The following is a 123,711-nucleotide window of genomic DNA, read 5'->3' on the forward strand; positions in this document are numbered from 1 at the left end:
TTCTTACTTGTTTTGGAGTTCACCATGAGCGACTCATATATATGAAGAAGAAGAAGAAGTTAGAATGGGACCATTTGTGAAATTTCATGTGCACGTTATTAATAGATTGAGCGGCGAAAGAAGGCGAGCTGTTCCTTCATTGCAGGTCCAAAAACAATGATCTGGGCATGAAGTATCTTGGGGTGGACCGGTGGAGACTGATTTCGATCACTTGGAGTTTCAGAGGAAACTTGTTTTTGACAACGCGTTTCTGGTGCTACATGCGCAAGGTCAATGGCGACGATTATGCAAGATTCGACGTGTTTTGGCCGGAGAGACATCGTCATAGGTGGCTTTCTAACAGATGCTTCGTGGGCTATTGCGTATGGATTGTACAAGATGACGGAATTTACTTGTTTAACTCCCTAGCTGGCGTTCCTGAGGTTATTCACTTATGGATGCACGTGCAGGAATGATTTTAATTTCCTCATTTTAATATGTTTCTTTTCAATGTAGGAAATATATTCGGTATCTAACAATAATGTTATATGATATCCTCATCATGAGATTTTGATAATTTCTTATGAATTTAATCATTCATTTGATTTATATTATAATAACGTACAAGAAAGACTCAAATCTTTCAACCAAGGATGCCAATCGACTGAGTTAATATATATATATATAAAAACTCAAACACAGGCACTACGATCAAAATAAGCTTCAAGCCTTCAAATCCAAAATTAATACAAGCATAATAAATACGTTGAAGCACAATGCATGCAGGATGATCTATAGCTTCCATAATTCTGACACCCCTTCACTGGCCTGTTCAAAACAACCGGCCGGCTTGTCTAATTTTCAGTGGCAGAAATAAACCCTAGACTAAGAAGGTAGGAAATAAACCTAACAAGAAAACTAAATCAATCATAGTTAATATTGAGAATATTCTAACATGAACATCGCTCTTCTTTTCCTTCTTGAAATCTGCATGTGTTACATAACTTGGCCGGCCACTTGCATTCTGTGTGCACAGGACATGGGGGCTCTCAAAATGCTTATATTAGTTATAAGAGAAAGGATCAGAGTTAATGATTTTATAAATTAATGCAATTAAACTAATTCTGAGCAAGAACCAATATAAATTCCAATTTGAAAAAAAAAAAAAATGTCAACTAATTCCCTTAAAGCAAGAAAGCCAGCTTCAGTACGTACAAATTACCAATTCTCTTTGGACTTTGGAGGCAGTGCTGGAGGAGATCCAGCGAGTGCCCTAGCCTGTTGTGTTATACAATAACATTGCTCATGCCTGGTTTGGGAAGGTTAGGGATAGATAACATGGAAATAAAATATACGAAACCCCCTATGGTTTCAATCTTTTACTCAACATTAACTGCGCATACCTGCATGTGTATATACCCTTGTCAAATTGTCAAATATATTACCTTTTTTTTTAATGAATAAGAATAATTTCATTAACCAAAATTGTCAAAAAGATTAATTATTTGCTTATTTCTATACAATGGTATTAGAGATAGTGTCTCATATATATTCGAAACGAGAAATTTATACCAATCGATCTCTAGTTTAAAAAGCTTCATAAACGGAGCTTAATTAGCACAATGAGCAGAACCCATCAATTAATTAAGCACTCTATATATATATATATATATATAGCTTATAATTGAGTGTGCTTTATGTTGGCGCGCTGGAATATATAATAGGTTTTTTCCCAGTACTCTCTTATATATTCTTACATATGGAGAGCAATTTATATAGTTTTTATTTTTCTTTTGGTGGGGGAGAGCATCCATGCATGGATTCTTTCTTGTTGGGTATATCTGACTTTCAAATCTGTCTAGCTAGGAAAAAGAATAAAATTTTAAAGTTTTGAATGGTGCAGGGGTTGACATAATTATCTGTCTTTCTAGAAAAATACTTGAAAATAACTTCATGAAATGGGATCGAAGAGATCGAGGGTTACTAGCTAACTAATTATGTCCTTTTGTACGTAGCTTAATGGTGTTTCTTTTTTTTTTTTTTCTTTTTTTTTTTAATCAATTGCGAACTTAGAAAAGATGAAAATGGGGAAAGAGAGAGGGTTGTACTAACATACTAGTTGTGCTGTTTTTTTAGAGAAATTATTTTAAATGTTCTTGAGTTTTGGCCATATATATGACAAATAAGCTCTCAATTTCTAATTTTGACAATTAGAGCAAGGTCTGAATTTTAGATTTGTGACAAATAAATTATTCCATCGTATAGCTTTCATCAAGCTCTTTTAATGGAAGACTTTCTCAGTAGTTGTCATCTTCTCCATTTCAAGCAGATGAAAACGTGTCACATATATATATATATATATATATTCATGTCACCATGCCGCATACGCGCGCAACTCAAGTTCATCTTTCGCCAATCATTTCCACCCTCTCTTTAATTTTTCCCTTCTAACATTTTTTTTAACATAATTACACATGCATATATATATATATATATAACATGGTGACGGGGATTTGGATACACGTAATTGTAAGTTTTTTTAATTAATTGACATTCAGAATGATGATGGACAAGTCTTTCATTTAATTAATTTTTTATGGAAAAATATGACAAAAATTTAGGGTTCACCACAAAGAGTACTCTCCAATAAAACAGAACTCAGGAAAATTTAAGGTACTCTTAGTCATACATTGATTAACGAAAAGATCTGAAGTTTCGGTCCACAAAATTCTAACCCGAATTAACTTTACTCAAGCTTTGCACTTTCAAACAAGTAAAAGTTCTAAAGAAATTTGAAAGATTAAATATAAACCTGGCCAAGAAATTAACCAAATACAAGAAAAATCTAGGTTTAGAGATTTACCTCAAATCAATTGGTGAAAACGGAATCCTAATTTTTTCTTTACTCCATTTTAATTATTTTATTTTATTTTATTTTATATGTCACTCCATTGCTCCACTTTTTAGTGGAAAAACAACAAAAAACTCATTTTTATCTGCACAATAATAGAATTTTACTTTAGTGTCTACCATTTTTTGTGAATCGACATTAGTCTTACCGAGAATTTATTACTTGCGATCAGGGACAGAGGAGGGGGGACCGTAGGGCGATGCCCCTCCCCCCAACAATTTCTTGAAAAAAAAAAAAAAAAACCTATATATTTAATTTCTTCCAAGTCTAAGATTTAAGGGTCGAGAACCTGAGGGGCGGTTTCGGTGTCTGACTGTCTTCTTGTCGCTTTACTACCTCTGAAGCAGTTGTCGTTGTCGTTGGGGCAATGCATTGTGTACGTAGTGGTGGTGGTGGTTGTTTGTGTGTGTATGAAAACGTACAGCGTGGGCTGGATCTGGTGTGGCGGTGTCCTATTGGAGGGGTCGAGGGGAGGGACAATCGGTTGGGGTTTGTGAAGAGCGACCCGTGAGAGGGAAAGAGGCTTCCAGCTGTACATGTTTTAGTGATTTTTATTTATTTATTTAAATTATTGGAACTACATGTTTTAGTGATTAATTGTGACGAGGCCAAGCAACCCCAAGATGACTCATCGTGACAACGAGTGGATGATCTAATTAAATAATGTCCGAAACTAGGAATTGAACCTATAGATTTGCCTCTCAATTACTCCCAAACCCAAATCTTTTCCTTCTTCTTAATTCGTTTACCCTTTTTTTTTTTTTTTTTTTTGAAATATTTGTTTACCATATTTAAGCCATGGGTTCCAGCCCATAGGGCCTCTAGGCTATAATGGGTGCGCTAGGGGTGCGGGCCGGGGTAAGAGGGTCACGACCTTATCAAAAGTTGGCTTGATCGACTACATGCCTTGGCACGCGGGTTGGTCCTTACTCAAAATACTTTCTGACTCCGACCCTGCTCTCCTAACTTGTGATAACCTGCACTTGAGTTTACAATCTTTTTGACACAATAAAAAGAGAATGACATATCATGCTACAATATGCTACAATTGTATAACGACCTCTCTAGCTATTAGATTGTTTAATAGCTTGCCTATATATATATATATATATATATATTAATTATTCTTTTTTCTTTTTTCTTTTTTTGCGTTTTTAAAAGTCATGTATTCATTAATCATATTTTGAAATTACTATTTTTCAAACCTCACGTTTGAATACTGCTAAAGCAAATAGATTGCGCAGTGGATATAGGTTGTCCCTTGATTGCAAGTCCAAAGACTACTTTGAAATCGGCGTGGCCCATGTTGGGGTCGGGGCGGAATTCACTTGGAGTTTCACAACAAACTTGTCGGAGACAACGTTTTAATGGTGCGACATGCAAAAGGACAGGACTGATCATATTGCAGGTGTCGAAGTGTTTTTCACAGCATCTGATTGGCTTGCTTATAGGTGCAATTGCATTCGGTCTAATGCATGCACTTGCATTTGGATTGCAAAAGTTGATGGAATTTACTTGCGAAAAATCCCAAAAAACCGTGATGAGTTTATGCAGAAATGGGTATTTTGAACTTAACTGATCAGTGTTTCGGAATAATACCGATTCTGCCCAATGGGCCAACATCTTGGCCCATTAAGACCAATAGCAAATTGCCGAAGCTGTCATGTCTAGAGTCGGTAATTTGCCGACTCTGCATACAAATCAAGGATGGTTAAAAACTGACCTTATGGTAACCACGAAGGATATCCCACGATCACATGGTAACTATATATCATTACGAAAGGTGCTCCCACGATCGATCTGGAGCACGAACCACGACTCCACGATCTCAAACCTATTAAAGACCGACTTGGCAACGAACGTGGAGTATGTACGACAATCTTATGATCCAAGTAGCCAACAAACGCTCTGGATCTAGCACGTGGTCCAATGGAAAAACAGGACCACCCTCAACATTCCATATATAAATACCTCACAACTAAACAGGTAAATAGATTGAATTGCTCATTGTGATTAAGAGTGATATGCACTTAAGATAATACGTACTAACAAAAGCATCGAAGTGGAATTGTCGGGTTCCCCCGACGCAGCTTTTAATTTTGTAGGATAGATACACGCTTTCTGAGGGTTCAGCAACTACCATACCAGAATTTGTTCTAACAATCGGCATTTGGACATGCATGTACTAAATTAATGCCGAAGATCGATCATCATTAACTATTGCAAAAATGGGTACGTATCTTCGATATGTTTTGGGTTGATGGCGATTCTCTCATTAACTATATATTGGAACTATTCAGGTTGTTGGACAGTCTATTCTTACGACTGGAGAGCAATTTCTATAGATATTGTTTTGGGAGCATCCATATTGAAAAACAATTAGAAGAATGGTTTTGGTCAACTTAACCAAAACTCAAACATAGGCATTTTAATTTATTTATAGTCGTATACTGAGAAGTACAAAGTTGGAAAGATTTTGTACAATAAGAAAAGAATCTACTATACATAAAATAAATGTTGGTAAGATGGAAAGTATCATGAAAATCAAATCAGAATTGTACACTTGCGTCACACACATAATTATCTATGGGAAGTCTTGAGCATGAGGGGCACGCATCATCTTCTAAGGAAAAGAGCAGCACATATCTGCATATAAGGCAGGAATATGTTGTCCAGAATTCTGATTTGATTTCAATCCCATAATCTTAGCAACCGACTTGTCCATGAATGGTAGCTTGTCAATTCTTGCAGCTGGCTTGGCTATTGATGGAAGTTTACCAAGACTTGCGGCAGCAGGACTGGAAAATATTACAGCAGAATCCTCATGAGCTGGAGGCATTCTTGTGGCAGGATTTTCATGCAATGCAGTGTTTAATATTTCAGAATCATTGTATGGTAGAATAGGTGATGTGGCATCCTTGGAACCAGCCATGCACCGAGGCTACATGAACTGAAGCTGCTGTGGCTGCATGAGAGCAGGCAGCCACTAAGGCTGCATGTGATGGAGCCTCTGTGGCTTCATGAGAGGAAGCCACCTTAACACATATATAGTTTTTTGTCTCGTTAGGTATATATATATATCTGACTTTCAAATCTTGATACAGAAAACAACAAATTAAAGAGCACTCTCCATCTAGCTAGTGCATTAATCCTAGCTACTTTGAAGCCAGTTTTTCACGTTGATACTGATTTAATTCGAAGGTAATTAGCAAATGATCTGCTAAATAGATTCTAAGAAAGCACCAAAAACTAAATTTTAAGAACACGTATGATCAGGAACAACCATCAATCCATAATTGAAAAAATAATAATAATAATAATAATAATGGAAGTTGCGCGCACCACAATGAGATGCAAAATTCCTAATTAAATTGACAAATTATTCTATGATTAAATCACAAATTTCATGGAGAGTGGAGTCTGAGGAGAGATCGGTGAAGAGTTGTAAAGAAAAGAAAAGATCACAGTGACGTGATGGAGATGGAGTGGTTGTTGCGTGAAAGTGAGAGTGAGAGAGAGATTCAGAAATTAAAATGATGTAACAAAATATTGTTAAACATAAACAAAGTAATAAATTAAAATGACATTATAAAGACAAAATAAAAAAATATCCCAAAGATGAGTGAGCAACTTGCTCTGAAATTCACAAAGGAGGCCAGAGGTCTGTGTTGCTAACTAGCTTGCAGATCATGGTATCACCATTCAAGTCTTCAGGACCGGATGGTTTTGCTCCATCCTTCTATCTGAAATTTTGGCTGTTGATTGGTGAGGGGGAATGTCAAGATGTCCTTTTCTGCTTAAATTAAGCAAGATCCCTGAAAAACCATCAATGACACAAACATTGAGCTTATCCCCAAGAAAAAACAATTGGTGCAAGTTATGGATTTTAAAACTATCAGTTTATGAACGATATTTACAAAATTGTGTCTAAATTCCTAGCGTATGGACTCACAAGCATTCTTCCCTATATTATTTCCCCTGATCAAAGTATGTTCGTAGCAGGCAGACACATAACTGACAATATTTTAGCCGCTTATGAAACCCTACATACCATGGATGCAAATATGAAGGGAAAAAAAGGGATTTATGACTCTCAAACTGATATGAGTAATGCATATAATCGAGTTGAATAGAGCTTTCTTGAATGGGCAATGAACATATTAGGCTTCGAGATCTAGAGCAGGTGGATCCGCTTAATTATGAAGTGCATCAACTCAATTTCGTACGCAGTTCTGAACGATTAATGGGGAACCTCATGGCCACATTCTTCCAACTTGTGGTACTCGGCAAGGGAATCCTTTGTCCTCTTATTTATTCATTTATTGAGGCTCTTAGTGCTATGTTACAAAAGGTTGATAGAAACCGAAAGATCACGAATGTCCCTGTGGCAAGAGGCATGGTGCGACTTAATCATTTGTTTTTTTACTGATGGCAACCTTCTTTTCTGCAAGGCAAATATCACGGAATGATCCTATCACATGCAAGGGTCTGTCATAATGCTTTGCCCACCAAAACAAATCTCTTCCGGCAAAAAATTACTAAGGATCTTTTATGTTCCCTATGTAGAGAGTAGAGGCGGAGACTACGGGGCATATGTTGTGGGGGTGTCTGGCTGACGAAGCTATACGGAGTATATGCGGTAGTATTATCTAAAAAAGATGTCATTGGCATTTGGACAATATTGATCATGTGGAGCTCACGAAGGTTGTGGCTAGGAACTTGTGGTTACAACGTAAGGCAGTGGTCCATGGAAAACCACTTAGCCCTCTCACCACTATGGTAAGCCAACCATCAAAATCAGCAGAGGCTTTTTGAAGTGCAAACTCTCGGCAATATTCTGATAAAGCAGTGGATAATAGGGAACTCCGATGGCAAGCCCCTATGCCTAGGTTTGTCAAGGTCAACTGGCCGAGATGTAGCTGTGGATAAACAAAAAGAGAGGATGGGCTTTGGAGTTAGAATCAGAGATGACATTGGGGAGGTCTTGGCCACATTGTCACCACCAAAAAGATCACATCATTGCATTTGATGTCACAAAAGCAATGCATGGCAGCATTACAAACAGTAACTTTCAGTTGATAACTGAGATTTTACAAGATGATACTAGAAGGTGATGCTCTTCGATCAAATAGTACAGGCATTGCAAAAAGATCATAGAAATTGGAGCCGATATGGCCATTTAATAGACAATACAGGAGGGGTTTTGAAATGTATTTATGAGTTGAAGGTCAATCATAGCAAGCGAAACCTTAATGGCACTATTTACCAGCTTGCAAAGGAAGCATTAGTCCTTAGTGAAGAGCAAGGCCTTCTTGAGGAAGCCCCTCACTGTATTTTTGAAATTATCCCTATTGAGTGTTGTACTTTAAGATGTTTTTCTAATATAAAGTTCGCTCGATTGATTTCTTTCAAAAAAAATTCCCAAAGGCCTTAATTCGATCTGCCTTTAAATTAAAAGTATGGAAAATGTAGCTAAATATTGTAACAAAATAAAATGAAAACAAATTTTCTTTTCACTGGGCAGTCTTCTTTTTATCTTTTCTTTATTTTCATTTTAATTTTGGTTTTTCGTTCCTCTCATTCTCCTTTAAATTAAGACAAACAAAGTCCCAAATGTCTTTAATTTAGGAGTATGGAAAATGATCGAAAACTTTCAGATTGACTGGACTTCTCCCATCTATAAAAACTATCTTTACATATATATATAAAGTAATGCTATAAACTGTCATACAATTGAGATAACGTGGCAGTGAAAAACGGCCATTAAATCAACATTTGTATGACAATTATATAACGTTTATTAAAAAAATGAATTTTTAGTGTCACATCATTCTAATTATATGACAATCGATCTTATAATATTTTAGTGTACTAAATAATTAACAAGCACTTTTTGTTTTCTTTTTTTCTTTTTCTTTATTTTTTTTTATTTTTTTTCTGTTTATAAGTTGTTGATCTTGGGGTATGCTATGCTTTCTCATAAGAATAAAAATGACTTTAATTTCCATTACATGTGTTTTATGATCGCTGTTTTCAAACCCCACATTTTTTCAGTTGATGAGTGGTTGCTAAACTAAACCAACCATATTGTTTATATGTCATTACGTCCTATAATTTGTGGGAACCCAAAAAGGGAACTAAAAACCTCACTAACCTCCAAAACAAGAAAGGAAATTCCCACCAACCAGAAATCAGTACATCACTGAATTTTGTTCTTTATATACCCCTTATTCAAAAACAAAAGCAAAAACAAAAGGAAAATAATAATTTCTTCTTTACGTACTCTCTTTTCAAGCCCGTCCGTCCGTGCAATGATGATTTTAAAAGCAACGAAAACTCAGAAGCCGGGCTTAATTCTTTTCTTACTTGTTTTGGCGTTAGCCAATATTCACCCCTCATCTCAAGATTTCCTCGGGGGAAATCCATTGCAAATATGGCACGTTCGCATTTTTAACAAACTGAGCGGCGGACAAAAGTTGTTCCTTCATTGCAAGTCCAAAGACAATGACTTGGGCAGGCAAGAAGTTCCGGTCGGGTCGGAATTCTCTTGGGGCTTCAGAACAAACTACTGGGGGACGACGCTTTTCTGGTGCAACATGCGCACAGACAAGGGTGGCCGTCATGCAACATTCAACGTGTTTTGGCCAACAAATGATTATTCTCTTGCCGATAAATGCGACTCCAGTGATTGTATTTGGACAGCAAGAGAAGATGGAATTTACTTACGAAACATTCCACAAAAACGTGATGAGCTTCTTCACAAATGGGAAAGCCTTTAAATCTCATAAATATTAATTTCTATTGTATTTGCTTAATATTCTCCCTTAATCATGGTAATTATTGCATATTATTGTAATATCTCTATTTTTACGTTAATTATGTATTAGATATTTTCTTACACCTCTCTCTCTCTCTCTATATATATATAGGGTGTAGTATGTTGCTTTGTTATAAAAGAAGAGTAATGCTACATATCACCCTCTTGTCTTCTTTTTGTTACCCCAAAATTGATGTGGCTTTTAAAATCACCATTGGATCAAAATCCAATAGTGATCTATCATAAACGTACAACTTTTCATCATGGCAACTATAAAAAGAGATGAATTATATATGTCTATCAATGGTTGAGATCTCGTTCACACATGAGATCGAATGCATGAGGTTTTTTAAGAATTTGTTTAGAATTATGTTAGAGAGTTTAAAAATTCTTTTAGTACCTAAAAACCTGTATCAAATAAAAATTTAGCATGTTTTGTAAAAAACTTCAAGAGTTCTTCTATTTTCTTTCCTCTGAAAAATTAAAAATGGTCAAAACGCATTTTTGACAAAAGAGTGCTTAAAAATGAAGTAATTTTTTTGCTAAAAAGCTCCTTTTGGCTTTAAAAGCTTTATTTTTCAACGCAGTCCAAACATACTCTTAGACTCATAGCATACAACTGGCTCAAAATTTATATGTTCAAGAAAATCAGGGAGATCTAAGTTGTATATAGAGAAAAAGAAAATTATTCATGGGTCAATGTACTTGTTTTTAATGAATATTAATCATTTGTCAATATACTTAATAAAAAGAGAATACACAATAACTTTGGTGCTCTAAAACAATTAAAGTTATCATAATCTACAAATTAACGAAAGAGAATTAATCCTCCAGCTTCTTAGGCTGAAAATATAATATAGCATTCTTAAAATTCAAAATATTTCTCCTTTATAATATTTGGCAAAAGTACATATATATATATATATTCCCCCTTCAAACTAGTGGTATGCAACCGGTTTAGGTGGTTATTCATTTTTAAATAACCGCAACCGCTAGGTTAATATAACAACAATCGATCGATTCTGTGGTTATTAGCCGATAACTGTTTTTCATAAATTCTTGATTTTAAAATTCATAAATTATTGATCTGCAATAACGCGAATGCATTTCATGTCATTTCATGATAATCGAGAATGCAAGGGAGCTAAAAAATATATATATGAAAAGAAAGATCACTGATTCACTGCTGGTAGTGGACATCTAGAATCTAATTGTATGGCAGTCGTATGATAAACTACTAAAGAACATGCATTTCTCTTTGTTGTAACATAGGAAAATGGGGAACTTCATTTAATCCTATGAACTTTCATCTCTTTTGCAGTCACCCTCCTAAAGTTCAAAAAATCTCAATTTTGTGTATCAAACTTTAAAACAAATTGTTATGTCAAAATCCTAACAGAGGACACCAAAATATCTCTGTTTAATTTTATTTTTTAAAAAAAAAATGAAATAATTTGTTGTCAAGCTGGCCCACAATGCAAGTCGAGTGTCCATTTTAAAAAAAAAAAAAAAAAAAAAAAAAAAAAAAAAAAAAAAAAATGAAGAATAATTTTTAAATACATGAGTATAATGGACAACATTTCACCTATATTCCGTATGATTTAACTACAAACCCTAACAGAAGAAGTGACATTATAAACTTTTTAAAGTTTGGTAAACTAAATTGATAGTTTTTTAACTTTAAGAGAATAATTGTAAAAACGATGAAAGTTTAAAGAGATTAAATAGAGCAAAGAGCAATATATGAGATTTACAAACATTCATTTACGTTTAGGTAATTACATCTTTATACATGCCTCTTAAATTCAATAGAGTATGTCATGAAAGCTAGAACCAAATCATCTCACAATCCATCTTAATTAATGACTTTCCTTTTCTGTCTTTATTGTTCAAACGTTTTTAATAATATTTTGTCTATTATATGGACATGTGTATGTGTAAAATGTAAAGTATGGGAAATTATTGAATAAAATACCATATTATTCAAAGGATAATTAAGGAACAGATTTGTTATACAGAAGTGTAGTAAATAAAATTATTGTCCTGATCTCCACATGTTAACTTGTACAATGAAGAGTTGTTAACTTGTTTGGCTATATAAAGGGTAGGTAATTGGTAAGCAATTGAAATATTGAAGGCACAGAAAATGAGTCCTTCCCTCTTACTTGTCTTGGCTCTGTGCATGAGTACTGGGGCATTAATTTGCAACTCAGCCATGAACAAGTTCTCCGTTCACGTCATGAATGGGTTCAAGAATCAGACGCTGCAAACCCATTGCCAGTCCAAAGACGATGATCTTGGCCTCCAACTGGTCCCTGTCAATGGAGAGTTCCAATGGCACTTTCGAGTCAACTATTTCGGCACCACACTCTACTTCTGCAACATGTGGTGGGTGGGCGGACATCGTAGCTTCAATGTGTTTTGGGTTAATGACGATTTTCTGGTTAAGGATTGTGGCAATTCTGACTGCCGCTGGAAGGCTCAGGAGGATGGGATTTACTTGTACAATTCTGAGCATAATGAATATCACTTCTATTATAACTGGGAGCCATGACAAACACAGCTTTTGTTGAAGTTTGATCTCCAATAAATAAGATCAAGATTAAGCACTACATAGTCTGCATGTCTTTCTCCCATTGTTTTCTTCACTCTAGATCTCCATCCGATCCTCTCAAATTCGATCTCTACTTTTCTTCTTCTTTCATCTTTGCACAAGTATGCATTAATTTCCTTGTTAAAGTTGTAAAGAGTGCCTTTGCCACATGGAGTAACATCTCCCTAATGGGGACTCAGTCATTTAAAATGAGGTTTTGGAGCTATAAATTCACTGCTTAAACAATAAATGTATTAAATATATTAGTTTTTTCTATTTCTTTTTCTCTTCTTTTTTTTTTAATATTTTTTACAAAAAAACAAAAAGTTTACTCCTAAACTTGACATACTAAAAGTGACACAATTAGCAGCCTTTAGACTAGTGCTATTAGTCTACCTTTTATGTCCTTTTTATGCCCCTTAAAAAAAAAAAAAAATATTGTTTTCAAAATCACTATTAAGCTTAATTTGACCTAATGATGATTTTAAAAGCCTCAAAAAATGGACACCAAAACTTTAAGAATTGCTCGTGCCTTTAAACTCCTTACTTCTTTCCGAATAATGCTAGAATGAAGACTTTTAACCCTCTCTTATCCCTCAAAAGATGATAAGAGTATTAAAATTATCATTATATCAAAATTCAATAATGATTCATTCTAAATTCAATGGTAATTTTAAAAGTCACGCCACTTTTGAAGAGACAAGGAAAACAAAAATCTTCCTCCCGGTTATCCCTCTACTCCTCCCTCCATCAGGACATTCATTGTTCACGGTGAAAATTCAATACAGAGAGTTAAACTTCATATTGGACAATGGCTAGAGGATAGAGGCCAATTTGTTTTTACAAATGTCATTGATTCTAAGTAATTTAATTTGACAGCAATAACAGCATTGATATTTCTCTACTTCTCAACGTATGGGATGAAAAGACCGAATCATATTCGAGATAAATTATCATTTTCTGAAGGTTATTTGATGAGCACCAACTCTGAATCATTAACAATTTAAAATCAAAATGAAGCACTTAAATGAGAACCTCAATCTCTGAAAATGGATGTTGATCGTCTGGGCTCAATATATATGTATAGAAACTCAAACATGGAGACTACAAATCAAAATAAGTTTCAAATAAAAAATACAAGCATAATAAATACATTGAAGCACATGCAGGATGATCTCTTCACATGTAGAGTCCTTCTGGCACCCCTTCTTTCTTTTTGAACATCACCTTCTCCTTTGCCTTCTTGACATCCGTATGTGTTACCTGAAGCACATAATTAGAAGTTGAACATTAGGTTAAGCCAGCCTGTTCATTTAACAACTCCAGAAAACATGCATATATTTACATATAACCTTAAAAATAACATGAATACAACCTCTCTTTTTTTTTTTTTTCCATGGATGGTAAGCTTAACACTAAAGCAATTAAGTTGCCTTAAACAAAATGATAACAGCACAGCACAAGTTTTAAATTAACACCTGACAGAATCTAAGTTTTAAATTATCGATGCATTATTATGTTTCATTTGGCATGTATCTTCCCTTCCACAGTAAAACAGAAAATCAACAGCTCCCATTACGAAGTTCCTCTGAGAGGGAGATTTTCAACTCTTTGACAACATGAAAAAATCAAAGTCTTCCGTCCTGTCCTGTCCTGCCCTGCTCTCCCTTTCAATCTATCCAAGCAATGGAAAGGCGGAGGCCCTTTGAATTCCATGTTGCATATAACTCATTAAGGCTGTTAGAAGTAAACTCTCAACCACCATCACTTTCTTTTTCTTTTTTTTGATAAAGTACCTTCACTTCTGAAAAATGTTATGAGATCCTCAAAGGCTTTAGTTTGTGTTCTGTACTTGTTCGCACGAGAAGAAAGTTGGGGTGCCACGCGTCCCCAGTTACTAACATGACACCCTCAACTTGCATCATGTGCACACAGGACACTCTCAAAATGCTTGGTTATAAGTGAAAGGAGCTAATGAATGTATAAATTAATGCAATTAAACTCCTGAGCAAGCACCAATATTCCAGTCTGAAAAAACATATATCTCTAGGGCAATAAGGGGAAAAAAAAATATCATCGGCCAAAAGTCAGCAAAAAATCATATAAAGAATTGAAGCATAATTCACCTTCATACGGCGTTCCCTTAAAGCAAGCAAGCCAGCTTCAGTACAAATTGCCTTGATATCAGCTCCAGATAACTCATCCTTGGTCATAACAAATTCTTCTAAGTTGACATCATCAGCCAGTGTCATCCTTGATGTGTGTATCTGCAATCCAGAAATAGATATTTGGTTAGTCACGTAACAAAGAAAACATGGCAGATTCTATTACCAGAAAGAATAAGCGAAAAGATATTCAAAGTGTAGCTTTCACACGACCAAGTGTACCTGGAAAATGCGCCTCCTCGTCTTGATATCAGGAAGAGGGAATTCAATCTTTCTATCTATTCGGCCAGGTCGAAGCAAGGCTGGGTCAAGACTTTCAATCCTGTTGGTTGCAAGAATCACTTTCACATCTCCTCTTGAATCAAAACCATCCAACTGGTTAAGCAATTCCAACATAGTCCTTTGAATTTCACGTTCTCCACCTGAGTGGGCATCATACCTGTGAGGGCAGCATATTGATCAGAAACACACCATGAAAACTGTTATCCCATTAATTTAATAAACTTACCTCTTCGTACCAACTGCATCAATTTCATCAATGAAGACAATTGAAGGTGAGAGATCATCAGCTACTCTGAAGAGTTCCCTCACCAATTTTGGACCATCACCCAAGTATTTTTGAATCAATTCACTACCAACGACACGCAAGAAAGTTGCTGATGTTGAGTTTGCCACGGCCTGAAAACAGAAGGAAAAAGCTTACAAGCTAAAACTACTTTAACAAAGCAGCTATTCAAACTAAGCATGGAGGTAAAACAGTAATCCATTACAAGAAATGCCATTGCGAGCTACCATGCAGGGGAACAGATCAAATGAATGCTCATAATTGCACTAGTGCAACCATTTCAGGCACACATACTAACATATATTTAAAATGAAAAACGGATTGAAATATTTACTCCGATTGTCCTATATGAGCATCATACCAACCAAGCTGTCATATAAGGTGCCTGTACTTATGTCCAGTGCATATAAAATTCCACTCTCACCAAGTTCACCTATCATATGCTTTGCATGCAAACATGTTATCCGGTCTTCATCAAATATTAATGATTTTCACCATTTATGGTAAGGAAATATCATCAAACAATGCATTCTACTATATATTAATGATTTTATTGTTTTCTGGACTACCAAACATATCAAGAAGGGACATTGCTGAGGCAACAAAGAGATGAAGCAAAAGCTTCATAACACACATACACACGAGGGAAATACTGAGAGGGGGAAAAGAAGGGAAATTTCGGCTTTTCGATGGATGGGAGGGAGGGAGGGAGGGAGGGAGAGGTGGTTAAACCCTGAAAACAGAATATCAGAACTGCTTCTAGCCTGGATCCAAAATCTCTCCTTCAACCTCATAAAAGTGTAACATATTATGGGAAAAATCAATGCATCATGCACTTAGCATTATGGCGTAAAGAAATAATTTATGTTTTTTTTTTTTCCGGATAAATAAATTATATTAAAATAAAATAAAACGGAAAGAGCTAACTTTTCTGCTTTTCCTTTTCCCCCCTTCTTTTGGTACTAAATCCCATGCTTACCCAAGAGAAGATGGATAATAAAAGGATCATGATTCAAGTCTAAGCAGCTTTGACAAGGAATTTTTTTAAAAATAATTAAAATAAAAAATAAAAAAATAAAAAACACTTCTAACAAAAATGTTATAAATTCAGGCTATTTCAATAATACAGGGATCCATTGAACCATGCAGTTAAAACTTAAAAGATTTGGCATTTTTTACAGTGGAAAGTTACTTTTATGCATTTCTTCTTCACAGTTCTCAGATAAGTTATTCAAATCGTTCATCCCAGGTTTTCAACTGAGAAACTACGACAGGTTTGTGGCATTACCCAAAACACTACACCGTACTTTACACTTTCTAAAAGAATTAACAGATTGTAAAGATTCTAGTACGATTAGCTTTAGTTAGTGAATATGTACCATAAGACAATCAGTATTAGGCCGTTGAAAAGCAGAATTCATGTTCATATGTCTTTAGAATAACACAGCTAATTGATGCTGAAACCTACAGCAAGGATCAAAGAGTTTGTAGATATAGAGAGCCCAGACAACAACAAACACATTTCTCAGACATTATTTACTTTCTTTTTTTTATAAGTATTTCCCAGACATTATTTACTTCAATGAGACATGAGACAAATATTAAAATCCAGCCATGTGAACAATCATAAGAAAACTCCTAAAATGGATGCTACAAAAACCAATTAGTTCATATTCCATATGCCATCTCTACAAGCAAGAGGTGTTTTACTATTTTTAATGCTGTTATATTGGATCATATTCCACATTACAGATAAAGAGAAGGAAACAGATTATAAACTGATATGGAAAGAGAGTTACATTCAGCAAGAGGAAACACATATACGCACCTTGGCAAGCAAGGTCTTGCCTGTTCCAGGCTCTCCGTACAATATGACCCCCTTAGGAGGCTTGATACCAATGTCTTCATATAGTTCAGGATGTGTTAGAGGGAGCTCAACTGCCTCTTTAATCTCCTGTATCTGGGCATCTAAACCACCTATGTCAGCATATGATTCTAGTGGAGCCTTCTCAACCTTCATTACAGACACCATTGGATCAACTTCATCTTGAAGAAGCCCAACAACAGAAAGAACCTGAGAGGGACAATGATAATGTAAGGTTAAAGTATTTCTTACTTATCTAGCAGCAAAATAACTATTTCAAGGCAAACAAATACAGATAAGAAATGACACAATTAATCAAATAATTTTTCATTTTTTCGGGCCAACAGAGAGAGCAACAAGAGGAATGATCAATTCATCAAACTTTGCTTGCCGTGTAAAAGCATATTCTTGAACAATCTCCTGAGAGCTCAAACCTCAATATTTGGCAAAATATCTAGAGGCGCAAACCAAAATGTGCAACAATAATAGGTAAAATCTTTTTTTTTTTAAATAAATAAATAAAAGAAGAAGAAGTTACTGGAAGTATAAAACTTGTCACCACTGAAGTGACAGTTTGTGGCTTCACTGTTCTTTTCTTTCCCTTTTGTGCGTGTGCATGAAATTTTCACTAACCTATAGATATTTAAGCAATTTAAGATTTTCTCATTATGACCTAGAACTTCTTGTCACAACCAAAAAGACCTCCATCAAACTTCTTTTTTGTCCAATGTAAATTTGCATGCAAAGTATTTAGGTTTCTAGTCAAATATATGCAAAGTGAGTTCCCAAAGAAACATTGATCAAGATAAGTTAGATAACCAAAATCATCAATTCCTTAGTGGCCCAGGTTTTCGATACAGACTTTTTAACATGAATATATTAAGAAACATTCAAAATGTCATCAAACTACTAAATTACCCAGAGTTTTTTATTTTTTTTCAGTTGATAAGTTAAACTATCCAAAAACAATTGGGAACCCAAAGCTGACCCAAGCAGCAAAGGTAAAGTGACCCAATTAAACTCCCCAATTGCCAACCAAAATGTCTCCTTCCTTTTTTCAATAAAAAATTGAAGAGATGTAATTATATGCCAGAGTGATAAAACGGTGCCAATGGAAAGATTCCTGGTAATAAAAAATAATAATAAAAAATAAAACCCAACTTGGCCAGAAACTGTAAGCTGTTCAAGGCTTAGAGAGCTACTCTAACCCTAAAATCAATCTAAAAGTCTCAAACTTTTGAGGCTCTGGATGTCTCAGTTTCAACAGTTGCCCATAAATTACAGCATCTGGATTCATAACATGTATCAACTACTAATATACATCGAATCAAGAATGTAAATTTTGGTGTGTACTAATCCACATGATCCAATAATTGACATATTCCACTAGTGGCAGAGGAGGTCAACACTCAAACAACCTGATCCATAGGCATCCAATAACCATCAAGAGATTTCCTTTGTATTATTAGACACTATCAGTAAATTCAAAACCCAAAATAGTACCCTACCCTACACGCATATGCAAAAACTATCGGCCGCCAAGCCTTCAAAAATTGCCCTTCAAGAACCCTGACACTCCCAAACTCCGACATCAGAATTAACCATTCTTAGCTAATCTCAATAACAACCTATTCATTATTAGCTAATCTCAATAACAACCTATTCATTAAATCAAACAGAAAATGAAAGCGCATGCACATAGACTCCAAACCCTAATCCTAACCCACATTACCTCAACCTACAATTTCTTTTCTTGTTGGTAAAATATTCCAATTACACTTTCCAAAAACACAAACAACATAGACTCAAACTCTAAAACAAACAAACAAACATAGCATCAAGATGCTCTACTTCTTTGGTAACTCCAGCGCCAAGTTCTTGAAATCATAACCATTAATTCTAAATTAAATGGTTCAGATTTCGCCACTTCACCATTTCCCACTAAACACTAAGTGGTTAATCTTGAACGAAGGGAAAATCAAGATCTTCTAAACGTGGAGTCACGGTAAAATCTGAACCATTTAATTTAAAATGAATGACTATGATTTCAAAAGGAGTTTTTATTCTACGAACTTTAGTGGATTGATTTTACCATAAGCTAAAACCAAAAAGAAAAAGAAAAACTGATTTTCCTTCACTTTCTCGGCAACCAAACACTCAAAACCAAAGAAACGAACACAAACACGATTCACCTTATTATGCATCAAGATCGCGCAGCCAGGCTCGAGTTGGTCCTTATCCACAAACGACAAGATCCCGACGTAGTACTCGGGTCCGACGGACGACGAGACGATGGCGTGGTTCTCATCGATGAGCTCCTCAAGATTCCCAACGCTCATGGGCGAGCCTCTGAGATCGTCGACCTTGGAGCGGTCCTCCTCGGCCTTCTCCTCCTGGGGCTTGAGGCGCTCCTGGTTGCTCACGAACTCCTCCTCCATCAGCAGATAGTCCTTCACGCGCTCCAACTTCAGCAGCCGGAGTTTGCACTTCGTCAGCGGCGTCACGGTCGGCAGCCGAGCCGCGGCTTCAGGGCCCTTCTGCTTGCGCTGCTTGCGTCCCACTCGGGCCGGCGGCGCCGCCGGCTCGAACTTCTTCTCCTTCTTGTCGGAGCCGTCGTGCTTGCGGTCGCCCGGTAGGCCCTGCCGGTTCAGACCCCCCGGAGTTCCCTGACCCATGGGTTTTGGTTCGGCTCGATCGAGGAAGAGAGCGTGAGAGAGAGAGGTTAAAGGGTGTGCGCGTTGGCGTTGAGATCCAACTGGTTAGAGTGTATGTTATATATATAGATTCTGAAGCTCAATGTGCGATGACGGTCAAGATTGTGCCACGTCATATGTATGAAGAAAAAAGACTCAAAACGCCGCGTTTTGGCGAAGGGACTTAACAGACCAGACGGCTTTTTTTGGTCTCTAGAAGGTGTATTGATTGAATTGGCGAAACTTGGAGGCCAGAGCAGAGCGGAGAGGGACGTCCAAGCTCCGCTATATTTGTAACTCTCTCTCTTTCTCCCTCTGTGATTTTGGTTTTTATTTTTTGAAAAGCCTATTGTTTGAATATTTTGTGTATTTTTAACCCGAGGGAAATTTCGTTTTTTTAGCAAAAACACTGATTTTCATGATATTATCTGTCTTTTGTGGTGAAAAATGTTTACTTTAGGATTTTTTTTGATATGTAGAAGTGGAACGGTGAAATGGGTCCTCGACTGTGTCAAGTCTGCAAGGAAGCACAGTCCAAGTACAAGTGTCCCTCATGTCTGGCACCTTAGTAAGCCAAACTAAGAAACCAAAAATCCTGTTGATGTTGTTGCTGTTTTTTCTTTTTATTGGAAAAAGAATTTGAAATGTCATTGATAACGAGCTCTTTCTTGTTTCTTCTGGTTGCAGCTGTTCACTGGCCTGTTTCAAGAAGCATAAAGGTAGGCCAGTAGGCCACTTTCTTTTCTTTCTTTTTTTACTACTATTTATCTCTTAATGAATGACAATGACATGGGGTTTCTCAGCAGAAAATCATCAAAACTAGAGGTTTCTGATTTTTTTTTATTCAGTATCTCTTAGTCTCAGACTTTTATATGGTTCACTCCACTTTGTTCCTATTAGAAAATCCCATCTGATGGCTTCGATTGGATCATTGAGATGCCTCTTGGGTTGTCTGGGAAAAAAAATGGTTAAGGGAATAGTAAACTCTAAGTGGAAGTAGAGAAGGATAAGGGAATAATATATTACATTGTTTGATACTCTGGTGATCGTGTGCATGCAATGATAAAATGCCCCCACACGCCAATAGTAATGAAGAAAATTCTGAATTCCAACACCGCGGCACTATATTAGCGCTGAGTTGAGAGGCTATATAGATTTGAGCATGTAATACCATTAATCAGAAGGGGGAAAGAGGGATATCTTTTACTAGGCTGCCCGGTAAAGCTCAAGAGACTTAATAAATTATCGAAATGAAACAACCACTGACAAAGAATGGTACAAGTTTTTTGTTTTGGTGATGAGAACTAACTTAAGCTCATATGAATGGTGCAGAAATCCCATGTGCTAAGCCAGTACCTTCTGAGGAAAAACCAAGTAAGAACTAAATTAGTCTAATTTCATGTTAATATACTTATGTTGTTCAACTGTTTCAATAGGTGGCGTACTCTTTAATTTCTAGTTGCTTTTAATTTCCTTAAGATAGATAACTTCTTGTTGATGGCTATTAGAAATCATTATGCAGTATCTTTGTTATACAAAGAGAATTCCCTTCCTCCTCTCTCTCCCCCCTTCTTCTTGTACAGAAAGTTTGCTCATAGGCTTTTCAATTGTGGAAGCTTTTGTGAAATTGAAGAATTTTATTTTCTGTGAGGAAACTTTCTTTTATTCTTTTGGTTATTAACCCCTTCTTTGTTCGCCTTTCATGATGTACTTATATTTATTTATCTTTCGTTTTCATTTTTTTCTTCAAATGCATTGTTTTGAACTTCAAGTTCTAGAATTTCAATCAGTCTCATACTCACCTTGCATTACTAAACATCATCTTCACTATTCAAATCAAATGAATGTTTTATATAGGCAATGAAACAATTGTTTTGTACTTCTTTATTCCTTTCATGATATCGGCATGAAAATACACACCGCACTGAAATGTTTTGAACTTTTGCCACACAGCTGCAGAAGTCTTGACACCTAAGCGAGCCGTCAAGGCATGCTGCTTATTGACAGAAAACGATTTCAGCTGAATTGGGTAGAGACCACCCTCACTCCGACCTTCTAGGAGGGTTAGACCCGTGCGGTTGTCCTTAACAAAATATTGAGAACCAGTGAGAATAAAGAAGCAATTATTGTCAAGACAAAATTGATTGATTGAGAGCAGATTAGCATAAGCTTGGGAACAGTGTAAGACTTTAGAGAGATGAAATGAGGATTGAGGAGTGTGAAAAACCATAGAACCAGTGTGTTGTATTCTCAAACCTGTACCATTTCCCACTGCTACATCCTCAGAACCTAAATACGGCTGCTGTAAGGATAGATTCTCCAGTTTGGCAGTGATATGCTGATTTGCAGCACTGTCAGCATACCAAGGGTCATTTGCAGGAGCTGAATTGGAGTCAGCAACCATGGCAGATAGCTGGGCAGGAGGATGACCCCCTTGGAAGGCATGATCCATCCTATGGACGCAGTCCAACACCGGATGAGAGAATTTCCCACAAATTTGACATGCTGGTCTGGTCGGAGCAGGATAGGAGGAAGCTGCTGGGCGAAATTTGGGTGAAGAGGCAATAGGTTTGGGACCACTCCAACGTTTTCCAGAAGGCTTGGACTTACGGTGTTGAGGATGAGTGTTCGACTTTGAGGAGAACATGGCAAAATGGTGAGAATCAGCTGTGGTGGCAGCATTTTGGCTTTCCAGCAGGAGCTTGTAAGAGAGCAATTCATCCTGAAATTCACTGAACGTTAGTGACTTGTAGCGGGAAGCAACAAAAAGAGAGGTAACAACCGGGTTGAAGGATGGATGAAGTCCACCAGCCACGTAACCGATGAGTGCATCATCAATTACTGGTTGTCCAACAGCGGCCAGTAGGGCAGAAAATTGCTTGGCAGTTTCAAGGTAATCTGTGCAAGACTTGGAACCTTGATGCAGACTTTGAAGTTGGCGCTGAAGATGAGAGATCCGGGTCTTCGAATAAGAAGCAAACCAGCTGGAAAGTGAATCCCAGACTTCCTTAGCACTGGTGACACCAAAAGTGGTAGACATCACTTTCTCCGAGAGAGAGGCATTAAGCCGAGAAAGAACAAATTGATCTTTTTTAGTCCAAAGCAGAAAATTTGGACTGAGGGTAGCAGTAGCTTGCCTTTGAGCATCCAAAACGTACTTGGGAGGGCACGGCTCAAAACTATCCATGAAACCCATCAAGTTGTTTGTCTTCAAAATAGGAATCACTTGGTTGGACCATGTGATGTAGTTGGGTCCTTCCAATTTGAAGGTCATCAATTGGCCAATGTTAGGGGGAATAAATGAAGGAGGAGAGGCAGAACTGGATGCCATGGATAACAAGATAGGAAGTGAGCGGAAATAATGTGGCAGAGATCGAAAAGTAGCGTGAGCAATTAAGACTCTGATATCATGAAAGGTTTTGAACTTAAATCATTTCATTGATGTTCAGAACAGTTTATATAGAGGATTAGACTACATGTAATCCTATCTAAGTTTGAAATCCAAAAGTGTATAACAGAAAATATAATTCAAAAATACAGAATATCCTATCTCTAAGTTATCCGTTAGTTAGAGATTGTTTGAATTAGTCTTCAAATGAATCTGGATGTGTTGATGAATCTAGACATGAAGTTGATGCTGCATGTGTATGAGATGAGGTGGCAGATATATCATTTACACGCACTTGGTATTCAAGCTTCTTTATGGTTTTTAGTTTTCTGTATGACTTTTGGCAATCATTTCTGATTAGAGGAACTCAGAAATGCATTGGTGATTGTGCATTCTTCTGTTCACATCGCATTGCTCTTTTAATACAATTTTCATGTCAAACGTATTTCCTCACAGAACTTTAATCATTTAACTTTGTTTATTTCCATTTTTTCTAAGCAACTCTGGGTTTTTCATGTTCATCAGATCTGATTCCAGAGTCAAATGTAGAGAGACCATTAAATGTTGAAGAACCAGGCGATGTGCTGCAAAAGTTGCAATTGGAGGCTATAGGTATGGGTTTTCAACTGGCTCAGAGGTATAACCCTTGAGTATTCTTTTTCTGATAAGTAAAGCAGGATATAATCCTAGAGTATTCTTTTATACACTTATGGGGAGATGTGTACTTGAGCAGAAGTTTGCTTTTATTTCATACTAGTATAAGCAGGGTTTTGAATCTTGTCATACAAATGTTGACGGACAATATTGAGATCTTTAAAGTATGAGAAATGATGATGGATTGGCTTAGCTGATGCATAGATCGTTAGTGAGGTATGAAAGGTAAATGGGAAAACATGGAGTTAGTGGTCTTCTGATTTGGTGAGAGGATATCATAGTTGGACCTTTAGAAAAGCGTAATCGGAGGTTGCAACTTATTATAGCATATATTATGTTTGAAATTGACAATCATAGCTGGTTCGTTTTCCGTATGACATGTTGGTGGAGAGGTTGCTTTAAGAAACTTGTTCCCTGATTTGTTTAAGTACACATGTTTGCTTCATACCTTGGTATTTCAAGGGGACTCTGCACTAGAATCTCAAGTTTGTGAGATGGTTTCAACATTGGGTGTTGGAATCGGTTGCTTCTCTTTTTGATTTATTTCTATTTAGATCAGGATATAGTGAAGGAGATAATACCACTTGGGGGTTAAAGAGGAATAGGATGTTTGATGCCCACTTTCTTATGATGTTGCATTGGGCGGGTCTATGGAACCTGTGAGGGAGAGAATAGAACTTGCTAGAGGTTAGCAATGAATGGTGTGTCTGATGTCTGCATTCTTATGATGTTTTATTACGTGGGTTTCTTTATGTATTGTGTTCAGTCCCTAGTTGCATTCCTCAATATATTGTACTCTTAGAAAACCCATCCAAAAGAGACAGATAAAAAGTTGTGGACCCCCTCAGGTAATCTTGGGTTTGATGTGAAGAGTTAATACATTTCACTAGAGTCTGGTGAGTCTTGTCTATTTCCTTGTAAAGAGTTTCTGGAGGGTGAAGCCTCCTCCTTGTATTGCTTTCTTCACTTGTACAGCAGCTTTGGGCAATATCCTCACGATTGATAATCTCAGGAGGTCGGATCTTAGCCCTGTTAATTAGCGTTATCTTTGCAAAAGAGCTAGGACACCATTAACCACCTCCTCATCTATTGTGAGAACTAGCGAGATTTGGCACTTGGTTCTCACCTTGTTTGGAGTCTCATGGGTCATGTCTAGCAATATCCTAGAGCTACTTCATTGTTGGAAGACACAAGGGGGGCCAACCCAAAGAGGTCATATGGAAAGTCATCCCTATGTTACTAATATAGAGCATTTGGAGAGAAAGAAACCGGCATCGATTTGAGGATTGCGAGTCTAATGTGCTATAATTAAAGTCCTCCTTGAAATCTCTTTTAGATTGGGTTGTAGCGTTTGTTCCTAATTTTTCTTCCTCTAATCTTGTAGATCTTGTTAACTTTTTAGATTTTCAACTACATTAGGGTGGTGGCTTCTCTTGTGATTGATAGGTGTTGTCTGTGCAAGAGGAATTGAGAGTCTGTGGATCATCTTCTTGTCCATTGTGAGGTTGCTTGTGCCTTATGAATTTTTTTTCGATCGCTTTGAGATGTCTTGGGTTATGCCAAGCCGAGTATTAGACTTGCTCACTTGCTGGTAGATTGTTGGTAGCACTCAGAGTTCTGTTGTGTGGAACAGGTGCCTCCCTTGCCTCTTGTGGTGCCTTTGGAGGGAAATGAATGACAAGAATTTTGAGGATCGCAAGAAGACGGTGGAGGAGCTTGAGTCTTTTTCATTCTATACTCTTTAGCTTTGGACTGCTGCTTTTGTTTCCCCTTTGGAACTTAGTTATCATGATTTCCTTGTTCTTTTTCCCCCATCTTAGCTAGCTAGGTGCTTTTTCTTGTATACTTCCTGTGTACCTGGAGCCACATTACACTTTTTATGATAATTTGATTACTTATAAAATTAAAATAAAAAAGTATTTGCTTTACCAGGGCACCTACTAGACTGCCATACAACACTTGTGTTCGGTATAAAGTTAGTAGCAAGATAGTTGACCATCATTTGTTGCATTGCTTTGTTGCAAGAGATATGTTTGGCCACTACTGTTCTCTCTTTGGGGTTCAGTGGGTAATAACTAAGACATATTTTTTAATAGTGTTGAAAATGCACGTTTGGTCAGCATAGAATTAGTACGATTTTGGATGGCTGTTCCTCTGTCTTATTGGACAATTTGGAGTGCAGTGAATAGTTATGTTATTGCATTATCTCGAAATATTCTTAAGTTTATGTCTGTTAGGTCTTTCTTGTGATTGGATGGTTGCTGTTGATAGTATCCCATCTTCCTCTTTCTTGGAATTTTTGGATCTCTTAAACATTAGATATTAACTTTGTATATTTTTTCCCCCTTTTTTTGTCAATAAATAGTATTTTATAAAAATAAATAAATTCTAAGTTACCTTGTCAAGCACCTATGTTTTAATGGTCAATATTTGTTTGTGTTCTAGCTGTTTTAATTGAAATAGACAATCTGGAGAGCATAGCTGTCCTTTACCCATGTATTGCCTCTCTTTGTGATGCCGTTGTCATGCCCTATGACGTTTTATAGATTCTTGGCCTTTATACCACTGTGACCATGTAAACTAAGTGCCAAAGTCATAAAAGGTATAAGATACAAGCACATGCAAATATGAAGAGATTGCCATGGGCAGGTAGCAGTAAGTCAACAATATGAAGAGATACATATCATTATATAGCATGCTTTTTTGGATCAAATTTGGCATAGGGGGAAACTGTGGGGGCAAAAAGCCACTCTGAGAATGAATTAATAATTATAAAGGTGAATAAGGAGAGTCAGATAGGCTACTCCAAACCTGACCTGAAATATCTATAGGATCATTCTACCTGCAAAACTTTGGCACTTGGTTCTCACTTAGGGTCATGCATTTTGAATGTGGTGATGTTTTGCAGTCATCAGATATATTTGTCTCATTCCTCTCCCCCATTATGCCCTCACTTTTCCCTGAATATCTTTTGAAATTCAATCGCCTCTAGAGGGTGCTCTCTTTATTGGTATTTCAGGGTGTCTCTTTCATAGTTGTAAAACTTTGGCCATTTATGCTATGCTAGTTTCAGTCAGTATGCATCTTGTTAGTATGTCTGTCGGTAGTTTTGTTCTCATTAACATAATGTGGTGTGCATCACTGGCATGTGTTTTGATTGTTGTTATTCAGTTTTTGTCATGATGCTTTCGTTGTATCAACTAATCAGGTGGCTACAATTAGTCATAAGAGAGTTGGAGGAAGTTTCTCCAACTCAGTTTGTTAAACTGACATTTGCCCATAATGCACATTAGAATTACGTGCATTCCGGGCACATGTCAATTTAATAGACTAAGTGGGAGAAAAACTGTCCTTAGTCATATGACCCCAGAAACCAGGCCACATGGTATATTGACATATTGTTGAATGTGATCCAGCTTAAAATTTTAGTATGTGCCAATAAGCTCGGGTACAAATGACTTTTCATTCTTCCATAAGAATAGGGTGGAGGGTGAGATCCTGCATTCAAACCCCACTTTTGAAATCATGCCTGGTAAGACAATTCCCACTAGATGTAAATTCATTGCATTTCCTCGTGCAGCTTCTTCCAGCGAAATTCATGATGCTTTGAAGGATGAAAACCTGCAGAAAATCATCTGCAATATTGATAGTTCCCCAGATGTACAGAATGTAAGCAGTTCAATCGTCAAGTTAAATTGTTACTTGAGCAAGCATGTAAAACAGTGGCGGCTAAAATCTGTTGTTACTTGATTAGGAACTTGAGAAAGCTATGGGAGTGGAGGTGTTTCGCATATTCACCGACAAGGTATTGACATATCTGTTGCTACTGAAGTGTACTCCGCTTATAACATCCATAAGCATTCATGAGACTAGAGTTTCCACGCAATTGCATCAGGATAACTGAATTTGCCAGGGCTTTAAGCATTACTTGGTTTTGACTGTTCCCAGATTCTATCTAATATCAACCCGTAACTGCAACCAGTCGTTGCTCGAGGAAGAAGACAACATTTGGTTCAGGAAGTTAAATATACCCACAAAATCAGCTCTTTTAATCTGGCTGGCAGCTCTCATCACTTGCATCTCCACCGGGGCGCTTCACACAAGTTTGTCTCTGGGAGTTCTTTGATGTGATACATATTTTGATTGCCCTTCAATTTTGAGCCTGTTTAAGAATTTCATTTTAAATTCCAATGCTTAATGTACAGACAATTTCAGTGGTAAATTTTTTGTGGGGTTATCTGTAAGGGCTGCTGCAGCCTGCAGCATTGCTAATCATAGAATTTAAGGTAATCAATTGAAAAACTGAGATATAAGAGTTGTGCTCAGGTCATATAATGCTGATTTGGTTGAGAGATATACCAGAATGCGTTTCCATCATCCCCGACATTTCCAAAACACTGATTTTGGGGGATATGGATCTTACGTTGGTCTTTGATCAAACACAACCCCCGACAAGAGGATGAAATTACTTACTTTTCCATGTCGCAAATTTTGCTCTTAGAGCGATGGTAGGACTCTTTTTAAGGGGTCATGTGGTTTGACTTTCTATCAAATCACTTCTTAGGGTTTAAAATGCGTCAAATAACTCTTTTAAGGTATGCATTATTATCAAAGTACTACCTAAGTTCGGTTTTCTAATGGTGAGCAATGACGCGTAGGCTGATAATTATGTCATGTCCAATAACATTGACATCCATGCATGTCGTTGAGTTAGCATGAATTAATTTTGCCATGTCATTTTGAAAATGTCATTTGAAAAGAAGGAGAGAGAGAGAGAGCCGTTGAGGGTGGTTAGACCACTCATTTGGCCAAGATAATCTAATCACCCCCAAAGGCCTCGATCACTCCCAATGACCAACGTGGACGTTTGAACAACACTGATGACCATGTTTGCATAATATGAGGGCTAGTTCGACAATCCTAAAGGTTAAGTTTGCAAGGAAATAAGGGGGAACCACCCCTTTGGCCGTTATTGAGGCCTTTCGGGGTGGTAGCCCAATGGCCAAAGGGGACAGTCGAACAACGCCGATGACTAGGTTTGCAAAATATGAGGGGTGGTTTGACCATCCCAAAGGCTAGGTTGGCAAGGGAATAGAGGGAACCACCCTTAGTGGCCAAAGGGGGTGGCCGAGCCACCCTCCAAGGTGGAGTTGGCTAGACCACCCCATTTTGTTTTTCATTTTTTTTTTTCCTTACGTGGTATTTTAAAATGCATGAAGAAATTATTTGTTGCTGACTCAAAGACAAGTACATATCATTCATTACCGTTGAAAAATTCTAACAGAGAGTGATTTCGATAACAATGAATGCCTTGAAAAGTGTTAGAATACTTTAAAACCTTGAAAAGAAATTCGACAAAAGGGTGAAAAGTTGAAAACACAAGAACCTTTACAGTATTTCTTTTCCCTCTTTTCTCCGGTTGGCCAGAATCATGGTCCATATTATGTGTGTCGCGTATATAGAACGAATGTTCTTGTTCCAGTTTCATATTTAAACAATGATTAAATTACTAAGAGGCCCACGTTAGACTCTAATATATTCCCTTGGATCATCCACACTGACTTGTTTATCCTTGTGAAAGCTTATGGATAATGTCGATAGTTGAAAGAAATTCCCACAGCCCAAGTTGTAGGAAAAATGTGTCCAATATGATCAATGAATTGAAAGACAACAGGAATCAGAAGCAAGAACAAAATAGCGTCAGCATGGTCCAGGGAATAGTTGGGGACAATGGGGAGACACCTTTTTTCTCGTTCAATTCCTTCACTAGTTGTTCTGTGTTTCACATTTGCAAGTTGAGAGCAGTCAATGACAAACCAGACCGGATTCATCTATGGGAATCCTTCCTCCTGGACCCAAGGCCACATCCCTCATGGCCTTCGTTATCACTAAATTTCACCTTTAAGCATCTTTCTACGTAGAAATCTAAATTAGAATAACAAAGGCGGAAACAAGAGAGAGAAAAGAACACAAAGAATTACGGGTGGTTCGGTGTTAAACACCTACGTCCACCACTACGAATTACCCCTAAAGACTACATTATGCATGCTCGTTGATTTGTTTGTCTACAATACAAAAAAGATCCTTATTTATAGGGTTTAGAGTAAATACAAAATATGATAATCAAATTCTCATGATTTGATTACAATTAACTCGTAAATAGATAATATTACAATACCAACCAAATATAAAATATACGGAAAATATATATTTTAACATCCCCCCTCAAACTCAAAATGAAAGATTCTGGAAGCTTGAATTTGAAAAAAGAAAATGGATTTAAATGCGGCCAAAGTCGATGGTTGGATCAAAACGGTGTCGGGGAGAAAGGCTAAAAGTGACGGCCGAAGAATGGAGACTATCCGTTAAAAGAATCCTGTGATGGGCCAAGCCGCAACTGACAATGATGGTCAAAGAACGGAAACTAGCCGTTAAAATCTGCTAACAAGCCAAACTACATTGTGCCAAGATTCGTCAATGAACGGAAAAAAATGCTAAAAGTGACGGCTGGAGAACGAAGACTATCTATTAAAAGAATCTCATAGGGTACCAAGCAACAACTTACAATTAATGATGGTCGGAGAACAAAAACTAGCCGTTAAAAACCCTGTGAAAGTCCAAATCACATTGTGCCAAGATTTACCAATAAATTAAGCCACAAATCACAATAAAATAGGGCTAAAAATCCAAAAGAGGTGATTTCTTTTTCTTTCCTTTTTTTTTTTTTTTTTTTTTTTTTTGTTTGTTTCACAACGGTATCATCTCCGAAGTTTGACTTGACAAAACGCCTGGAAAAACATCTTTTATAGGATACTACAATTATTCGTATAGGCTTCCACCATAATATCAACCACATAGCAATCTGATGGTAAAATATCTTCCAGAATAAACCAAAAGCGCATATGTTGCGAAGAAGACAAGACCTGGCATATCAAGCAAGGCATGGTGGACAATCTCTAGCTAGTTGCAACATCAGATCTGCGTTGCTTTCGAGCCAGTTGGACAACAGCAACGACTGCGCTAACCTCGTAGAGAGCAGTTCGACGTCCTCGGCAGCACCAATCATTATTATTATTATTATTATTATTATTATTATTATTATTATTATTATTATTATTATTATTATTTCAGAAAAAAGAAATATGATGATAAAAATTGAGTTCACGGAACCTAGCTACAATACCACGTAGAAATAAATAGAAAATAATATTACGTAAAAGAGAAAGAAAAAGAGAGCGAAAGTGGAGAGAAACGTATGAGCTACATCTTGTCTATTCACTATATTAAACATTTTTACATAACTTTCTATTACAAAACTCCCTGTGAGTATTGCTTTTACTGGAAGGGGGTAGCCTCACGCCTCTTGGTGGTGATTTTTTCTCTGGCTCCTCGTGAGCCAGGGTAGTTTTTTGTTACCCTCTGGTTTGTTCTAGTGGGGATAGATTTCTCCCAACCACTAGGGTTGTGGAGCTTTTGTTTCCTCTGGCTAGATCCGGTGACGGTTGTGATTCTCCTAGCTTTAAAGCTATGGAGTTTGTTTATTTGCTTTGTTTTTGCTTCCTTTTCCTCTTGTTTTAGCATATCGGAAGGCTGGAGATGGTTTTGAGGAGTGACCTTAGCTTGTGTCTTCGACTCCTTCCGAGCTAGATCTACAACGTTTCGCCGAAGACCTTGCGACACAACCCGCTCAGCCATGTTCGCCGTCCGCTTCTGAAGTCACCACCTCAACCACCGGCGGTGTAGAGCCTCCACGCGCGGAGCGTGGTCCTCACACACCAAGGGTGCCCTGCAGGTGGAGAGCCACACTCCACTCTTCCGGCCGAGTTTTGGGGTGTTTCAAGTTGGAGGGGTGTCTGACAATAGCAGGGGAGGTCCAGGGGTGGCGCGTGTTTTACACGCACCGATGACCGGAGGGTTTTCTTCCTTCTGCAATATCTGGGCTTCTGTGATCTGTGTTTTTTTCTCATTTTTGTACTTTCTTATCTTGTTCACAGTTTACCTTTGTAATGGGCTATAAATTACTTGAACATTTTAGGTAGCTTAAAAGTTAGACCAGGCCCTCTCATTTTAGTTGGGTTGTGCTTGATTGTAAAGAAAGGACCAAATTGTTGTTCATGTAATTTTAGTTTGTTGCTTAGGTAGCCACTTTAAGTTGGGTTTGTTCCTAACTTAGTGGTTAGAGATTTTGTATTTCTATTCACTACCTTGGCCTACGGGCTTGCATTTGTAGCTTTCGGGTTGGATATTTGTCTTCGGACTGTTGTATTTGCCTTCAGGCTTATTATTAATGGAAGTTCCAATTCCCGTTCAAAAAAAATAAAAATAAACAGATAATGAGTAGTGAGCAAAAAAATCCTAAACTTAAATAAGATAAATATCAATAAAACTAATTTAGAGAATATAAATATTCTAACATAATGGAAATAAACGTTACAAGGAAATCAAACCTAAATGGGAAATATTATTATAATAAAATACACCAACAAAAAATATATTCTAACATCCCCCTTCCATATATTCTAACATTCCTTATTTCAAATAATAATAATAATAATAACATACAACGTACATACAACAGCATAGTTTTTTTTACAGCACCTAAGCCAAATCCTGACAACAACAGGGAAAGGGCTACAGAACTGATACAGGAAAAAAGAACTCTATTTTACTATGGGGGTGTCAGTAATTTACATGTTAGTCGCTTTATGATGTACCAGTCGTCCGGGAAAGCTGCTCTCAAAAATGTGTTGTTCTCGCATACTACAAAACTTAAACAGGCAAGAGTCCTGCAATCCTTCGGATCAAAACTTCAACCTGTATTGCACAAAGATCACAGTATTTGGAAATCACATGCTCTGTCTATGCAATCCTCATTTAGATTGGGAGATCACAAGGCATTACCATTCAGAGAGTAGCGGGCACAAACTACAGAACAGATTGCCTCAACTTGTGCATCCTCAGCTGGCCAGGAATCCTAGCAATTCACGTAATCATATCCATTGTGACTAATGTAGCTCAAGAAATTAAAAAAAAATATATATATATATATATATATATATATATATATATATATATATATATATAACCCAAATCTGGAGAGGAGCCTATTCATTCTCAGGAGAGCCTAAACTATGTTTCTTAAAAGTGAAATCATGAGGATCACGAATAGAAAGTAGTGTCTGGTCAATGCTGACAAGAGCTTTGTACTTGCACTTTTTTTGGTTTCCCATAATTAGATAATCAATCAAATCTTTTATCTAACCAGCCTACCTCATTGGCGATTGTCGAGATTTTCAGGTCCCTTATTGGCTCTTGGCTTGCTACTACTTGGCTGGGCTAGTGCTTCATTCTGCAAAAAGAAATGGAACTCATTTCTATCAACTTCTAACAATCCGAAGAGAATGGTGATGGAACAGGGCATGCCCAATAAGCTCCAAGCATGTGGTAAGCTACAAATGAATTTGACAAAATTTCTACTATTTTTTCGTAATAAGAAACAGTATCGATCAAAAAGAAAATGCAAGGGTAACTCAAAGCCTGAATGATAAATTGCTCTAACAAGATACTGATCAGATATTTTCTGTAGAACAAGGTATGGTCACATAGGACTGATGGACTGCTCTTAACAATACTATAACCAAATATTTTTCAAATCAAAAGTTATGCTGACATGGGACAAGAATGCAGTGAAGCAATCTATCAATTTGTTTTTGTAGACAACCGTTTGTGCGAACCAGTAGTGTTTTGCAAATAACACGAATCCCCTCCACGCTGCCTTATTTTTATTTTTTTTATCGGAGGGGCATAAAATTGTATTTTTATATCATTTATGTTATCTATTTGGCGGAAAATCCTAACAAATGTCTCAATTTACAAATATTCAAAGTAAGGGTCTTGATTTCATCAAATTGAAAACTGGAATCTTAATGTCAAAACACACAAAAGCATGAAGAGTTCGTGATATAATCTCCCTTGAATATTAGATAAAGGTGGCAAAAAAAGTGTCACAGACACATCAAAGCTTTTAATTGAGAGGTACAATTATGAGGCTAAAAATACCTGCTGTGGTGGTACCTGCATCTGCTGGGTAGCAACATATTGCTGATAAGGATTGACAAAATTTGGGAACCGTGACTGGCTTGGTAGCTGTGCGCCTAGTGAGTTTAGCATCTGCTCTGACTGGTTGGCTGCTTGCATTCTGGAAGGATCAGGTGCAGGAACTGGTAACATATGAAAAGCAGGCAATGGAAATCGTGGTCCCAGATGAGCTGCTGCAGATGGGGTTGGCAATGATGAACCAGCTAACAGATTGGGAAATGGCATCATAGGCCGATTGATGCCCATTTCCATGCCCATACCCATCCCAATACCCATCCCCATTGCTGGCATATACTGCTGGACACCAGGAAACATCATGGGGACCATGCCACATCCCATGGACATCATCTACAGAGTCCACAATTTTCCTTGTGAAGACATGAACTATAATTACAGTATTGAAATACTGTACACAACAAATTTGTACATGATATACAAAATGAACGAAATCATTTCACACATGCTTGCTCTTGAAACTTCATGGACCATGCTTCAGGCTGGAGAGAAAAAAAAAAAAAACTAAAAATTCAAGTCAGCTTTGGATTTCTTCTCAAAGACATGTTTATGGTATTTCACTAAATCAGCTTGGTTCGTTGGTTGGTACAACAAAGCATTAGGCAGATTCCAGTGTGGATGGAAAGAGAGAGTTGGGAACTTTTTGGTGTATAGAAAATAAATTTCCAGTCAAGGACTCAACTTTCTTGAATCTAGAACAAAGATAACTTGTATAAACTAGTGGAGCAACACACCAACCTTCACAAAAGAGTAATAGGATGTCAACAAAAACAACTCAAACCGAGTTCATTAGAGCTTAAGGTATTATTGCAAATAATCTATAAGTTCCGAGTCATAGGATGTCAACAAAGCCAACTCAAATCAGGGGTTCACAGCAACATGCTCTCAAAATAAATTCAACCTTTCTGGGGAAAATTGAAGCCTAAGCTGTCTTTAAGTGGCAATATCTTGGGCATGCCTATGATATAAAGACCAAATAATTTCGGAAGATAAACAAAGTTCACATTGCTATGCATGTTTTCCATTGTTCTTTTATGGGAAGATAATATACAAAGGATCACAGTGCAACCTTATTATTCATGTAACCATAGAGAAGGAAGGAAGACGTTGCACATTTAAGCCTCATCTTTTTGGCGCTTTTAATGCTTAATTTATTTGTATATCAAAGAAAAAGATATGGCTGTACTAACAGGAATATGACTCTGGTTCTGTCCATAAAACTTCTGGAATAAGCATGACGCCTACAATTCAGTGAAACAACAATTTTCTTTAGGAATGGAGTAATATCCTCAGTAACAGGAAATGTACTTCAACCGGTTCACATACAAAAGTATGACTGGGTAGTAATACCATCTAACATTTATATCTGAGAAAAAAGATAAGAATGATATACCTGTACTTGCAATTGAAGAGACTTCAAGTACTCAATTGCCTCATCTAACATTGAAGCTTTGTCTGACTGAAATTTAGAAGAAAAAAGAACAAATATTACACAAGTCAACACTATATACAAATAACCATCAATGTGGTTCTCTATAGTTGGGGAAAGAAAACAAAACTCATAAAATAAATCATATACAACCTTGTTGCAACGAGGTATGAGTTCTTGCAAAGCTTTCATCTTCTCATTTATCCTATCTCGACGTCTCTGCACATAAATGCAATACCTCACCATTTGAAGGAAGATAAACACGTGAAATAGAGAATTTGTCAAAATTTCTAGTATGATAGAAAACCAACCCTCTCCGAAAGATTGTGGACCTCTGCAGCTCGGGATCTCTTTGTAGTCGTTGATCCACGAGCCTGTTTCTTTGTATCCACATATTCAAACTCAACATCCTTTTACAATAAGAAAAGAAAACAACAAGATTATATATATATATAGTCATCCAGAATCAATAAAGAGGTTTAAAAAGAGGTAATGCGATTATTTGGCAATTAACCAAAAAAAAAAACAGAAAGCAGGGGTCCAAACTGGACCATGAATTTGGCAAATTAACACGCTAAGTTAATAATTTGAGAAATAATTAAATAATATTAATTTAGTTAGCTATTAACTGGCTTGTCAAGTATACGTACACCCGTAAATTTTTTTAAAAAATTATAATAAAAATCAGTAGTTTCCAAACATTTTCCCACAGGTTAAGCACTGAGCTTGTAACACGTGGGGTAGTAAATGCCCGACAACAGGTTACCTCCTGCTGAAGCCGAAATACCATTAATCTTGGTCTTGATGACTCTCAACGACGAAAATTTGGAAATGGCAAAGCAGGCAACCGAACAGGAAACCAGTCCCGAGATACGCGCCGTCAATGCCAAAATTTATTCATTTAAATTTCGATAAACTACACTGCAGCCACTCCAGCCTACATCACCCACCAATCATCCTTCACTAAATTCTGTCACAAAAAAAAAAAAAAAATCTCTCTGCTCATCAAATACGTGGCGGCACCCCACGTAAGTCACCCCCGCCACGTGTACGATATAAAAACGAAAAGCGAAACAAGACGCCGTAAACGGCAAAACACCCAAAGCTAGCTAAAAGTATCACAATTCACAGGGATAGGGGTGCTCACGTTAATCCACGTCACCCCACCTGCGCACGATAGCCGAGACCAGTACACAGAAAGCGAGAGAGAGGGAGAGAGAGAAAGAGAGAGAAGTGGCTCAACTGACCTCGCTTTGGCACTCGGTGTCGTTGGCTTCTCGTCCTTTACGCTTGCGATCCTCAGCATGCGGCTTCAGAGCCGGCTCGGCGCTGGCGCTGGCGCTGGAGCAGCCGGGTGATGACGACACGGTCACATCACACGTCGACATCTCCTTCATACCACTAACACCGCCACCTCCGGCGGACGATGTGCCCGCCGATGCATCGCCGTTCTTGGTCGCGCAGCCTCGATCGCCGGCGTCCAACGCGTGCCACACCGCCGGCGTATCGCTGGAGTCCACCACCGTCGATTCCCTCACTACCGCCGGGCTTCTCGAGCTCGACGGCGCGTTTTGATCGAGTCGTTCTCCTCCAGCAACCTTCGCCTTGTGCCTCGAGAAGTGCACGAAGTTCTGCACCTTCGACTCCGCCAGCTCCGTCCTCCTTGCCGGCGGTATCGGCGGCAGAGCGATCCCCACCTCCGACGTCACGGCCGGATGGACCTCCGTATCGCTGTTCGTACGGACTGTAGGGTTAGTACTGTTGCTATTATTGCCGAGATTGTTACCCGGGTAGAGAAGGTCGGCGCAGAAAGTGTGGTCCAAGGCAGGGTCGTCGTCCACGAGAGGGTAGTGAAGCCACGAAGCCATTTCGTCTTCTTGCATGAACGGCTGGGAGTTCTGGTTGTGCTGGTTGTGAGCGGCCAGTTCTTGTTCCGATCGGATCTCCCTGGCCGTCGATTGCTCCCCTGGGATCATGGCGTCGTCGTACTTGGACGGCGGAGATCTTCTCGTTGACCTATGGTTCTGGCTGTGCATCACCACCTGACCGTTCTGCCATAGCAGCTCCATGATCTCGTCCTCAGGCCTGCGTTAATTCTCATTCGCCATCAAATACTACACTCCAATCGCTCAAAATTTTCAAACAAATTGAAATCATTCAAAAGAAATAAACTCACAAAGACGATTTTCTGGGGCGACCAACGCCATTTGATGAGGGGATCGAGTAATTGTCGTCCATTTCGAAATCCGGCACGCAGTGATACATTCTCTAATATCTGAAACTACAGCTTCAAAATCTAAAACAAAAAAAAAAGAAAAAAGAAAAAAATTAACAAAAAGAAAAAACAGTACTAGCTACTGCGATTGTTCGAGCTAGCAAAAAGCTAAACAAGAGCTTGCTTATGATCAGCCACTCACCGTGAAAAGTTGGAAGTCGTTATGGCCACCATACACCGGTCGGTGTCGAAACTTTTGATGATCAGTACTTATCTCTCCTCTCTACTTGTCTCGGCGGAAAGCTCTGCGATTCTCTTTCTTGTGTGGGGGAGGAAGGTGGGAAATGGAGAAAATCAATAATAATATGTTCAGAAGATATTCTGTTGGCTGCTTGTAATCATCTCTCTCTATGCCTTTTGTGCTCTTATTAGCCTGTTTGCAGCAGTAGAAAGATAAGCCGATAAGGTCTGTCGTCTCTCGCCGAATAATATGGAAGGAAGGAGACGAAATGGATTTTTGACTGTATGTAGCGCAAAGGCAGTGTACTTGCTTTCCCCCCGAGCCACATTTTTTTTTTTTTGCTTTTGGGCGTATTACCATTTATTGCCTCATGCAACTTTTATTTTTACCCCGAAATGCTGGGAATTTTTGGCCTTTATTCCATCACGGCCGCTCATCGCTTCCTCCATTCCTCACCCTGACTACATCTTCTGCGCATGTGCGGGCCCGCACCTAGATATTCTACCCACCCGACCCATGGTAAAAAGTAAAAAAAAGTAAAAACTTCTCTCTCTTTTTTTCTTTCTTTCGCAATTTTTTACTCTGAAAACTGGTTAGAAAAGCAAATCAATTCTTTCTTTTAAATTTGTTACGTCAATATTGACGAAAAAATATAGAATGCAACATATTCTTTAATCACTATATAGTTCCGAAATACTAATTAATGGCCAAATTTTGGATATTTATGAAACCTAACAAATTTTAGAATGTGAGACGTCATCATAACATAATAATGATGATTAGAACAATAATTAATTGTAATCCCAAGAAAAATAGAATCTAAAAAACAAAAAAATTAAAAAATAAGTGTTTCGTTCGAATGAGATGGGTTTCCATCGAAAGTTTGAATATAATTAGGTGTCACGTTTAGATGGCACATCAATAATATTGTGTTTGGTGACACGTATAGCCACGTGTCTGGTCAATACTACATCAAAAGCCAAGTACATTAACAAAGAGAAATTTTTAAAATGGGCTCAAGTATGCATTCACAATATGTTAATTGTATTTACTTACTAAAATGTGTACTTACGGTCACAGTTTCACCTGTAAAATTAAAAGAGAATTACTTAAAAATTTATAGATGAAAAAATAGTTTTCAAAATTATCATCAGAAACTCGCATGTTCGGGTAACAATTATTTTTTTTATTGTATTTTATTATTTTTTTAAAAATATGTTTGAGTTATTTTTTAGAATTCAAATTATACTTATTAGATTTTACTCAACTTTTTTTAATTTTATTTTAAATTTTCTAAACTATTTAAACATAATTTTAAAAAATAAAATTTTCTAATATTTATAATTTTAAATATAATACAAAAAAATAATAAAAAAAAAAATACACGCCGAAACAAATCCGGCCTATTTTTGTTATCTCTTTTTTATCTTTATTTAAGTTGGCCGGTTGAAGGTGACATATGCTTGTATATCCACTTTTGACTTCCAACGACAAATGTCCTTTAATTGTCTGTCTTACATTTCTCTGTAGTTCGTGTAATGATTGTAAGTTACCCCATAAAATAATAACAATAATAATAATAATAATAATAATACCTTTAATCAATTGCGCGCGTGTGGGATTAGGATTATGTGGGGAAAATGACAATTAACGGTAAACCGTCTCCAAAAGCAAAAAAGTTACTCCGACAGGAGACAGTCAATACTGAGATCGTACCCACTACGCGCCGAGTTCGTGTGAGAGCCACTCACGTTGTTTTTTTTTTTTTGAAAGGAGCCACTCACGTTGTTGGTCCAAATAAAAACTACTTTTGTTCCCACTAAAATGAGAGTATGCCAATTGCCAACTCCATGGGGTCGGGGCCAGAGGGTGACGGGAGTTTCCCTCGCCTCCACAATTTTTTTTTCTTCATCAATTATTTGCCTCTCTAATTCTCTCTCTAAATATCTAATTATTTATCATTTTAAAAAAAAAAAAAAAAAAAAAACCCAACACCTTGTTCGAAAGAAAACAAGTGTGTTTGGTAAATCTTTGGGTTGCAGGGTTTTTTTCTTTCTTTTAAGTAATAAAAAGTGGGAAAAAAATGTTAAAACATTACTAATGTGATATAAAAAAAAAAATTAAAAAGCTTTGAAATAGAGTTTTATTTAAATTAAAAAAAAAAAAGAATAATTTGCCAAATATGACTTGAAACACTCCTCGGTGGCCCAAGAATGTGTTGGATTAAACGCATTTTAAGTTAAATCCCAATTCGTAATTCAATTTAAATCTAAGAATAATGTTACACTTACTCTTTTTTTACTCATCTATAACACTATAAAGTAGAGAGAAATAATTAAAATGAGAGTGGGTTGTAGGCCCGCAATTCAATTTAAACATAAGGGTAATGCTTTGATGCTAATGTTTAAAAAAAAAAAAAAAAAAAAAAAAAAAAAAAAAAAAAAAAAAAAAAAAACTATGCCATTTATATTACTGGATTTTTTTTTTAAAATATATATATATATATATATATCGAGATTCTTACAAGACTCCACCATCTTGTTTGACATGTTTTCCGTGAGCGCGTGGGTATCTCACTGTTCTCGATACATAATGAAAGAATTGCGGTGAGTTTATAACATTAATATAATTAATATACTTATAAAAGAATTCCAATTTAATTTTGGGTTAAATACATGTGATAATAATATTATTGGTCTCTGGGATATGTCATAATTACAAATCACTCACTGTGGTTTAAAAAGTTTATGAAAAGTCCTTGTGGTAAACTATAATTACAAATCGACCCTAGAGTTAAATTCCGTTAAAAGTTTTGACAGATTCTATTAAATGTCACGTCAGCGTCACATCAAATCAATAAGATTGCGACACGTATCCATATGAATAAAAAAAATATAAATTTATTAAAAAAAATAACTTATTTAAAAAAAAATAAAAAAACAAACAAACAAACAAAAAAGGAAAGGGGTGGCCCGATGGCCACCCTCAGCCTCTGGGGAGGCCGCGGCCACCCCCATAGGTGGCTGGGGGTAACACATGGCCACCCCTTCCTTTTTCTTCTTCTTTTTTGAATTTTGAATTTTGAATTTTTTTAGTTATTTTTTTTTTTTAATAAATTTAGTAATTTTACTATTATTATATGGAAGTACTAAGTTCGTCTTTTTCTAAAATTTAGGTACTATCTATGATGCAAATTGAAAGTGAAGTACAAAAAAATAAAGCTTTTAAACTATAGGTACTAAATATGTATTTAATCCTTTAATTTTAATCAAAGTTTTGGGGATGGACTCTTTCACGGTAACATTTAGAACATCAAAATAGATATATGCAATAATGTTATAATATATGATGATGCAGTGGGCACGGTTACTGCTCTTGGTCGGGGACCTAATTTACCGATCAGGCTGTCCAAATCTTGGGTTAAAAATAGTTCACCGGCGGTGGGGGCGGTGTGCATGGAAGAGGAACATATAATTCTCCTGCCACATATGGACTGTCCCTCAAGATTGGGGCAACTAGGTATGACTAGACTTCTCACTGTTCTCCATTTCTTAAAATTCTCAAGTCATGGGCTTCTTATTTTGGTTCCAATATTTTCTGTACGTTTTCTTTCTAATTAATTGATGGGTCCATTCAGTGTCCTATGCATGGCCTAAGCCGGACACATACTTAATTCTTAAATCAGTGGAAAAGTGGAAACTGTTATCAATACGACTCCTTTTCCATTAACGTCGGTTTGAATTTATGCCTTCAACACGTGGAATTTAAAAATAACGCTTTCATGTGTGTGGATCAAAAATATGATTTTATGTTTATTAGGAAGGAATGAATGAAAAAACCATAAAGAATATCGACATCAATCAAATCTAAAATAGGGAATGGGAAAAATATTAAAAAAATCCCCTCATTTAAAATAGTTTTTTAAATTTTTAAATGTATTAATGTGACCCAACAAATTATCAAAGTGTGTCAAAAGAAAAATGATTTTTTTACAACTTTTTTGCACAACTTATAAACAATCAAGACACATTGATAGGATCCATGCATGGTGAGACCCACATGCATGGATCCCGCTAATGTGTCTTGATTGTGTGAAAATTGTATAAAATGAGTTGTATAAGAACCACCCCTTGTAAAAAATGCCATTTTTATCAAAATAGTCATATAATACTTTTATTCTCTTAAAAACTATAGTAAAAAAAAAAAAAAAGGATAAATGCAAAATCAATTCATTTGGTTGGCCTAAATTACAAATTGTTCACCGCAAAAAACAAAAAAACAAAAATCAAAGATCTTCAATGTAAGCAAAAAATAACAATTTAGTCATTGTGGTAAAATTTCGTCAAAATACTTTCACGGATTCTATTAGTATATATATATATATATATATATATATAAAAAAAAAAAACTAAAAATTTAAAACTTAACAAACAGACTTGCATAGAGGCAAGTCAACAAAATCTCATGTATGATTATTGTGTAAAGCATCGAGTTCCTCTTTCATCGTGTCTTGCCAAAGAGGGTTAGTGGAAGCTTCACGATAGGAGTGAAGTTCATGTAAAGCAGTTAAAACATTAAAGCAATAAAAATATTGTAAATGGGATGGAAGAGACTTTACCTAATCGAGTGGATCGGCGAAGTTTAAGTGGGGAAGTATGAACGGGTGCCTCAAATTGAATAGAATCTGGGGACTCGAGCGAAGCAGCTTCGTGAGTATTAGATTAGTGCGGCTCAAGCGATGAAGATTCTAGAAAAATATCACCAATGGTAAGAGAAGAGTGAGGCATCTCTAGAAGTGTGGTAAAGAGTAGGAAATATGGCATGCAAAATTTTCCTACTTCGTGAAATAACTTTTGCTCCTAGAAGACCACATGACGGGAGATGTAAAAATGATGTGACATAGGATCATAACACTGATATCTCTTTTGTTTCACTCCATATATACCCAATAAAGCAACACAACTGAAAACGAGGCCTGAATTTGGTGCGTTCATGTGGTTGGAGTAAAACAAACAGGCAGAATTAAAAACATGAAATTGATGGTAAGTGGGAGAAGTGTCAAACAACCGTTCGTGGGGGTGCAATTGGCAAGAACATGTGTAGCCAACTAATTGATAGTGTAAACAACCGTACGTGGGAGTGACTTCACCCCATAAAGAAGTAGAAACCAAAGAAGAAAGGAAAAGAGCACGAACATTGTCAAGAATGTGTATGCTTAAGTTTATGTTCAGCTCTCCCGTTTTACTGAGAGGTGCTTAGACAAGACAAGTGATCAAGGAGCAGTACCATAGTGTTTTAAGATGTTTTGAAAAGTATGTTGATTATATTCTAAGGTATTATCATAATGAAATGATTTAATTAATGCTTCTTGAAAATTGAGTCTCAACTATTTTTACAAAATTACAATAAATACATAATAATTCTTAACGTGATTTTATAAAAAATATTCAAATATAACATGAAGAATCGTCAACAAAAATTACAAAATAACGTAAGCCACTAATCTTATGAATAATATAATCTAACAATACGTACCCTTTGTGATCGAACGTGTGCCGATAGCTTGCGATGGAGAAAACAGTGGCGCCGCCACCTTTAACATGTGCATCGGCATTGGCGGACCTATATAGGGGCTAGGGGGGGCCTTGGCCCCCCCAACCCCCAAAATTTCCCCCCAAAAAAAAATCTATATATATATAAAATTTTACCCTAAATTTTGTTTATTTTTTTAGTTTGCCCCTCCAAAATTTTATTCTTTCAATTTGGCCCCCACATTTACAAGGCTGGGTCCGCCGCTGTGCATCGGAATACTCAAACGTACGCCTGCGCACGTGATGAAGCTTGTAAGTGTGCCAGGAGTTCGATGGAACGAGAAGGCTCTTCACTCTTGCTGTCTTGCAGTAAGGTACGTTACGTACGTACACTTACGTAGAGACAAGGGTCATCTTTTTGCGAGATTTAATCTATGAACAGTTTTTACGCATCTCTATATCTCTTTCTCTAAAACAACGACAGCCACAGAAACAACGAGTGGCAACCGATCTCTCAAAACCCACACCCCTGCTCAAACACAGTTACAGTATTCAGTATTAGTATTCTGTATTCAGTATTCCTGCATGCATATATAAAGCCAACTATTTTCTTTCTGCATAGATATCTTGTATATATTCCCAAGTTGTCTGTCCATAGTCACCTAGGAGGCTAGGATCTCCTATATATATATATGTCTTGTATATATTCCCACGCGCCGTACGTCGTCTCCGGCGGAGTCCGCCTGCCGGCACTGCGATGAGTTTTCCTGCTTGGGTCTTCTGTTTCGGTTTACCTTAGTAATTTTTAGACATTATGGGACTGTTTAATGGCTTGTTGCTAGATCTGCCTTTTTTCTTTGTAATCGGTTATGCTTTATTGTTTAAAGAGGCTTAAAGATTACTTCTTGTAATGTTTATTTATTATTTGGGTAGCTGTTGTTATGTATATTCTTAATCTTTCTCACAGTCTATCTTATTTGATAGGCTGTTTTAAGTTAGGTTTTCCTGACTTAGTGGGTGGAGTTTCTATATCTCTAGTCACACTAGAGCCTACGGGCAGTGATTTTTGCCTTCGGGCATGTATGAGTTCCTATTGTATTTCTATTGGCCTTTGGTCAGTTGTATTCCCTTTTGGAGCTCATATTCAGTAATGAAGTCTTCAGTTTCTTTTCAAAAAAAAAAAAAAAAGTATACACCTAGTTACAGCTTAATGGAATTCGATCTGAATACAAAGCTAGCTAATTATATAATAATTTTCTTACATGAACCCCCAATTGATGGTAATAGATTTGGAGCTAGCATATTTTAATCCCAATTGATGGTGAGATGTGATGGAATTTATTTGATTTTGGTAAGCCGCTCTTGATTGTCTATTATGATATTTTCATTAACAAGAACCTCATGATCTATTAAAAATACTTTTGAGAATTAATTGACAAAAAATTTCTTTGACCCAATTCGAAGAAAAACTTTCTCCAAATACTAATGAGGTCTTCTATCTCCCCTTTCCGATGGAGGAACCAGAATTTTATATGTGCAATGGATTAAAATTTTAGAGAGTCATCTATATATTTGCCGAAAATTATCTTTTAAGAAAAAAACTTGATAAAAGATTCAAAAAAGGTTTAATTGGTTCTTAATTACTAGTGTAATCTTGCGACTGTCACTCTAAACTCTAATTCAAACTATCATATTAAAAATCCAATGTTGTTTTATAAAAGAAAAAGAAAGTAGGCTAAAATTAAGATCATCGAATCAACAAGAATTGGCCAGTTAACTAGTGTTCGTAATAGAAACTGTGACAGATGTTAGTTCCCATTAATTAGAAGAAGGAAAATATGTTCGAAGTAATACAATTTTTACTAGAGCTCATTACAAACTGATATGACAGTTCATATGACACTTATTATATTAGTTATAATCAAATTTAATTGTTTAGTAATTGATGTGATAAGTGACACGTAAACTTATAAATTAGCGTAATACTTATCACATTAGTCACAAATAAATTAAATTGTTTAATGGCTGATATGGTATTGACACATCAACTACCACATTAATTTACAAAAAATTTGTAATAAAAATTGTAGAACCTCTAACAATCCTTAAAATAAAAACTGACCACCGTAAAATGGGAATAAGATATTCAGGGATGGAGGGAGGGGGGACTGGCCCCTACCAAAAAATTTTTTTTGCCATTAGCCTATGCCCATAAGAGCTTTTGGCTCCGTCCATGAAAATATTATCTTTTTTTTTAAATGAAATTGAAAGAAATCATTTTATAGCCATGATTTAATAGTATTATATCTAACAATGTGATAAATATTTTAGTCAACATTAAAAAAATAAAAAATAAATAAATAACGCAACATTATTTTTACCTTAGATGTAACCTTATTTATTCTTTTTTTGAAAAGTAGATGTAACCTTATTAAATTCTTTGTCAGGAGGCCTGGGAATATGGTGGCGCATAACTTAGCCAAATTGGCTGTTATCCATCCTCAAAATCATGTCTGGTTTGGTAATCTTCCTGCTTGTATATTGAGTCTTGTTTCTTTCGAGTGTTAGTCGTTTCTTTATCTATGGAATTACAAGCTCTTTTCAAAAAAAAAAAAAAAAAAATTCTTTGTCGTTGTCCCGCAAAATGAGAAAACAACGTGTCATTAAAAGACGTGGCAAGTGCAAGCGTACCATGTTGACTAGATCACCGACATTGTCACACTTGGGATGATGCTGGGGGACCCTTGTCTTCCACGTCACCCACTACTTTGTCTTTAATGAGGGGTGGCCAGGTGGCCGGGCTCAAAGTTAGCCTCAAACCCACATAAGCTCGATTAATCAAACAACCTATAGTACTTAAAAATAAAATAAAATAAAATAAAAATCAAAAAATCAAAGATCAAAATCAAACAACCTACATGGCTCCGGACCCAACGTAGATGGATAGCATTCTTTGCCCCCTTTTCATTTCTATTTATTTCTTTTTTCTTTTTTCCTTTAATTTTCTCCCAAATGCGAAACTTGTCCGAATTTTTTATAAATCAATTTGTAAAAAATTTCATACAATCTACGTATAAAATTAACATGTGTTCTTTGGTATGTGAGTAGCACGTGTTGTGTTTTAATAGCACGTGCATCTCACATACTTTTTTAATAGCATTAATAAAAAAAAAAAAAAAAAAAAAACATGTGTTTCTCACATGTTGAAATAACACATATCACTCTTATATGTAGTTTGTATAAAATTTCTTACTAAGAAATTTCTGTCCTTGAGTTATTAAATCTAAACTAGAAAATGACATTCCACATAATATTTAGGGTTAAATATCTTATTGATTCTTGAGTTTTCAGTTTTTTTAAATTTAATACTTTAGTTTTCATTTGTTTCATATGTGATTCTTGAGTTTAGAGGTAAAAATCACTTTGGTACTTTTGTTTACATTTTTCGTCCAAATATTAACGGTCTACCACGTGTCAACTTTAGAAGTTGACTCGTGGCATTCTATAAAAATAAAAATTAATTAAAAATAATAAAATAATAAAATGTTTAAAAAAAATGAAAAAGAAAAAGAAAAAAAGAAAAGGGGTGGCTCAATTTGGACGGAAAATGTAACAGAAGTATCAAAATGATTTTTACCCCTAAACTCAGGTACCACCTATGAAATAAATGAAAACTCAGGTACTAAATTTAAAAAAACTGAAAACTCAAATAGCAATAAAGTATTTAACCCTAATATTTATTATATTTACAAACTGAATTAACAATTCACAAATCACTTATTATATTAATCACTAAAATGTAAATACTATAATATCACGTGACAATCTCAATAACACTTATTTTCATAAATATGTACCACCACATAAATTTATATAAAAATTATGATAAAATTTATAATAACCCAAACATTTTCCTTTGCATCCGCAAGCCGCAAGCAGGGGCGGAGCTACCCCTTGCCTTGCCCCCGGGCAGCCAGGGGTTTTCCTTTAATGTCTTTTTTTTAAAAAAAATTGTTCAACCACTAACGCAGAATGAGAGAGAAGAAATTAATAGAAAAATATTTGTCAACTAAACTATTGCTTTCACCGACCCTAATCATTGGCTGAAACATAAACAATTTTCACTGCTTACAGCTATATGTATGCTTACTTAATTCACAGTATGGCCCCCCACCAATAATTAATTTGCCTAACTCTCTTATTTATTTAACTATTTATTAATATCTATCCACAAGAAACTTGATACAAAAGCTTGAAACAAAGATCTCTTTAATTTAAAAATGAAATAAAACTCAAAAGAAAGATGTAACCACAATATATATATATATATATATATATATATATATATATATATATATATATATATATATATATATATATATATATATATATATATATATATATTACAAAAAAACATGTAATAAAAACGGTAGGAAAATGTTAAAATTACAATCTCCACACAACTATTGCACAACCCGAAGGCATATTGGAGTGTAACCCATTGTGTAGACCCCACCCCAATGTACCTTGGGGTTATGTAAGAGTTGGGGCGGGATTGTACATGAATCAAGGTCCAAAACTGTAATACTTTTAACTGCACGGAAAAACAGTGAAATATAAAAAGAATCCGAGGATACTCGCATGTCCAACTTCCCCATTAATATAGGGGCTTGTAATCATAAACCCATCATGGAACATATTAATATTTAAACACAAAACATCGTAATTTCTATAAACAGAAACTCTTTCTATGTAGTGGTTGAAATGGCAATGATACTCTATATTAATTTATAAAGAAAATATAGGAAAAAGTGGAAGTGAAAAATATAGTTTATATAAAGGAGCAATTAAATAAAGGTATGCGAAAGAGGAAGTCAACATTCTTAAAAACAAAGACACGTGTCCAACTTTCTAAATAGCAGAGTTTGATTAAAACTATGCTTATGGATTTTAATTTTTAAATTAGAAAGAGAGTTCATGCAGATACACAGTTTAAATTATCTAATGTCGACCACCATATTTACTAAAAGGGCAACTATTATCCTAAACAAACAATTTGAGCAATTAGTTTAGGGCAACTATCATGTTTATATTTACAAACTAATGTGAGAGTTTACATGCACTCATCACGTCAGCCACTAAAATATGAACTTTAATGTAGCACTCATTTTTATAAAATGTAGACCGACATATAAGTTTGTATGAGGATTTTAGTAGTAGTATTCCAAACATTTTCCGTGCAAGAATGCCAACATTCTAAATTGTGAAGATGCCTTCATATGCATTGAATCAAATATGACAATATCCATTTTGGATTGTGATTTTGGGCCTCAAAATAACACCTTTCTTTTGATTTGAAGTTTTATTAGATGTCAATTTACATATCTGTGTAATGAAGGAAACACACCATTTGGAAGAGTCCACAAGTCGTTGGAATTTGGATGAAATGACTTTGATGAATTGGCATTTAGTTGAAGTTGAATCTGCTATTGCTACATTTCCAAAAACATTATTGGAAAAAGGAAAAGGACCATCTATGCTATTGACTGCATCAAAATTCAAGACCCAGCATGCAAAGCAGGTGGGGGTCCAATCAGCCTAAATAAATAATGAGCTGTAGCAAATCTCATGTCTGGCATCAGCATCTTTCTGGTGAAAGTTTTCAATAACCGAAGCCGCCGCCCATTCCACCTCCCATACCACCTCCCATAGCTGGGACTTCCTTCTCATCCTTGGGGAGCTCGGTGATAACTGCCTCGGTTGTCGTCAACAGTGACGAGACACTACATGGAATGTAGTTGAAGAATGATGAATAAGTAAATGGAAAGAATGACATTAAATTATCTTAATGAGGATCTGTGAAGTGTGATTTACCTAGCAGCATCAACCAAGGCAGTCCTAATGACTTTCACTGGATCAATAATTCCTGACTCTATCATGTTTACATATTCACCTGATGCAAGCAAAGAAGGAAGAAATGCTCAAGCAAACTAACGCATCACAGGAATTATGGCTCAGACAACCCTAATTGCTTTCGTTCATTTGTGGGAAAAAGAAGACAAACCTGTAGCTGCATCATATCCCCCGTCAGGATCGTTTTGCTCCAACAGCTTGCCAACAACAACTGCCCCCTCAACTCCAGCATTAGAAGCAATCGTGTAGACAGGCATCTACAGCCAAATGAAGGCTCAAATATTAAAAACAGACCTTCAAGCAGAAACACAAATTTTCAGGCAAATCCTAGCGCTAAAATATAACTGCATGTGTTGCAGTTGCAGAATGCATGAGGCACAGACCCTGTATCCCATATCATTTGGTTAGACCTTCATCTAATCTAGCTATATAATAACCAAGACCCTAAACTCAGTTCCTATATTTGATTCCTTGTATTATTGTTATTCGATTGCATTTGGAATTTCTAAATTATTCTAGCCATTGGCTAGCGCTTCAATGTCAGTCATTTCTGCCCACGAACAAGGACTCTCATAACTTCTCTGCATATCTTTGTAAAATCTCACTTTCAAAAGATACTTATCCCAAAAGATGAAGTTTCATAAAGCTTGAAGCTCATTCCTCTGAGGTTGGAGAAAAGATTTCAAGATTCCGCATCGGATCTTGAACCCCATAAGGTGAACAGTTATATAAAAGAACAAAAGGTTGAAACCTTAAGAGCATTCTTAATAATCTGAACGCCAGTCTTTTGGTCAAAGTTTGCTGTTTCCAACTTGTCCAGCTCCATTGAGGCATAGAGAAGTGCAACACCACCACCTACACAGAAAAAGGCTCTTGACTTACCATTTAATGGCCCCAGTCAAAAATACATTCTGAGAAACTAGCTTACCAGGTACAATCCCTTCCTCTACGGCAGCCTTGGTGGCATTTAGAGCATCAGTTACTCTATCCTTCTTCTCACTAACTTCTGTTTCGCTAGCTCCGCCAATCTACAAAGAAGCAATCTTGTTAATACTATGTGTCAAGAGGCTGTGCCCCAATATAGTGTAAATCGAAATAATGAAACGCTTGCAAGATGTTCCAAGTTAAATATCATTCTAGGCCAACAAGAAGGAAAAAAACAGAAAAACTGTAATACGTATCTTCAAAATGGAAGCTGACCTTTAAAACAGCAACACCACCAGAAAGCTTTGCAAGCCGTTCCTCTAACTTTTCCTTGTCATAATCGGAAGTGCTCAGTTCCACCGATGATCTCAGCTGTCACAAAAATCCGTAGGCCAAGAATCAAGTTATATAAAAACAAAATGCATACCCAAAAAAAAAAAAAAAAATTAAGGACAGCAAAAACGGAGCAACATAAACCTGTTCACATCTTCCTGCGATGGCTTTCTTGTCACCAGCTCCATCAAGAATGACAGTATCATCCTTTGATACTGTAACCTACAATTGCAACCCACAAAAGTTCACCATATAACAAATGCGAGGCCAATATTTCTCTCTTTCAACATAACATGTTTAAGTATGCAAAAGGAATCAGAAATATCTCTCACCTTTTTGCATGAACCGAACACTTCTGGTCCCACCTTTTCAAGGTTGAGACCAAGCTCTTCAGTTATTATCTATAATTTAATGCAAAGAACAAAAAACAAAAAAAAAAAAATTAGTATTTCATGCATTACACATTAGTGCAAAGTCTAAATAGAAAAACGAAATTACCACTTGAACCTACCTCACCTCCTGTGAGAATGGCAAGGTCCTGCAGACCAGCCTTCCTGTTTTCACCAAACCCAGGGGCTTTAATGGCACAAACCTTCAAGAATCCAGGAGCCATCAATAGTATAATTTAATATGCTACCTTGATGCAAACAGCCAATAATTATCTTATTCTGGGCAAAAAAATTGTAAATGATAAAAAATAAGGAATACCTTCATTCCAGCGCGAAGCTTGTTCAAAATAAGAGTAGCTAGCACGTCACTTTCCAGATCTTCAGCAACAATCAGTAAAGGCCTTTGTGTCTGAGAAACCACATGTCAGTCAATCAAACATAGACTCTGGTTTTCATTATCTCCTGCATTAATCACTGGGAGTTTCTTCTGTCTTTTGGGTTTTTTCGGGTGTTCTTCCTTTGTTTTCTGTTTTTCTTTTGTTTTGGTGTCCTTGTTTACTCCATGTATGCTTAGAGGAGCCTTTACTTTTTTTTTAATGCTATTTCTTTTCTTACCTATCAAAAAAAAATATTAATCACTTACCTTCAAGGCCAACTCCAACACTTTAACTATAGCATTTAAGTTTGAGATTTTCTTTTCATGGATCAAAATGAGTGGATCTTCTAGCTCCTGCCAAAATAACAAAGCGATGCTGTTAAGACCCATAATGAAGCAGTTCATACAAAAATAATACTCAATAATCCAAGATGATTTACACTGACAGGTGACCAATTGAACGACCACCAAACAGAGGGCAAGTGCATAATATGATAAGAAAAAGGGATTGTGAGCAATGAAAGATAATTGCTTACACATTTTTGATTCTTCTGATTGGTGATGAAATAAGGGGAAATATAACCCCTATCCAGCTTCATTCCCTCAACAACCTCCAATTCATTATACAGGGTCTTCCCGTCCTGCAATGATAATCGGGAAATAAATCTCGAATATAGCATAGATACCAATGGGAAGAGCAAGGGTGTAGTGCAGAGCTTATATAAGAAACCAAGTGCAAAGGCCTAATGCAACTGAAAGGAATACATAACAATATCACAGTCCCCTTGGGGCAAAGCTTCTGCATTTATATCATAACAAAAAATGGGTAATATCCTCAACATGGAAATTTACAGCAGATATTTGTAAAGCATCTCAATGCTTATGCCATAATGATGAAGCACAGTACTACCTCTATTGAAATAAAACAAAGAAATGAACTGCACCATGCCAAAATCAAAACCACAAACAACTTATCAACGTGGAATCCAGAGAACTATTTCATATCCTAATTTAAGAGTGCAGAACAGATTCTACCTCAATCAGCAAGTAAACAACACATGCTGGTAAACTTAGCTTAAATGATATAAAGTAACAAATAGAAATGTTAAGCTTTTGAGCCACTTAATGTTCCCAATGATGTATGAAAAGAAAGCATATAAGATGTTAAGATGAAGAATCCAATAAGCAACTTACAGAGATAGTAATAACACCCTCTTTTCCAACTTTCTCCATGGCATTGGCTATTAGCTGACCAATCTCTCTGTCTCCATTAGCTGATATTGTTCCAACCTTTATAGAAGAAAAAAAATGTCATATTAGTGAACATATTAGTTTCCATTTAATTTTCTTACATTATCTCACTTCACAATCCACTGACATAAACATGTAGATATATTCAGTAGATATTTACATTACTAAGCCCTTTCCTTTTGAGACAAGATAAAACTCAGTGAAGCAGACCTGAGCTATTTCTTCAGATGTCTTAATCATCCGGGCTCTGCTCTTCAAGTTTGTCACAACAGCATCAACTGCCATTGAAATTCCACGTCTTAGGTCCATGGCATTCATTCCAGCTGCCACTGACTTGCATCCTTCAGCAAATATTGCACGAGTGAGAACCGTCGCACAAGTGGTGCCTGTCAACATGCATAACAAGTTTCATATTAGTAACTATACGTACCTCCAAAAGTTTCCACCATTCTAAATAAATGCGTGCGAAACTTTTTTTTTTTGATAAGTAAATTGCAAGTGAAATTTATTCCCTCTTCCCAAAGCATGCTATGTTTTTTCTTATAAAGATAACATAACAATACCAAAGAACATTATTCCAAGTAATGCGTACATATGGTCCTATTATCTCCTGAAATAAATTGATGAAGCTTTTAACTCAAGGCATGAAACCCTCACCATCGCCTGCAACATCATTTGTAGCGTTTGCAACTTGTTTTACAAGACTAGCACCAATATTTTTGACTCTATCTTGGAATTCCACACTCTTTGCTACAGTAACACCATCTTTCGTCACTTTAGGGGCCCCAAAACTTTGTTCCAGAACAACGTTGCGACCCTAAGAAAAACCAAGCACCAAAACCAACAAGTAAGACAACCATCCAAACAATATCCAATAGTAAGAAGGCACTGAAATTGAAGCGAGAAAAAATTAGCAACATCTACAAATTCAATAATGTGAAAATAACGAAATTTAAGAAGAGAGAAAAATAATAAAAGAAATCCATTATCTGAAACTTCTCACATAAAAGATGAAGCAAAGAAAGAAATAGAAGCTCAGCAGCTTTCCAACACGTTATAACATTTACCAAATGAAAGTTCCCCGAAAACTGTTTCCTACACCTATGAATGGTTAAACCACATTAGGTCCAAATGAATGCACAACAGCATGAATTTATTGGAAACTAATATAACACTTTGAAATAGCCATTACACTGATGGTGTGGCACGTAATTAGTTGGTTCTTATTCAGAGGAGAAAGAACTTTACTAAAAATTAGCTGCAACAGGGATATATGCTGGGGTCTGCAGACATGAACAAGGGTTTTGCGTCCAGATACAACCCTGGGGTGCCACAAACAGGGACACCTAAATATCCAGACAATTACATTGTGATGTCAGTTTATTGGTGCACGTATTGGAAAGCACACCTATTTACCTATTAGGAAAAGCGCGTTTAGAAAGCAACATACAGAGTGGCCGCCAATTGTCAAACCAAAAGTATTACCAAAACAGTCAAGCCAAGACGTGTTTTCGACAAGAGGATTTAACGCGTATTAAACAATAAACAGTCTGAAGAATTCTAGAAGCTATAACAAACAAACAGAAAAGAATAATGCACCAGTTTTTGTTTGTTTCTTTTCTTTTTTAAGAGGAAAAGAAATGTGCAAACCCTATCACTGCCTGAACTCATATGATCTAGCTTGTATGGGATCTACAGCACATAGAACAATGTGAGAAAGATATGAACATTGTTGACCAATGATAGTGCTTCAACAACACCTAGTAAAGCCTCCTAAAATTGAAAGCCAGATCCTTGAATCTAATCATGTCAAATGAAATGCCAAACATACAAAATATTTTGAACTTCCAGGTCAAATTGAAAACAGACCCAGAGCTAGAGCCTAAATCTTGGACCCTTTAAAACTTAATAACAAAAAAGGAGGCCAATGATTTTACATGCAGTTACACAGAATTTTGGTAATACAAAAATTAATGCTGGTACATGTGGTATTTTCCATTTTGTTTACTTTTTTTTTTTTCTATTATAACCGGAGTATCCGGGGCTTCAACCCAACTAGAACCCCGGATACTGTGCAAAGTGCCCCCTCTACATAGGTGGGGTAAAACTTGAGCTTTCGCGGGCGTGGCCCCAAGGAATTGTTTGCACTCAATGGGGTCGAACTCAATGGGGTCAAACCTTAGACCTGATGCTTCATAAGACACCAAGGCCAAGTGACTTACCACTCGAGCCAACTCCTAGGGGCTATTTTTGTTGACTTCTTAAATCATTAAACATGAAAACAGTTACTACAATATCCATTTTTACTGAGATAAAAAAACTGGATATAGGCTATTTAGATTCGACCTGAATGGATGCCATTGGTCAGATGTCAAAAGATTCCTCATAAGATAATTGGATACGAAAAGTGATAGAAGATGAGGAGCCATAGTCCCGCAAAATATAAAGAGCATCATGCAAAATTCCAAAAACATATGAATGACAATGCCAAAGCTCCAACCAATATACTTCAATTATCAAGGGCCCCCAAGATCCTTATCAATTCAAATAGTCCATAGCAATAGACTATACTACCTAGCCACATCCTCAACTCACATACCTTGTGTTCTGTTTCGTACAGGTAATCCTAATGCAATAATATTCATACCCACTTCACATAGTTCTTCAAAGTTTCAATCTTGTTTCGCATAATACGATAATGGCACAGTACCCTAACGGGCCCAACCTACAATTCCAAATAACATTCTGTTGTGTTTTTACTACTTGACCCATTTTATGTATTTGCCCACAAGACCATGATTCTGAAAACAATTCCATTACCACAGAAAACAAAATGATCATAAAGAAGATAATATAATTAGTGGATCAAGAAAGATAAAGTGACTCACTTTTGGCCCCATTGTCACTTTAACTGCATCAGCAAGCTCTTCAACACCCCTAAGAATCAATGCACGTGCTTCGACGCCGAATTTAATGTCTTTGGCTGCATAGTTTCGGCTCCAACTCAATCCGCTAACAATCTAACAGCCCCCCCCAACAAACAAACAAATCACATTCAAATTCACATTAAAAAAAAAAATTAAAATAGCACCTAAAAACACAATCTAACATTTAAAATTATTAAATAAGAAGAAGAAGAAGAAGAAGAAGAAGAAGAAGAAGAAGATAATCTCACCTTATTGTTAATGTTATTAGCCAACCTAAAAAACAGAAGAAGAAGAAAAAAAAAAAAAGAACAACGACAACAACAACAAAACAGAGATAAGCAAGATTGACCAATATGATTAAAAAAAAACCATAGAAATTGAAATTTGTCAGTCATTGGAGTTCTAGATGTAGAGAGAGAGCTTGAAATACCTGGCCTTGGAGGCAAGGCCACTGGCAAACCGGTACATGGTTCAAGGTGTGCAAAGCAGATTGGTCCTGAAAGAGAAAATGCAAGAGCAGAGAGAGAGACAGAGAGTGAACTATAAATCGGGGAGCAGAGAAGGGTCTAGAAGAAGAAGAAGAAGAAGAAGAAGAAGGGGTTTCTGCTAGGGTTTAAGGTTTTGATGGCGCGGGTGCTAAAGCAAATTCCAAACGACACGGATTCTGCGTTTCGAACCTTCGGGTGCGATATTGGGCCTTTCGGTTCAGGTTTTATTTTTTTCTTCTTTTTCTTTTATTTTTTCTTTTTATTTTTTTTTTTATTATTTTTTTTTTTTATATATATATATTTTTTAAATTCATGGTTTTTCTTTAGTTAAATGGCTTTATATTTGTCACCCTAAGCACTATTTTTTCATGGAATAGATAAAAAGTTGAGCAAAGTTTTATTTCTAACTCGTGTTTAAAATATATGTGATAATTATATGTCCTATTAAAAATACATGTAAGAATTATCTGTATTTAGAGACTTCAATTTAATAGATTCGATTGAATGAAATTTCTCCAACTCAATTTAGAAGAAAATTTTCCTAAAAGGTTTGATTGAAATTTCGCTAGGGGGGGTCAATGGATAAAATATGTAGTAACTTTCAAAAACTTTGTTTTTAGTAAGTCGGAGCACAAAAAACAAAAAACAAAAATATAAACCAAGTGGTATCCTTCCCATTGTCAATGTGAGTGGACATGTGGGTTTGGGGGAGATGAAAATGCATCCAGAGAAGCGTCTAGGGGAAGTCCATTCTTGTCACATGGTGGGCATACAAGTTGGCATTTCTGTTAACTTTCCTATCTTCCCAAGAGAAAAGAGCCAGGAGCGGGGATAAAGTGTTTGAGATAATGGGAGCTAGAAATCCACCAAACAAAGGTTAGGTTGGGGTGGGAAAGGGATAGGATAACAACTTGTGAAATCTCATTCAATAATGAAATTTTGGAGATGAAGGGAAGCAACCAACTTGGCTGCAAGCAGAGCTGCCAAAGCCTCTCATGTATTGGGGTCACTGGGAGGGCTAATATCATAAATAACTTTGACGATGAGACCAATAGAGCTCCGACAGATTGCCTCCTGCACTGAGGAGTCACAATATAACAGTGTCAAAGTTGATCGTGAAAGCATTTGATGGGGGTGGAGTCCATCTTTCAACAGGTGGAGGAAGAGTCTTGGATCTCCATGTAGAATGGTGCTCCAGAAAAATCTTCCCAACAGTTCTAGCTAAGGAGATGGCTTCTGGGATGGTGCTTTCATGCTGAGCTTTATTACGACTGAGCGATAACAGGTCACAAGCCACAAAGACAAAGACTTGGAAAAGGTGAATCTCCTCATTTGAAATGTTAAGAAACTTCTCAGGGTCAAGTATCAAATGGATCCATTCAACCATATTGGAGATCCCCAGAGCCAGGGTGTCAAGGGGCCATAAAGATTCCCTCCAAACCACATGAGCAAAACTACAAGTAATGATATGCATGTGCACTAGAGATCCCTTGGCAGACTTACAAAGGGAAGAGAAGAGAAGAGATGCGTGCATTTGAAATGTTAAATCACTACTTGTCCTAGAAGTTTGAACGGATAGGAAGAGGTAAATTTAATCATTTAATCAATACTATAACATGAAAGAATAATGTTCTTGGCCATCTTCCAGGGAAAGAGTTTGAGTCTTTCCTAAAGTGGGAGAGGTCCAGATGAGCTTAGCCGGAGACGGGTTGGCGGAGATTCTAAGGTTGAGGCTAGAATATATTTGGGCTCAAGGGCCATCAAAGAGAAAGGCAATAAGGGAAGGGATCCAAGAGTTGGTAAAGGGGTTGATGGGGTCCGAGAAGCTTAGCTTAGGGTAAGTAAAGTTGTTAGAAGTCCTTGGGGTAGGTCTGAAAGAGGAGAATTGATAGAGAGGGGACGTTTAATCGTCCCCTCTCCACCTTTTAATATTAAAAAAAACAATTTCAAAAATAAAAATACACTTTTATGTTGTTTTTTTTTATTCTTTTTGATTGAAATTGCTTCTTTTAATGTACTTTTATTTTTGAAATTGCTTTTTTTAATATTAAAAGGGGGAGAGGGGACGGTTAATTCTCCATCCCCTCTCTATCAATTCTCCTGAAAGAGGGATTAAATGGGATCCAGGGAGCGGTCCAAATAAGTAAGGAAGAGAAGTGTTTTTGATAGCAAGCCCTACAATCAATAAGGTGTCGAACCTTCAAACTGCCTTTCCAGAGCTAGGAACAATTGGCAGGTATAGCTGAGGAAAAGAAGTCACCATTGCTTAGGTATTTTGCTCTCAATTGAGCAACCCAGAGGTTTTGCGGTTGGAAAGAGTTTTCCAATCAAGTTTGGAGACCAGAGCCTTGTTCACTTCCTTCATTTATAGGTTTGAAACCAAGCACTCCAACCGAGGAGGGCAAACAAATGGAGTTTCAAGATTTAAGAGTGAGGTTCTTTGACTTCTCTTTTAGAATCCCCCACAAAAAATCATCAAAAGAGTTTGTCAAGCTTGCAGATTGGTTGGCAAAAGGAAGCTATTCATGGCATGTAAGGGAATGGCTGAGGCTACAAATTTTATTAAAACTGGTTTGCTAGATTGTGAGAGGGGTTCAACCCTCCAGCTAGAAATTTTGTTTTGACTTTGTCAATAACATCCTCAAAAGTAGCCTTTTTTGATTTGTCAAATAAATTAGGAAGCCCTATGTATTTAGATCTTAGATGGGTTGTAACGTCCCACATCGCCTGAGAATGAGGATGTGCTTATATGTATAAATGCACCATTTATGACACAACACGTTTTAAAGCCGTGATAGCGATGAACCCATCATAACTCCGCAGTTAAGCGTATTTTTGCGAGAGCAATCCTAGGATGGGTGACCTCTTGGGAAGTCTGGTTTGGGGAGCAAAAAACGGACAATATTGTGTCATTGGGGGTGGGTCGTTGCAAATGGTATCAGAGCAGTTATCGTCTGGGAATGAGGATGTGCTTATATGTATAAATACACAATTTTATGACACAATGCGTTTTAAAGCCATGATAGGGATGAACTCATCAGAACTTCGCAGCTAAGCGTGCTTCTCCGAGAGCAATCCCATGATGGGTGACCTCCTGGGAACAAATGGTATCAGAGCCATTGCCCAGCCTGAGATGGTGGGAGCGTGCACAAGCCTAATGAGGGACGTCAGCAGGGACGCTGGGTCCAAAGAGGGGGTGATTGTGACGTCCCACATCGCCTGGGAATGAGGATGTGCTTATATGTATAAATGCACCATTTATGACACAACGCGTTTTAAAGCCGTGATGTCGATGAACCCATCAGAACTTCGCAGTTAAGCGTGCTTCTACGAGAGCAATCCCAAGATGGGTGACCTCCTGGGAAGTCTGGTTTGGGGAGCCAAAAGCAGACAATATTGTGTCGTTGGGGGTGGGTCGTTACATGAGTTCTTTTGAAAGGCAACAGGTCTAGAACAACAGTTATGGAGGAGTTGCTTGAGTTCCTACTGAAATGAATTTTTGACTTTCTCGAGTTAATAGCCTAACCCAACCAATTGCAATAAGTATTCAAGCAACCTTTGATAATGGTAGCTTCAGAAGAGTTAGCTCTGGCAAAGATAATCAGGCTATCCGCAAAATGCAGATGAGTAATGGGAGGGCAATTCCTACCAATTTTGATGCCTCTCATATTCTCTTTGAACTCTTTTACTTAAGGAGAAGTTTGGACAAAACTTGAGATCCCATTACGAAAAAAAAAAAAAAGGAGGGGGAGAAAGGGGGTCTCCCTCCCTAAACCCTCTAATCTATAAGAGGGAAAAAAGACCAAAGGGGCTACATCAGTAAGGACAAAGAAGGAGGGGGAGGATATGCAGATTTTGATCAAATTTACCCAAGTGGGGTGAAAACCCATTCTGACCATGATAAGAGTAGAAAGCTCATTCCATTCTATTAAAAGCTTTTTCTATGTCAATCTTAATCTCCATGAGACCACCTTGCTCTTTTGTTTTTAAGAGTATGGAGAAGCTCGTGGGTTAAAATTGAGTTGTCATGGATGGTTCTACTCGGGACAAAGGCAGATTGGTTAGGAGCAATGAGTTTGTGGGGTATGAGCTTCAACCGATTAGCCAAAATTTTGTTAATGATTTTGTAAATAATATTGTAGGAACGAATGTGTCAAAAATGGTGAACATAGTAGGACCTTATTTGTCTGGGAACCAGGGCTACAAAAGTATGGTATTGCTCCTTAAAAATGTGACTTTTTCTTTTTCTTTTTTTTTAAAAAAAAAAAAAAAAAAAAAACCCCAAACTTACTCTAGTAGGTTTTGGGACCAGGGACAAGTGGATCCTAAACAACATAATAAGGCTTGATGGATTTCTTCTTCAGAGTGAATGGAACTAAGACACAGGTTGTCTTCCTCGATCAGTGATAATGGGGTCAATTAGAGAGATCATCATCGAGGGTAGGGTTAGAGGAGGAGAAGAGTGATTTAAATTGATTATCAAAGCAAGCTCTCACAATAGGTGCCTATCTACAGAGATCCAAGAACCATTCGGCTTGTTTGGCAAAAGAGAGAAAATTTTCCTTCTCCCTCTTCACTTTTTCAAAAAACAATCAACTTCAAAACATTATAACTTTATATCACATCAATAATTTTTTATTATTATTTAAATAAAAAAATTCACTAGAATACAAAATTTTTTCACTTTTCAATACAAATTCTTTTTATTTTATATCACATCTATTATTTCTTATTATTACTCCCAACTCACGCTCGCTTAACAAACAAGGCCATTGTTATTCTCAAAGTAAATTTTTTGTTTTCATTATTCTAAATTTTGGCACTTTAACACATTTTTCATTATGATTCCTATAAATTCAAAAGCTATGGTTCAATCCCAATTGAAATTTTGGAAGGATAAAGTCAATTAAACCGGCATCTATCCTTAGAGTATGTGATTCTCATATGGATTTTAAAAATATGAACGAGAATTTCGTGCTTTAAAACAAATTTCAATTTAATAGATTAAATTAAAGGAATTTGCTTCAATTCAATTCCAATGAAAACTTTGTCCATTTTCGAAATATAAACCTATCCTTCTCTTCTTTTCTGAGCTAAAACCTATCCTAGCTTATCTTGCTTCAGCTGTATCACGTGTACTAATACCACCAGGTAAAGTTTATCTACTTAGGTTTGTATTAGCAAGTTGAAAATATTCCTATTCCAGGAAAAAAAAAAAAAAGGTCACTGTCTGATTAGACCATCCACCAGAAATAATGGTTACGTTGGCCTGGAATGTGGATATATGCATTAATCAAAGACAACATGAAGTAAGCAAATGCCTGATAGAACAGACAAGTTCCCTCTTGTATTAGCAGATGGACAATTAATGGATGCTTTACAGGGTGTTGCATCTTTTTTATTGATAAGTTATGTACTTATCTTTCACTGCTTTTTGAATTTAACCTCATCTTTCACTACATATGTCCCTAATAAGAATTCTTATTAGCAACGACCATTGTCGTCAGAAATAAGCTAAATCCCACCACAAATACTATATATTGTATATATGGATTTTCTCATGGAAAAAAAAAAATTCCCACCTCAATAATTGTTGTTATTGATGTTAAAACTTGTTGCGACATTAGCGATATTACCCCAAAATGTCGTCACTAATAGGTGATTAATAGCGACGACATTTGGGTTGTCGCTAAAAAATTGGTCCATAAAGACCATTTTTCCAGTAGTGATCACGTGTGAGTATCAGTTGAACCAGCAGTATCCATTGGCATATAGTTGTGTAGCTTTTTAACCAGCAACTTGACCTAGCTAGTTGGCATTATCAAGCCAGCTTTCTATTAGATCAACTAAGCTAGTGGGCATTTTCTTTTGATAATTTTTGACTCCAAGATGAGGGAAAGGGGAGATTCAAACTATTGTGTCTCTACTTCAAAAGCTGTTGTCCCAACCGATTGAGCTACTTAACCCTTGGGATCATCTAATGGACATTTTCAAGGAATCGATAATATTATAGGACAAGGTAGGAGCCTTTCAGGGTCTCCTCTTCACAAGGAGTACAGTGCATCTCAAGTCAAGAGACTCGTTATTTTCCAACACAGCATATATATAGAAGCTTTATAGAACTCATCCCTTTTCTCTACAACCCAAAAGGCAAAAAGAAAATCTTTAACCCTTGGGATTCCATACTTCATCAATTTTGGTTCCATGTTCATGGTGAGTTAGAGTACTCATGCTTTTTCTCTCTTCAGAAATAAAGTACGTACGCACAAACTTACAAGAAAATGCTAGCTAGGAAAGAGACCATACTAATTAGAATTACAAGAAAATGCAAATTGTCTCCTTTGTAGTTCAACCATCCTTTTTGAGCTTATGGAGGATTGAAGCGAGCTTAGTGGCAGACAAAGGCTTCTCTTGATAGTCATCCAGGCCTGCTTCTATGAACTCTTGTTTTTCTTGCTCTTCTGAGCATGCCGATACACCCGCAATCAAACTACGAATCCCCATAGTGCGGAGTTTTCTCGTAGCCTATCGTTAATTATAAATAAATTAAAGTATGGAAAAAGAATTATCATCAAAATGATTTGCATGATTTTCTCCATTGATGCCTTAGTGATGGAGCATATATATATACGTACGTACCTCAATCCCATTCATGACAGGCATATCCTTGTCCATCAAAATCAGGTCAAAGCTTTTTCCTGAAGAGTGGACATCAACGGCTTCTTTGCCATTCCCAACCACCTGATTTTGTACGCCTAGACCGTCCAAGAGTCTGCGGTGAATCATTTGATTTAGAGTGTCATCATCCACAACAAGAGCAGTTATCTTAGATGATGGCCCCAGCAGTACTGAAGAAGGTTCAGCTTTAACACTATTTATTACAAGCTCATCTTTCATCCCAATTTTAGTACTCTTCATCATTTTCTCTCGATCTCCTTGTATCCCAAGTCTAGCTACTAACTTGTTTTCCTAAAACACACAGCAAACATTGATCATGATCGAAGTCGTTTATGAGTAGAACTTTGAAATATCAGAAAGAGTGATGAAAACTAGCTAGCTAGCTAGTCCCATGCAAACATGAAGGATATATAATAACAATATTGTATATAACATTCATTTTATGTGAATTTACTTGAGTTAATTAACTAGATCTAAATTTTAGGCATTGCACCCAAGTGCATGCAAGAATATGTAAGTATGAAATTTCATGAAATTCGGAATATAATCACAAAATCAAACTCCCCCCCCCCCCCCCCCCCCCCCGCGCCCGTGTGTTTTTTTGGATGAATAAGGATTTCTATAAAAGAAAACACAAAACACTCGAGCAAATTTGTAAGACCAAAGTTGCAACAGGAACTAATTAACCTTTACAAAATGCTCAAACCAATTGAGCTAAACCCTTTACAACTCCATTAATTCAACAAAACACTGATATCTCATGATATATCAACAGAAAAGATGAATACTAGCTAGCTAGCTACATAAAAGCATGATCACATGATCGTATAATGATCTTCAGAGACAAAGGAATTGGTACCTTGAGATGCAAGGAGGAAGTGAGAGTGGTCGGCCTGCAGGATGAATATAATTGCTAGCAGAACTGAGTAACAATATTTCTCCAAAAGCAATACTGCAAGAATTATATTGTCAGGCAAAGTGTTAGATGGTGAGGAAAATACATAATTGGTGTCCTTCACATGTCAGTACGGTTCTAATTTATAAGGCTGCTGCGAAAAAATTAAAAAAAAGAAAAAATAAGAAAAAGAAAAAAGTAGAAAGTCTCGATTGTGAGAGATATGAGAAGTATCGATCACTTGGATTATGTTAGAATTCACAGAATCTACCAATGTGATTTTTTCCTTAAATGGGGGCTATCCTTGAAAAAGGGTATTACTAGGGGCAACTCCTTTCATTAGAAAGTGACAACAAAAATTTAGACTTTCCAGTAAAAAGGAGAAAAGAAAATCCCGCTTTACACATTTTCATATTTTCAATTTACTGGCATTTAGTTCTTCTAACTGAACTTTAAAGTAGAAACAAAAAACTAGATAGCATATGATCCATAATTTCGTTTGTTTCCAATTAAGTTTATCCCCCATTGTTAATTTGGACATTATTATTGTAGCTTCTTAAGTGGTGATTTTGCAAGAAATCTGTGCAATTATTGGAGTATTATTAATTTGCTCTCTAACTCCCAATAAACCCACCTTAATTAGTGTGGAAAATGAAAATAAGATCTTCCTTGTGAAATATGTGAAACTATGCATGAAAATGCCAGATCACAAAGGGTGGAACTTGGAAGGCATACAAATTAATGAGCCATGTCTCATATTAGTTGCCAATATATATGATATCAAATTGAGATCTTTGGAGATATTGAGGGACGTGATTGGTTGATAGTCTCTACTTGATCATGAAACCTGTAGATTCAATTAACTAATTAGCTATAGGGTGGTGCTTAAGATGTTCGAGAAAGTGATCAATAGTGTGATCAAGGGCAAGCCAATGTGATCATTTTGTTATGGGTGTTCATGTTTTTAACAAAATGCATGGCATTATAGAGAAAAGTAATTTACAATTAAGAACTATATTAATTACAAAATATTGATTTTTAAATAAATATAGAAAATAAAAATAAAAATTTACAATATTCAAACGCCAAAAACTAACAAAATGCTTGAACTTAAACGAAAATATGTTGATAACCTCTTATCAACGTGGTTGTCGTCGCTGATATAACGATATGATAATTAAGAAGTAAACGAATGTTAAAATCTCCAGAAAAAGAGGAAATATAATGAGATGGGTACGTAATACTATAAAGAAGATTCATATTTTTCTTGGGTCCTTCTAAAATTGATGTAACTTTTAAAATCATTATTAGATGTATGATAAATCACTATTGAATTTTGATTCAATGACAATTTTAAAAGGTACATCAATCTTTTTTGAAAAAACTCAAGGAGGACATGGGTTCTCTTTATAGCATTACTCTAATGAGAGAGCTTGTGGGAGCAGGCTTTGCGATCTCAATTGAATTCTTTATAATAAAATGTACAAAATAAAAATAAAAAATAGAGTGTTGTACATATATATACATTGGATCCCATACTATATATATTTGGTACGACATGAAGGAAGAGATACAGAGATCATGAGTGGATATGTCAAAATTAAAGGAAAAAGAAATTTGAGGAGTTAGCCAGGTCAGGTGATAATTAAGGATCAAAATGCAAAGTAATTTATGAGTAGAAATGCTATGGACCGGACTATCTTTTTATCCTCTCAAAGTTGACGTAGATTTTAAAATCATCATTTGATCAAAATTCAGTAATATTTATCCAAAATCGAATGATGATTTTAGAAGCCACGTCAAATTTAGAATAATATATAAAAATAATATAGTCCCTTGCATTACTCATTTACGAATGGACATAAATTTTCTACCAACTAACTTCTTATAGTGACATGTGCCCCTTGCATGTGAGAAACAGGATAAGGAACTTCAATTCTTTCTTATCCGGTCCCATGTTAATTATCGTAAGTGTACTTAACATGTTAGGCTATTTTATTTAAAGGATAAGTAGCATTTGAACCATTAATTTCAAATCAAGAAAATGAGTCCAATTAATTCCCTGATCAGTTTATCACTCTTGGCTCTCTGCATGATGATCATCATGAGTCAACCACTCATCACCAACGCAATCTAGCTTAGAGAAGTAATTAATTAATCAATGGGTACAAAAATCGATCATACACTAGAAGCTCATTGTAATTAGTCCAAACAAGACGATGATCGATCTTGGCCTCCACATGATATCCGTGTCAATAGAGATAATGAGATGATTACAGCTGAATTTAGCTAGCTTGTACAATTATGAGCATAAAGAATATTACTTCCAATATATGTGCATGCATGGAAAAAATTTGAAGGCTGATTATATTCTACGTACGATTTCGTTTGATGATGGCATTAATCAAACTTGAAGGCTTAATTTGTCTGCAATAACATGGTGAAATATTAATGGTGTGAAAAGGAAAATAAAAGTTGTGGAAAGAGGCTCAAACATGTACGTGTTACATGTCCATCTTAAAACCATGGGCAGCCTGTATGCTGTTTCGTTCTATATATGATTTTCTTTAATGGCCGGACACAGGAAAAGATTAAGGAGAATAAAAATGGAGTGTTTTCTGTTACTGTACTGTTCCCTGTTTTGGCTGTTTGCTTTGTATGGTGGTGTATTTTGTTTTATGTAGAGATCCAGTTTGGTACTGCTATAAACTAGGTGGAGTGTGAGTTGTATTCATTCTGTTTCTGTATGAAAAAGCTTATATATATATTTATCCAAAGAAAAAAGGAAAAATTAGCCCAAAAGAACAGCTTAGGAAAAGATTACAAGGAAATTACTTTGGAACCCTTCATAGCTAGTACTTATCTAGCTCCCTTAGGTGTTAGGAAATATATTTTATATCCCACTACCCGTTAGAGACGAAAAAGAAAGAAAGAAGAAAGAAAGATTATTAGGCAAACACAAAAGAACACAAGATTTACGTGGTTCACCATTAAGGATTATGTTCACAAATTTGCAACATATTTCACTATATATAATGGAGAAAATAATACAAGAGACTTTTACAATAGAGGGACATTGATTAAACTATTCAAGTTTCAAACTCATAAAAACTCTATAAAACCTCTATAGAAAACCTAGAAAAGACATTTCTATGTTTTCACAAATTTCACATACTTCGAAAGTTCAAAAAAACAGGTCTTTAAATAGAAAACCAGAGTTTTTAGACGGTAGTGTCCAGATATCCTTTTTGGCTGTCCAGATGTCCTTAGGGTTTTGTAGCTTGATGCCCCGCCTGTCTGGACACACCATCGCATTATCCGGACTTGACCAAAAAATGTTACGTACTTCCTAGAGTTCTTATCTAAGCAAGATAAACAATCTGTCGGGACGAGCCTTGTAAATAGCATGCCCTAGAGCTCCTGTTCGAGCAGGGTGCACTGCTGTCCGACCAGGCTCCACACCATAACATTAGGATGGGACCAACCGATCCGGTGATAGTGGCTTTTCAATGAATTCGTCAACTCCAGCTGCAAGAAATTCTTGTTGATCTCTTTCACAAAACAAAACAGTACTAAGACCTAGGCCCATGTATGGCACGTATCAGCCTAGCAGTCTAACATATAGCACATTATGACATTGTCTTTTGGCTTAAGAAGCAAAAACAAAAAGTTGAATGATGCATGCATGAAGAAGCAAATATTGTATCTATCCAAGGAAAGTAATAGTCACGTGTTCGCTATAACTAAAAGATGATCGGCTAGTCAAATTGCACTTAGAACTTTTTATATTCACTTGTAAAGCTTAATCCTAGTGTCTCACTTAGTAATGAATTAATACCAACTCTTGGGATCGAGTACTGTCACAATCTCAAATAACTCTAAAATGACTAGTTATATTTGTGTTATTACTTCAAAATGGCTAGTTAAATTGCAATTGAAGATGTCCATCGGACACAATCGTTCATTATCCACCACAAGCGCTGTCAGCTTGTTCTTCCAGCTGCTCACAAAGAGATGCCCGTTGCTGATCATCTATCTTCTCATTCCCATCAGATGAGCCTCCATGCATGCTCAATATTGGAGTGGAAGAATCGATTCCTTTTGAAAGTCCAATATTTTTGTAACTTCTGCACAAAGTGAGCAGCTGATATTATCAAGCAGTAGCCTATATAACGAAGTGGAATCAAGACTGATATTATCCGAAAGACAAAAATTACAGATCTCTTCTACACCCTTTTTTTTTTCCTTTCTGATCAACAAACTGAACTGAAAAGCTTCATTTTACAGAAAAACAAAAAAACAAAAAACTTGGGAAGACTTCATAAGCACATGCAGTTATTAGCTAGCTATAAAACTTGTAGCTGATTAGAGTCCGTTTAGATTTACGATTTCAAAATATGTGATTTCAAAACATGTGAATTGAAAATGCGATTTTTAAAAATATTGCAATTAAGCGTTAGCTAAAGTCATTTTTTTTACATTTAAAATTTCAGTTTAGCCTTTAAAATCGTATGTTTATAAAAACATACCCTGATTTAAAAATGTATATTTTTATACGTTTTCAAACCGCAATATTTTAAGAATGCCCTCCCAAACGATACACTTTCCACAATTTTGCTTAAAGTCGCACTTTTATCCTGCGAAATCGTAGGGCTTTAGAGCTTGTTTGAGATTACATTAAGGAGGTTAAAAAGTACTTTTAGTACATAGTAAAAATGCGTCTGTTTGGTAAAAAACTCAAAAAGTACTTCTCTAACTTTTTGGCTCTAAAAAAAGGCCAAAACACAATTTTCTAAAAGCTTGAAAATAAAGTTTTTTCTCAAAAGTTTTTTCTAGATTTAAAAGCTATATTTTCCATGACACAATCCCAAATAGTCTCTTAGTAAAATATGGGCAAAATCTCTTTTGGGATGTCTTTTTTTGCTATAGATATTTTGAACCAGGATCCTTGATATTTCACTACAAAAAGTTTGGTTTTTAGTCACTTGCAGTTAGCCACGTGTATGGAAGTCATACACATGGCTAACTGTTAGCCACGTACACTTAGCTACGTGGGTTACGTGTAGTGAAAACAGTTGTTGTTAAATGCACATTTAGCCACGTGGCCTTTTATATATGTGGCTATTTAGCCACGTGACGTTTAGCCACATGTCACCCCAAGTGGCTAAATGCAATTTTATTTTCTAAAAAATTTGGGCACTTATAGCCATGTGTAATTAAAGCCACGTGGCTATAATTTTTTATTCTTTAAAAAAAAAAAAAAAAAAATGAACAGCTATCTATTCTGTTTTTTTTTTTCTCCCAATATCGTATATATACGATATTTTCGGCGTATCCACGGGACTGGCAATCACCCAGTCGCCGGCTGCAGAACCCATCAAACCGAAAATTAAAAAACCGAAACAGCAACAATCCAGTCACTGGAAAATCAATAAACTGAAACAACAACATTCCAGTGGCCGGAAATCAAACCAAAGAAAAAAACCAATTCGCCCGCCATCAAACCTAAACAACGAAACCTCAGTCGCCCACTCGACCACTCACCAGAAATCATCAAATCAAAACAACAAAAACCAAAAATCAGATTCAAAATCCGGCCGGTCCTCCGACCCCTGCATCACCGAAACTTCAAAGGATAAGAGAGAGAGAGACGGCTGGATCTCATATTAGTAAGAACCCTAGCAATAGACTCTAAATCTCAAGTCACAACCAAACTCAGTGGTGTGCAACGCTTTCAATGATTTCATCATAGCTTGCTCCAATATAGAGGGTTTTGTTGTACTCATTGTTGCAAGTACATTCACGGTCCCACACAATAATATCAATGTCTATGCTTTCATTTGGTTTGTCTACTGCCACATCCCAATCGACTTTTATTACTCTTGTTGGAGGGCTCTTCCACATTATTTGTGATACGTACATCTAAAGTGTCTGTTATCCATTCATATATACTCCTCATTCTAACATCTACTACATCACATGTATAAAATCAGATCCCTCACTAAAAATTTTTGCATCTTTTTCCTACGAGCTCCCCAAACATCCAAAGTTGAAGGATAGCTCCATAAGATATATAGTGTGACAGTCTCCAACTTCCAACTCACAAATAGGGCAATAAGGATTTGACACTACACCTAGATCGATCTCCTCAAAAGCTCCTCGATCGCCTTATGTCTTATATATATATATATATAATATATATATATATATATTTCTTTCTCTATATGATAAGCACTGCGTATCGAAAAGTCTCCACAAGAATAACCTCTCCAAATAATCAAATCTTTCTGTTGATAGGGAATTAAAGGCATCTGACAAATAACAGACACCTCTTCCTAGCTCTTGGATCATATATAGTGGTGTTCCACTACCATCTTGTGTCTTGGTCAATGAGCTTCACCGCTCTTCCATCCTCTAGTAGTAACCTCCATCCCAGGGTGATTGGACGAAGAAGTTGGAATTGGCAGCCGCTTACCTTTCCAAATTTTTACATCATTGCCATCACCTATTCTCCATATATATATATATAAGATTGTATTTGTGCATATCACAAGCCGACAAGAAACTGTGTCAAGTGAACAAAGGTTGTCTACCCAATTACCTTGCCTCTAGAGTCTAGAATAGTGCCATTCAGTTAATATTTTTCCTTGATTATACTTTGCCGACAAGATACTGTGTCAAGTGAACAAAGGTTGTCTACCCAATTACGTACCTTGCCTCTAGAGTCTAGAATAGTGCCATTCAGTTAATATTTTTCCTTGATTATATATACTTTGCCACCAAAATGTTGGAACATGCAACACTACTTTGCTAGTGATGCTTTATTAAAAGCATATTAGATTTCCAAATCCCAAGGAGCCTTGGGATATCCCATTTTTTCCCAACTCATCTGGTAAATCTTGGCATCTTTTTTCCTAATGCATGTCCCTACGTACCAAAGTTTCTGCATCAACAAATTTATTTTCATGCACAAATTAATCTTTTGGCAGTTGGATTACGCTCATGCTATATGTGGGTATTACTTAAGTAATAAGAGCTTCCTTCACTTGTGATAAGACCTTTATTTTCCAATCATTCAACTAATTCCAAACTCGATTTTGGACTTGCCAATCAGTGCCGATAACCCCAAGTGTACTTGTCATATATGTGCGTAGCTTGAATACCAGAAATCTCAAGAATTTGCTTCCTAACCTCCTGATCGGTACTCCTACTGAAGAAGATCGGCATTTTTTTTTTTTTTTTTTTTTTTTTCTGAAGCCTTTTCATAAATATCCAGCAAGCTAGTCATTCCAAAGAGTTTGCCTTGCAAAATAGTAAGCTATTAAAAAAAAAAAAAAAAAAAAAAAATTTGATTCCACCTTGGATCTTTTTTTGGAAGTTAGAATACCTAATAAAACTCATGTGCAATCTACATTGTGAAGGAGCGAATTCAGAGTCTCAGCAAAAATAATAAAAAGATAAAGAGATAAGGAGTCCTATTGCCTTATTCCTCTGAATGGAACAATACTCCATATTTGTTGTCCATTGACAGTGATAGAATATGAGACAGTACTAATACAAGTCCAAGCATCTCCAACAGAATAGGTAAATGGTTCATAATAGTCAAATTTGACTATTATGAGCCATTTTTCGTCTCCAAACAGAATAGGCAAAATATATTTTTTCATTCTAATGTAAATAGTAAATAATCTCTTCTACCTATTCACTATTTACACTACAAAGAGTTTTTTATTATTTTATCTCCCTTTCCTTCTTTCTCTTTCTCTCTCTCTCCCTATTTCTTTCACATTTTTTTCCCACAAAAAGTAATATTTAAATGCAAATAAATAGTAGAATAAAAAATCTGTTGGAGATAAAAAAGATTAAAAGAAAAGAAAATAGTAGCTAAAATAAAGAGTAGTACTTTTTCAATAACTACTTTGGCTATTATTGCTGAAGATGTTCTCGTGACTAGCCTTTAACGATGATCAAAATGGCGTAGCATAGCCATTACAATTGACTAAAATGGCATAGACTGCTTGATACGGTAAAGCTTTTGGTAAGTGCTGTAACACCATCATTGCAACACTTTCAGAACTTTTAGCATGCAAGTAGCATGCACGCTTGTGTTGACTACTATAATTCTTAAAAGTGGTTTTGTTCTAGTCTTTAAAGAACCTTTGAGAATGTTTCTGACGTCCATTCATTGTATTAAGATTGTCTTCTCGTATGAAAACGAGACAATGGTGAATCTTTTATCAAATGCTTCATGATTGCTGATCATCAATTACACTTGAAAGCTCATGGTTTATACAGACACTCTGAACATTACTACTAAGAAAACAAAAAAAGAAAAAGGAATGAAGAAGAAAGTAATGTTGTAATAGAGTTCTACACGTCAAAAGTTGGTCAGCAAATAAGGAAAAGGAAATGCAAAAATGGGGTTCAAAATCCCAGATTAGAGTTTCAAAATCCCATATTTTCAATAAGAAAAAAGAAAATTACTTTAAACTAAACCAATTTCAAATGACCACCTAAAACTTTGAAATTCATCGTCAATTATCACAAATATTCCAAGAACTTTCTGAAATTTAATGCACACAACTCGATATGGCCTGTTGATATCATTTGAGAAAAATTCCATCATATAACGATCCAGTCCCTCACTCAAACAACTAGTTGCAAAAGAGTAGCCAACAAAAACCTTCTTCCAAACTACAGATAGTGTTCTAAAAATGTATGTTACAATAGCTGCACAATAGTACAATTCAATATTTGCTTGTTCCTCCAGAAACCACTCAAACAAAGAAAGAAAGGGAAAAAAAAAATTAAAAATTTAAAACATATATTAAAAAATAGGAAAAATAAAAGAAAACCCGCCTCTGCAATGCTTCACACATATACAAAATACACAACAATGAATAAGCGAACACCCAATATACCAACAACATCCTTGTGACTGGCTAATCATGGTCAGCATCTACTGCAGCGCCTGTCCTAGCCTGTGAGATTCGATTAGCATATATCGTGACCAACCGCAGTTGTGTGCTGTTGAGCCCCTCCAAGTACGGCAAGAATGATTTTCCAAGCATGATATAAATATCCACAAGACAGAAAACAACAGTCTGTACCACCCAATATTGACATACAACAAAACCATATTAGAATCAGAGCAGGAAAATAAAGAATTACATCCATGTAAGCATGCGGATCAACATGTTGAGAGCATAATATATATTTTTAGGAGTATATCATAATATCACTGTCATACTGTTGTTCCCAAAAGACAAGGGTGAGGGTGTGGGGGAAGGGGGAGCGGGCAAACTCCACGAGTATGCTTTTCTCATCCCCTCATTCTCTGATTCGTATGCAACTCTATTAGGTCCAAGTTATTTTCACATTTCTACACCAACTTCTAAATTCTCAATTTCACTATTAAGAAAAAAACATTTGCAATAAATTAGGCTTAGACTAAATAAATAAATAGAATTCAATTATGAACATGACGTATAGACAAAGAATCTAGTGAGGCCAAATTAAACCAGATTAACAACAGATTTTTAATAAGTTTGGCCATTATAATTACAGATGAAAAGTCATAAGAGGAAGTTCATTGCTTTTAACATTTGTTTGGTAATGGTAAGAGGTAAGAAGCATAGAAAAGTATGGGGCTGACTGAGGCTGTGTTGTGATAAGTTTGTACAGTGTTCTTTAGACGTTGTACATGAACACTTCCACTTCTCACCAAATATTTTCCGGTTCAGGGAGCAAGTATAATATGGGTATAAATTTCTTCATCGTCCTTCATTTCTTGCATAAATATCCAAACACGACATGTGAATAAAATTTTTACTCCACTTCTCTCATTCCAAGCACACTAAACACATTATCAAGTGCAAATAAAAACATTAGTACCTTACGAACATCTGCACTCGGATTTCCAAATGCTTCAAAAAGAGCAGGCAAAAAGGAGGGTAACTGAACCATCAGTTCCTCCTGAGAGAGCCGACCCACAAGCTGAAAAGAAAAAGTGAAAAAAAGAGGTTTAACAAAATAGTGTAGATAAAAATAGCAAAATAACTGAAGATAAACACCTTACAGGAAATAACTCACTTGATTCCTCATTTGAAAAAAAATCAGTTGAATATGCTTAAGAGAATTTCTATAAAGCTACAATTAAAACCAACTCCTACTGACATACTACAAGCTTGACATAAATGGTACAACTCTGATGAATGGATGTTCGAGGGATACCTTGGTCAAACAGTTTATGCAAGTAACAAGAGTTTTCTCATCTTCAGTAACCAATAAAGGAACAATAACCTGCAACATCATTAATTGAGAGCATCCACATTATATTATGATAAAATGGGGTACACAAAGCCAACACTCTTCCTATGTTATTCGTTTGTGGGGTGGGGGTGGAGATGTGGAGGGAAGGGAATACTCCAAAAAAAAAAAAAAAAAAAAAAAAAAAAAAAAAAAAAGAAGAAGAAAAAAGATATATGAGAGAGAGAGAGAGAGTCTGAACTACATACACTTAGACATCTGAAAGGATCATACTGAGACAAAACAATAGTCAAGCAGTGCTCTGCTTCATTTGAAACCTGTAGATAAAATGGAAAGAATAAGACATGGAAAAACAAAGCAAGAGCACACTAAATGAAATCTTTCAACAAATAAGTTACTTTGGGAACAATAGCCTTAGTAACATGAAGCAGCTTCTCAATCACTAACTCAACAGAATCTTCCATCGCATCTTTCTGAAAACAGGAAACCAGAGGGAAGGGGGAGGGCAAAAGGAAAAATAATTAAGACATTTGCTAAGCATGATATACCAATCAGCAGGGGGAAAAAATTGCAATGATAATGAAAACAATATGGACAGCATCCAGCAAAGAATCATAATTTAAATAAATAACAAACCTGGTTCTTAAGCATTTCAATAATCAATGAAAGAGCAAGTTCCCGAATTGAGGAATCAGAATCGTCCAACACCTCAAGTACAACTGTCAGGATTTGATTGAAGTACTGCAAATATAGCATAAACTATCATTAACATCACATCACATATATGTTAAAATGATGCAAAATAATATTTTCCCTAATAGCAAAAAGTTTGTTCTTCACTAACACAGAAAATTCACATATAAATTTACAACCAACTCCACAACTCTAAAACTATTCAAAGTTGCTGCTCAAATAGAATAACAGCACACAGCATCGAATCAGAATTTAATTAATAATTTATATAAGCAAACTATATAACCACTTCTTAAAAAGTAAAAGCACATAGAACAAAATCAAGTAATAACACAACATTTGCTTGATTGAGTGCCAAAGTGTTGGATGGCGCTTAAAACGTACAATGCTATTTATCTAATAAAAAGTTAACAAGTGAACTCCATCAAATATTCCATGATAGTCCACCAAGACTGTATTTCTAAAATAATTCTCATTCTAAAATATCTGCAGTTGTTAGCTGAATTAACTGTCCGAGTGAAACAATTTCTGAAGAAATCACAAGCAAGCAAGCTTAATGAATTAGGTTGATCAATTATGGCCAAGAAACAAGGCCTTCAGAATAGTAATACTGAACAGAACAGTACACGCATTAGTCAGAGAGTGAGAGCTCAAAAGTGGTTTAGTTGTATATCGAAGTGCCTACGCAGCTAAGTTCCAAACAGTTAAGTAAAACGAGAAAGTGGGTTAACTCAATGAAGTCATTTGAGAATACGATTTTCTTCTACCTCGTCACAAAGAAATAATCATCCAATCTAGCTTTTATTCTATTAATAAATATATGGTTACATTAATTTGCATGCATTGACACCTGAAGTGCACGATGATTGCTTGAAAATGAGGAAACTGGACATACCTTAGACCAAATAGAGTGATCATTAGCCATGGAAGTTTCAATTAACTGCTGAAGTGCACCACGCTTACTTGCAGTAGGGCTCTCATTGTTCCCGTTGCTTATCTAAAGAAAAATGAAAATAAACCTTCAATACCAGTGAAATTATCTAAAAAGTTATACCATCAACATGAAAAGTGGTTAAAGTAAATCTTTCTGAATAATTTTGAGCAAAAAACTAACAAAAACTATTGAAAAGTTTCAAACTTCAGATATCACAGGACTCACCAGATGAAGAATTTGAGGAATGCTTGGTCCTGCATCTGGCATGGCAATAATATTTACAGCTTTTGGTTTATATTGATTAAGGTCCAACTCAGTCGGAGCTTCATTAGCATGGGCCAAGACTTCTGCAACCCCCAACTGGTCTGACCTCATCAGACCATTAACGTCCAGACGAGGAGTTGACAGACCTTCCACATTTACATCATTGTTAACATTTTCTAGCTGGCTAGACCATAAGTTCTGACCTGCAGAATTGACCGTGTAAGACATATCCTTGGTTTTGGAAGAAAGGCCATCAGCATTAGAACCAGTATCAAAGTTCTGATACAAGTTCTCCCGAGTTTCATCAGAAACTGCTTGGCCAATATTTCCAGTAGAACTCCACTTCCTCCCACCATCACTATCAATGGAACCAGCAGAATACCTTCCATAGAAATTACTCTTCTTTGATGCACCAATATATCCTTCTTCAGAAGATGTTCCAACAATATCAGATGGATCATATGAAGACTTCAGTCGTCGTTCTTTCTTGTTCTGCAAAAAGTTCATTAAGTCCACTTCAATGCGAGGAGTATATTGTTTAAGGGCTCGTCTCAAGGAATTTTGTTCCTCAACTGATAAACTAATAATAAAATTCAGGACGGCTGTTGAATCAAAGTAGGAGTAAACGGATATAATGCACGTAACAGCTGCTTCCTTAAGTTTAGTATTTTTATCGTGGGCCAAAGGAGTCAATTTAGCAAGCCATAACTTAAGAATACCACTGTTGGCATAGCCTTCAGGATTCATTGCATGCTTGTTAAAGGAACTGATAGCAAAATCGATAACGGCTAACTTGGCCTTCGGTGATCGCTGTTCATCCAGTGAGCGGAGCAAAGCAGGTAAGAGAGAATCAATACTGTAAGTTTTGCTTACAATTTCCAAGGTTGTAGCACACGGTTGCCTAACTAACTCCTTTGGATCAATTAACCGTGAGAAAACATGGGGTAATATCCTTTCTATGTAACTCTCAAACGGCTTTCGGCAAGATGGAATAATATCTGCAAGTGTTGAGAGAGCAGCTTGTGCAACTTTATGGTGGGGATCATCCAAGTGCTGGAAAAACAACTTCATGACCTTCTCAAAATTCTGGATTACCTCTTGAATACCTTTTGGGCCCTGCTGCAGCAAAGAACGAAGATAATTGAAAGCTGCAACCCTAGCAGACCAGTCAGAACTTGTACTGAGTCCCTCACTCAGAGCATCACTAAGTGATGCTGGACCATCCACATAATTTGACATCTCCCCAAGTGACAGCTGGTTGTCATCAAAACTCTTTCTCCTGCCTGCAGACATCCGTCCAGCAACATTCTTTCTTAAAAGCGGCCTCTGAAAATTGGGAATGTGACTGTTTTGTGATTCCCTAAAGTTTCCATCTCTGTAAGGCGTATCCACATAATGCCTGTCAACATTGGGGTTCATAAATCGCCTAGCCTCCCTCATATCATTAATCTCTTCAGAAGCCCTCTTAGCTGAGTATGATGAAAATGCTGGCAAAGACTCAGTTGCCACATTACTTTGAGACGACAATTTACCAGAATCTTTGGAAGCTTGAATCTGGGTGATGATGTCAGAAAAAACTAAGCCGCCATTTCGGTTACTACCTTTACTGATACTAGAGGCAGTTGATTCTGCCATTAAAGTGCTTGTCAGATGATTAGAAGCTGGGACAGCAGGAGGGAACGGTGGATCACGAGATGATGGAGGGTCAACTCCTGCACTAGGGGCAATAAGAGAAGAATTTACCACTCACACATTGTTCAATTTTTAACTTCTTAGTGAATCATCACAGCCTCACTCAATGATTTCATGCACCAAGACTTGATAATGGTTTTGCAATGAAAGAAAAATATTAATAAGCGAAGTCATTTAGTACCTAGATCCAAACTAGATGATCGGAGCATTGAAGAATTATGTTTCTCTGATAAATCCAAACCTCTGAGCATGCTTTCAATTGCAGTGACCTTCTGTTTGCTAGAATGCAACACACTTTCAAGACTACGTTCAGAAACTTTACTACGTGACTTTGCTTGTGACAGAAGTAGTCCAGAAGACAGTGATGTCCCTGACTGTAAACTTGAACTTCTGTCCATCGCAACAATAGCAGATGTTCCATATCCAGGTAGATTTGAGGGAGCAGATGATTGAGAGGTAAATGAAGTCAGTACACCTCTATCACGGATGGAAGGAGAAGCATGTCGCCTATGTATGCCTCCATCCTCTTCATTTATTATCTGTGCAAAAAAGGTTCACTTCAAGCAATATTTTTTTACCAATGAAAGCAGAGACATCCTCAGGGGGAAAAGAAACATGTACCCTTTGAATAACAGGATCAAAGGATGAAAATAAGCGCCGGGAACGCTCTGGCCAAGTTTTTGCAAACATTCTATAACACATTCTTGCAGTTGATCGCACCTGACAGTTGAAAACATTGAGCAATTATACTTACATATAGTCTGTAATCAGTTTGAGTAAGAATATATTTATTGACTTAAAAATATATATATATATATATATATATATATATATATATATATATATATATATATATATATATATATATATATATATATATTTATTGAACTCAGTGAAGAGAAAAAGAAGATGATGATGAGTTCTTCACTAAAGGTGACGATTAGCATTCAATTAAATAACACAGACTGCAGACAAGAAAAATGTCAAACAAACAAGTTTCTCTTTCCAAATTCCCTTTCTTCTTTTAAAAGAAAATTTTAGGCTAAAAGAGAAGAGAAACACTTTACTATTTTAATAAAAGAAGAAGAAACTAAAACCTCAAATTGAAGCATCAAGATAATCTAAAAAGGGAAGGATGATCTCAAAGAAACAGAAAACTAGAAAAATAACAGTCACTAAAGCATAACTTTCAGCATATGCATGGCATGTTCCACTGAAATTCTAATCGTGTACGCAACAGGGAAATTATAACTATGACTGATATGCATGTAGGTTCACAAGGATCAGCTTAACCTATCATGAATGCCAAGCTGAAAAACATGCAAAACGTATCTATGTTCATAGATCATAAAAAATTAGAACTCAACATATAAGTACCTCACTCATTGCATCTGCAACACAACATCTTATAAAATCTTCATAAAGATCTGCCGATCGCTGTATTTCAGGCGCATCGGGCCAATGTTCCAATATCAATAGTGCATATTCACAACACCTACAGTACAAGAGAATATAAACAGTCAGTGAAACAATGACACACAGTTATAACCTAAAAAATGAATGGTTCAGTCATACCTTGCACGGAGTATTGCACTACGGTCATTTTTTGCAGAATCGGCTATACGAGGGAGCACACGGGGAACTTTGCAGTTACGCAACATCTGTAAACAAAAAAGATAGGATGAAAGAAGCGCATATAAAATAAAGAAAAAGAAAAGGTTAGCATTACCGTTTTTATGCAGTTATCCGCAGATTCTGCAATTACAAGTACAGTGATCACAACCAGCTTGAAAAGCACCTGATTATCATATCATAAAATTATTAAAATTTTCCAGTATATAAACATTGCTATTGTCAGGAAGAAAAGGTTGAACTCACTGGAATGAACGTCTCCGCACATGCCTCAAAATCTCCCAACAGCTCCTTCGACAAAAAGCATAATAGATGGCACGCCTAGAAAAAATGAAGGAAATAAGAAGAAAGAAATATATCAAGAGCTACATACAACCACAGAGATTTTAAGTGGAATGGACGAAATAAATAAGTACTTGGAGTAGAGGTACTGCTTGGTTGCAGTGTAATTTATCAGTCATTTTTTCATACTCTAATACAACCAAATTCCTAGTTTCTTCCTTTTGAAATTTCACCTAGACCACAGCTATGGAATAGCATGCATATTTTCTTAGACAATTTAGTCTACATAATCCAGTTTTTTTCCCCACTCTTGGGTTTGATTTATGCAATAGCTAGTGTAATCAAAAGACATTTCCCAACATAAGACAAAGATAACGACAAAGAATGGATGGGAAAGAAAAGATTTATAATTGTTCAAAAAAGGAAAGCAAACAATAAAAATCAGAAGGCATCCCACTTTGAACAACTAAAACAAGTCTGTAAGACATTAAACAACCAAGAACCATAGATAGCAACTTCGATCTACTCTCCTTCAAAGGAAAGGGGGAAGAAGGAACCTATCAACTGGCCCCTGAAACACAAGAAAATGCTAGCACACCTGCTTCACTATGCTAGACCTCCGATCGGATAATTGTGTGCTTAGAGGGCCAACAAGTTGCTTCAAGAGTCCCCGGAAACATGGATAGTCAGCAGCACCTGATAGGAAAATAATTATTGGTCCATCAGAGAGGAATTATGGAAAAAGGAACACATGGTCAACCCAAAAGAACAAAGAGAAATTGTAGGTAGATAGAAAAGAGGGATCTAAAACTGCTGGAACCCCAAAATGAACCCTTCAGCCGTTGCCAATATATGGAGACAAAAATGCGACCAAATTGAAGATATTATTACTGGGAAGTCAAGTTAGAGAAATGAAATCAAAATGATGGAACCCCAAAATGAACCCTTCCGCAGTTGCTAATATATGGAGACAAAAAATGCAACCAAATTGATGATATTGCTTCTGTAAAGTCAAGTTAAAGAAAATCAGATGGTTCAATTCAAGAGTTCCAGATGTTAGCTACCTGCCCAAATTTGATAAGCATAAAGTTAGTTGGGGTAATTTAGCACACCAAGGATAATGGCAAGGGCAAGGACATCACTTCCCTACATTCATGTTCACATTGAAAACTTCAGCACTGACACAAGGTCAGCAGATTAGTACACTTCGGTAGGGTTTTCTGTCCAACTAGAACCAATATCAATATTCTACTTCCCAGAATTCATACTTTGGGAAGTTTTCCCGTCCAACTAGATCAATGATCTCTACTTCACACAAGTCATTAATTTAATGTAAAAACCTTTTATATGAATACATAAACTGATTTCAAGCACAATTAATTGAGTGTTCAATCTCCCGATAAATTGAGATCCTAGAGTCAAGAAGAGTTGACAATCAACCTCAATGGGTTCTACTAATCATATCCTTCTAGTTCCAAAACCATTAGTAGATACATCTTAATGGTGGATTACCTCATCTTCAAAGATTATACTTATAAAAGAGTGTATAACATTATACCTCTTCTAGAGGTCTCAGGTGTCTGGTGCCTCACAAGTACGTTGTTACACTACAAATTCAATGGTCATAAAGATTGAAGAATGGAAGAAAAGCATATGAATAAGACATTTCACGTTACAGTATGAATATCCAAGAGTTCAATCTGGTTTCATCTATTTGGAAACTTTATTTAATAATAATAAAAAGCCATAATTCTCTCGAGCACTTTCCATCAAAAAGTCCTCTTAAGATCGATATAATGCCATGATTTCAAGTACATTCCCCATAAATTACCAAAAACTATTAAACCAAAATAAAAAAGTAAAAGAATGGGTCATGCCTAGAAGAGTGTCGGAGTTTTTGGCTAGCTAAAGAGGTCAATGGGAAAGTCATTGCATTTAGAAGCTTGGAAAATGGCTCCTCTCTGCTTAATGTGGTGCATTAGGAGAAAGTAGAATGCGAGGAGCTTCGAAAAATTGTGAGAAATCGGTGTTAAGAGTTAAAAACTGTAATGTTCAAATCTCTTTATGCTTAGATGGCGGTGTACAATAGTCCTCGCTTTTCTAGTTTTACGGAATTTCTGGACTTATGTTCTTTTTCTCCCAAATTTGGAGTCCCTTTTATATACTTCTTGTGAACTTGGGTTGTGTCCCTATGCGCTTTTAATGAGATTGATTTACTTATCAAAATAAAAAGTAAAAGAAGGTGAGAAACGGGAGGGAGAAATCTAGAGCCTAGACCACAATGCTACCAATGACCTCTATTTTGCATACATGCATACAAAGACATTCACACACAAATATCTATAAACACATACATATAATTTTACATTTATAAAAGATACTTATGCGAGCGAACAAAACAATGACCATTGGAATCCCCAGATCTCAAACAACACTAAAGAAGAAGAAAAATAGAGAGGGAGAGAGTGGGTAATGCGGGAAGTAGGGTTGATTTGTAGAGTGAAAAGATTCATTCAACCAAAAAACTCCCACAACCTCACTAGTTTGTGCTCACCTACCAAATTGACAAACATGCATAGAGATAATAAAGTAGTAAAAGAACGAGCCTAAAAATTAGCCTTACGATTACCTAACATCTTCAGACCTAAAAGGGCACATAACGAATGCACCCATCTGTAGTTGTTTAGCAACAAGCATAAAACCATCAAGAATTTTTTTCTTTTTTTAGTAATCGACAAATATCATAAAAAGCGTAAAGGCACTCCTAAGTCCCCAGGAAGTATACAAGAGGAGAAAACCATCAAGAAGTATGACAAGGTGCATATAAAGATCTACACAAGATCTACAATTATAAATGCCTCATGTATGCCATGATCACTGAACCAATTGGAACTTTTGTTAATGTCATCACACAATCTAGGAGCAATATTAAACTTCATGACCAACTAGAAGGGCCAGGAGCACTCATGACACCAGCATATATTAAAACATGATATCATTCTTTGGCCAGCATTTTTACAAGCAAATCTGACTATGGCATTTTGTCCACATTTTGCCAACTCTTTAGACTTTTTTTTTTAATAGCAACGTCAAGGTTCCTTGTACCAAAATGACAAAAATTAGACAAATAAATAACCATCAATCTCAAAATATTCACTTTACAAGCATATAAAATTTTCAAAGACATGCACACACAAATGCCTGAGCAAACAGACGCATGACAGACCCAGAGAGGAGGGAAAACAAACCTCCAGAAACAAGGCCTTCAACTTTCTGCATTGCAGCAATCCTGATGGACCAGTCTTTTTCTGGTACAAGGATAGAAGCCGTCTTTTCAATTTCCCGTATTAGCTCCTTCTCTGAGTATACTTTAATAGGTTCTATGGGTTTTTCTGTAACATCTCCTTCTGCTGCAAAGAAATTACATTCAATATCACAATGTCACCAATTTAATACCCATGCTGACTATTACAGATTTTTTAACAAAAATAAAAATGTAGCATTACATCATCTTCTATGAAAAGAAAACTTTTCTAATCGAATTTCATTAAAACCAAAGGGCGCACCCAAGTACATAGGGACATATACATGAGAAACACCTAACCAAAGAAATATAAAAGATAAAAAAAGTCATGGAAACCAAAAATATGGAAACAATCATAGGTAGCCATCCAATGGAAAAGGGAGTTAAAATAAGGCCTTTTTAACTCTGTCACCTTCCTTTCTCTATCTTCAAAGTTTCGGTCATTTCTTTCTCTCCAAATATACCACATCAAACTTAGCGAAATCATCTTCCATACAACTTCACTCAGAGGGCTACAAAACTTCCCTCTCCAACAAGCGAAAAGATCTCTCACTCGACGGGGCATGAACACTAAGCCAAACAATCCAAAGAAGTTCCATAATGCACTAACTAACTCACAATGGAGTAAAAGATGGTCGACAGTTTCTCCACTCTTCTTACACAAACACCACAAATCGACCACAATGATATACCACTTCCCCAAAGTGAGTATCTTACCTAAAGCGGTCGTACAAGCGAAAAAAGGCGCTCTCAAATGGGCCTTACTCCGCCAAATATACCTCCAAGGGAAATGGGTGTTACCATGAAAGATTTAAGACAACGAGCAAACCTCAAACCAACCTCTCTTGGAAGGGATCCAATAAAGCTTGTATACATCATCCAGTCTCAAACTAATGGAGTAGAGTTGATCAAAGAACGAAGTAAAATAATTCCAACTCCCAATGATGTGATGCTCTAACAAAATTAGCGTTCCCCTAAGGAGCGCCATTAGAGAACTAGAGATGATCTACCACGAAAGCATCCCTAAGGCAATAAGTAATGCTAAACAATTCCAGATACAATCCCTTAAGGGGCAATGCCCCATACCATATGCCATGCCAAAAACTAACTTTGGAACCGTCACCCACCTCAAATATAGTAAAACTAGAAAACTCCTCTCAACCCCTCCTAATGAATTTTCTAACACTACCTCATACGAACCATCGACTCCATTAGAGCACCACCCGCACCATTGACTACAAATTTGAGGTCCACTACCAATTTCCACACGGCCTCTCTCTTATAAGCATAACACTATAAACACTTCCCCAAAATAGCTCGGTTGGACATGAGCAAATTTTGAACCCTCAGACCCCCTTCAAAACCGGAAAACACACATTGGACTAGCAAACCAGGTGAAATTTGACCTCTTCGCCCACACCTGCCCACAGGAAATCTAGCTTTAATTTATCAATTAAGTTGGCCAGGCTCACCGGGAGGGGAAACAAAGACATAAAGTAGGTAGGAAATTAGACAATGTGTTGTGCTCTTGATCAAGGTAATTCTACCTCCTTTAGACAAGTACAAGCGCTTCCAACCAGCCAATCGACGTTCAATCATCTCAATTATGCTATCCCAAATACATTTGGCTTTACATGACACACCCAAAGGAAGACCTAGGTACATCATAGGCAAAGAGAAGACCATCCCAAAATCCTAGCCAAGCCTTCTACGTTATTGACATTACTAACATAAACCAATTCTGACTTCGCCAAATTAATCTTCAAACCTGAGACAACTTCAAAACATAAAAACAAATATCGTAAAAGACGAAGGTGATTTAGGTCAATCCAACAAAAATTAAAGTGTCATCCGCAAACAAGATATGAGAGATATCAATCCCACCATCATTCCTAGTCCTCACAAAAAAGCCAAACAACAAGCCCCCGCTCACTGCAACAAAAATCATCTTACCCAACGCCTCCATAACAATGACAAACAGCAACAGGGACAATGGGTCCCCTTTGCTCAAGCCACTAGAACTACTAAAAAAAAACTTGAAGAAGTGTTATTCACCAAAACAGAAAAATGCACAGTGAGCATTCCAAGTACACCATTTCCTTCCAAAAGCGCTCTTCCTCAACATAAGCTTTTTTTATACTCCTTGTGTACTTAGGGGTGCCTTACGCTTTTGCTAATAAAACTTTTCTTACTTATAAAAAAAAATTAAAAAAAAAAAAAAAATATATCTAATTCTACTATCAATGCATTCATTAGCAATGAGAACAAGATTTAAAATCTGCCTGCCCCAAATAAAGGTGTTCAAAGACTTAGAGATAATCTTCACCAAAACCATTTTCAACATGTTAGCTAGAACTTTGACAATGATTTTGTAAATGCCACTCACTAGACTAAGTGGATGCCCCTAGAACCATTGGAATGATAGCGATGAAAGTGGCGTTTAGACTCCTCTCGAACTTGCCTCTAACATGGAAGTCATGAAATACCTTCATAATCTCTTCCTTCAAAACATCCTAGCTAGCTTAGAAGAAAGCCAAAGATTAGCCGTCAAGACCCGGGACCTTATCACTATTCATAGCTTTCACAACCTCCCAAAACTTGTAAGAAAGCAGAGCACATACTTTTTCTTTTATAAATAAATCAATCTCATTAATAGCACAAAGAGACAAAACATGTGTAAACAGGGAGTATACAGGATAGATCTCCTGAGAAAAAGAATAACAAAATTCCAAAAAATCAGTGAATCTAGAAAAACTAGCAGTACTATATGCCGCCATCCATGCATAAAGGGATTTCAATTCTTCCACTGATCTCTCGAATCTTCAAAGCTCTTTGCATTCCGCTCTCTCGAAATACACCACATTAAATAGAGAGGAGTCATCCTCCAAACTTCTAATATGTTCCGCCTTCCCACTTGACCTCTCCAATTATCCAACACCACAATCAGCTTTCTAGGAATAATCTACTCTACTCCAAAAAGACTGAAAAGCGTAACCCATAACTCTCTTGCCACCTCACAATGAAGAAGAAGATGATCTATGGACTCTCAACTCCTCTTACACATACAACACCAGTCTACCACTATTATTCTCCTCTTTCTCAAGTTATCCAAAGTTAAGTTCCTCCCTAGAGCTGCCATCCACGCAAAAAAATGCTACTCTTAAAGGAGCCTTACCTTTTCAAATACTCTTTTGTTTTATAAGTACTAAACCAATCTCATCAAAAGAGTAAGGCGCCCCTAAGTACACAGGAAGTATACAAAAGGAACCACCTAACTAGAACCTTTCCAAATACTCTTCCAAGGGAAAAAGGAGCCTACCGGAATGGACAATGCATGATAAAAGGATTTTACATCAAAATTTTGTCTTTTGGATAGAATCCAACATATTTTATCCTCTCATCCTTGTCTCAGCCTAATAGAGTACAGAAGATGAAAGAAAGATGTTACTAATTCCCTCTCCTAATCTTGCGCCAATGGTAAATGATATATTCCATTGAATATTTCCATTAGAGAACTACACATGATCTGCCACCCACGCCTCCTGACTTTGCACAATACTAAAAAAATGGGGAAAAAATATCCTTCAAAGGCTGGGCCCAACACCACACATCATGCTAAAACCTGATTTTTTATCCATTTCCCACAACATATCTAAAGATCTAGAAGAAGAAGAAAAAAAAAAAAAAAAAACCCCACCCACCTAATTTATTTCCACACCCCCACTCCAAAAGGCCCCACTACCTCATTAGAACACCAACCTCCCGTTATACTTTAATATTTAGTTTCCACCACCATCCCCAGAGCCTTCCTTCCTTTATGTAGCATAACGCCATAACCCTTTTCCCATAAGAGCTTGGTTCTTAACCAGATTTTTTTACTCCAAACCTCTGGAAGACAATGGAGTACAAATCTTCGACCAGCTAACTAAATGAAATTTAAATTCATCACCAACTCCACCCCACAAGTCCCTTTGAATTTTCTCAATCTTGTTAACCACACCACAAGGAATGGGAAAAAGGAGCAAATAATATATAGGAAGATGCAGAAAAATGCTTTTAATCAGGGTCAACCTACCACCCTTATGCTAATAGAGCCTCTTTCATCCAACCAAGCGACGTTACATTTTCTCCACAATACCATCCCAAATTGACTTCGCCTTAAACGAAGCGTCCAAAGGAAGACCAAAATATTTCATCCCAATCGGACGTTCCATTAATTATGACTCTAAAGGTGGTAGTTCAAGCCGTGGTAAAAGTAAGGGAAGGGGTTTCTCAATTATTAGTGAAGCCTAAATTGTTATCTTGGAAGATGAGAGGATTGACTAAAAGGGACAAACGCCTGAGGGTTAAAAATTTACTTAGAGAATGGAGGGTCAATGTTGTTTGTTTTCAGGAAATTAAACTGGAGGTTATGTGTTGCAGTGTTGTTTGCAATTTGTGGGGTTGTCATCATGTGGATTGGTGTTGTTTAGACTCTAGCGACACTTCCGCTGGTATTTTGCTTATGTGGGATGAGGGTGGTGGAAAAGATTGACGTGTGTGGGAGAGTATTATGCTGCTTTTCTTTCAAAAACCTTGAAGATCATTTCACATGGGCTTTTGCGGGTGTTTATGACCCAAATGTTAATGGGGATAGAAGATTTCTTTGGGATGAATTGACTAGTTTGTCTGGCTAGTGGAACTTGCCTAGGTGCATTGGAGGAGATTTTAACGTCTCTCATTTCCCTAGTGAGAGATCGGGAGAAGCCCATTCTAATCCGGCTATGGTGTTCTCAGATTTCATTTTTTATCAGGGATCGATGAATAACATAGCGAAAGACTTGGTAACAACAATCAGAAGCGTCAGCGTCTTCTGACCAAAAGATAAAACATGCTCCCAGGCTTAATAATGATAAAACTCCGTAGAGTGTTTGAGAAAATTCTTTGATTTAATTAATAATTCAATGGTTTTTTATTACATTGCAAACTCACCTATAAATAGAAGAGAAATACTCATAGAGAAAGTAAACTATTCCTAGTAAGATAAAGAAATAAATAAAGTAGATCTACTCCTAGTAAGGAAAGGAAACAAAGTCTTAATTGTAAATAATAAAATAAAATCCCGGCTTGACGATCAAGCCATTTCTTTTGTACTTCCAATGTCTAAGAACAAGTAAAATTCTAATCAAATGGCACTGCTCCAATATTATTTTGACATTTTTCCTATTTTCGTTTTCACATAAATGGGTAAATTCTGTCCTACATCAATAGATCCCCCTCTTGTTGATGAGAGTACTAGGTTGAATAATCAGGATCTTTCCTCTTGGTCCAGGATTGATAAATTTCTTATCTCACCGAATTGAGAATCCTAGTTTCCTAGTGTCCCAGAGGAGGCTTCTAGACTTTGCTCGGGATCATTTCCAATCCTTTTTTATAGCAGAAACTTTCAAAGGGGTAGAAGATATTTCAAATTTGAGAATGTGATTAAAATATGAGGGTTTTGTGATAAACCCTATATAAGCACTCCTTTTAAAGATGTAGACAAACTAACATCTAAGACATCACACTTTGAAATTGATGGACTCTTTAGACCATGATTTGGAAAAGAAAAAAAGCTAAGTAGAAGTGCTAGAACATAAACTTTCATTAAATTCTAAACATATATGAATAAGTGTCAGAATATTCGCAAAATTCAAGGTCAAAGCATCCTAACCTCCAAAAAGAGACATCTCCCTAGATGAACTCTTGGCCTTTGGACTACTTCTCTTGGGATTATGGCTCGCGGGTTTAATCTCTCCAGCAGCGAAATTACCTGCAAGTCCATCTGAAGAGCGAACTTGTGGTTCTATCCTCTCTAGCCTGGCGTTGATATCTTTCACCTGCAGTTATAAATTATATCAAAAGAGAACAAGTAAAAGAAGTAATAACATATTTTTCAGGTTGAAAATGTAATTGCACCAAGTGGTCTATGCTAAAATTTTATTTTGTACAACACTATCTGAAACTTAGGCAAGTGGTCTATGCTAAAACATAAAGGATGGAAACATCAGATTAAGATGGGGATGTTCTCGGTTAGATATTCACCATGGACGTAGGAAGATGATGGCGCTGAAGTTCGTCACGAAATTGAGGCCCAGCCTGTGCATACATCTCCTACAAAAAACAAACAAAAAAGATCAGATTAATTTGTCCACATGTACATCACATACCTCCTCCGAAAATACTCGGATGAGATTAAGCAGAACATCTGTAAAAGCACTAATGTGAGGTTGGAGTACAACAAAATTGGACCTTCCAATCACGTAGCAATAGTTCTTCCAATTACTATAGCATGAAATACACCTTCCAAAACACCAATCTTCCTTATTATTTGACGCTACACATCAAGTCAATGTATCTACCTCATAAAACTCACATCATACCTTCCAAAACATTAAGTAAAATCATTTAATGCAACCAATCAATAGAAAATTACTTTCTGTGGTGTCACATTTTGTTGTCATGATTGAAATAGAAAATTAACTGAAGTAGTTCCATGAGCATTTTGCGATGCTTTAAGCAACATCAGGTACTTATGGTGAATCTAGACATAATTAAATTGTTGGGCAAGGACAAAGTCCAAATAAATTGTTGTCCTTCTAAAAGTGAGATGCTCAACCTTATTAAGATTGGTCTCAGTGGTCTCCAAACCTATAATATCTATTAAAGGCAGAAGAGAGGAGAGGGGGGGGGGGGGGGGGGGGGGGGGGGGGGAAGAGCTTGAATTTATATGATAAAAAGTTTCAATGTCAGCAGCAATTCTAATTGTGTACTAGTAACAAATTAAGTTCACAGTAATAATCAAACCCAGTAGCAAATGTAGCTGATCTTTAAGATAGAGTAACATTTAAAAAAAAAATGCCAGAGGACAAGACCAACCTCAATACACAATATAGCCGCTTCTCTAACACCAGGATTTGAATCATTAAGCATCTGCAAAATCTGATAGCGAAATAATTTTTTGATAAGTTTACGTGCAAACTAATATTCAATAGCAAAATAATTTATACACTTTGGTCAATTTTCCTTGAAAAACTTGTACCACACATGAAAGGTATAAGGTTTTTGTTGCTCATTATACCGGAGGAAGAATAGCCCGCTGAAGAGGAAGCTCGGTAGATGCAAAAAGACCAATTGCTGATGTGACAGTACGTACAAACTCTTCTCTAACCCTCCAGCTTTTATGTGTCCAAGCATATGACCCCGCTCTTTCAACAATGATCGTTGGAGAAGAAACCTACAGGCACAATTTTAAGCCCTTCATCTTAGCTATATACACCTACCAAGTTTACATTATCATAGAGTCTCCCTAAACATTCTTATCTTCTTCAAAGACATGGCAAAAAACCGAGAACAAATGCATTATTAAAAATTAACGCTTTTTACAAAAGTGTCTTTGCATAGCTTGCAATAATAGCACATAGAATACATTATATGCCTAACCTTGCCTAGGCATCCATTCCTCCGCCTATGACATTAGATATATTATACGCCTAACCTTGCAATAATAGCACATAAAATTCGTTATATGCCTAACCTTGCCTACGCATTCGTTACACTTAAAATGGCTCGAAATATATTTACTATAATTTGAAATAACCCAAACAAATTTATCAAAGCAAAATAAAGAAAAATCCCATAAAACACAACAAAAATATAGGTACAGAAAATTTAATCGTACCTGGACATATGTATAAATTGGAATAATTACGAAATTAATAAATGCATTTAATTATAAATTAACCACATAAAATTAACGCTTTAACAAAAGCGTGCCTTAACATAGCTTTCGATAATATTGCAAAGTATACTACATAGAAAATAACCAAAAAAAAAAAAAAAATGCATAAAACATAACGAAAATTAAAGCAAAAACAATCAAAAAAAAAAAAATCAATCACACACGCGCACACACATATCTAGCTCTAGGTTTCGTACCTGCATGAGAGTGAGCAGGAGGCGCCTGGCGGCGTCGCGGACGGGCTGCTTGGCGTCTCCAAGGCGGTCGACGACGGCGGGGACGAGTGCGTTGAAGTGGAGCTTGAGGTGGTCGCCGGAGAGCACTGCGGCGGAGTCCAAAGCCTGCAGAGCCCCCTGCGAGACCCTGAAGTTATTGTCCTTGAGGAGATCCAAGCAGCAGTCCACCAGCGCCGTCGTCTCCGCCGCGCTCAGGCTCTTCCGAGAGCCCTCCAGCACCTCATGCAGGCGCTCGACGCCCGCCATCCGCTCCTTCGTGTCCTTCGCGCGCGCCAGCTCCAATGCTTCCTCCATTGCCGCTCGGATCTGGTCAGGTTCGCCTCAGATCTGAACGCGATCGAACCCTAAACGTTCGAGCATAGAGAGAGTGAGAGTGAGAGAGAGAGAGAAAGAGAAATGTAGAGAGGGAAAAATGGACGGAGAGAGTGAGACTGTGATGGTTCAATGTAAACTGGAAACGCTTTCAAGTGAGTTGAGTGTGTGAAAGAGTAAGACAGAGAGAAAAACAGGGGGAGAGAGCGAGAGAGTGAAGGTTGCTTTACTAGATTGACGGAGGAGGAAGATTATGAGACTAATGTGGTTGGAGGAGGTGGTGGTTGGGGAATTCGCCACCTATTTCCTTCGAATTTACGGGTTGTGCCACTGTGCTGTTAGTACGGTCTTTTCTTTTTTCTTTTTTTTTTAATGGGAAGAACCAGCAAACAAAAAAAAAAAAAAAAATTGAATCAGTTTTATTTGTGTGATAAAATTATCCTTTTACTTTTTCATAGACAATTTTACCTTTCAAATAACACAAACAAACAGGATTTAAAGGATCCAAATGCACAAAAATTGGCACAAATATAACATTTAATTTTTAACGTTGAAAACTTGATTGCTAAAGGCTTTGAAGTATAAAAAAAGAAATGAATTAAGCAATCATCAATTTCTGTAATGATTAGAGATTAAGGGAGTGAAATGCCTCGTAAAAGATTAGGAATTTCGGAATTTAATTTGTTTTAATGATTATCTTGTGTTAAGTTGATACGAAGGCATGTTTTTTAATGTTATAACAATATATACTTAAGTTATTAATGCATGCACAGCATAATAATACCAGTTATTAATACATCAAGAGGGCAACAAATGGTTATCTAAATTTGTAGTTTTGTTTATTTAATTGATTTTTTTTAAAAAAAAAAACGGAGCATATTAAATAGATTGAATAGGAAGAAGGAATTTTGGACATGATTTGTTACAGAAAAGATATTTGTGATATTTTATTAAAATAAACGGAGCATTATTGAAAACTTATTTGTTATAATATGGGATAGTATAGTATTCATATCCTGTGCTTCATGGTGGACCGGTGGTTATGGCTTAAAAATAATGTCATTTTATTTCAAGTAGAATAATAGATGATTTTGTTCCTTTTTAATATATTTTATTGAGAATACCCAAATCAATGAGAAAGTTGGGATTTGCTAAATTTTCATTAAATTAAGGTGGACCTTCATGGTCACAATCAGGGACCAGGATCGCTTCAATTTCTAACTAAAATGAGAAAGAATCATTTTCGAAATTAAAATTTTGTTTTTGTTGTATATAACATTGTTTATGATATTCATCATTTGAAGATTTTAAATGATATGGTAATATATTTATCATGCGACAATATATATTATAATGATTCATTAAAAAAAAGAAAAAAGAAAAAAAAAGAAGCTAGTTGCATAGCCATTATCACTAAAATCACTTATAAAGCGTAATTTCACCTGATACAAACCTAATATAAGACTTAGCACCCATGAGGTTATGAGTGCCTTTATAATCTGTTCACTCTATGTGTCCTATTAATCTTTCCAATATGTGATTAAAGTATTACAATCTCCTCCTTAAATCTATGACATCCTTATTTTTACTGTTTGTAACCATCTAGGAAACTGCTAATCATATCTATAAGATCACTATAGAATGATTAGTTAATTTGTAATTTGAGTTCCTTAAAATTACTTATAAAGTCGGTCTCACTTAGAGCATACTTGAAATTGTGTTACAAAATAGAGCTTTAAGAAGAAGAAAAAAAAAAAAAAAAAATTGATCCTTGCTGGCATTTAGCCGAAGCATTTAATGCAATATGGTTGATGTCCTGATGGGACAATATGCATGTGAAATAGACAAGCCATTTGTACAAATGGGACATTAGCTTACCTATTATTGGTCCAATTTTATTTTAATTTTATATTTTTTTTATTTCTTTTAAGAAATTATAGATGACTATTATTGGTCAATCGAAATATCACATTATGCTACTAACATACTCCACCGAAGTATTGTCCAATAGTTGAGAAATTGCACATTTAGTCAACACATAAACAGCCTGATTGGCCTCTCTATCGGTGGTCTAATTAAGCGTTTGTAGAGCGTCAAATTCAGGTGATGATCATGAATTGTAATTGATCCTTTTAAGTAATAGATTTTAGGGTTGGCAATTTTTACATAATGCCCGATTTTGATACGAGTTTAACACAAAGTTAATGCGATTTTGATACGAATTTAATTTAATGGGATAGAACGAAAAAAAAATAGTTTTATGTTGTTCTTTTATTGAAAATATATTTATATATATTATTTGTTTAAAATTTAAAGAGCAATTAAATCACATTAAAGCTTAAAGGCAAGAATTTTGTCATGTCTGAATATCACGCATTACCTAGTTTTTGTTTTATAAAGCAATATGGAAGTAGATTGTCTTATATTCAATCAAAAGCAAGAAGAGATATATTTAATTAGGAAACAAAAAAAGAAAAAGAAAAAAGAAAAGAAAAAAAGAAATAGCAAGAAGAGATGTTTATTCTATCAAATTCACATGTATTTATTAATGTTACACCCCACCCCACTTTCAATTGTTTTCTCCTCAACTTTTAGAAGAAATGTCTACGTGGAAAAGATTCATACAAACTACGACATGCTGGAATTTCCTTGGATTTGTTTTCACAATTTCATCAAACCATAGGCTTCATTTTTATTTATTTTCATTAAGCCTTTTTTCATTTTTGATGAATGAATTACTTTAAAAGTTATTATAATTGGCAAATGAAGTGTCAAAGTATTAATTAAATGGTTATGAACAACGACTTAACACAAAAATTTACAAATCAAACTGAAACAGATTCAAATCTCACATACACATATACAGGGGCGGAGCTACCCCCAAGGCCAGAGGTCTCCCCCCCCAAAAAAAAAAAAATTCCTTAAAAAAAAAAAAAAATTAATTAATTTTACCCCTAAATTTTGTTATTTTTATAGTTTTGGCCCCCCCAAATTTTTTTTTTCAATTTGGCCCCCCCAAATCTTGAATCCTAGCTCCGCCCCCGCACATATACATTAATATATATATACAGATGCTCAACATGGTTATGACACGAGGATGCACCTATGATAAATCTAATGCTACAAAGTCAGAAGACTGGAATGACGAAGAAGATGATTTGTGTTTCTTTAGAATTGGGTTTTTTGTTTTTTGTTTTATTTGATGACTTGGCACTTGAAGATGTGGCATTGACATTGGGTTCTGACATAGATACTGACGTGTCAAATGAGACACACATGACAGATGATAAACCATTAATTTTGACAGTAAAGTGACATAGAAACTTATTTAAAATTTGGATAAAAACCTAACGAGTAAGGACCTTATTATTAAAATTGAAAACTTAATGACAAAATTAGATGAAAACTTAGGGGGGGCTAAATATGATTTTTTTCCTTAAATTTATTATTTTATATCAGTTTAAATTTTTTAGAGAAGTAATTATTTAACGTGGTACCAATATAAAGTTAATGAGTTTAAACCCTGACTTTGATTTAACACGAATAATTATACTTGATTTCCCAAAAATTGATCGAGATGAATTTGAATTTCATTGCCCTATAGTGGGGTTTTATCCATGTTTCTTTTTTTATTTCCTCAATATTCTCAAAGGAACTCTCTGGTTCCACGTTGTGTACATGCAATAATTCATGCCCAAAATCTAACAAGTAATTGAAGAGTCTAAAGTTTTAACAGCATTTTTATAGCACGTAGAGCTTTTAAATTTGTTATAAAAGCTATGTTTAATTATTATTAGGTAACTTTACATCCAAGTTGTGACCATACATCCGATTTGCTATGGTCACAACTTGGATTAATATAATAATATTCAAGGAAAGGGACAAAGAAAGGTGAAAGGTTTAAAAAAAAAAAAGAATAAAAAATGGTTGGAAAATAATATTTTAAAAATGTTAAGGGTGAAATAAATAGTTTTACTAGATTTTGTATTGAAAAATGAGTAGCTAAAATCGAAGAGATGATTTTTTGAACAGCTAAAACAACTCTTATTGTTAGAGATGTTCTCAATTCACATCCGGCTAGGCAAATAAAAAAGCGTGCAATTAGCACTCGCACCCAACTAGCCAAAGGTTATTTTGCCTAGCCGGGATACAAATTTAGGTAAAAATCACCTACATTCAGCCAACTACCCTAACAAAAATTTTGGTGAGCTGCTACAGTGCCAGTGAGCATTGTACACTCACCAAATGTGAAAAAAAATAATATAAAAAAAATTAAAAAAAACCCTATCATTCTCTCTCTCTCTCTCTCTCTCTCTCACACAATAAAGAAAGAATAAATAATAAATAAATCCTCGAAAAAAGAGTAAAAAGAAAGTAAAAAGTAGATGAAAAATGAGTAGTTAAAATAGAAAAAAACTAAAATAGAGAGAAAACTTGGCGAGCGGCAGGGGCAGAGCCACACTATGGCTTGGGGGGCTTGGGCCCCCCCAAGCCAAAGGGCTCCCCCCCAAAAAAAAAAAAATCTAAAAAAAAAAGAAAAAATATAATTTTTACCCCTATTCTTTAAAAAATTTGTAGTTTTGGCCCCCCAAATTATTTTTTTTCAATTTGGCCCCCCCAAAGCCTAAAAGCTGGCTCCGCCCCTGGCGAGCAGAATGTGACCAAGCTTGGTATGAGGCCCTTGACCTAATTTATAATGTAATTAGTAATCAATTTGAAAAAATGAAGTGGTAATTAATGACAAAGAAAATCACAGTTGTTGTGATTCTACAGTGTTTGTTGTTTTTAGATATTGATTTCTGGTCCATAAAATGATTGCATTAGCCTCCAAAATCAAGAGTGATAACAAGTTCCACCATAAATTAATTAAATTGCAAACAAATTGTTTGTTTGTTTGTTCACGGGTCATTCAAAGTCATCATAATAAAATGTTTGTTAAATTTGATTAGGAAAAGAGTAAAGTTCCAAAAGGGGATGATGGACAGTGCAGCACAAACAAAGGAAAAGGGTAACTTCATGACAAAGCCAACCCAACAACTCCTTTTGGACATAGCTCAACAAAAAAAGACTACTTGTTTGATCTTTTCTGGTTTTTGCTTATACTATATGATTCTAATTAATTAACTGGGTCTTGCATTATGTCACAGATAGCTTCATCTTTACAGCTTGGCTGATTAGGTTTGTTGGGGTGAAGTGTGCATACATCCATGTGCTTAAGTGTACCAAAGCCTCCTGTTTTTAACAGAAAAATGAACCAATCACTTTACAGCTTTTACTGCAATTTCTTTACAAATTAAAAATTCAGAGTCTAAGAGCACTAACAAATACAAAGAGAGAGTCTTATGGTCGTTCAGAGCAAACACTGACCGTTGCTTCACAAATCACTTGTTAGGCATGACGCCCGTTAGATGTATTTGACATGCGTTAGAAACACCCGACTTTTGAACTCTTTGTAATAGAGAGACGAGTTCGTTGTGGGCGTTTTTTCATTTAACACAAATTGATGTGACAGTTTATGTGACACTACTGCGCATCGGTTATAATTAAATTTACGTGTCACTTCAATTTATAAAGAAAGTTAAAACGGTAAGAGTAAAACGTCACGCCACTTTTTAGTTGATTGGATAAAACCTTGGGGAATATAAAAATGCAATCGTGTAACCAATGTGGCATGATTCTAGTACCATTCTTGATGGGCAAGCTACCTTTTGCATTTCATCACGGCCCCATCTTGTCCAACTCCTCTACGATGGGATGTCTCCATCACCTTTAGGCTTTATCCCCCACAACTCAATATGTGGTGGGGGAGGACTCCATCCACCATGTGAATGGTGCAGAGCAGAGGTCAAGGAGTCAAAGAAGACGATTGTCGATTGGGGTGTTCCTTAAGCCACTCGTGTGGGCGTTCATTTCCATGCACAAAAGCCATCATCATTAAGGAGTACAAAAGTAAAGAGAGCTAACCATCTCATCTCATTGGCAGCAATTTGCTTTTCTAATTTGTTTCATTTTCAGTGAACGATGTGATTGCTACATGCCCCTTTATCACGAGACACTGAAAACTCCCAGTTTTAATGGGACATCCAGGCATGGGTTTTTGAAGTAGAAAAGGTCTTCAATTGGAAAATCTGAAGTTGTTTCGGCAATTTTTTGTTCGAATTGTTAACAATATGGACAACATATATGAGTGAGTCTTTATAGAGCACACATGCCCGAGTAAGAGGATGGGTTGTCCTAAACTTGTTCGGTTAGATTAATCTCACATATATTTACTGCTTGAATTGCTATAAATTTAGAGTAAGGATCTCTATCCATCTAAGGTAGGTATCAAAGCCATTATTAACAAGATATGTAACCGAAACTTGAGAGGAGCCGATTCTTTAGAAAATGACAAAAATGCCCCTCAAATATAAGGAACCGGCTCGGGATCCTAATGTCATATGTTTTCTCCCGCATGTCAATTCATGTCTTACACAAGCTGAATTATTAGCAACTCTGCTTGACTGGCAAGTGGAGCCTTCCATTGTTGAAGCTCACCGCCTTCTGCAACTTGTTCCGAACCGGTCTTTTTGAAAAGTTAACCACAATGCTAAGTAGCTTGCGCACAATTTAGCCAAATGAGCTGCATATATGTATTGATAGAAGTGAAAGTATTCTCATTGCGTCCCCATTAACGATATTAATCCCCCCTTAGTTGTTCATTTCTTTGTTCTTGTTATTGGGTCTTTGTGTTTTTTTGCTTTTCAAGTTTTATTTGCTCAGGAAAAAATAACTTCATTGGCAAGGCATGTATATGAAAATCAAAATAATGCCAGAGAAAGAAATCTCATATAGCTACAACAGGCTGAAAAAGTTGGCACAGCTTGAATCAGATTGATATGTATACGTGTGTGTGTGTGTGTGTGTCGGGTGGTAGGACTGACTAAAACAGAACTGTCGGAGTGTTGAACAACTGCAATCCGTAGGATGCAAGAAAAAAGAGCCAACAAGTATTATGCACAAAGTTTCATTCAATGTGCTTGATACTGGCATATAGCTTCAATGCAGTGATCAGCGACCCCGGTGACTTCAACATGTAGTGCATCAACAACTAGGGATCATCATCATAAGGTGCATCTGGGGCTGATGATGAGGGAAGAAGTAAAATGGGCCTCCCATCACGCTCAATTCCGCTAAGCAAGGCCTCGCGAGCCGGCTGATTGGACCAAGTGTTTCCCGACAAGTCCAAAAGCTCGAGATTACCTAAATAACAAGCACAATACAGTCAAGTTTCAAAATATTCCTGGATATTAGGGATGCGCTATAGGGAGGAGCATTTGCAACATTAGAGAGCAAATATTTGTTCAATTGTGTATTGCATAGCATTCCAAATGGAGAACATATTTAGCTTTACACAGCATTTGAAATTTCTCGAGTACCCTGGTCAATATCAAATTGAGGAAATGATAATATACTGTTTTCTGAACAGTGGAATTTTCATATTAGTCTGTTGCTTCACACTGGCATGTTATTTAATGAGGTAAAGCTACAAGTACAACAAAACTACCAAAAGTGCAATGAAAGATGCAACTAAAATTGATCATCTTTCTAGATTCAACTAATGTAAGGTTGAGAGAGGTTTTTTCTGAGCTAGCGTAATGAATCTCTATACATAACTGAGTAAATAGAACTTTGTTTGCAGCTTTGTAAATCCAAGCGCAGTTTACCTTAGGTGGCATGATTTACATCCGCAAATGATAGCATTTGATCTATTTCATATTCTGAAATTATCTAGTAATGTTGATACTGATAGATGAAACTAGTAGCACTTGGACAAATCGATATCTACACTAAAATGATTAGGTGTTTAATATAATTACCTTTTGCAACTTTCAGTGCAGAACAGATGAGGGTTAAGGATTCCATAGGCATAAAATTAGATGCTGCATTAACTTCAGTAAGTTCAGGAGCCAATGACACGAGTTTTGACAAAAACTTGGCAGTTTCAATCCCACCATGGTTTTTGCTGTACGAAATGCATTAATATATTAATTGCCACGAGCAACAACAAAAAATTACAGAAAAGATATATAGGTATGAATCGGAACCTTATGTTGATTTTGACTAGCTTCAACTCCTCCATGATGCCTTCTTGTAGTTCCCGAAAACCAGATGAACCAAGTCCAATACCTCCAACATTCAGTATTTCAATGGATGTGTGCAAAAAGCGTCCCAAAGCCACTGCTACCTGGCTGGAAGACAATAAAAACAAACCAAACACATTTGTAGAAGGAAAAATAAGTGACAAAGAGTAATTTCTACACCAGTGTCAACCAGACAAACCTGCCAAGGAAATTATCAGCAAGAGATAGAGACTTTAGTGGTCCTTTGAAGGTTGAAAGGGTATTTAGAAGTTCAGTTACACCATCGCAAGAAAGCTCGCAGTTCTCCAAATTCAAGTCAGCCAAGGAAGAACGTCTTTCAAAATCTTCAATAAAATGTGGGATTAAACTTCTGTAAGTTCAAAGATAGAGTAGCGTGTGAGAACGAATGCCTACTGTATCCAAAAACACGTAGAGAATGGAAATTCAACTTGCCTGATTCCTTCATCCTCAATGAAATTGTCACTTATATCCAGGATTTCCAAGTTAGGCATCTGAACCAGAGCATATCTTAGACAGGCCATGTCATCTTTGCGTAGATTACAACCCCTAAAATCAGAAGTAACTCTCAGTGCATAAATGTTTATTTGGAATTCCCTAAAACCTTACCAGTAACTTTTGTGTGGCAGTTCATATCCTCAAAGGCACTGGGGCACAAACCCAAGGGATACAACTTGTGGTGTCCAATTTTTCAAGACACTACAACTGCCATGAATTGATTGTAGGGGACAATAATGTTACATAGAAGTCATAACTCTGCTTGTGTGGTACCTTAGGTTGAGCACACGTAGAGATTGCAAGGACTTGCCAATTCCAAAGGATGAGGAGGGGCCACTTGAGGATCTCCGATTAATATTAGAAAGCCATCCTGATATCTGCAAGTCTTAATGAAGCTTTCTGTTGGTTTTAAAAGAATGCAAACTCTATAAAAGATCTCATAGAAGTGCATAACTCACATTGTTTTCTGAAATGTCAAGGACAGATATGCTGGATGAAACATCAAGAAGAGTACAAAAGACAATATTTGCGAAATTCCGACCAAGTTGGTTGTCACTGAGTTTTAATGAACACAAGGACCTAACAGAAAAATAACAGAGACTTCACAAGTAAGAGCAGATACTATTGGAGCAATTTGTTTAATTTAGTGAAATGCAACCAGACTCCAAATTCTATATAGAGTCAAAAAAGTTTCATTCTTATACACATCTGACTTCCTCTCTAGTGTCAGACCTTAAACATGTAAGCGATGTAACAGTCCTTATATATGTTTGACTTCATCTAAACTAGTAGAGATTAAACATTTAAGTAGCTGACCAAATTTTGCAGGTAAAATATCACTTCTGTAGCGTTGGTGAAACAAGAATTTTGCTCTTTTAACCCAAAAAACAGCAATAAAGATATAAGCCCCACAAGAATGACATGTATAGTGCACTAGAGATAGCCTAGGCCTTGACGAAGCCCGGTTAACAAAATTAGATCCAAGCTCTCTGAAAAACCAAGAAGAAATCCAAGTATCATTATAGATGCCCAAAGCTGCCGTCCAAGTGAAGAATGCAATACGAGGGAGAGCCTTCACCTTCCAGACGCTCTTTCAAGGAAATAGACAAGACTCTCCGGACTGTAGTGAAATGTAATAACTCTTCACATCAAACCCACGATTAACTGCTTGGGTCCACAACATTTTATCTCTCTCTTGGATGAGTTTTCAAAGAGCACAATACATCGAGGAATGCAACAAGGAACTCAAGCTCCCAATCCTGGACCGCCCTGAGATAACTCAGGTTCCAATGGACAGAGTGCCAGAAGAATCCATGTAATCCGACCCTAAGTATTTAATGTCATGAGCTATGGAATAGTTCTGGGAAACTGATCATTTGCTTTCTACTTGTGGGGTGATGCTGACTTTAAAGACTCTGAAGGAGCGTATGAAGTGTATTAGGCTTCTTAGCTACTGGAAGCTAAAGACTAAATTTTGCAAAGCCTTACCCCCACCCAAAATAAAAAGATGGAAAGAAAAGAAAAAGGAAACATAATTTTGAAAACAACAGAGAGCAGTTATTGTAATTACGATACAAAGGTTTCAATGTTGATAATCATGTTGAGCACCTCATTCATCAAAAAAGCATGTTGAGCACCTCAATCAATCAAACGATTCATATGTATACAAGTTGGTTAAAATGAACCATTATTAGAACAGATGTACCTTCCTGATGATAAAAATGATTCAAGTCCAACAGGTAATGAATCTGAAGAAAGCTTGCAGTGAATGAATTCAAGTGATGTTAACGTTTCAGTGTTCTGGTTCAGAAGTTTGCAAATCCCATCAATCTGAAAAGTTGTGAGTGGCAAATTATCATATTAGCAGTTGGGAGGAAGCATTTAGCATTCAAGTAAACCAAAAATCTTCAATGACAATAAATTGAATCTGGCAGTTGGTAACAAAATCTAAAACATTAGCCAGGAAGATAAAACTTTATAATTTTCTTTACATGGTTAGGATTTTAACCAGAATTATTTTATCAACGAGTTGCCAACTTAGCCAACATCTCATAGCCCCCATAAAATCATGGAAAAGAAGCAGATTGCTATCTTTAGGTCCACCAAGAATGTCATAGGCCATTACTTTACTTAAAATATCATTAAAAGCAAAAGGCGCTAATCAGGTACACATGGACTAAACAGGAAAAAATGCGCTACTCATATGCCATTGCTAAGACTAGAAGCTTGAAAAAACTTAGCGATGATTAGATTTTCTTGTAGAAGCCATTTATATTTTCTTCGAGAGTGCTACACAGTCCACCCTAAGAAAATAATTTTTTTTTTCTTTTTCTTTCATGTTATTGAGTGCACACTACGATGATTTTGCCTTGAAAGTGGTGTCCTATAGCACCAATATTCATTCTTCTAAGCTTGCATGTACTCTTTCTTTTTGGATGAATAATAATTTTATTCATAGGAGAAGCAAAGCTAGTGTACACGAAACAAGAGAAGCCACCACTCTAATGGGGTCGAAAATTTAAAAAGTTAACAAGATCTAAAAGATTAGAGGAAGAAAAATTAGGAACAAATGTTACAGCCCAATCTAAAAGAGATTTCAAGGAGGATTTTAATTGTAGCACATTAGACTCACGATCCCCAAATAGAGGCCGATTTCTTTCTCAAAATGCTCCACATAAGTAAAGGAGGGATGACTTTTCATATGGCCTCTTTGGATTGACCCCAGCCTTGTGTCTTCCAATAGTAAAGTAACTCTAGGATATTGCTAGGCATGGCCCACAAGACTTCAAATAAGGTGAGAACCATGTGTCAAATCTCGCTAGTAAACTCACAATGGATGAGGAGGTGGTTAACGGTTTCCTCTCTCTTTTTGCAAAGACAACACCAATTAACAAGGGTAAAAACCCCGCCTCTTGAGATTATCAATCGTGAGGATTTTGCCCAAAGCTGCCCTCCAAGTGAAGAAAGCAATACGAAGTGGAGCCTTCACCTTCCAGACACTCTTCCAAGGAAATAGACAAGACTATCCAGACTGTAGTGAAATGTAATAACTCTTCACATCAAACCCACGAGTACCTGCTGGGATCCACAACATTTTATTTGTCTCTCTTGGATGGGTTTTTGAAGAGTACAATATATCGAGGAATGCAACAAGGACTCAAGCTCATAATCCTAGACTGCCCTGAGAAAAATCGGGTTCAAATGGACAAAAGTGTGATAAATGTCCATATAATCCGACATTAAGGCTTCTTTGTCATGAGCCATGGAATAGAGTTCTAGGAATAAAGATCTCAGATTCGCTTCTCCGCACCATACTTCCTGCCAAAAACGAAGGCGAGACCCATACCCTACTCTGTAGGAGACCAATTGGAGAAATTTCCCTGGCCACTCCTAATATTCCTCCAAAGGCCCACCCCATATGGCACTCGAGTTTGAAACAGCCAACCCCCTCCCCCGGCAAGCCTGCAGCAATCGAGAGGGGGCAAATTTTTTTTAGCCCTAGTTAAGTTGTTGTCGTTGCCCACAATTGCCCGCCCTCACTCACTCACTCGGGGGCATCAACGTTATCAGGGGTCTCTTGAACTCAACATGCTGAGCACTCTGGCGCCGAATATGTCAGGCTCTCTCAGATGGAATCATGAAGAAACTAATTATTAATGAGAAATAAATTGCAAGTTATATTTATATATTTTAAATGATAATTAAATTTTGTTAGTTATATTATTAAATATTTTCATACATTTTTTTAATTTTTTTTTTACCCTCTGGCTCCACCACTGCCCCCAGCCATTCTAGGAATCGATCAATCCTAAGCTTACATGTGCTCTGAAACACTAACTCCCTTTCTTTTATTTCTTATTGAGATCTCCATGTTCTAGGATGATGATATGTGCCTTCAATGTTATGTAAACATGGTGGATTGATCTTATCTCCGCATGGTTTCTTATCATGCTTTTAGTCAATCTTCCGTACTAATATGCCGTTTCGGGATGTCTTGGGTTATGCCTAGACGAGTTATTGACTTGCTTGCATGTTGGTGGTCATCTGGTAGATCAAGGAGTGCTGCTGTTTGGAAAATGGCGCATGCTTGTATCTTTTGGTGTTTATGGTGGAAAAGAAACAATAGGAATTTTGAAGACTTGGAAAGATCCCTGGAAGAGATCCTTTCTTTGCTCGATCACTCTTTGTATTGTTGGACTTCGGCTTATGTCAATCCTTTGTATATTTCTTTTTCTGACTTTCTCACTCACTTTTCTATTTCTAGATAGGTGTTTTCCTTGTATACTTCCAATGTACTAAGGGGTTAAGCATTTTCTATAAAATTCCTATAAAAAAGAAAAGAAAAGAAAAGAAAAAAGACTTGTTGAAAATGATGAATCCCTCACTAAGATAATGCTACAGCATAGGTGTTCAACCAGTTTCCAATTTTTTTTCTTTTGTTTTTTGGATAGGTGATAGAGGGAGAGAGAAGAGATCCGTCAGAGAGGAAATGAAAAAGAACTACCTCACCTCTGCTCAGTTACCTTTTTCTTTTTAGGAGCAAACATGACCCAATGTTGCTTGGACCAATAATGGTGGCACAGGCAGTCTAAACGAGACATGAAAAAAGGAACAAACAAAAAACAAGAAGGTAAAAGTTGCTAGCTTACTGTCTTCATCTTCTGTTGTGCTTGTTTCAATTTGCTATTTTCTATGCGTGTAAGTAGTGTCATCATTTTAGCAATGAAGTTATTAGTCTCACACTTCACCTCTATAATTAGAGCAAAAGTTTTCTATAAACTTAATAATATATAGAAAAATAATTGATCTTACATGATCTTTGGATCTGATCAACCTTAGCACCAAGCTCCTTAACTTGCAATTTCTCAATAAATGCTGCAAGAGAATAATATTAGAGGGTTCTAAAGGGCCAACAAATATCAAGCCATTATGTAAGCAGACAAACACATGCGTATGGGACCATACTCACACACACAGACAGTCAATTAGATCCAATTCTTATGACACCAGCGGTACACCCTATAATCTAATCTGTAAAACAGCTCATAGCCTCCACGCAGAAAAACGTGCTAGTAAGTTCTTTTTTTGGAGGGGGGGGGGGGGGGAGGAGATTGTTGTAAGTAATGTGTTGCTATGTGTCTATATTTCCTGATTATTTCCTAATATTTAAATGTATCAAAAATACACATATTACAGGTTACGCAATGTGAAAATATAGGAAAATAATTCATGATAAGATGCAAAAGCTGCCAACTTGGCTGTATAATAAATATGCTACAAACATGAACAAAGATTGATTCTTAACAAGAAGAGAGAAAATGCTGAAATTCCTTTTCCCACAGATAATCAATCCCAGGGTCAAGCATTATATTGATCCTGAAGTCACCTTTCTTGTACGATTTCAAGCAAAAAGGACAAGGAAATCCATAGATGAGTAGTACAACTAGATTCCTAGAGATGACATGCTATGCAATGCTTTGGAAATAGAAGACTTAAATTAGTTAAGAAGTCTATTAAAAAGGTTTTTTTAAGGAGATCATTCCCTAATTTTGGATTTCATTGTATCTCTTTAGAAATTTAATTTCACAGTTATCATTTTCCTTAATTATAAAAGGAATGTAACTCATGCATTTAATCAAAAACCAATTGAAACAGGGATAATGCATTTCAGATTTAGAGACCAAACCAACTTAGAAAGTCATTGACAGCGTTACCTTCTAATTATGAAATGAATAACTTACACAAGTTTCTGTCGTGCAAAGTATATTTTGAAGTCTCAAACATCTGCAGAAAGAAAAAACATCATATAAAAACCTAATGTTAAATCATCAATCATCCCAAAAGAATGGGGGCACCACTTCCGTCGTTTAGTATACCCCAAATGCGACCGCCACCTATGATGCCAATTCCCTAAACTTCACCAGACCCACTCACGATTTACTAAAGGGGTAAATCCGGCTTCTAAAAATTACCCAGGTTATGAAATAATGCCGAATAATATTCTCAAGAACGTTCAAGATTCCCGGGTAATTTTCATTCTCAAGAACGTTCAAGATTCCCATCACCATGATTCTCGTCCATCTCATAAACTGATAGGAAATTGTGAATTTAATAATTTAATTGATATTCTAACACTCCCCCCATGTGAGCTCAAAATCCCCATCGACAAGTGAAGCCCAACACGTAGAATATTTAATGAATTAGGGGATAACTTGTAGGGTAAATGTTCAAACTGATAACCTCTGTTCTAATACCATGTTGAATCATTAAGTATCCCAAAAGCCTAAATTGATTAGAAATTATAAAAACTAAAGACTTGTGTTTATGCTTTGTGCTGCCTTACCAAATATTGGTTTAAGGCTCTTGTATTTATAGAGAAGTAGTTACAAAGGACTAGGATGCTACAATGTGATAAGAGAAGAGACTAAGAGTTCTAATCTAAGTGTTACACTGTGAAGTAAATCTGAACTATAAGTTATCTAGTATTTGAATTTGAACAACTAATCTTATCTTTAGAGTCATCATTATCTTGATAACAACGCCCCTGCAATCTCAACGGTATGGAAAGAACGTTGAGATTGGACCGAAGAAAGGCAAACCGGGTGGATGATAGTGGTTTAGTAAAGATGTCTGCAAGTTGGTCTTTGCTAAAGATGAACTGAATCCGTAGGATCTTTTTAGCAACCATATCCTGGACAAAGTGGAAGTCTATTTCGGTATGCTTGGTGCGAGCATGGAAAATCGAATTGGAGGTTAAGTATGTAGCTCCAATATTGTCACACCATGGTGTTGGTGGTTGGGTGAGCTTCAGTCCAAGCTCAAAGTAGAGAGATAGGATCCACGAGAGTTCGGCTCCAGTGTTGGCAAGGGATTTGTATTCGGCCTCTGTGCTTGACCGTGCCACTGTGTGCTGTTTTCTACAATCCCATGAGATGAGATTTTTGCCAAGGAAAATTCAGTAGCCGCTTGTTGAGCGACGATCATCTCAGTCTCCGGCCCAATCAGAGTCGGAGTAGGCTTGGATGGAAGCAGAGTCTGTGTGATAGAATTGAAGTCCAAAGTGCATGGTTTGCTTGAGATATCGTAGAAGTCTTTTCACAGCCTGCCAGTGAAGATCTGTAGGATTGTGCATGAATTGAGCTAGCTTGTTGACACAAAAGGAAATGTCTGGTCTAGTGATGCATAGATACTGCAGTGCACCTACTGTGCTGCGTAAGAGAGTGGGATCAGAAAATAAGTCACCTTCATGTGCTGACAAGTGTGTAGAGGATGTCATAGGACAATTGATTGGTTTTGCTTCTGCCATCTTTGTCCGGCTGAGAATATCAAGTATATATCTATGCTGAGACAGTAAGAAGCCACCGAAGCTGGGAAGAACTTCAATGCCCAGAAAATAATTGAGGAGGCCGAGGTCTTTAACAAGAGGTCACGGACGGCAGAGGAGCTGGAAGAAGTGATCAAGATGTCATCTACACAGATTAACACTAGGATAGTGCATGTGGCCGATTGGTAGAGAAATAGAGAGGTGTCCGATTGGGAGGCCTTGAACCCAAGTGTCAATAGCTTGCCACTAAGTCTGGAAAACCAAGCCCTTGGTGTTTGTTTCAGGCCATAAAGGGCCTTTTGTAGTTTACACAGATGATTGGGAAACTAAGGGTGAGCAAAGCCAGGGGGCTGAGACATATAGACCACCTCTGAAATGTCGTCGTGCAGAAATGCATTTTGTATGTCAATCTAATGGATAGGCCATCCATTGGAAAGAGCAAGAGAGAGAACAATACGTATCGTAGTAGGTTTGATCACTAGACTATAGGTTTTACCATAGTCTATTCAAGGTTGTTGATGAAAACCCTTAGCAACTAGGCGTGCCTTGTACCGATCGATTGATCCATCAGCTTTCCTCTTCAGCCGAAAGACCCATTTGCAGCCAATGATGTTTGTAGCCGAGTTAGGTGGAACAAGTGTCCAAGTTCGGTTCTGTAGTAGGGCATCAAACTCTGTGTTCATGGCAGCTCCCCAATTTTTATCCTTCACGGCTGTAGAGTGACAAGTAGGCTCTATCTCACAGCTGAAGACTCGGCAAGCAGGGCTCTCAGGAGGGGGTACCGAACTCGACCATCTGTAAACTCTCTAGGCTTGGATATGTTATTTCTAGCACGAGTAACCATGGGATGTGAGGATGCAGGTGGAATAAAGGAGGAGTTGAAGATGCTGAAAAGTCAGCTGGAAGTGGGGACTCGGCAGAGCTGGAAGAAGCTGAAGAGAGGGGTTGCAGTGATGTAAAGTGCAGAGAGTGAGAGGAATAGGGATAGGAGGGCTCTAGGACAGGTTGTGGGAGCTGTGCTGCTGACTGTGGTATGAGAATGGTCAGGGAGAGTTGTTGCCGAGTATTGCAAGAGTTAGACTCAAGGGAGGATAAGGGAGGAGTATATGGAAAAGATGATTCATTAGAGGCGATTTGTGGGCAAGTGGAGGCATTTGTAGCCTTTGTGAAGAGGACTATAGCCGAGAAATAGACAAGGGATGGATCGTGGCTCAAAATTGTTTGAATTATATGGACGTAAGTAAGTAAGTAAGTTGGGCCAACAAAGACAACCAAAAGTGCATAAGAAGGTATAATCCCGAGAACATTTGAAAAGTGTTTCAAATGGAGAATGATTTTGTAGAACTGTGGTAGACATGCGATTGATTAGATAGCATGCAGTGGAAAAGGCATCATCCCAAAATTTTAAGGGTAAATGAGCATGAGAAAGCAGTGCTAGACCGGTTTCGACAATGTGTCGATGTTTCCGTTCGATAGCACCGTTTTGTTGGTGAGTATGTGGGCAAGACACACGATGCTGAATGTCAAGTTGCTTGAGAAGGTTGTTGACATGGCAGTATTCACCACCCCAATCAGATTGAATTGCTTTAATTTTGGTATTAAAGAACCGTTCAACATAAGACTTAAAGGTGCAGAAAATTGAAAGAACACCACTCTGTAAGGAAATTGGATAAAGCCAAGTGTATTTGCTATGAGCATCAAGAAAGGAAACATAATACTTTGCACCGGACCTAGAGCTAACAGGGGCTGGTCCCCATACATCAGTATAGATTAAGTCAAGAGGACAATTGGCAGATCCGGTAGTTGAAGAAAAGGGAAGTTGCTTGCTTTTTGCACCAAGGCAGGCAGTGCAAACAATGGAGTCTTTTGGAGATGCAACTGGAAGCTGAAAATGGGAAAGCACACGACGGACAATCTTCAAGGTGGGATGGCCCAGCCGTGAGTGCCATTGAAAAGCAGAAACACATTCACCCACCATGGCATGACGGGGGTGTTTATTTGTGGAAGGGAAAAACTGATAGAGACCATGCTTATTTGGCCCGTGGAGGAGTTTCCCCGTGCGACGGTCCTTTAAGAAAAAATGAGATGGATGGAATTCAAAAAACGTATTAGTGTCCTTGGTAAATTTCTGAACAAAGGTGAGATTTTTTGTGATATGAGGGACATGTAGAATATCAAGGATATCAAAATGGGAAATAGGAGTAGAGAGTCGAGTTGTACCAATGTGTTTGATTGAGAGCCCCTTACTGTTGCCAATACGGATTTGATCTGAGCCCAAGTAGTCTTTAGCCTTGATATTCAAGTTGGCCAGATCAGACGGCAGGTGGTGTGTTGCTCCAGAGTCGGGGTACCAATTCTGATAAGTGTTGCTGGATGGAGCAGAGAGATAGGCCTGAGCTTGAGAAGGCTGTTCCCGAGTGTAAGCCTCATTGAATCTGTTGTAGCAGTCCAGAGCAACGTGTCCATAGCGGTTGCATACCTGGCATAATGGGCGGTTGGAGGAGGAACCACGACCAGATGAGTGTCCATGGCCCCTGCCACGAAATGGCCTGGAAGTACCATAAGAGAAGCCACGGCCAGAAGGGTGATGACTGCGGGAACCACGCATGCCACGGTTGGAGTGTGGAGAAGAGTTGCCTTGGGTGGCAAAGTTAGCACCGGCAACAAAGATGGCCGTAGATTTCGTCCACAGAGAGGGGTTCGGCTCTAGTTGTAACATAAGTTACAAAGGGATCAAATTTAGATCCTAGGCCTGCTAAGAGGAAGGACACCTTCTCAAAGCCATTGAGAGGTTGGCCAACAACAAAAAGGGCATCACACAGCGTCTGAAACGTGTGGTAGTAGTCGGCGATGGAGGAGGAGCCTTTTTTGAGAGTCGCCAATTGATAGTACACTTGCATGGTGCGAGCCTTTGTCTGAGACGTGAAGAGAGTCTCCAAAGTCATCCATGCATCTCGGGAGGTAGCACATCGAGTGACATGGGTCAACATCTTTTCGGAAAGAGCTGAGTTGATAGCTTCGAGCAGCAGTTGATCTTGCATGCTCCAGTGGAGGAAGGCCGGATTGGGAGACGTGGTGGAGACGCCATCTTTGGTGGAAGTCACAGTGGGAGAAAGGCAGGGTGTGGAGCCATCAACGTAACCAAATATGTTGCCACCCTTGGGGTGAGGAACGATCTAAGGCAACCAGACCGGATAGTTGGTGTTGGTGAGTTTGGTAGGATTAAAATTGGTGAAGGTGACCAATGGAGGGGTTTGATAGTGGGTGGAGATGATAGCAGGAGGTGGGTTGGTGTCGGGTAGAGTTGGCAATTCGGGTTCACGGGTCGGGTTCGGGTCAACCCGACTGATCCGATTATATAAACGTGTCAACCCGAACCCGACCCGATTATTAATCGGGTTGTGACACGTGACCCGAACACGACCCGATTAATAATCGGGTAACCCGAACACGACCCGACAAACCCGACTAAAAAACGTGTCACCCGTTTACCCGACACGACACGACCCGACACGGCATCAATTTCACTGTTTTCACATGTTTCAACCTTCATTTTTTTTTTTTTTTTTTTACCTTCAATTTTTTTTTTTTTTTTTTAAATCGGGTTATAATCGTGTTGGGTAATCGGGTTATAATCGTGTTGGCGGGTAATCGTGTTATCGGGTTAACCCGTGCAATCGGGTCATAATCGGGTTGGCGGGTCAACCCGTGGGTTGACCCACCAAACACGATTATAATCGGGTCAACCCGAACCCGATTATAACAAACCCAAACCCGGTTTTTTCGTGTCGTGTTCTTGTCGGGTTCGCGGGTCGTGTCAAAAATTGCCAACCCTAGTGTCGGGTGGGGGCTGTGGTGGTGGGTTTGAGGTAGACATGAACGAAATTGGGAGGAGAAAAAAGAAGAAGACGTGAGTCACTGTTGTGGCTCTGATACCATATAAAAACTAAAGACTTGTGTTTATACTTTGTGCTGCCTTACCAAATATTGGTTAAAAACTCTTGTATTTATAGAGAAGTAGTTACAAAGGACTAGGAGATTACAATGTGATAAGAGAACAGACTAAGAGTTTTAATCTAAGTGTTACACTGTGAAGTAAATCTGAACTATAAGTTGTCTAGTATTTGAATTTGAACAACTAATCTTATCTTTAGAGTTATCATTATCTTGAGAACAACCGTTTGAACGTGTATCTAGATTAGGGCTAGATATGTCTTTAACAGAAATTATAAATTTAATAATTTAATTCATATTCTATCTCTTAAACCATTTGTATAATTAAAAAAAAAAAAGATCTGAGAAATAATTATTTAAACTAAAACAAACATAAATAACATTACTATGATTTCGTTTTAGCACATTTGCAAGAAAACATTGATGATACAATATGTGGAGTGCAATCAGAAATAAATGTATTAATACAATCAGCATAAGTAGAGGCAAAAATAGCATAAATATGCACAGGGATAGATAGCTGAATACATATATGTTACATTGCAACTATGTTCCAGCTAATCATTTTAGAACATTGCATAGGCTCTTGTGATATTAAGACTAACGTAACATATTACCTAGTGTAGCACCCAAAATGTTGGCAATGATCGGATAACTTCGAATACTCAGAAGTTAAAGGATTTGTTTGTCCATCACAACCAATGCATTTCAATATAGTGTCTGCACAGGAAAAAAAAAATACAACAAATTGTTAATGAACTTAGCAAGGTACCAGCAGATGCAAAAATCTACCCAAAAACTAGAACGTCACGAAGAAGGAGAAAGTTCTTATTTCACTCTTTGTTATAAATGTAGATTCTTTTGACCAGTTGCAAAAGAAAACAAACAAAGCAGACGATGTTGTGATGTATGTGAGAATTAACTGAACATGAATGCACTTTTTGAAACTGAGTAATGTGGGATTTCAGTTCTGCAATGGAATCGCCAGGGGGGGGGGGGGGGGGGGAACCTTGAATTACTTTACAAGTGAAATTATCAGCAATAAGATATAGCACAGACACAATTTTGTATTGTTTATGAAAGGAAGCAGGTGATGATGCCATTCCAGCTCAGGTGGGAACTAAACCCAATTTAGTATTACAAGGCTCAAGAGACTTTGTGACCTAAGCTGGAATCCACCTTCACTCAAAATATTCAAATATTACCAAAAGAAAATGAAAGCATCATACTTAGTACCTGAAATCTGTATGTCACCGATACATCCATTAAAACATGGAATCAGAGCTATCTCTGCAGCCTCATCTAGGCAACTGTTTAACATAACAAAAGGGCTAAATCATGAGTAGAAGTCATGAACAAATAATTATACACACTCAAATGTTTGTGTCGCCAATGGGCATACTTTTGCAAATGAGCTTCCCAATACATCTGCTGCCAGTCAACTGGTTTGATATGGTCAACAAGGTCAGGCCAACGCAATTTGAATAACGCCATCCATGCTGTGTTAAATTTACAACACCTATGAAAAAAATTAGTTCCATTCTCAGGCACTTGTGTTCTTGTACATGTCTCTACATCGAATAAAGACTCCATAGAATGTCACATCATTAAAGAAAACCACAACTCTCAGTTCTTCTGAACCTTCCACGTTTTCTTCCATTTCTAAAGCAATCGTCAGCAAACTCATGGTCATTCCGATCCTCAGATGGCCTGTACAAACAAGAAGTAAGCTAACAATCCAATAATAAAAAGAACACAGTACATAAAAAGGTCAATAATTAGTTACAGTTGGCAACATGTGAAATAACTGCATTCACTTATGTGCCCACTATCCCCCCAGTAACACTCTTACATTTAAGATAATTGATAAATTACTACTTATTGCAAAAGTATAAACTATTGAAAAACAGTGAATTTAATCACTTAACTATTATTCTAAAAACAAAAGTGACAGTAATACTAATAACAGTTTACTATTATACACTAATTCTAGGTCTCTACTACTGCACCAAGACATTTCAAACTAACACTTATATTTTTAAACTTATCCCAAAAGTATAAGCATCTACATGATACCATAGTATATGGCGAATTGTTCAAAAATTCTAAGCTATTAAAAATCGGTGAATTTAATCACTTAACAACTATTCTTTAAAAACAACAGTAATAGTAATATTAATAATAGTATTTTATCATTTGAATTAGCTGATAAATTACCACTTATCCCAAAACTTTAAGCATCTTCCTTATACGAGAATAGATTACGAATTGTCCCAAAAAAATTCCCCAGCAATTGAAAAATGGTGAATTTAATCACTTAAACTATAATTCTAATACTAAAACAACAATAATACTAATACTAATAATAGTTTATTATTATACGCTAATTCTAGGTCTCTACAATTGCGCTAAGACAATTTACCATCTGCTCTAACAAACACTTTCTTAAGTTTACTAACAAAAACATGATACCCAACAAAACAACAAAGCTGAATTCAAAAATGAACATTGTACGGTAATTACTAACAAGTTCTCAGCTAGAATTCGTCGTACATGTGCGTTTGCAACTTTTGCAAGGCCAATGGGGGCAAACTCAAAACCAAGGTATCGAACAAATGGCACGGAAGCTCGTAGACAACAGCCGGCACAACATCAAGGTCCCCTGCAACTCCTTAAACAATCAAAATCAGCCATTTTCGTCGATTTCATCACCTTCATACCCCAAATTAAGCACAGAATTCACCCTTCCCAATGTAAAACAAAAATCATATAATATTAAATAGATCGTATTCGGTTGATTGATAACACTAAGTTACCGTGGATGAGCTCTTTCTTGAGTGCCTCTATGCATAAGCATATCAAAGACGGAACCTCTCTCATTCTTGAAGCTTGGATTAATTGCCGCCCTTCGAAAAATAAATAAACAAATGAAGTTGGTTATTCAATTTGAACATGAAAGTTCAAGGTTTTTATTTTATTCTATTTAATTTTTAAGTTAGGGATTAGGTATGACTCACCGGTAAATTTTCAGAAGCTTTACAGGTCGGTGGTTGCTGGATTAGCCCGTTGAAGAAGAAACCGGCGCAGAGGGAAATGAAAAACATTTCGAGACTTCAGAAGACTAACACGACGTCGTTCTAATATTGATATCAAATAACCCTACTTCCCACGGAGGTGTACAAACGATTATGACCGGCGGTTATTGGTTAAAACCGCTAACCGCCTAGACGGAGGTAGTTATTTTTATAACCGCCGATTAGCGGTTATTGAGTAGATAACCGGCAGTTGTATAATCGCTTTTCAATTTAAGTTTTGGACTGATTTTGAATTCGATTTGGGCCAGTTTTAGCCAATTTTGGGCATTTTCTTGTGCAGGTATTAAATCCAAAAATCCAAAACAAATCCAAATAAGCTATAACTTATAACCAAATACAAACAAATCCAAAGCCCAAAGACCTCAAACATTATAAATTCAAATACAAATCCAAATACAACGACCCAAATCTCTAATTGGTCACAATACAATAATTCAACACTATTTTTTTTTTTTGAAGTCAATAATTCAACACTTAAGCACCAGAGAATCAACCAAAAGTCAAAGAGGGAGACTATCGTTATAATCATATATACGACATGTCAGTACTGCCTTGTATGGAGCATTTTGGATGAATTCTTTGAGGAAGAGTAAAAGAGATATTGGAGACAACTTGAGATCTTCAAATTACCAAAAACTTTCTTTGCTTCTTGAAACTTCCCCATGCTGCAGAGTTGTTGATGAATGATATCTAAGGAACTTTTATTTCTACTCAACTCTGTCAAAATTTCACCTCAACTCAATTGCTTTACAATCTTACCTCTCTCTATTCATGCAATGTCCAAAACCACCCCTTCCCTCTCCCAAGTTTCCCAAGTTTTTAAGGTTTTTATATATATATAAGCGGTTAGCGATTATTAACCGCTCTTACCAAACCCTATAACCGTTAACCGCATCTACTTAGGCAGTTAGCGGTTATTTATAACCGCTTTTAAAAGCTGTTATGCGGTTAGCGGTTATAACCGCTCCGTTTGTATACCTACTTCCTTGTAACAAATATAGTCATATAAGGTATGAATTTCTATTTTAATTTGATAATTATGGCATGTTCGGGTAAATTGGAATTTTTTTCAAATATCAAATTCTACTCAGATTTTATCTCACTTTTTCTAATTTTGTCTCAAATTTTCTAAACCATCCAAACATAATTTCAAAAAATAAATTATCTTTGTATTCGTAATTTTTGAAAAAATCGTATACCCAAACGAACCATAAAGGTTTGAACTTTAGTTTTAGGGATGAGTAGTAAATTGATGTTCTCTTTCTCTTAAATTGACGTGTCTTTCAAAATCACTATTAGATGAATGATAGATCACTATTAGGTTTTGATCCAATAGTAATTTTATTTTAAAAATTACATCAATTTTGGAGGGTACTCAAAGAGAACATGCCCATGTGATTTATCTTATTTGTAATTAGTTCCATGTGGTATTAAAATGAACTTAGAGGTCCTTAAGGTATGCCAAAAAAATAATTTATTATCTATAGTCAAATTTCATCCACTAAATTAACAGATTCCGATAGTGTATACATATATACTCATAAGTTTAAACCCTAATATGATACCAAAAAAAAAAAAGCATCAATATGCCCTTACCATATTGGGGGATGAACTTTATGGAGCTGATATTAAGGCAATTTGTACTTTTGGTGATTTTAGTGGTTAATAGTCCTTCTACTTTTTCCTCTTAGTATTATTGTAATATTGTCTTAGATATTAGTGTTTTTTTATCCTCTTTTCGAAGCTGAAATACTTCGAAAGTGTCTTATAGTGCCATCTTTAGAGCACATGCTTTAGTAAAATGGGTCACTACCAATCCTGTTTTTTGTAACATTCCAACGGATTTTTTCATTTTCTCTTCCATACGGATTCAAAGTGGAAATGACCCTCTTGTCTAACTTTTTTCCCCATTTAATTTTTTTAAAAAAAAAGAAAAAAAAAAAAGGAGGAAGAAGAAAGAAGAAGAAGAAGGCAATTCGTCCCTAAGCCAGCTTGATTGCCTTAATTCTGCAGAACGTTGTATGAAAAAGCGAATTATGCTTAAATAATTTATATGATTTTTTGCTGACAATTTTTTTTTTTTCTTTTCTTATTGCTCTTGAGATATACATACATTTTTCAAACTGGAATATTATTGCTTGCTCAGAAGTTTCATTGCATTAATTTATACCATAATTAGCTCCTTTCACTTATACCAAGCATTTTGAGAAAACCATAATATTTTCAGAAGTGATGGTTCATGGTTGAGACATTTGGTTTTCTCATGTTGTCGAGGAGTTGAACATCTCTCCCACTCTCTCAATTCCCTTGTTTTTTCATATTGTCAAAAAGTTGAAAATGTTATAATATAAATTAAATAAATAAATTTATCATTTCATATAAGTTCAAGCTTTTAAGGTAAGCGATGATTTAACAATATTATATCATAGTAGATGTATGATCTGAGTTCGAATCCGATCTCCGTTATTCACTTTCCTTTTTAACTAAATATTTAACGTGTTGGATTTCTTCTATTAATGAGTAATTTGAACCCACACGTAAAGGAAAAATGTTAGAACATAAATTAAATAAGAGAAAATTATACATTATCCCCCTGATGTATTCATCTATTGGCGCCCAATGTTTAATTTTTGATAAATAACCCCTATGACGTTTATAACTTGTGCCACCTTAGACTTTCCGTCCATAAGCCCATCATTTTAGACGAAAAAGAGGTCACATGCATTACATATGACCGTTTTACACACTTTTCGTCCCCAGCATGCCCCTGATTAAACTGCGTCCTTTCAAAACCACTCTTCCCCAACACGTCCAGCTCTAATCTTCACCGGACGCTCACCTGTTCACAGAACCGAACAAGAACCAAGGGATGCCGACAGCCCAAGACCACCGAACCACAAGGCGACGAAGATCGCACCAGACTCCACCGCGCAAAAATCACGTCGATACCGCACCCAGAACACGCGTCGCACAGACCAACGAATGCACCACGGTGATACCTAGAACTAAGAACACCCAACGATCTCTTCACTAGAAATTGTTGACTCCGAACAGCAACAGACTTGCCGAACAACAACCACGCTCAAGAAAACACCAAAGAAATCCACGTTTGGATCTTCACACCACGCACCAGAGATCTTCTGGTAGCACCAGGATCTCTGATAGCACCAGACTCTGAATCGCCGAACAGGTCCGTGAAAAACCTGCTCTTCTCACCGAGGGCGTGCGAGTACTCGCAAGCCACGCCACGTACGGAACGACGTTGCACAAAAACCACTGCACCCACGACAATGCATGGCTACAGAAAGTGCATGGCTACGTACTTGCAGGAGATGATGACCAACTGCTGCTCTGCATGGGCTATGTATATGTGCAATATGCGTGGATAGTTTTGAAGATCTTTCAATTAAATGTTCACTCTCAATACCTGAACATTCTTCTTTCTGGTTTGGCTTGCGTTTTCGCTTCATTTGCCCAACCTTTCTTGCTCCATCGATCAGCAACTCCATCCACTTCATCGGAGATAAAAACTTAATTGTTTCTACAAGCATTCCGACTGGACCTCCTCAGGCGTTCTTCCGCTGCACAAAACTTTCCTTCTTGAAGTGATTCTCTAGACTACTTAATTCCAACAGTTTCATGATTCCCCAAGTCTCCAACCGCGGGAGCACCAGAGTTGAATATGTTGCGTTTGGACCTCCTCGGACGACCATTCAGTAAATGTTCCTTCTCATTTTCTTTTGTAGGTTCTACACTTGGTTCAACTTCAGAAGCTCTTTCCACATCTGCATTCCTTGATCGTTTTCTAGTCTCCTTTTTAGGCAGCGGTCTCTTCCTTACCTTTTCAGCCTTTTGGGACACAACAGGGTCATGCCTAGATCCAATAGAATGAATAAAATGGGATCTAGGCTTATTTCTAGCCATTTTTGTTCAAGCACTTCTACGAGGATTTAAAAAAATATATATATATATTATTTGAGAGATCTTATAATTTATGTCTATAACTGTATTGCCGTACTAATGGTGTACACATACTGTATATTTATAAACTAGGTCAGGAACCTTCAAATATGGTAAAAACCGTATTGTTCATCCCATCAAGGAAACAATATTATTAATTAATTTTAAATCAATTAAACGATTCCATTACGGTAATATAAATTAATAGAAATTATCATAACTATAATACCGTATATTATATTTATTTATTAACAATATAATAAACACCGTAATATGCAATATAAATGTCATATAATGAGATAATATCTTACAATAGCACCTGGACGTTTGAGAGGTTCTTCAAGTTGAAGAACCCTTTCACATTCTTCCCGAACCTCAACAGTTTTAGTTCCACCAGCAACTGCATAAGCTTTTCCCTCAAGCTGAGTCTAGGACCTTGTCATTTCGTGTGCTCAAAGTTGAACCCCGAACCTCTCCTGCATGTGTGCCATTTCTTTCCTGTTGATAACTTGGTTTGGGTGCCTTTCTCAGCTTAAATCTGGTTGTGTGGCTGTGAATTGTGATTGTACGCATGCATATATGTGTGTAATAGTGCTTTTAATGTACAAACAAATTTCGTTTAATATGAATGCATGCCTTCATTTCACGGTGTGTATATACCCAATGAAAACATGGTGACTTCAATGAAAGCACGGTGACTTCGGTTCTTGATTTCGCCAAAAGCTCAGTTACATGCAATGGAGGGTTTATCAAAGAAGTCTGTCATGAGCTCCACCACAATGTCCTTGAACTCGTTGGAATCCTCTCCCTTTGTCACGAACACGCGGTGACCGAGTATCAATTGCCCGATCATTTTATTTTTATTTTTATTTTTATGAATAAATTCAGTCGTTCATCCTTTGTGAGATGAGGATCATCACTAGTCAACCTCTTCCACAGGTTTGCCCTAAGACTCTCTGCATCATCATCAACAACTTGAACGTAATTGTTGACATGGCCATCTTTCTTGACAGAGGTTAAAAGCCCGTACTCATTGCACATTCACAGTCAACAACGTATTTGTACTCGTAGAGTCCTTCTAGCATTTCCTTGCTGAGAATCCACAAACCCTGCTCATCAAATTTTAAAGGTATTCTCGGACCCCATCTAATATCAAGTCCAGAAATTTCCACCGTTGAGCAATTACGATCTTTCCAAGTCAAAGTGACGAGCTTCTTCCTGAGGCCTAACTCCACCTTTATTGTTGTCTTACACAGTGTAGCCTAACTTGAAACACAGAAGTAAAAAAGAAAAACCTTTGACGACGTCTCTCCTTATTCTGGCTGCCATTAACGAACTGAGTTGTGGGTGCAGGTTGGAGTGGGTTCTTTTCAAAACAGCTGCTATAGCATATTTTTTGTTGATACGCTTCTTCTACCAGATCGAAGCTCTCCACGCTGCAGGGGAGACGTGGTGGTTTAGGAGTTGATTTTTGTATATCGGAATAAACAGAAGAAGAAGAAGCATTTTCTGGGTGATTTTTGAAGAAAAAGAAACTTTTGGTGTCGATGGTGACACGTGTAAGATGGAAGTGGGGCAATAAATGATATAGGTCGGCTTTTTATTTTTTATTTTTTATTTTTTATTTTTTTATTTTTTATGTAGTGAGTGTAAACGTGTTGAATGGGAAGGGAGCAATTTTGGAACAAAATGTGTCTTAAACGATCACGTGCAACATGTGACCTATTTTCCGTCTAAAATGACGAGCAAGTAGACGGAAGGTTCATTGTAACACAAGTGGTAAACATCGATGAAGGGTGTCATCTACCAAAAATTGAACATTGGGTGCCAGATCGCTAGTAGGTGGATACATTAGGGAGGTAAAATGTAATTTTCTCATTAAATAATTAAATTTATCCTTTTATGTAAGTTTAAGCTTTTGGGATAAATAGTAATTTAATATATATATGTTTTCAAGTTATGTAACACATGTAGATTGCAATGTATTTATTATTCTTGTATTTTTTTTTATTCGAAACTTATTTTGATTTCTAGTCTTTGTGTTTTATTTGATATATTTCAAACATGGCGACCGACATTGCAAGTTTTTAGAGTTTGAAAGTACGATTGCAAAAGTGATAGAATATTATCCCCTATAAAAAAAACTAATGTACTCGATCCACCATTAAGTAGTGAAACTACATTTAAAAAATATGTAACTATTATGATTAAGAGAGAATATATATATATATATATATATATATATATATATATATTGTTGAAATTTGTGAATGAATCTAAAGAGACAAAGAATAGCAGAAGCATGAGAGAGAAAAGAGACATAGATATGTCTACAGGATAAAGCCTAAAGGGCTATATTGTGCTCTTATTAACTTGATTGTCTACAATACAAAGGTCCCTATTAGAGTAAACACTACAATTCACCGTAAATAAATAATATTACAATATCAACCAAATATAGAATATATGGAAAATATATTATATTTTTCATATATTCTAATATCCCATCTCAAACTTAAGGCGGAAGATTCTGAAATCTTGAATTTGAAATTAGAAGCCGGATTTAAATGCACCTGAAGTCGATGGTTGGATCAAAACGGTGCCGGTGAGAAAGGCTGGAAGTGACGGCCGGAGAATGGATACTAGCCGTTAATCCCGTGAGGGGCCAAGCCGCGACTGACAATGATGGTCGAAGAAAGGAAACTAGCTGTCAATCCTGTGAAGAGCCAAACCACATTGTGCCAAAAGACTGAAAGAGACCGCCGGAGAACGGAGAATATCTGTTAATCCCATGAGGGGCCAAACCGCAACTTACAATGATGGTCGGAAACAGAAATTAACCGTTAATCATGTGAAAGGCCTAATCATATTGTGCCAAGTTTCGCCAATGAATTAAGCCACAGATCACAACAAAATAGGCACACCAAAAAAAAAATAAAAAAAATCCAAAAGATGGTTTTTTTTTGAGTTTGCTAGAAAAGTGGTCAGAGAGTGGCGGCTGGCTGCGGATGGTGGTGGCTGGTGGTGGTAGTGAATGCTTGGACCGATGGCTGGTGGTGGCAGTGAGTGCTTGGACCTTGAATTGGGCTGAGAATGAAGCCTAATAGAATAGGCAATTGGGCCGGTTTAATTGGGCCACAAATAGACCAAAACCCACGAACCATTGAATATGGTCTGAACCAAAATTAAGTGAACCGGGTCTAACCTGCTGGGCCGAGTTGATGACTTTGGTCCGGTTCGATAAATTTAGAGGAGGAACCGGGTCTAACAGTTGGGCCGGGTTGACGAATTTAGGCAGGTTCGACAAATTTGGAGGAATCGGGTCTAACTGCTGGGCAGAGTTGACAAATTTGGGCCGGTTCAACAAATGTGGAGGAACTAGGTCTAACTGCTGGGCTTGGTTGACTGTACCTAAATAAGAGAGGCCTGAATCGGATGGGAACCGGATTGAAAGAGGCTTGAAAAGTGCTGAACCAAGTCTTATGAGGCCTGAAAACCGAATAGAGAACCGACCTGAAATCCGGTTGGTCCGGGTTTGAATCAGATCTTGGAAATGGACCCAGGATGGAATTCGGCCCGGTTGGCCTGGTCGGCTGAACCGGGTGAAGGAACCGGGTCTAAACCCGTAGGGCCAGGTTTTCGAATGTGGGCCGATTTCCTTGGAGATCCGGATGGAAAATGAGTTGAACCCGATCGGAGAAACTAACTGCGCGTGGAGGCGTGTGAATGCGTGGAGCAATATCCAGAAAATTCTGACAGCGCGTGGAGGTGCGTGTGAGGTCCGATGGCAGAGATGGAGGCTATTATGGAATCCTCGACGTTGGATCTACCGAATGGCACTACAATCGGAATGATATCCGGACTGGAACGGTAGAAGGCGGCGCGGCAGAACTGGCTACGAGTGGGCGCGTGAATCTAAGGTCCAAAACTTCGGAAGGCGCATGGCAGTGCGTGGAGCGTCCGATGGAGACGTTCTGGACAGCGTTGGATAGATCTATGTCGGATCTACTAGTTGGTGCTATCACAGAGGTAATTGGCCTTGGTTGTAGGCGCGTGGCAACACGAGCAGAAAGTTGGAGCGGCGCATGGAGGCGTGTGCGGTTGTCGTTGACGACGAATCCTCCCCAAATCATGAGAACTAGACCTTGCAGACCTGATTCCTAGATTAGTTTTGCAGATGTGGCTGCGATGAAGGTGTGGAAGGGACTGGCATCAATTTTAAAGATGTGAGGCGACGTGCGGACGACTGGAATTATGAGACAGTCATAGAACACATGAAAGACGCCTGGAAACGTCAATGACGTTTATTAAAGGCAACAAGAAAGTGGTTTTGACACCATGTTAAAATAAATATATGAAATAGAGAATATATGTAAATTAAAGAGAGAAAGAGCGGAAGAGAGAGCGGAAATATATTAAGGACTACATTGTATTGAGTAGTATATTTATAACATATTACAAGAGACCTCAATATATAGAGAGGCTATGAGTAGTGACCAAGAAACCCTGGAGTATTTAAGGTAGGAAAGAAGACTAATTAAGGTAGGAAATAAATTTTAATAGGAAAGACAATATGATAGGAAATATTAGGGAATAATATGGAGATCCTATCACAATAATATTCCATAAGAAATGATTGATGATGTTCAGCATTTAGAGTCCTGGTTCCCATTAATTTGTGCATTAACTCGTCCCTGTTTTTTGGGATGTTTCGCAAGTAAATTCCGTCATCTTTTGCAGTCCAAGTGCAAGTGCATTTAGTAGTGAAAAAACATTTGCATCTGTAGACAAGAAAATAATAATCAATATACTCAGGCTCTCCATTAACATTCGCCCAAAACACATGGAAGTTTGCATGACCCTTGTCCGTGCGCATGTTGCACCAAAAAAGCGTTGAAAAGTAGTTTTCTTTGAAATGCCAAGAGAGTTCAGACCCGACTTTAAGATTGTGCATGCCCAGATCATCATCTTTGGACTTGCAATGAAGGAACAACGTCTTTCCGCCGCTCAATCCATTCACAACCTGCACATGCCATAATGCAGTTTGTCCCAAACATATCAAAGATGCCAAAACAAGTAAGAAAACCATTAACCTGTTGTGACTTGTCATTGTGTTGCTGTAAGTGATGATGGACTATAAGAATTATTATTATTATTATTATTATTATTATTATTATTTTTTTCTTGTCTTTGTATATATATATATATATATATATATATAATATTGTGCATCTATATATCTATATAAGGGGTATTTATACATACAACAAAGTTAAAGAACAAAATTTTGTGATTTACTGACTTGTGGTTGGTGGCCGGGAAATTTGTTATTGTTTTGGAGGTTAGTGAGGTTTAATTCATTAATTGTGCGATTGAGAGAGGTGGCTTGTGAGATTGATGAGATTTCCTTTTTTGAGTTCCACCATATATACGAACAATTCGTTTGGTTTAGCGGTTTCAAAACGTGAGGTTTGAAAAATAGTAATTTCAAAATACAATTAATTAATTAATAAAAACGTGATTTTTAAAAGCGTAAAACAAGGGATTGATCTTTATGGGCAAACAATCTTATAGCTAGAGGGATTGTTATTTAATTGTAGCATGGCATGTCATTCTCTTTTCCTGAATTTGCCGGCCATATGTTAAATTTAACAAATGATATATGGGTAGACTTTATTAAGTCATCCATATAAATTTTACTGGTTGATTTTGATTTTGGTTTTTGTTTTTGGTTTTTTGTCTAGTTTTTGCATAGAATTCTATATTTGATGGTTATAAGTAAATAATAAATGTTCATGTAGGACTCAATTACTTCACTGCCAGAGAGTCCAATTAAGGCCCATTCGCGGGCCAATGACACACATCTCAAAAATCTTATGAATGGATTTACTAATCATTCAAGAGAATTGAAAGACTCCTGTATATACACTACAAAAAATTTGGCATTTAGCCGCATGCAGTTAGCCACGTGCAATTAACCACGTGGATTCTGCGTAGTTAATTCTATTGTTACTAAATGTCAATTAGCTA

The 123,711-nt window shown here is 36.7% G+C and overlaps 8 protein-coding genes and 1 pseudogene across 12 annotated transcripts; 3 read left to right on the top strand and 6 right to left on the bottom strand.

Moving 5' to 3' along the window:
* Positions 1-4,026: 4,026 nt before the first annotated feature.
* Positions 4,027-9,669, top strand: LOC133856824 (S-protein homolog 1-like; annotated as a pseudogene).
* A 2,184-nt stretch (positions 9,670-11,853) lies between these two features.
* Positions 11,854-12,261, top strand: LOC133856825 (S-protein homolog 1-like). The gene has a single exon (XM_062291866.1). The coding sequence runs from the start codon at positions 11,854-11,856 to the stop codon at positions 12,259-12,261; it is 408 nt and encodes a 135-aa protein (XP_062147850.1).
* A 1,041-nt stretch (positions 12,262-13,302) lies between these two features.
* On the bottom strand, positions 13,303-19,655 carry LOC133856529 (26S proteasome regulatory subunit 4 homolog A). The gene is made up of 6 exons (XM_062291580.1): positions 19,087-19,655; positions 16,859-17,104; positions 14,974-15,143; positions 14,688-14,904; positions 14,427-14,567; positions 13,303-13,563 (listed from the first exon to the last, which is right to left on the bottom strand). The coding sequence occupies exons 1-6, from the start codon at positions 19,567-19,569 to the stop codon at positions 13,480-13,482; spliced, it is 1,341 nt and encodes a 446-aa protein (XP_062147564.1). The 5' UTR covers positions 19,570-19,655; the 3' UTR covers positions 13,303-13,479.
* Positions 19,656-19,742: 87 nt separating this feature from the next.
* Positions 19,743-27,873, top strand: LOC133856530 (uncharacterized). Its single transcript, XM_062291581.1, has 8 exons — positions 19,743-19,880; positions 20,067-20,155; positions 20,275-20,306; positions 20,920-20,961; positions 23,501-23,587; positions 27,210-27,298; positions 27,384-27,434; positions 27,578-27,873. Exons 2-8 carry the CDS (start codon positions 20,082-20,084, stop codon positions 27,599-27,601), a joined length of 399 nt encoding a protein of 132 aa, XP_062147565.1. The 5' UTR covers positions 19,743-19,880; positions 20,067-20,081; the 3' UTR covers positions 27,602-27,873.
* A 4,197-nt stretch (positions 27,874-32,070) lies between these two features.
* Positions 32,071-37,933, bottom strand: LOC133857922 (transcription factor PIF1). Of its 4 annotated transcripts, none has more exons than XM_062293311.1 (11): positions 37,589-37,933; positions 37,348-37,446; positions 36,419-37,256; positions 35,483-35,581; positions 35,325-35,390; positions 35,136-35,201; positions 34,933-34,983; positions 33,689-34,075; positions 32,900-32,978; positions 32,531-32,603; positions 32,071-32,443 (listed from the first exon to the last, which is right to left on the bottom strand). In XM_062293311.1, the coding sequence occupies exons 2-9, from the start codon at positions 37,434-37,436 to the stop codon at positions 32,901-32,903; spliced, it is 1,674 nt and encodes a 557-aa protein (XP_062149295.1). In that variant the 5' UTR covers positions 37,437-37,446; positions 37,589-37,933; the 3' UTR covers positions 32,071-32,443; positions 32,531-32,603; position 32,900. The 4 variants fall into 4 exon arrangements, with proteins under 4 accessions (XP_062149295.1, XP_062149296.1, XP_062149294.1 ...); XM_062293312.1 differs by having other exon boundaries at positions 33,704-34,075; positions 37,348-37,467; XM_062293310.1 differs by having other exon boundaries at positions 37,348-37,467.
* A 10,661-nt stretch (positions 37,934-48,594) lies between these two features.
* Positions 48,595-55,955, bottom strand: LOC133857789 (chaperonin CPN60-2, mitochondrial-like). Its single transcript, XM_062293136.1, has 18 exons — positions 55,702-55,955; positions 55,520-55,544; positions 55,233-55,364; positions 53,002-53,161; positions 52,555-52,730; positions 52,288-52,383; positions 51,630-51,734; positions 51,361-51,447; positions 51,037-51,126; positions 50,840-50,920; positions 50,661-50,729; positions 50,473-50,550; positions 50,272-50,367; positions 50,000-50,099; positions 49,823-49,926; positions 49,223-49,328; positions 49,033-49,111; positions 48,595-48,941 (listed from the first exon to the last, which is right to left on the bottom strand). The coding sequence occupies exons 1-18, from the start codon at positions 55,737-55,739 to the stop codon at positions 48,821-48,823; spliced, it is 1,743 nt and encodes a 580-aa protein (XP_062149120.1). The 5' UTR covers positions 55,740-55,955; the 3' UTR covers positions 48,595-48,820.
* Positions 55,956-62,022: 6,067 nt separating this feature from the next.
* Positions 62,023-62,680, bottom strand: LOC133856827 (two-component response regulator 24-like). Its single transcript, XM_062291867.1, has 2 exons — positions 62,399-62,680; positions 62,023-62,284 (listed from the first exon to the last, which is right to left on the bottom strand). The coding sequence occupies exons 1-2, from the start codon at positions 62,678-62,680 to the stop codon at positions 62,108-62,110; spliced, it is 459 nt and encodes a 152-aa protein (XP_062147851.1). The 3' UTR covers positions 62,023-62,107.
* Positions 62,681-72,001: 9,321 nt separating this feature from the next.
* Positions 72,002-90,958, bottom strand: LOC133856906 (CLIP-associated protein). Of its 2 annotated transcripts, none has more exons than XM_062291953.1 (21): positions 90,359-90,958; positions 89,502-89,657; positions 89,300-89,362; positions 88,466-88,534; positions 88,095-88,260; positions 82,347-82,505; positions 79,697-79,794; positions 79,063-79,137; positions 78,914-78,982; positions 78,760-78,845; positions 78,562-78,679; positions 77,806-77,904; positions 77,366-77,723; positions 75,454-77,204; positions 75,190-75,291; positions 74,238-74,342; positions 74,000-74,074; positions 73,850-73,918; positions 73,566-73,634; positions 73,227-73,328; positions 72,002-72,436 (listed from the first exon to the last, which is right to left on the bottom strand). In XM_062291953.1, exons 1-21 carry the CDS (start codon positions 90,689-90,691, stop codon positions 72,275-72,277), a joined length of 4,284 nt encoding a protein of 1,427 aa, XP_062147937.1. In that variant the 5' UTR covers positions 90,692-90,958; the 3' UTR covers positions 72,002-72,274. The 2 variants fall into 2 exon arrangements, with proteins under 2 accessions (XP_062147937.1, XP_062147936.1); XM_062291952.1 differs by having other exon boundaries at positions 82,347-82,508.
* A 6,560-nt stretch (positions 90,959-97,518) lies between these two features.
* LOC133857575 (uncharacterized) lies at positions 97,519-113,738 on the bottom strand. Its single transcript, XM_062292843.1, has 17 exons — positions 113,644-113,738; positions 113,443-113,532; positions 113,180-113,288; positions 112,268-112,336; positions 112,029-112,145; positions 111,863-111,936; positions 111,244-111,346; positions 105,090-105,132; positions 104,161-104,223; positions 101,054-101,178; positions 99,807-99,927; positions 99,622-99,725; positions 99,286-99,399; positions 99,032-99,202; positions 98,797-98,940; positions 98,569-98,714; positions 97,519-97,951 (listed from the first exon to the last, which is right to left on the bottom strand). The coding sequence occupies exons 2-17, from the start codon at positions 113,504-113,506 to the stop codon at positions 97,800-97,802; spliced, it is 1,719 nt and encodes a 572-aa protein (XP_062148827.1). The 5' UTR covers positions 113,507-113,532; positions 113,644-113,738; the 3' UTR covers positions 97,519-97,799.
* Positions 113,739-123,711: the final 9,973 nt, after the last annotated feature.

Source organism: Alnus glutinosa, chromosome 14 (genome assembly GCF_958979055.1).
Source record: "Alnus glutinosa chromosome 14, dhAlnGlut1.1, whole genome shotgun sequence".
Classification (NCBI taxonomy): Eukaryota; Viridiplantae; Streptophyta; class Magnoliopsida; order Fagales; family Betulaceae; genus Alnus; species Alnus glutinosa.

What these genes read in the sequence shown, in the direction of transcription:
- LOC133856825 (XM_062291866.1), top strand. Translation starts at nt 11,854, where the DNA reads ATGAGTCCTTCCCTCTTACTTGTCTTGGCTCTGTGCATGAGTACTGGG.
- LOC133856529 (XM_062291580.1), bottom strand. Translation starts at nt 19,569, where the DNA reads ATGGGTCAGGGAACTCCGGGGGGTCTGAACCGGCAGGGCCTACCGGGC. An exon ending in GCAAGACCTTGCTTGCCAAG is followed by an intron (nt 15,144 to 16,858) that starts GTGCGTATATGT and finishes TTCTGTTTTCAG; the next exon opens with GCCGTGGCAAACTCAACATC. An exon ending in TAAGGGAACGCCGTATGAAG is followed by an intron (nt 13,564 to 14,426) that starts GTGAATTATGCT and finishes TATGTGCTTCAG; the next exon opens with GTAACACATACGGATGTCAA.
- LOC133856530 (XM_062291581.1), top strand. Translation starts at nt 20,082, where the DNA reads ATGGGTCCTCGACTGTGTCAAGTCTGCAAGGAAGCACAGTCCAAGTAC. An exon ending in CCCTCATGTCTGGCACCTTA is followed by an intron (nt 20,156 to 20,274) that starts GTAAGCCAAACT and finishes TTCTGGTTGCAG; the next exon opens with CTGTTCACTGGCCTGTTTCA. An exon ending in GTTGCAATTGGAGGCTATAG is followed by an intron (nt 23,588 to 27,209) that starts GTATGGGTTTTC and finishes TTCCTCGTGCAG; the next exon opens with CTTCTTCCAGCGAAATTCAT.
- LOC133857922 (XM_062293311.1), bottom strand. Translation starts at nt 37,436, where the DNA reads ATGTATCACTGCGTGCCGGATTTCGAAATGGACGACAATTACTCGATC. An exon ending in ACACCGAGTGCCAAAGCGAG is followed by an intron (nt 35,582 to 36,418) that starts GTCAGTTGAGCC and finishes TTATTGTAAAAG; the next exon opens with GATGTTGAGTTTGAATATGT. An exon ending in TCCACAATCTTTCGGAGAGG is followed by an intron (nt 35,391 to 35,482) that starts GTTGGTTTTCTA and finishes ATTTATGTGCAG; the next exon opens with AGACGTCGAGATAGGATAAA.
- LOC133857789 (XM_062293136.1), bottom strand. Translation starts at nt 55,739, where the DNA reads ATGTACCGGTTTGCCAGTGGCCTTGCCTCCAAGGCCAG. An exon ending in CTAATAACATTAACAATAAG is followed by an intron (nt 55,365 to 55,519) that starts GTGAGATTATCT and finishes GGGGGCTGTTAG; the next exon opens with ATTGTTAGCGGATTGAGTTG. An exon ending in TCGCAGGAAGATGTGAACAG is followed by an intron (nt 50,368 to 50,472) that starts GTTTATGTTGCT and finishes TTTTTGTGACAG; the next exon opens with CTGAGATCATCGGTGGAACT.
- LOC133856827 (XM_062291867.1), bottom strand. Translation starts at nt 62,680, where the DNA reads ATGATGAAGAGTACTAAAATTGGGATGAAAGATGAGCTTGTAATAAAT. An exon ending in CTGTCATGAATGGGATTGAG is followed by an intron (nt 62,285 to 62,398) that starts GTACGTACGTAT and finishes AATTAACGATAG; the next exon opens with GCTACGAGAAAACTCCGCAC.
- LOC133856906 (XM_062291952.1), bottom strand. Translation starts at nt 90,691, where the DNA reads ATGGAGGAAGCATTGGAGCTGGCGCGCGCGAAGGACACGAAGGAGCGG. An exon ending in ATCATCTAGTTTGGATCTAG is followed by an intron (nt 77,205 to 77,365) that starts GTACTAAATGAC and finishes CCCCTAGTGCAG; the next exon opens with GAGTTGACCCTCCATCATCT. An exon ending in ATCACTCTATTTGGTCTAAG is followed by an intron (nt 74,343 to 75,189) that starts GTATGTCCAGTT and finishes CTATATTTGCAG; the next exon opens with TACTTCAATCAAATCCTGAC.
- LOC133857575 (XM_062292843.1), bottom strand. Translation starts at nt 113,506, where the DNA reads ATGAGAGAGGTTCCGTCTTTGATATGCTTATGCATAGAGGCACTCAAG. An exon ending in TGGGAAGCTCATTTGCAAAA is followed by an intron (nt 111,937 to 112,028) that starts GTATGCCCATTG and finishes TATGTTAAACAG; the next exon opens with TTGCCTAGATGAGGCTGCAG. An exon ending in CTAGTCAAAATCAACATAAG is followed by an intron (nt 98,715 to 98,796) that starts GTTCCGATTCAT and finishes CATTTCGTACAG; the next exon opens with CAAAAACCATGGTGGGATTG.